At 28.5% G+C, this 144,179-nt stretch overlaps 5 protein-coding genes and 2 long non-coding RNA genes across 17 annotated transcripts; 6 read left to right on the forward strand and 1 right to left on the reverse strand.

Moving 5' to 3' along the window:
• Window positions 1-2,865: 2,865 nt before the first annotated feature.
• On the forward strand, window positions 2,866-3,934 carry LOC127287924 (cylicin-1-like). Its single transcript, XM_051315077.1, has 3 exons — window positions 2,866-3,010; window positions 3,414-3,565; window positions 3,629-3,934. The coding sequence occupies exons 1-3, from the start codon at window positions 2,866-2,868 to the stop codon at window positions 3,932-3,934; spliced, it is 603 nt and encodes a 200-aa protein (XP_051171034.1).
• Window positions 3,935-7,765: 3,831 nt separating this feature from the next.
• LOC127287871 (ER lumen protein-retaining receptor 2-like) lies at window positions 7,766-20,728 on the reverse strand. Of its 4 annotated transcripts, none has more exons than XM_051315010.1 (5): window positions 20,695-20,728; window positions 10,050-10,172; window positions 9,023-9,212; window positions 8,234-8,594; window positions 7,766-8,163 (listed from the first exon to the last, which is right to left on the reverse strand). In XM_051315010.1, the coding sequence occupies exons 1-5, from the start codon at window positions 20,711-20,713 to the stop codon at window positions 7,999-8,001; spliced, it is 858 nt and encodes a 285-aa protein (XP_051170967.1). In that variant the 5' UTR covers window positions 20,714-20,728; the 3' UTR covers window positions 7,766-7,998. The 4 variants fall into 4 exon arrangements, with proteins under 4 accessions (XP_051170967.1, XP_051170968.1, XP_051170969.1 ...); XM_051315011.1 differs by lacking the exon at window positions 20,695-20,728 and adding an exon at window positions 20,483-20,510; XM_051315012.1 differs by lacking the exon at window positions 20,695-20,728 and adding an exon at window positions 20,087-20,476.
• Window positions 10,179-17,120, forward strand: LOC127287873 (uncharacterized). Of its 6 annotated transcripts, XR_007843951.1 has the most exons (6): window positions 10,179-10,375; window positions 10,477-10,569; window positions 11,043-14,823; window positions 14,891-15,813; window positions 15,900-16,224; window positions 16,333-17,120. It is a non-coding gene; the product is annotated as an uncharacterized LOC127287873 (long non-coding RNA). The 6 variants fall into 6 exon arrangements; XR_007843949.1 differs by having other exon boundaries at window positions 10,179-14,077; window positions 14,162-14,823; XR_007843947.1 differs by having other exon boundaries at window positions 10,179-11,210; window positions 13,866-14,823.
• A 2,786-nt stretch (window positions 20,729-23,514) lies between the features above and the next one.
• LOC127287874 (ataxin-7-like protein 1) lies at window positions 23,515-40,977 on the forward strand. 2 transcript variants are annotated; one of them, XM_051315015.1, is made up of 6 exons: window positions 23,515-23,993; window positions 26,840-26,896; window positions 27,537-27,641; window positions 28,381-29,054; window positions 37,382-37,432; window positions 37,515-40,977. In XM_051315015.1, the coding sequence occupies exons 1-6, from the start codon at window positions 23,909-23,911 to the stop codon at window positions 38,214-38,216; spliced, it is 1,674 nt and encodes a 557-aa protein (XP_051170972.1). In that variant the 5' UTR covers window positions 23,515-23,908; the 3' UTR covers window positions 38,217-40,977. The 2 variants fall into 2 exon arrangements, with proteins under 2 accessions (XP_051170972.1, XP_051170973.1); XM_051315016.1 differs by lacking the exon at window positions 37,382-37,432 and having other exon boundaries at window positions 23,517-23,993.
• A 7,229-nt stretch (window positions 40,978-48,206) lies between these two features.
• LOC127287880 (semaphorin-5B-like) lies at window positions 48,207-65,978 on the forward strand. Of its 2 annotated transcripts, none has more exons than XM_051315019.1 (16): window positions 48,207-48,774; window positions 55,282-55,394; window positions 55,910-56,009; window positions 56,123-56,330; window positions 56,760-56,959; window positions 57,117-57,216; window positions 57,597-57,796; window positions 58,121-58,375; window positions 59,493-59,720; window positions 59,813-60,092; window positions 60,162-60,528; window positions 61,968-62,047; window positions 62,205-62,531; window positions 62,689-63,085; window positions 63,257-63,426; window positions 64,202-65,978. In XM_051315019.1, exons 2-16 carry the CDS (start codon window positions 55,307-55,309, stop codon window positions 64,403-64,405), a joined length of 3,204 nt encoding a protein of 1,067 aa, XP_051170976.1. In that variant the 5' UTR covers window positions 48,207-48,774; window positions 55,282-55,306; the 3' UTR covers window positions 64,406-65,978. The 2 variants fall into 2 exon arrangements, with proteins under 2 accessions (XP_051170976.1, XP_051170975.1); XM_051315018.1 differs by having other exon boundaries at window positions 48,208-48,774; window positions 63,218-63,426; window positions 64,202-65,977.
• A 24,786-nt stretch (window positions 65,979-90,764) lies between these two features.
• Window positions 90,765-94,645, forward strand: LOC127287925 (jerky protein homolog-like). Its single transcript, XM_051315078.1, has 3 exons — window positions 90,765-90,949; window positions 91,265-91,333; window positions 93,733-94,645. Exons 1-3 carry the CDS (start codon window positions 90,765-90,767, stop codon window positions 94,643-94,645), a joined length of 1,167 nt encoding a protein of 388 aa, XP_051171035.1.
• A 5,752-nt stretch (window positions 94,646-100,397) lies between these two features.
• On the forward strand, window positions 100,398-101,773 carry LOC127287881 (uncharacterized). Its single transcript, XR_007843955.1, has 4 exons — window positions 100,398-100,513; window positions 100,599-100,859; window positions 100,990-101,515; window positions 101,611-101,773. It is a non-coding gene; the product is annotated as an uncharacterized LOC127287881 (long non-coding RNA).
• Window positions 101,774-144,179: the final 42,406 nt, after the last annotated feature.

The following is a 144,179-nucleotide window of genomic DNA, read 5'->3' on the forward strand; positions in this document are numbered from 1 at the left end:
TTGCTTCACACAATGAGGAAGCATAATGTTTATGAAATAAACATAAAGGACCCCCTCCTTGTTAACAATAATTATTCATGATTTATCATTTTCTCAACACTCGGACCGATTTCTTCTTTTATTAGACGCGAAATACAATGTTGGTGATTGGGCATAATGCATTGGATGATTGAGCAAACAGTCCAATTGTCCGAATGTCGTTTAGACAATTGGGCAGACGGCTTGCTCAATCAGCCAAATCGCTTGCTCAATAAATCTTTTTTTACTGGGTCGAATTATAGTTTACCAAATTAACTCTTGAGGTCAACAAACATTATTTTAAAAGAAAAACCGAAAATAAAACATGTCAAGCGTTTTTAAGTGCCTTGGTCCTATCTGGATGAAAAAAAACAAACAAATCAGCTCATTATTTTTTTTTTGTAATCGATACACCGCTACACCGATGTAACGTCTAAGAAGGGGGGTGTGACGTCCCAAGGTACCCAAAAATAAAGATTTATTTAATTAATAATAATATTCTACCTTAACTATAAATATTTCCTTATATCATTGACGAAATTGAGTATCGGGATCAGATAGTCTTTTTTAAATATAATTCTTCCTTTTCCTTTTGCGTGTTTTCTTTAAATCATATTACTTTATATTCTTTTGTTTCAATTCATCATCGATATAGAAATAGTATATAGATTTAGTAATAATAGACAATTCTTATATATGTGCACATATAATTCGTTTAGGGATATTCTTTCTTTATTATATATATAAACTATTAGAGACGGAAAGGTTATTTCTTATTCTTTTTGAATAAACATCGATTCTTAAAATAACAACTATGTGCGTAGGGTATTATTATTTTAACTTAGGTTATAATATTGTCTTTATAAAACTTTAAGTCGTATTTGTAAACCTTTTTGACATTTTATAACACCTTGTTCAAGAGATAGTTCGGGTTGCCCAGGAGAGGATCATTGTAAATAAAAATCACTAAACACACAGGCAACTGTTCTAAAAAGAGAATTTGTCGAGGGTTTCAAAAGGACATCATTGTACCATCTCCGCCTTCCAAAATAAGGCCCAATAAAACGCAAATTTTGGGACCATTGTCACCGGATCAGGATGAGACTCGCAAGACCTAAGGAAACAACCAGGGGCAATTATCGTTTTACACAATTGATCTTCTTCTTCTCTTTAATGAGTCTCACCAACACAGGCCCAAATTTTCTCTACCCCCACTATCATTACGGAGGGGTAGAATTTTTACGCAAACCAAGAAGAAGGGAACCAATGGAAATAATTGGCACAGCCCATTTTTCCTCATTGAAGGAAAGGCTTTTTCCAATTTTTCACCAGCAAAAACACGCAACGTCAGTCTTTAAAAAGTCTTCTTCCCGGTTGTACCTCTGGTCTCGTCCGAGTTGGAGCTGGAGAGTTCGTCTATCCAAAACATCATCGTGGAACTACGTTACCTCGACCTTAACGAAACCAACCCGGCTGAAAAAACTTGTATAAGAAAATGTATAAGTTCTTGTACGTGTTCATTAATCAACTTGTACATTTTCTTGTACATGTTCAAGTAATGTTCTTGAACAAGTTCAGCATCCGGAATTGAGACATGTTCTCACTTTATGCATCACTTCAATCGCTTTCATCAGAACTTTCTCCCGAGGCATCGTAAAATTCTGATGATTCAAAAATCATTAAATTTTATTTTTTACAATATTTTTTTAATTGAATTTTTCATAGAAAAAATAATTTTATTAACAATGAATATTTTTAATATGAGCTTTTTAGTTACGTTTTTCAAGTAACACAAAAAACACAAAATAAAAGATAGAAAAAAAGGTTAAGTGGATATTAAAGAATAAAAGAAATTTAAAGCTCAAAAAATGCAGAAAAATAAAATATATAACGCGACTGAATAAAAGGTGAAGAAAAGAGAATGAAGTAAAATGAAAATATTTTCAGGAATCTCCACAGAAAATAAACTCCTGAATGTTTCCTGGGAATATTTTCAAGAGGGTTTGAATTTTCATTCCGTCTTATTGAAACCTAATTATTTAAAAATCACCATCATCAGATGAATCATCATATTCAATGTTGTCGTTCGATGAGATGGACTCTGTGAAATTTTCATTTTCACTCAAATTAACATTTTGCTCTTCGTGATCATTATTAATATCAATGGAACGCGCATCATTATCATCATAATCTTGAAAATGATCAGCGTCATTAATTTAAAAAAAAATTATAATTATTATAATTATTAAATTGATTCATAAAATTAGTGTTATTAAAAATTGTTTATACTGATTCCCATCTCGAAAAATATACACAAGCACAGCAAAGTCATAAATAACATTTATTTAAAAAATTATTATTTTTAAATGTAATATATAATTTTTTGACTTAAAAAAAATTTAATTAGTATTTTTTTAATTAAAATAAATTAGTAGAAAATTTTATTATTTAGAATATTTATTATAATTACAGTTTGCGAATCGTTCGAATAATTTGAATCGTCAGAATTGTTCGAATTGTTGTCAGAAGGTAATTCTCTCAATGCAGCAACAATTCTTCTTTGTTGTCTAGTAGAATATTGTTCTAAATTTCCTACATTTCGTTCCATAATTGTTAAAACGAAAAGAAATTATTTCTCATGCTTGACTTTAAAAATGTCAAAATTACGTAAAATAACTAACAGGAAAAAGAAAAAAACAAATTAATGTTTTAAGAAACAAGTTTCGATTACTTATGGCTTTATCGAACAGCTGATTGTCATTTATTTATTCGTACATAGTTACGTACATAGTTACGAATAAACATTTTTGAAAAAGTTGCACTTTTCCTAAAAGTTTTTTCAAAAATATGTTCGTCCTCTTGAAATGGGTAAATCCGAAGGAAATTACGATTATTGAGGAAACGGAAGATTTAAAAATGAGTAACGAAGGTGACGTAGTTAACGTAAAGTATGGAAAAACATTTTACGATGCAGTATTGATGAAACGCAGCGGTGAGTAAAAATGTTTATTTATAAACAAAATTTTCAACAAATTATTATGTTTCCCTTAATCGTTTAAAATTATGAATTAGCTAAAAAAATTTTTGAAATGAATAATGTGTTTTAAAGTCATATCGGATAAAGATTTATTTTTAAGGTTAGTTTATGAAAAATATTTTTCTAAACCCTAAATAACTTTTTTAAAATTTTATTTCGGTCGAAAGAAAATTTATATTCATTTTTCAGAAAAAATTAAAAAATAACCTTTTTTTTAATTCTAGAAGACAAACAATTTTTGCAAAAAATTGACGTGTCAATTGAGGGAACAATAATTGACAAAAGGAACAATTTGAAGAAAAAAGTTTTCATTTAATCCAAATGACATTTTCTTAAATCAAATAAACTTTTTCTTCAGAAACAGTGAAAGCAGATCAGCAAATCATCAAAGGCCTGAAAGATGACAAAGAAAAGAAAAAAGATAATGAAAAAAAGGTGATAGGAGGGAAAAAGGATGCTAATAAGATGAAGGACGCCGGAAAGAAGAATGATGACGAAAAGAAGATTAATGTTGGAAAAAAGGATAATGCAGAAAAGAAATAAGATGTTGGAAAGAAGAAAAATGATCAATAGAAGAAGGATGATGAAAAGAAGGATGTTGAAAAGAAGGATGTTGAAAAAAAGGATGTTGGAAAGAAGAAAAATGATCAAAAGAAGAAGGATGAAGAAAAGAAGAAGGATGAAGAAAAGAAGAATGTTGAAAAAAAGGATGTTGGAAAGAAGGATGTTGGAAAGAAGAAAAACGATCAGAAGAAGAAGGATGATGAAAAGAAGGATGTTGAAAAAAGGATGTTGGAAAGAACAAAAATGATCGAAAGAAGAAGGATGTTGAAAAAAAGGATGTTGGAAAGAACAAAAATGATCAAAAAAGAAGGATGATGAAAAGAAGAACGATATTAGAAAAAATAAAAATGATGAAAAGAAGGATGTTGAAAAGAAAAAGGATATTGGAAAGAAGGAGGATGCAGAAAAGAAAAAGGATGCTGGAAAAAAGGAGGATCCTACGCCTTCAGGTAAAAATTCCTCATTTATAAAATATATATTTTACATGCTTTAAAATTATATATATAGTATCCAATTAAGCTGTTCCAATAAAATCAAAACGCACAATGATGGTGACGCGAAAGCATCCCTCAAATAATCATCCCAAGAAAGTTGAAGGTTTTTATTATTATTTTTTAATAAAATTGTTATAATTATTTTTTTATTATTTATTTCTTTTTATTTATTATTTTATTATTATTTTTAATTTTATTGATTTGTTTCAATAAAATAGACCTCTTTTTTTCTTGTACATGTTATTTACATTATTTACAATTGTTAAAATTTTATTTATAGTTTCCAAACCAGTCGATCAATTAAAACTCGTCTCCGGAAATGGAAAAAACTCACGAAAGAGGGTAGCAAGTGAAATGGATCACGATCTCGATTTCGGGCTTCAGCTCGAGCAAGATAGTAAGTAATTCAAATGAAGCGAAAAAATGTTTATTATTTATTAATTATTAATATTATTATTATTTATTATCCTTTTTTAATGATTTTTTCAGCAATTTAGACATCATTTTATCATTTTTTTCCAAAAATTTTTTTTAATCAAAAAAATTTTTTAATAGAAAAATTTAAGGTTATATATATATAATAAAATCGTATTCCTTACGTCAAGACAAATCGATCGGTTTATATAAAAAATAGTTTTAATTTAAATTTAAAAAATTAATGAATGTTAAAAAATAAAAAATTCACATTTTGGTTATAAAATTTTGTGATTATTTAAATTTAAATTTATAGATGAAATAATTGTATTCCTTGCATGAAAACGAATCGATTTTTGTATTTGTATTGTATTGTAAAAATTTTGTATTTATTTAAATTCAAGTTTAAATATAAAATAATTGTGTTCCTTTCATTGAAACGAATCGATATAATTGTAAATAATATAGAGGGATTCCACGGGTAAAAAGAACAGTTGTCGGTGACAAGTTATCGATTTGGCTCAAATTTTTTAGGCGTATTCTACCTCTAAAAATACTTAACTAGCCAAAATTTCAAGCCCCTATCTCATAAAGAACACTCACAATCGTAAATTTCGTGAAAAGTGACATCTTTCAAAATGAAGATTGAAAAATCCATTTCTTCTCGAAAAAATGTTAATTTTGGTCAAAAAAAAAATTGGAAAGATACTAGTCGATGGGAAATTTTCAAAAGAATCCAATGCCGTTGGAATTTTTGACCTATTTTTAAACGCATGTGCAGTAGATTAAAAAAACTGATTTTTTTAAAAAAATTCATAACTCAAAATGACCTATTTCGATTTGGCTCTAATTTTCAGGAAAGACAGCTGAAAAGCTATACTTTAAAATGGTTATACCTAAAATTTGCATATTTTGAGTTTTTAACCATTTTTATGCAAAATAGTGAGCTAATTCAAATTTTTTCAAGGTTTCTTTACAGTATTTGCTTTTTGTGCGCATGCGCAGTTATATAGACAAAAACTAAGCCCAAATTCAAAATCCTCGAAAAATTTCCAATCAGTTATCTACATTAACACTTCATTTTTATTTATTCTAAACAAATTTTAACAGAAAAAACAAATACAAGTTATAATTAAGAGCATTGCAAATATGAGAGTGTTTAAAAAAATTATCTTTTGCGTTTACTTCTTGAATTTGCCCTTGATTATCATTTATTTTTATTATTATATAATAATAAAAATAAATTTGCCCTTGATTATTTAAAAATAGGTCAAAAATTCCAACGGCATTGGATTCTTTGGAAAATTTCCCATCGACTAGTATCTTTCCAATTTTTTTTTGACCAAAATTAACATTTTTTCGAGAAGAAATGGATTTTTCAATCTTCATTTTGAAAGATGTCACTTTTCACGAAATTTACGATTGTGAGTGTTCTTTATGAGATAGGGGCTTGAAATTTTGGCTAGTTGAGTATTTTTAGAGGTAGAATACGCCTAAAAAATTTGAGCCAAATCGATAACTTGTCACCGACAACTGTTCGTATTACCAGTGGAATCCCTCTATATTATTTTTCATTAATATTTAGAAATTTCGGCTAAAATGTGAATTTTTGATTTTTTAACTTCCATTAATTCTTTAAATTTAACTTAAATGTATAGGTACTCAAATGTTTATATTATTATATTATTTTTGTATGTTTATTTCAATGTTAATGCTTTCTCCACGAGGAAACACATTTTTTTGCTGATCGTAAAGAGGAGGCAAAATGTTCATGTAATGAACATCTGAATTTACAACTTGTTTTTCCTGTATTTTTCCCGTAAAAATAAATTTGTATACTACTAAATATGAACTGTCTGGGTTGAATATTGTGTGCGCTAGGGAGAATAAACCATTTTTTTTGAAATTTTTTATTAAATTAAAAATATGTAAGTGTGCCAAATTTGAGCTATTTATGTCAAAAGATGTGGCCGTTAGGGAGGGGGGGGGTTCCTTAGTCATTTTTCGTAAAAATTCATGGTTTTTCCTTGACAACGCTATGATAATCAATTCCAATCAGGTTTTCTATATAATACAAATGTGTACCAAATTTCAGCCCTCCAGATAAATTCGTGTGGCCGCTAGGGGGGGGGGTACACGATTTAAAAAAACCGATATTAATAGGGTTCCGAACCGAGTACGGAACCCTAAAAATTAATCTTTAATCGACAATATTGCGCCATTTTGATTTTATTAAAATCTACATCAAAAGTCAGACATTTTATGCATTATTTGTACTTAGCCAAGATATTTTAGAAGGGTACATTGTCCAAAAATATTTTAAAGTAAAATAAAACCTTGAAAATTCATGTATTTTATTAAATAATTAGGGTAAATGCACTAATTGCGGCGAGATTCGAGTCAAAACACCTTTGAAATAGAAAATTCGACATTTCTATTGTATAAACTCAATTTAAGACTTATTAAACTTAAAGCTTATGTTATTAAGATATTAAAAAAAAATTTTAACTCTATAAAAATCGATTATTTAAACAAATATGAGAAATTAAAACTAATACCGTAATTTTCTATTGCGGCGAGTTTGTATCAGTTTCGGTGTATCAATTTCGGTGACCAAAATTACGTGTATTTTTTTTTTTTTTTTTTTTTTTTTTTTTGCTTAGGGACTATTGGGAAAATCTGTATACAGATACCTTGGCTTCCGCATGCCAAGGTTATGTGGGGTTGGTAAAAAAAAAGGAGAACAATAAACAAAATAAGCTGGCGAACTACTACCAGCCCCGACCCACTAATGGAAATCTTAAAAATGTTTCAATTGCGGCGCGGAAAAAATTTGATCTCAAATAATTAAATTAATAATTGTTTAAATGTGCATCTTTATAAGTATTTGTATCAAAAAAAGATTGAAATAATTTTTTTTAATCATTTGGCAACAGTTATATTAAATATAATAGTAATAATAGTTATTTTTTATGAACGCGCCGTAATTGGTGCACTCGCCGTAATTAGTACACTTACCCTATCTGTAATTTGTTTATTTTTTAATTTACGGATTTTTCTGATGCACCATTTGAAAGAGCGGTTCCTGGGCCAGAAGAAATATATGTTGCCAATGTTTTATATTGCATTTTGTTAGTTTGAATATTGCCAAACTTTAAGTTAAATTTTTGTGCACTTGGTCCATAAAGGGTTAAGAAAAAATAATATTTTGACACTGAATTTGAAAAAAATAACTCGGTTTGTATTTTATTAATCGAAAAAACAAAAGTTTATTTAAAAAATTAATTTACAGTTTTCTTAATTTTAGTTCGATTATGAAATAAAGTGAATGTGTCGATAGTTGACTCATTGAAGACTGGAAGTATTTTTCTGTAGTTAAGAAATTCGGAAATATAAAAATAGAGAAAAGAGTGAAATTCAGTGAACGATAATTTCGAATCAATGTTTCCTTATTAAAATTTGAATTTTAATTTATTTTTCAATTTTAAAATTGTGAACCGCTGGTAATTCATTGATATTCAAATTATCAAAGTTCAGTGGTACTTTTTCATTTTTTTTACTAGATGTTTCCAGGTTTTTTCCCTCTTTTAATATTTTATCATTGATTATAAAATTCTCTGGTGAATTTAGTATTAACTGAAACAACAAAAAGAGTTAATAATTTGTATATAGATTCTGCTGTCCTGTGTTTTTTAAATGCTTTTACCTTCAGATTCTTCTGATACGTCTCTTTACGTTTAATCGAATAAACACATCGAATAAAGAAGTATATAAAAACAATTCCCTCTACCAGAGCGGCTATGATACAAATTATATCAAAATATCCTTCGTAATAATATCGATATATCCAATTCGATAAGTAAAAAATACTTCTGTATGAAACCATACAAAACAAATAAACTAACAATGCTCCATCAAATTCTCCTTTTTTTATTATAAACATTAATTGTGGAATTAAAGACACTGATTCTAAGTAAGTGCTGAAAGTCCATAGGATTTCTATAGCTGAAAATTCATGATTAACTAAAAGAGCTAGCATCATAACTGGGGTCAGGATGTACTCTATCCTGAAACAAAAACAAGTTTTTAAATATAATAGCATATTTATTTTCTAATGCAAATTAGTGTATTAAAAAAATTCAACCAGAATATATAAGAAAAACATTTGTATAAATTACTAAATATTATCATATCCAAAGAACTAAAAATAAAATCAGGAATCTTACGTTTTCTGATTTTATTTTTAGTAGGGATATTGGATACACCATTTTAAATTTTGAAAATCTAATGTCAAATTCGTAATCCAACCTCGAAAACACCCTGATAGAGATTTTTAAAAGATTTTTATTTCACTAAAACTCAAAAATTCATAAAATTTTAAATTTTATCATCTTTGAGGTATTATATTTTGTTTTTAAAAATGTAAAAATATTTGTTCAATTACAAATTCAACAGTAGTGGTTAAGGATAAATAATAATAATTAAACATATATACCTGCATGTATCATGTTCACGTTCAAATGTCTTTTTGTAGACAATATAAATTAATATAAGCGTAAAATAGCTGATTAATGAAAACAATATTTTCATAGAAGTATTATAAGTAGAAACAAAGTAAGTAAATAGATCCAAATATCGAGTAGTACATTGCAGAGCAAGTAAAATTTGAGTTTTGCCACTTATACCTGCAAAATAAAAAAATTATTCAATAATTTTTCAAAATAATGCACAATTTTTTCTTCTAATTTGATAAAGATCAAACTCAACATTTAAATCCATGTATTAGATTTTTCAAAAATACGTTATTGATATGCTTTTTCAATTAGGACGAAGATTAACCGTTAGCTGACACACTGGGGTAAAAATGTTTTAATATTGTTTTGCTTAAAATGTGAAAATAGTTCATTCTGTTTAATTACATTAACTGTTTAATTTCAAGTTTCAATTTAGACAGACATTCCATTTTTTTTATTTTATCTAAAACATATATTTAATTTTTATGAATTATTTTAAGAAGAAATCGCAATTTTTTTCTTTATATTTTTTCAATATTATGCAGAGCATTCAAATTATTATAACATAACTTGCAATTTTTCCCAGTATAATAATATTGTTTTAAATTATTATTTAAATGAAAGAAATTCTAAATTCATCAAAATTGACGAACTCTGCATGAAATACACTTAATAATTTTGGATTTCAGATTTGTCAATTTTGATACATTTACAATTTTTGTATATTTATTTTGAGGTATGAAAAAATTTAAATAAAGAATAATTTATCATTTCTTTTGATATTGAAATGGAGTCGACCTTGAGTTATTGCATACAGAATATTTTTAATGTAATCTCTGAAAACCACTTACAAAATTTTTATTTAAAAATATTTGTCTATCTTTTGGAATATCATTTTATCTCACTGTGGGGTCAGTTTGATTCCAGTGTAGCAGTAGACGGTTAAATTATAAAATGATAATTTTTTGTAAAAAAAAATAAATATTAAGAATCTTTAAAAAATTTTACCTGTACAACTTCGTGTTTTAATAATTTTAATTAAAAGTAAAACAACTGCAAATAGGCGCAATTGATCGCCGGTTAAACGAAGAATATTCATTGTATGTTGGACTGAATGATTATTTTCAAGACCTTAAAAGAAAATCGACTTTAGATAGTTTCAAATAATATTATATACTGCAATCAAATTCATACGCCAGTTAGTGTAAATAAAACTCTTATCGTCACAATGTTATGATTGACTATATGTATATTTGTAGATATAAAAGCAGACATTTTCCATACCAATAAACTTGCTGTGATTATAATACGTTAATATGGATTTTTTTCTTAAAGTATAATCATTTTTATGTCAGCAGGATTTAATATTAAAAACTTAGATTAAATCTATTATAATTATTAATACTTTGTTATTTCCATAATACTAATCCGGTAGGAAGAGAGGATAAAAGAAAGATTGAAAGTTTGCAAAAATTATGTCTGTTAAATTCAAAACGCATCTTTATAAGAAAAAGCAAATTATAAATTGGTGAGTATTTTTTTTTAATAAATATAAAAATTATCGAAATCCGCTTTATCATTAGGCGAAGGGGATCTATGTAACCTCAACTTTGTGATAAGTATATATGAGAAAAGAGAATTTTCCAAAAATTCGTCGTCGGCTTGAGTCACAGTCGATATATACAGTCGGGAATTTTCAAATTAATAAATAATTATCTATATATTATATGCAAATTTGTTGGAATTGTGGCCATTGGTCTTATTATTAAAAATATGTATAATTACATGATTTTTTGTTGTAATATAAAAACACTTTCAAATTTTTTTTTATCTTACCCATATGGGTCTTAAAGTATACGATTTAAAATTTGCTTCATTTTTTTCATTTCGTAATTACATAAAAAATGAAATAATAGAAATTATATTTTCACTATACAATAAGTTCTTTTCAAAAATAAATAATTATTATTGTCTAACTGCGAAAAACAATTTAATTTCTAGACACCATTTTTTGCGGCCAGGGAAAAATGGATATTCCGTAAGCGGACGCAGGTTTATGCCTTGTTAGATGGACGCAAGATTGTTATATAAAAAATTGGAGAGTTTTCACAAGTTGTGTAGAAAATACTAATCTTAAAAAAAAAGACAAGAGAAAATTTTTTTGAGGAGGTGAGTGTTACGTATGAATTTCGTAACTTCTTATTAATAAATTATTAACATTATTAATAATTCATTAATACAATACTTTAAAAAGAGGGACACAAATATGCAACTCAAGCAAATAACACTTTATAAACATTACAAGAAATGCCTTTGGAATCTCTGAGCGATGTCCAAATAATTATATATTAAATATTAACTTTCAATCAATAACCTAAATTATAAAGAAGACCTATTTAAATTCATGATAAAATTGAGAAACTAAGTGAACTAAATTAACTCAAGTAACAAAGGATGGCGCAATAAAGATTGCTGCATCCAAAGTATGTCAGTACAGAAAGAACGGGAATACTACCCCAATATTGCAAGGTTGCAATAAAGAACATTGGCAACAATAAGTTACCAAATAAAACATACTTTTTCCCACCAAAGATCAGCTCAATAAAACCAGTAGACACAGGGAGTGTCAGTTAGTTAGGAGTCGAGTGAGCTCAGAGTGGAGCTTGGAGTTTGTGAGAGTTTTGAGTTGGAGTTTTGAGTCTCTGAGTTGAGAGACTTTTTGAAACAAACCTCTAGTTCGAGGTTGTTTCCATTTGGAGTTTTATTGAGTTTTATCTGAGTTTGATTTTTGAGTTGAGATTATTTAAAGTATTTATTTTTGAATTGAGATTTTTGACAAAAAGAGTATTTAATATTGAATTGTGAATTGATTTAAGAATATTGAGTTTTACAAAGAATTGATAATTGAAGTAGTTGAATAAAGAGAACCTGATTTTTGAGTTTGATTTAAAGAGTATATAAAGGAGTTTCTTTTGAGATCACTTAGTTTTGAGATTTAGAGTGAAAATAAATAGTAATTGAGTTTATGTTTTCTATTGAGTTTTGTTTACCATTAATTGATTGAGTTAAAGAGAATACTAAATAATTGTAATAAGTTGAAGAATTGAATTGAGACACGAGGAATTCCAAAAGGTAAATATACGTAAGAGTTCAGAGACTCTTGACACAATACACACACAACATTATTACACATACATACATTCACACGTAAATTGTATTAGAATACAGAATACTATAATATTGTATCATTTGAGCTATTACACAATATATATTTATATACTATTAATTAAATATTTGTTTGATCTTTTATTTAAATCATTCCTAACCAATTGTTCTGATTAATATGGATTCTCAACCAACTCACTGAATAATAGTGAGGTAAGGAAGGGATCCACTACCTTTTACAATATAATTTGTCCGAAGGGCAACGTGTGTTAAAGTACCAAAGTCTTTTAGAGTTTTAGAAAATATCAATCTTTGATTGATATTGAATAATTTTCTAATTTCCAAAATTCATCTTTAACAGTGAGTGTTTATGTCCCACACGTGTGGGACAATAAATAAAATAATAATAAAATTTGATTCATTTTTAAAAAACGTTTTGTGATAAAAAAGTATTGAATTTTCCAGATGATAGAATTCATTTTTCAAAAATCCTTTTGATTGAAAAGTATAAGAATTTTAGTGGATGAATTTGATTCATTTTAAAAAAAATTCTTTTGATAGAAAAGTATTAAATTTTACAGATATGATAGAATTTGATTGATTTTGCAAAAAATTTTTTGATTGCAAAGTATAAGAATTTTAGTGGATAGGATTTGATTGAATTTCAATGTAATCCTTTTGATAGATAAGTATTACATCTTTAAGCAGATAGAATTTGATTGATTTTTTATAAAATTCTATTGATAGAAAAGTATTAAATTTTACAGATGATAGAATTTGATTCGTTTTTCAAAAATCCTTTTTATTAAAAAGTATAAGAATTTTTAGTGTATAGAATTATATTGAATTTTGATACAAAAACTTTGATAGAAAAGTATTGCAATTTCATTTTGTATTAATTTTGATAGATACTTTTTCAAAATGTATGATAGAGATGGATTGGAATTTTATCTTCTTATTGAAAACGATTGAAATTTCACAATTTGATTAAAATTGATTGAAATTTCAATTCTTGACATATAGAAAGTCTATCAAATCCTATGCTTTTTGTTTGTGTCGATGTTTAAATGTCCACATGAAAAGAATATTTACACGAAACTTTGAAGAAATATTACACTGTAAATATTCACGTGCAATGTTCAGTTAATGTTGTGTCAATATTCACCTATTGGGATCTGAAATCATAGGGAATTATGGGGAAACTGACCTCGTTGCGTCAGCCATCTTGATTTATTATCTCTTTCTTCTACATATATTTTAAAAAGGATGAAACGAGAAATGGCTGACACAACGAGGTCGTCACCAGATGGCGTATCGCAGTATTTCAGATCCCAATACTTATTATATTAGTAAATGAAAATTTTATAACTAGGCGAAAATGTAATTTCAATATTGACACAACATTGACTGAACATTGCACGTAAATATTTATGTGTAATATTTCCTCAAAGTTTCGTGTGAATATTCTTTTCATGTGAACATTTAAACATCGACACAAACTTGTATGAACCTTGCCACTAAAGTTTCCTAACCTCGCCATGTGAGGTTCTGTCAAGTTACAGGGAATTTTGGGTGCTGTGTGGGGTGATTAACATATGGAATTATTAACATTTCTGGTGTTATCAAATTATAAGTTACAGTTTAAATACTTCTTTATAGGTTAAAAGGCGCATTCTCTTAAATGAATAAGTGGAATTGGTGAACAAAACATTACAAGAGAATAATGCATCTATTATATTCATGAAGCTTCACTCCCGGAGGACGATGCGTTTGAACTGGAAAATGAAGCTACACTCCCAACACAGAAAAAAACTGAACTCAGAATGAGCCGTATAGGCGGCTCATTTTGATGTGCAACAAAAATGAACCAGGTTGGTGGCGCCACTGTCTATGTCGTTTAGCATTGGCTCATTTTGATTTGCAACAAAAATGAGACTAGGTTTTTTCTGTGAAAGGGCGAGGCGTTTCAACTGGAAAACGAAGCTGCATTCCTGGAGAACGAAGATTTCTTAACAGAAGAAGAAACTGCACTACCTAAAAACCAAACGTTTTTACCGGAAAAAGTTCCATTTTCTCAGAATAAAGCATCATTTTAAGATCAACGCGTAAACTGTAATGTTTTTCCACCAATACAAAAAATGCGAGAGGAAGACCAAAACATTCATTAACAACACCAATAGGTCTTCAAAAAAAAAAAAAATAAATAAAATCGATACAAAAAAATGTGATATTATTTTTTTCGCAAACGAATACAAGAAGACAAAATAAAATTATTAAGTCCCGGAAGAAATTGTTGAAAAATCCCTACATGGAAATAAAACTGATGAGGAATTTGTTGAAATAATATCAGAAAGATTAAGTTTTGCACCATTATTAATGAAGATGTTGATGCTATGCAGCAAGTAAAAAGCAGCACGAAAAATCTAATAATAAAAACATCTGGTGTGATTCTTTCTTAGAGCGGATTCACCAGGTGTGCGTAAATTTAAAGAAATCACAAAAGACTGTAAACTGGTTTTGTTCAGATTGTTTCACATAAATGAAAGATTATTTTTTGATGGAAAATTTAAATCAGTCTGCTGTGCGAATTATTCTAGATAATTATAAAGATGTAAAGGTAAATAAATAACATTTTTAAATACAATTACTCAGTGAATAGATAATAATTTAATATGTGTTTTTAGATCCATTTTGAAGAAAAAGAACTTCATTTTTCTGGTTTTAATCACAGAAACAGTGAATGACCTTATTTTCTTAGTAGAGAAATTAGATGAATTGCATGAAGTGCCCTCGACCAAGGTTATTATAATCTTTCTTCTCATATAACACACGAAGTAAGAATAAGGAGTCTGCACTCCATGCGTGGATTGGAGGAAAAATGTCCCCAAATCTGGTAAAAGTATTCCGGAAAATTAGAATAGTCGGAGGTGGCGTTCGTAACGGAAAAATCCTTAAACTATTGATTTCCCTAATGAAAGTCGTCTGCTATTTTTCAAAAGTATATTATAAAATCATATAATTCCATATTTTTTAAAAATTAAGTAATTGAATAAATAGTAAATATTAAATATGAAATATTATTTGTATTTTAAAAGTCATTTACAAATTAATTAATTTTATTAATTTTAATGAAGTTCTTTAAAAATTCACTAACTTTAAACTTCTTTTTAATACACATTCTTTAACAAACAATTATTGTTTTTTTTGTTTCTACAGTAATCTGTATCTATTTAATTGTAAAAAAAGTTTCCATTAAAATCTCTTAAAATTGAATTAATTCGATCTAAAAATCTTGCGATATGACTTTTACCAGATTTGGGGACATTTTTCCTCCAATCCACGCATGGAGTGCAGACTCTTTATTCTTACTTCGTGATATAACATTAATTAAAGCGATTTTTGTGTTATTTAAGCCATTATTAATTTCTACGGGGTGAAAATTGCATTGGTTTTGCAAAGAAAAAAAAGCCAGGTACCTCAGGTCCACAACGCACCGAAATCGCAGTAAGAAAGATTTAAAGGAAAAGAAAGTTTAAAAGTCGAGAATACCAAATTAAATACAAATTTGAAAATTAAAATTGAAGCCAATAAGCGTCTTGTTAAAAAAGTAAATTTAAAAACAATATTTTATATTATTAATAATTATGTACAACTGGTTTGTAATTATTTCATGTAAAACAAAATTATTTTCAGGGTAAAAAATGAAAGATCGTCTGGAATTATTACGAAAAACAATGTGCTGAAATTGTGGAGGATAGTTTGGTAAAAGCAATAGGAAAACTATCCGCAAATGAACAATTGGCATGAGATTGGAATGAGATACAGTCGCCAGTGGGTTATAAATGTATTCTTTCCAGAATAAAAAGCACCTCAGAAAGAAGAAGGTGCTTGCATTGCCTTCATTTCGAACACTTCATAGATGCATGAAGCGAATGAAAAGCGCTTTACGGCTTTCAAAGTTAACGTTTTCGAAGCATTAAAATTGAAACAGAGAAAATAAATTTCAAAGACAGAAACGGTAACTAGAATTGTTTTAACAGTCTTTTTTTATTAGAAACATAAATATTCTGTTTTGAAAGAATATAATAATAAACTTTAATAAAATACTGTATCGCTATTATTATAGGAGCTATTCTTATCGATGAAATGAAGTTATCGAAAGGCGTTAGCGTACAAGCCTGTCGAAGAAAATCTCACAAACGCAGAGAATCGAACTTACAACATGACGAACGCAAACCGAATATCTAAGCCTCTATCTAGACTAACCTGAGATCGTAAAAACAGAATACGGTTTTATGAAAATAGAAGATCTTGTTGAGGCGTATTTGATTTTAACGCTTCTGTTACACGCCAAATTACTATTGTGTAACTAATTTGAGGAAAGCTTGTTAGGATGAAAAAGTAACGTGAAACAAATTTTTAATATTAACAATGATGTATTTATTTTAATTGTATAGATATTGATCTGTTTATAAACTTCACTTATTTGTTATGTATGTATGTAAAATTCGCGACGGAGTTTTCAACAAGAAGTTTGGTTTGAATTTAAATATTTCATCTTGTACATTCAATCGCCGTGGTAGAGGAAATTTTGGAAAATATTTAGAAAGGGAAAAAAGAAGTGTTTTTATCATATTAGAGAATTTTGATTGGTTTTTAAACATTCTATTGAAATTTGAAGGGAAGGTAGAGTGGAGGTAGGAAGATGCTTGGTAGATGGTCATCTGACTGCACGTAGCCTTGGGGTAATTACTACATTTGCTAAAATTTGGTTTTTATGAATTGTGTCCCTTTTTTATGATATGGTCCAACTTATCGTATTGGTACCCGGATTAAGATATAAAGTGTGCAAGTTTATTGTCATAATCCCTTGCTTCATTCAAACTTTCTTAAAAATACATATTTTCAAACTTTCTTAATTTTTACAATCTCCAACTATTAGATTTAAAAACATCTGCAGATCTATTGTTACGCCGTAACAGATTTTATAACTTTTTTTCAATTTTATCAACATACTTTGTTGATGATTATTATTATTATTATTAATATATAAAAAATTTAAAATTATTACAATTTTTAAAAATTAATAAATAAAGTTATAATAGGTATAAATAATTACATTGATCAAAAAACATATTTTAAGTCAAATTATCAAAGATTAATGTACATACATAATAATTATATATTAATGTATATAATAATTATATATAATTAATTATCATGTATTTATTTATCTTATCACAAATTACTTTTCATTTTTATTCACTTTAAGGGGTCTACCCACTTTAGACGCGCTAAAATGAAAGTTGTTTTCAAGAATTTTTCTGATAGGTTTATATTATAAATATTGACATATAAGGTGTTAGACTAAAGAAATACACTACCGAAATACATGAAAAAATTTTTGTTATTTGTTTTTGTAAATTTTATATGCCTGAATATGGTAGTTGAAAAAAAATCCCACAAAAAATTTTTTTTCCGCACTGTTGATGAAATCTCGGAAACGGCTCCACCGATCCTTACCAAACTTTTACTACATATTCTTTGGGACCATAGCTCTTGTGTATATCAAGGGATTTTAAAAATTTTGATTTTAAATATTTTTTTGGGCCCAAAACGGTAAAAAAACAACGTTTTTTTTACATTTTTTTCGAAAAATGTCTGCCATTTTGTCAATTTTGCATAAAAAAAAATCGTATGATATGCACAATAGCTATCAACATGCTGAATCTAATACCGTTTGAATTTTTTGTTTCAAACCATCCGTGTCAAAAATTTCATCAACAGCGCACTACAATTTTTTTTAAACATATTTTTCAACATGTATTTTTAAATAAAAAAATTAATTGAAAAAAATCAAAAATATTTTTTTTTGCACTTCGAAAGTGTATTTATTATGTGCAATACCTCGCATATCAATATTTGTAATATAAATCTAAAAAACAATATATGAAAATAGCTTTTTTCAGTCTGTCTGAAATGGGTAGACCCCTTAAAAAATCAATTTTCAAAAACTAATTTAAAGGTTAAAAAACAAGTATTTTTATAAAACAGAAGTTGACTTTCTTAATATCGATTTATTTGTTGTATTTGATTTATAAAAATTCTTGTTTTTTAACCTTCAAATTCGTTTTTGAAAGTTGATTTTTTAAAGTAAATAAAAATAAAATGTATAGATCGTTCTCCATCATCAAATTTTGATAAGATGAATAAAGAAGACTTAACATTAATTTTAAGATCAAAATGGGACTTTTTCATTTATCGCCTGCATATAAGTATTCAAAATCAGATAAAATCCTGAATAATTCAATATTCAAGGTACAATATTTCTCATATTTCTACATTTTTAAATTAAAATGTCTGCATATCATATATGAAAGTACATTAAAAGTACTTACTATTTGGTAGTAATAAATATTTTATAAACTGTCCTAGAAAATGTGATTTAAATATGACAAATTTTGATATTTTACAGGTAAGTTTGAATAATTAATTTTTAACCAGTATTTTGACCTTTTTAAACAATAATCGATTAATATTGATAAATTAGACTATATTAAACAAATATCAATCAGAAAAATTTTACTATCTAAGCTATTTGTGTTCTTACTCAGTTTTTTTTATTATTGCTAGTCTCTTTTACATATATGATGGATTTCACGTCTAAAATCCAGGAAAAATAAAAATTTTATCCAAGCTATCCCCAATTTTTTTTTATATGTTGTCCTATTCCTATACTTTGTATATTTATTACACTTAAACGAAAAGGTAAAAAATAATTTCTGAACATGATTCTTTCAGATTTTTTGATAATATTTCGATTGTTTATTTAATGTTAAAGTTGGAAAAATTTTTTTTCTCCTTAGAAACAGCGTAACTTTTTAGAGAAGGCGATTATTACGTCAACAAAGGCGACAAATTTTAATGCATTAACCTAGAAACATATTCTGATAGTTAATAAAAAAAGTTTTTTAAAAACCGTTCATAATTGTAATAATAGCCTTTTCTAAAAAGTTACGCTGTTTTTAAAGATGACAAAAAAAATTTTCCAACTTTAACATTAAATAAACAATTGAAAAACATTTTTTTTCAAAAAAAAAAATCAGTGGCGTTATGCAGAATTTTATCATCTTTAAAACAAGGTCAAGAACGTCAACATCGGTTAAAATTTGTAGGCTCTATGTTAATTTGTCTACAGCCGTGTTTTTCGTTCCACTGCGCGAGACAGTGTGGCTTCACGTTGACTTATCCAGCGACTTTCAATATTTAATTTCTCGGAAACAAAAAAAAAAACGATTTTTTGAAAATTAAGTATTTTGTGGGAATAAAATCTCAGCTTTCCTATAAAAATAAAATAAAAAACGAGCCCAAAGATGAAAAAAATCAAAATTTATTTTTAATTTAAAAAAATTTTGGTCCAATTTTTTTTTTCAAAATGGATTACACCAATCGAAAGATTATCAAAAAATCTAAAAGAATCATGTTCAGAATATATTTTTTATCTTTTTGTTTAAGTATAATAAATAAACAAAGCATAGCGTGTCATCTAAAAATTCAAAATTTTTGATCTCCCCCTACTACTAATTTTTCGTAAAATTCAAAAATATTTGTCTGCTAAATTACTAACGTATAGGACAAGTCATAAAAAAATTGGAGATAGCTTCGATAAAATTTTTATTTTGCCTGAACTTTTGACGTGAAATCCATCATATTCTTCTCTGACGGGCGAAATAAACTATTCTTATCTTATTTTGCCAGCTAGTCTGCGAAATAGCTGAATTTCAATTAATTAAAGACTTATAAGATCATAATTATTTATTTGAATATAAGATTTTACTCATATGTTTCATGTTATTTCAAATTGTAATCTTCATACTTACAAGTCGCAAAACCAAGGTTTTCAATTTAAAATTCAAAGTTATACACAGTTATAGAGTAGAGGTAAAGAAAATTCATTAAATTTCCAAGTAAACTTTGACGCTCATATTTGGTAAAATTGCAACTCTTTTGCGAACGTCTAAACTATCTTTCATTTTTTGCTCTGTTTTTTTAATGTAAACCCCCATTAATTTGAAGGTCAAAGTCTTTTATTAAAATTTTTTGTCAAATGCGTAAAATCAATTTTCAAGTTGTCATTCACATATTTTTTCACACAGAACTACAAAATCAGGTTAAAAATTATCGGAAAACTGTAACAAACATTTCCAATAATTATACAAATGCAAATATTTTATTAATATTTGCAGACAGTAAACAAAACCTAAAACTTTGTTTACCTTGTGTTATCATATTTCTGACTCACACTCTCTTAGTTGGTAAGAGAGAGACAAGTATATTACTGTCGCACATGCGCACTATTTTGAAATTTCATTCCGCTTTTGCCCAAATACTCTCTCTACAATCTTTTCTACGCGAATTTTAAATCTATAAATTCGCGCGCCAACACTACAAATCTTTACCGGATCATGGCGAAATATACATAACTTACGTGTATAAAGCCAACGCATGCGTACTCCGCATGAAACCCAAACATCATCATTCCGCTTTTGTGATCATGGCAGGTTGGTTTCCATTGTCCCCACTCGCCATTTGTCTTAGGGTACGGTCACACTATTTCATGTATGCACTGTGCACAGAAATGGGTAAAGGCGCTTGTACACCTGACAATTTCTGATATTCGGAATTTGTCAGAAATTTCACTAACTTTGATTTGCTTTGCTCATAGAGAATTTCGAAATTTCTCAATCTTTTGGAAAAAAACTTTCAGTTGAGTTAAATAATATTATCTTATTTGCAATAATTTCGTAAAAAATTTTAACATTTTAAATGTGCTTTCGTTATCAATTTAGAAGAGAAATACTAATATAATTTAAATTTTATCAAAGCATCGATAATTAATTTTTGCCAATATCAGAACTTTTGAAAATTCGAAACAAGCAGATTTAAGGCTTTACATATGTCATATACGTAAAAAACTCTATGTTATTTACCTGAGGTATTTTACATACGCAACCCTGAATACGTGTATATTACACGTAAAATACCTTGTATTATACTCGAGGTTTTCTACGTACCCATATCTGATTTACATCTTTGGTAAAAAAAATTTTTATTTTGCATTTTTCGAAATACACAAACCTGATTGGTTGTTCACAATCTGATTGATAATGGACAATTAATCAGATTTTTGCATTTCGGAAAATCAAAGGAAAAAAATTTTTTTACCAAAGGTATAAATGCTCCATGAAAAAAATTTTCTCTACACTATTCAAGCCAGATATGAAATACTATTGTATATATTTTCAAATTTTAAGGCGCTAGGATAATTCTAGTATGAGGGTACGGTCACACTATCTCATGCATGCACTGTGCATGCATGTAGAAACATTTGGCCGGTCACACTTCAACGAAATCTAGTGAATGTTTAGTAACTTTCTAGTTACAACCGAAATTTTTGGAAAATTACTAGAAAGTTACTAAACATTCACTAGATTTCGTTGAAGTGTGACCGGCCAAATGTTTCTGCATGCATGCACAGTGCATGCATGAGATAGTGTGACCGTACCCTAACGCGAGTGAGTGCTTAGTGGTGGCGCATAGAAGCTTCCGTAGATATTGGCAAAAATCGCAAAAATTAATTATCGATGCTGTGATAATATTGAAATATTATTAGTATTTCTCTACTAAATTGAGAACGGAAGCACATTTAAAATGTTAAAATTTTTTACAAAATTATTGCAAATAAGATAATATTATTTGACTCAACTGAAAGTTCTCAATTGATCAATATTTAAATAGTTTATTTATTAATTAATACTTATTTATCAGCAACAAACCAGAAAGTAAATAACAAAAAGAGGTTATGTTGCCATTGATGCAGCCACTGAACTATATACATAGAGTTATTATAAATAGAGTGGGGAAGGTATAAGAGCCACAGTAAGTGGCGATGAGACGCCCGAAGAGAGAGAAAGAAAACCGAAACCGTAGTTCTGTCCTTCTCTAAAAATGCTTCACTGCGCAAGCGCGGGCGAGTGACTGAAGGGGGCAGAAGAGGACAGATATACGGTTTCGGTTGTCTTTCTCTTTCTATGCAGCGGACGCTTAGGTACAGTCCTTCCCCACTCTATTTATAATAACTCTATGACTATATATATCTGGAATGCTGTCTGCCATTGAAAGTCGCGAACTGAGAGAGAGGGCTGATTCTTGTATTCCCCTCTTTGTCGGTACAGGTCCATTAGAAAATATTTAACAGTTTGTATACGTGAACATGACATAACACAGTTAACAGTAAACTTTTGGAACGTATTGTACTACGCCTGCGCAGTTGAGAAGGAGAAGGATACAAGAATCAGACCTCTCTTTCGGTTTGCGACCATCAATGTCAGACATCATTCCAGATATATACAGTTCAGTTGATGCAGCTATAATGTCGAAAACCTAGTTTTCTACAGTATTATACGTATAATACGTCATTTATGTATTATACGTATATAACCTCCAGAAAAGCACTTTTAAGGCCAAAGCAGAATAGATTCTTGAACGGGAACGCAACCGTGAACGGAAACGTAAGAATGAGTGAGAAAAGAATAAAGATATTTGTTATCCTTCTCTTACTCATTCTTACGTTTCCGTTTACGATTGCGTTCCCGTTCAAGAATCTATTCTGCTTAGGCCTTTACCCATCTCTGGGTCTATCATTAATCTCATGCTGATTCTACACTCACCGAAAACTGAGCGAGCGGTCCGCTTTTCCGTCACGCTTCCCATATTCAACTGAATCTATATATATATAAAACGTAACGCAAATACGGACCGCTCGCGCAGTTTTAAGGCGCTTGTACACCTCACAAATTCTGAGTATCCTCGGAATTTGTTAGAAGTTTCACTAACTTTGATTGGCTTTGCTCATAGAGAATTTCGAAATTTTCCTATCTTTTGGAAATTCTCCATGAGCAAGGCCAATCAAAATTAGTATAACTTTTGACAAATTCCGAGTACATTTGTGAGGTGTACAAGCGCCTTTAGGTGAGTGTCGAATCAGCATTAAGTCGAATTTAAACACTGCGCGTAAAAGCTTCCGTACACAACAGCGTCTCAAGGCCTTTCTCCAATAGGATCCTAAACTCTTGCGTTGCGTATGCATTGCGTCGGTTGCTATTGGCAACCAATGCTAAAATCAACGCGTCAGTCACGCAACGCAAAAGTTTAGGTTCCTATTGGAGAAAGGCCTTCAGGCGTCACATTTTGGATTCTCCATCACCTACTATGCAAATATCATGCAGATAACCGAGGTGTGTCCGTACCTTAAGTACTACTCAACTGTCATTTACCTGAAAAAAGTGTATTGCCGGGGTTACATATAATCAACATACTTAGTCTTTTTGAAACCACTTATTGGTTTGTAGTAAATATACGGTTCAGTAGTTTACTATTTATATTTTAACAATACTTGTACATATGAACATTACTTTTGACACATAATGAAAAAAATATTTATACTAACAAATCAAAATCTATTAAAATTTTACACATTTTATTCTATGTTTTTAAGACTTACTGTTTATAGCAATAAATAAAGTGAAGAAGAACAATTTTATTATTGTATACAATATCAAATACTATATTTTGTGATTTAGTGTAGAGTTAATTTTGAGTACAGTGATATATAGTACATATATTTTGTGCTTGCTTTTGGAATGTCAGGAAGTGATAGTCCTACATTTTTTCACGGACAGCCGTGGTCAAATTGGATTGAAAGAATTGGCCGAGATAAACCACTAAGTAAGTTTATAAATTATAAGTTTATTTATAAATTAAATATTATAAGTTTTAAATTTCCTATTGTAGCTCCTATTATAATGAAAAAATTTTATGCAAAATTCATATAATAATCTAACAATAACAAAGTTATGAAGATTGAATTTTAAGTACGATTTTGTAATTTGTTTATTTTATTTGATGAAGATTTGTCACGATGGGGAAAAGGACAATGCACGGTGAACTGGAATATCAGGAGCGTATTAACTTTTTGTGTGCCCTGTGTTTATCGCAAAAGAGCTCGCGTTATTTTTTTTGGGTTTCGTCGCTCAGGGTCGAAACCCTTAAAACGACGCTTTGGTGTCCGCATGTCCATCGTACACCATAGATGACAATTTGACATCGTTGAGACTGTTAACACTTAATCCTATGTTGAGACTTAATATCATTGAGACTTGAGACTGTTATATAATGTTAAGTCTTAAATGTTATGTCTTAAGACGTAACAGTCTCAAGTATCAATTGTCGTACGTTAAGCTTAAGACTTGAGACTTAACCTTTGGCCATAAAACCCTTTAATGAAGGCACAATGCCTCCGCTTCTCTGACTAATTCTTTTACCACAACCAATATGATTGCATCAAATATGAAGATTAATTTTTTTTTAAATTCCTAAAAGCACTGATCATTTCTTCAACATTGCATTCTTATCGTTTCCTAAAAAATGATGATGAACGGCAGAAAATTATTTTCTAAGTAAGCTTGAGACCAAATTCATTTCAAATCAGGCAGGCAGAAAAGTCGTTTATCTATAATGGAAAAAAAAATTTAAAGTGTTATAACTTTTAAAGTAATTTAGATGTCTCATTTTTTCTTTTTGCATTTGAAAGAGCTTTCATTTTTCTTTCAAAATCCGTTGGAAAAATGAAAGCTCTTTCAAATGCAAAAAGAAAAAATGAGACATCTAAATTACTTTAAAATTTATAACATTTTTAAGTTTTTTTTTCCATTACAGATAAACGATTTCTCAGCCTGCCTGATTTGAAATGAATTTGGTCTTGAAATGATTGCAATATCCACTTTTGGAAATGATCGTCAAGTATGTTTTCACCGGTTTACAGTGAAAATGCCAATCGAACGAAACATTTTTTCTCGATTAATAGGTGTTTTTCGGGTAAGAAAAACATATTTTGGAATTTTTTCCTTCGTGCAGTTTTGCTGAATCTGAAAATTATAAATTTTCGAGGTGTGAGGTCACTTAAACTCACCTGTACGAAAATTGGCTAGTCCAAATATAATAAATAATATAGCATTGAAGAGGTGATTAAATAACCTTTTGAACCCTTGGTCCTGCGATAAAATTCAATGAAAATTGACAGACTTATAGTTGATCAAAGTACAAATTTCATGCAAATTTTTATAATTTTAAGACACTTGTCTAACTTCCGCTAATTTTTTTAAATTCAAACAATAGAAAAAGTTAATGTTTTCAATTTTTTATTGGTACTCTATGTAATTACGAAAATTTTGAGCCCAAGTTTTTTTTTCATTTTTAGTTACCTCTTAAGTGATTTCAGTCTAAAAAATTAATTTATTTCTAAAAAAATTTAAATATTTTTTATTATCTGTTTCTATGGTCCACAAATTTATTCCACTTTGTAAAAAAAGGTTTTGTGCAATAAATCAATAGCAATTTCGGAATTATATAATATTAAAAAAGAAAATACGTTTGCAGTGACATTTGCAGCAAGAATTCAAACTATAAATAAAGTTAAACTACGGTTTTAAAAATCTTTAATCTAGCATTTTTGGAGTGGCTGATTACGAATCCAAGGAAGTTTTTGAAAATTCAAAATGGCGGACAAAATTTTATAAATCTGAGATAAATTCACGAAAATGACTATTCGGGGGTTTTTAGGGTTTCTGATTATGAATCCAATTTGAGTTTTTGAAAATTTATCAGTCTTAGATTTTTAAAATATTCTTCACCATATTGGACACTTTATTTTGAATTTTCAAAAACTGTCTTTGGATTCATAATCAGAAACCCCAAAAACCCTAGATTAGGTAGTGATTTTTAAAACTTATTTTTAACTTTATTTTATAGTTTGCATTCTTGCTGCAAATCTCACTGCAAACGTATTTTCTTTTTTATTATTATAATTACGAAATTGCTATTGATTTATTGCACAAAACATTTTTTTACAATGTAGAATAAATTTCTTGGACCATAGAAACATGATAATAAAAAATATTAAAATTTTTTTGAAAAAAATGAATTTTTTAATGCAAAAGTGATATTGATTGAAATCACTTAAGAAGTTACTAAAAGTAAAAAAGTTGTTTCATTCACTAAATCTAGTGTACAATTTTTATCTTTCATCTGATTGTGCTCTACTTGTGTTCAAAATTTTCGTGATAGAATAGACTATCGATAAAAATTTAAAACATCAACTTTTTCTATTGTTTTGATTTAAAAAAAATTAGCGAAAGTTAGACAAGTGTCTAAAAATAATCAAAATTTGCATGAAATTTGAACAATTTTTTTCAGTAAAATTTTTTGATTTATTATAAATTAATTAAATTATTCAGTTACATAATTTTTTACTGTAATATTATACAATTAGACCTCGAACCAAATACATAAATTAAGGAAAAGTACGTAATTTTTAAATTAGTACGTAAAAAGTCCTTAATTTTGACAAATAGTTGAAATATCTATTTTAAATATAACAATAAAATTAAAAATATATAAATAAAAAATTAATGAAGTCATTTTTTTTAAAATTGTGTAAAAAAATTTCAATTTATAGAAAATTAATTAAAATGAAGTTCCAGAAAGAAAATTTAATTCTAGGAAACATTTTTCAGGTGACGATGAATCGGAAGTTGAGCCCAGAAGTTCAGTTACACGACTCTCAGTGGACGGTAAATATTTTTCACTTTATTTTATTTATTGATATAAGAGTTGCTACTATATGCAGGAACTACTTATTTCTAACATAAATCATTATACTAATTTCTCTCACGAATGAAGTATTGTTCAACCGATTTCAGATGTGATTTTGTGATTATTGGTATAGTCTCTGGTTCTAAGATAACTTTCGAACCATTACTAAAATATTTTTCTTCATAATGAATTATTATTATATTATATTATATTATTATTATATTTTACTGTTTATTACTTTATCCCTTCGTACCACAAATTCAACACGAGAAAACCATTACAAATTACACTATTTTGAATAGAATAACACAAAATTATGATGCTGAAGTCTGAAACGTTTTCAAAAACGAAAAATTAAAATAGAATTATTTTTTCATGTCAATTTATCTCTAATTTTGATTTGCACAAACTTTCAAGAAATTAATACTTTTATTAAAACCAGTTACCCCGAATAACTTTAATTTTAACCCAAAGTAATAGATATTGTCTAATTATTTTTTCGTTTTCGTTTATAAAAACGTTGCGGACTTCAGCATCGTACAACATTATTAGAAATTATCTTTACAATAAAAAAAAAATTTAATAAAATTTGATTATCTAATTAATTTTGTTTTCCAGACATTGACCTGTATGGATTTTGTCCAGAAAGAGATAGTTTTTACGGAGTGGTTTGTGAAATATGCAACGCTATAGTGAAACCACAAGCTTTAATTCAGCATATGGGTATGTATCATTTATTAAGATATTTTATGATCAATAATTAAAGTTAAGGTACTACAGTAAATCCTCGTTAACACGAACAGCTTGTTAACACGAAACTCGAACAATATTTAAGGCCCTTACTCCCTTTTCAGCTCGGTTAACGCGAACTATATTTCTAAATTTTTTAAATATTATATTAAATTACATTGTATAGGAGCAAACAAGTTAAGAGATTCCTACCTAAAGTCCCACTCACTTTTCCACTTCTTAATTTATTTCTGATTTCAGTGATTCAGTTTAATAGTTCAGAATGTAGAAACAATTTAAAATCTTTTAGCCTACAGAAAAGCATAACAGACTATTTCAAATCCGTTTAAATATTATGCGATTCTTTATATAAATCTTTGTAATAAATGTTTATCAAGAAATATTGAATCTTGGTACGTTAAGCCAGTTATAATGACAACCTCGATAACATGAATTTTTTTAACACGAACAGAAAAATTTTCCTGTCCCTTCAAGTTCGTGTTAACGAGGATTTATTGTATTATACTGTTATGGGTGTATATAAATATATTCAAATTTTGAAATAGTTTCTTATTCTAAAACCAAAAGGCGCTTGATTCACTATCATGAACTATACATACACGGAGAGAAAAATCAAGTTGCAAAAAGACACTAAAAAGTTCATAAGGCAGAATACCCTCTAAAGATTTGCATTTTTACATTTAATAATATAATATCATTGATTCTATTTCAGAAACTAGACATCCATCTGGTATGGTAAATCTTCCTCCACCTTCTAATCCTATTACTAAATCTCCTATGAAGACACCATACTGTAAATTATCTAAATTAAAAAAAAGTCATTCAACGTCTCAGCTTCAAGTCAATCATACATCCATAAAAAGAAGTGGGGATCACGACAGTATACAGTCAACTATATCGCTTTCTGCTCCACATTCTCCATTGGAAACTTTATCAGGACATTCATCATTCTGTAATACAGTCGTTTCCTCAAGCCCTAACAAAAGTCCAATTACGGTTGGACAGACGAAAAGAAAAAGAATTAAGGCAGATCGTTCTCTGCTCAAGGATAGAGAATATGATCCCGATAAACATTGCGGTGTTTGGAATGATGAAACATCAAAACCATGTACTCGTTCTCTTACCTGTAAAGCGCATACTGTTTCGTTACGACGGACTGTCAGTGGAAGAAGCAAATCTTTTGACAAGTTATTAGCAGAACATCGTGCTGCAAAGGAATTACCGTCCAGACCTGCAAAATTTACTGTTACTGGCACAGTGACAGTGTCTTCTGACGTAACTAATCTAAAATCCTTAACTTCTAACACTCCCCTTTCTACAACAGAAACTGATACCCCTAGTTCGCCGCCTGTTTTATCACTGCCAGATACTTACCCACTGCCACAGGTAAGATATATTTATATTCTTTTTTATAAATTTATCCTTGTATTGAAATTTGTTTAATTACAAAGTGATAAAATTTTGTGAACATTTGTATAAATGATGGACCTTGCAATATAATATACTTATGAATTATTTTATCTATGATAATATAAAGGATAACATAATTTAATGCAGAAAATAGTTTTGATTAATTAAAACACAATTTTTTTTTGATAATTATAAATGGGACGTTTCGCGCCGACCGGCACACCCTTCCGTGCATAATTGAGAGCTTTTGAAATTATTGTTCATTCCTGGCAATTATTGGTATACATAAGTACTTTCGAAAACTAACTGGCTTTTTGAAAAATCCAATATGGCGGCTTCAATATAACCTGTAAATGCATCTAAAAACGTGAGATAAGTCATAAACATATAAATAAAAATTAATCTGATAAAGGATAAACATTAAAATTAGCACTTGTTAATATATTTTACTTATCATAAGTGGAAGCTATAAATTTCTAAAATTCAAAATGGTGGATCCAATATAGCGGACGAAAAATTCTTAAAATCCATCTAATTCGGTTAAAACTTGTTACTCAGGGGTCTTTAGGGTCGCTGACAATGAAACTTATATACATTTTTAAAAATTCAAAATGTCGGATTCATTATGGCGGACGAAAATTCTTAAAATTCACCGCATTCGTTTAAAACTTGTTACTTTAAACGTTTAAATGAACAAAATCATTTTTTGGTCTATAAATTTTTTAAAAACTGTTGTTAAATACATTATCAAAGACCATGAAAACTGCAAAATAATGATTTTCGTGTGATTTTCTTAATATCGAAAACTTTTGTCCGCCATATTAGATCCGGAATTTTGAATTTTTGAAAATTGAAATGAGATTCGTTGTCAGCGACCCCAAAAACCCCTGAGTAACAAGTTTTTACCGAATTAGATGGATTTTAAGAATTTTTCGTCCGCTATATTGGATCCACCATTTTGAATTTTAGAAATTTATAGCTTTCAGTTATGATAAGTAAAATATATTACCAAGTGCTAATTTTGATGTTCATATTCATGATTCCTTTATCAGATTAATTTTTATTTATATGTTTATGACTTATCTTACGTTTTTAGATGCATTTACAGGTTATATTGAAGCCGACATATTGGATTTTTCAAAAAGCCAGTTAGTTTTCGAAAGTACTTATGTATACCAATAATTGCCAGGTATGAACAATAATTTTAAAAGCTCTCAATTATGCACGGAAGGGTGTCCCGGTTGGCGCGAAACGTCCCAAATATGTTAGAAAATTTTGAATGAAGTATTATTTATATTTCACAATAAAAACAGATTTGTGTAAAAAATTTAACTTTCAATATTCATAAGTATTTATACATGCGTCGTCTCTCAGTAGATTCCATAGTTAGCATGAAGAAGTATAAGGAGACATATTTCCTGTACCAAAAATTCTTATTGACGTTTTTTATGTTCTAAACTTTTTAATTACATGTTCTAATAATGAGAGTAATAAGTTAAGTCAGTAAAAGCACAATTTTAAATGTCTGAAGTTACTTCATTGGACGGTACTTCATGTTAGGAAGCAAGTAAGTAAAGGAATTAAAATAAAGAACATAGAACTTCTGTGAACTAATGAAAATAAAAAAATTCACTGATATCTTATTTTAGTTAAATTAAACTAAATTTTGCAAATAATCTTTTCTTTCCTTTTCAGTACAGGTATTTTTATATCTTATCGACCCCTATCCAAGCGGTTGAAACAATAGTTATTTTGAACTATTTTATCAGAAACTAATAGACACTCTTTTTACAAATTTTCTCTTTTCTGGGTCAAAAATATGTCCAGAAAGTTAGAACAGTAAAGTTAAAATTTCCAAAAAACAAATATTGTGCTGAATTACGCTCATTTGTGCTAAAATTCATTTTTGGAAAAACTCAAAATTCCGGGAAAAAACATGAAAAAACTTATTTTAAACGACTTTAGAATTAAAAAAAAAAAACAAATATCGTGCTGAATTGTGCTCTACTTGTGCTATTTTGTGAAGAAATTCATTTTTTGAAAAACTTAAAATTCCAGGCAAAAAAATCAAAAAACTTTTTTTAGACGACTAAGTTTAAACTTTTCAAGAAAACAAATTTCGTGCTCAATTGTGTTCCACTTGTGCTCTTTAGTGCATAAATTAATTTTTTGATACTTCCCGAATTTTATTAATTTGATGATTTTTACCATCGGCTAATAATACTTCAATGAAAATATTTAGTTGATGTTTAATATTAAGTTCATTCATCGAAAATAGTAAATGAATGCATTTTTCATTAATTATAATTATAATTCGTACAACTGTTGAATTCGAGACAGTTGTAGCATGATATTGATGATTTGGAAGATTCACAAAACTAAACGATGCAATTGGATATGTTGGCATTTTTGATTAAATTTATTTTTCTGTTTCGGTTTTATAAATTATAATTTTGAAGTTGATTCTTTTTTAATTATACTAGTTTTTGCGTTAAAATTTTTTATTTTCAACTGCAAGATTAAATGAGATTGTAATCGGATGACGGTAATATATTTCCAATTAAATAATTGTTTTTCAAGGTTTTCAATTTTTTTATGGGAAACTTTCAACATGAACCTCATCTTTTAAGCTTTTCACTATTTCGGTATTAAAAGCGGAAATAGAATAGAATTTTGAAAAAGAAGAGATGTGTTTATAAACTCGATGACTTTTGAAATGAAACACTTTTCCGATAGATCCTGAATTGTTTTTGGTAACGGTAATTTTTACTTTTGTGTAACTTTAAACTACATACGAATTAGTTTTATCATTAATGGGTATGCAGTTTGGCTGTATGCAGTTAAAACTTTAAAGTTACACAATTTAAAGAATTATTTATTTTTATTAAATTTTTAAAGATATTTTGTATGCATTTTTGGCATATACAGTTAAACGGTGTAAAATTTATTAACAAATTTTTTTTTAATTTGATTTTAATTCGTATGCAGGTTTTCCGTATACACTTTCAATGTATGCAATTTAAAAATTGAATTGTTTTTTATAAAAACTTGTAAATGCAGCTTGTATACAGTTTTAATGTATTCAGTTTTAGAGTGTACATTTTATTTTTTAATTAGAATTGTCTATATATTTAATCCGTATGCAGTTTAGTGTAAGCAGTTTTCCCGTAAGTAGTTCGTTTGTGGGCACCTTGAACCGTCCCAAAAGTTTAAACTTAGAAGTATAAAAAAAGTTTTTTGATATTTTTGCTCGGAATTTTGAGTTTTCCCAAATTGAATTTTAGAACAAATGAGCACAAGTCGAGCACAATTCAGCAAAATTTTTGGTTTTTTGAAAATTTTAACTTTTTTGGTCTAACTTTCTGGACATGTCGAAAATTTTTTTGTGGATCAAATTTACCCAGTATGTTCTTCGAGGGTTAATTAAGAGCGTGGATATAAAAACGGCCTACATATTTATTTATTTAATCTATAATTTTCTCAATAGTGACAAAAAAAATTGATTCCGGTTTACCTGGTCATCTGAAACAGAAAATCAAAGACAATACTTAATCTGTGATATATTTGCTACCGTCCATACCTTGATTATTACTTATTATTGGAAATTAATTAATTAATTTAATTCAGAAGAACTGACATATGGCCATTTACCTGTAGTGTCGATTTGCCCCAGTCTCCACTATATAAAATTATTTATTTATATTTTTTATTATTTTATTATATCTATTATTAAATATTTATTTATATTTTTTATTAATTTTCAATTAGGAATTATATTATAAAGAAAAATATAATTCGAAAAGAATAAGATTGTGAATATTCCATTCAAATTAACCGCCATGCTCAATAGCCAATCAGCGACTCAACCAATCTACGTACTCCGTCCATGGTTTTTTCGATGTAAAATTTTGGCAGAAGAGTGGAGTCCAAAATTTTGAAAAAAAAAATTCATGTCATCATTTGTGAACGTTCCCTGGTGCCCGGCTGAAAAAACTTGTATAAGGAAATGTACAAGTTCTTGTACATGTTCATTAATGAACTCGTACATTTTCTTGTAGAGAGATTTCACGGATAAAACGAACAGTTGTCGGTGACAAGTTATCGATTTGGCTAAAAATTTTTTAGGCGTATTCTACCTCTAAAAATACTCAACTAGCCAAAGTTTCAAGCCTCTATCTCATAAAGAACACTCACAATCGTTAATTTTGTGAAAAGTAACATCTTTCAAAATGAAGATTGAAAAATCCATTTCTGCTAGAAAAAATGTTAATTTTGATCAAAAAAAAAATTGGAAAGGTACTAGTCGATAAGAAATTTTCCAAAGAATCTAATGCCGTTGGAATTTTTGAGCTATCTTTAAACGCATGCGCAGCAGATTAAAAAAACTGTTTTTTTTTAAATTCATAACTCAAAAACACCTATTTCGATTTGGCTCTAATTTTCAGGAAAGACAGCTGAAAAGCTATACTTTAAAATGGTTATACCTAAAATTTGCATATTTTGAGTTTTTAACCATTTTTATGCAAAATACTGAGCTAATTCAAAATTTTTCAAGGTATAATCAGAGTATAATCAGATTTACGCACGTGTATCATACAACATTCTTGCAACACCCACCTCTAAAGTTAAGTACCTATTATGAAGAATTACAACTCTCTATTAGAATAATTTTGATTGTATATAATTAAAAAAATCAATCGAAGATCAGGAAAAATATCATTAAGCAGGAGTGTATAAATTTAAAAGTAAAGTTCTTTTTTTAATTTTGTGATTTTGTATGGTCTAAAACAATCCTTATATTATGTGAGAAAAATTTCGGTGCGTAAAGTGAATCACTTTATACACCGTTTGAAAAAGAGCCTCTTTACACACACTTTTCGGTGTGTAAAATTTAACATTAGAGGTTACTGTTGCAAAAAATAATTTTTTTTAAATACTCTCATATTTGTAATGCTCTTAATTATAACTTGTATTTGTATTTTCTGTTAAAATTTGTTTAGAATAAATAAAAATTAACTGTGAATATAGATAACTGATTGGAAATTTTTCGAGGATTTTGAATTTGGGCTTAGTTTTTGTCTATATAACTGCGCATGCGCACAAAAAGGAAATACTATAAGGAAACCTTGAAAAACTTTGAATTAGCTCAGTATTTTGCATAAAAATGATTAAAAACTCAAAATATGCAAATTTTAGGTATAACCATTTTAAAGTATAGCTTTCCAGCCGTCTTTCCTGAAAATTAGAGCCAAATCGAAATAGGTGTTTTTGAGTTATGAATTTAAAAAAAAACAGTTTTTTTAATCTGCTGCGCATGCGTTTAAAGATAGCTCAAAAATTCCAACGGCATTGGATTCTTTGGAAAATTTCTTATCGACTAGTACCTTTCCAATTTTTTTTTTGACCAAAATTAACATTTTTTCTAGCAGAAATGGATTTTTCAGTCTTCATTTTGAAAGATGTTACTTTTCACAAAATTAACGATTGTGAGTGTTCTTTATGAGATAGAGGCTTGAAACTTTGGCTAGTTGAGTATTTTTAGAGGTAGAATACGCCTAAAAAATTTGAGCCAAATCGATAACTTGTCACCGACAACTGTTCCTTTTACCGGTGGAATCCCTCTGTATATATTCAAGTAATGTTCTTGAACAAGTTCAGCATCCGGAATTAAGACATGTTCTTTGTACACAGTTTTCTGAGGCTCTCAAATTGAGACCATAAGCAGCATCAAATCGTTGCATTATTAACAATTTGATACCCTTTTTGGTCTCAATTTGATATCCTCAGAAAAACTGTTTACCAGAACTTGTACAAGATCCTGGACAAGAAAATATACTTGTACAAGAAAATGTACATGTTCTTGTACGTATTTTTTTGTGCAGGTTTCATGTACATTTTCTTGTACCAGATGTGGAACATGTTGCGCAATAATTTTCAGCATGCATAAGTGAAGAGTCTTAATAATTATAACTTAATAAATTTTCAAAATTTTTTCAAAAACATTTTTAATCAAATGTTTTTTGGACAAGTATATTTTCTTGTCCAGGATCTTGTACAAGTTCAGATACAAGAACATGTCTCAATTCCGGATGCTGAACTTGTTCAAGAACATTACTTGAACATGTACAAGAACTTGTACATTTTCTTGTATGTACAAGTTTTTCAGCCGGGTGGAGAATGTCAGAACTGTAATTCACCTCGAATGTCAAGTTCATAAGCCGTACAGCTCGAAAATAAAGACGAATTGGTGATTTTAACCCACTCTAATTTACGAAAAAAGTAAATTTTAATTTGAAGGGTTATATATTATAAAATAAATAATTTATGGAAATTTCTCATAAAAAATCATGAATTAAATAATTTTAAAGCTTCCATTATAAGAAAGCTAATTGACGCAGAACAAGAATCTGTAAACAGAATTGCTCTATCAGCCTAGAATTCTGAGAAATTTGACCTTGAAAATTAAAAACCATGTATATTTTTCACTGTAACTTTAGTAATTAAAAAAATATGAGAAACCAGACAAAACCATCATACTTCTCAGAAAATTACCGACCGATTTAAAAAAAATTGTTTTCATTGGTTAATTTGAGTCCAAAATACAGTCGATCAAAGTTACTGGGTTAGGCTAACCTTAGGCTAACCCAGTCAGTGGCGTTTGTAACTTTTTTTATAGTCAGTACCCTGAGGGTTAAGGAAGATATGAGCTTTCAAGTTCATATGTTCAAAGACCAAAAAAAGTTTTTGTTCCAAAATAAAATAGTGTTTTTCAATTTTTAAGGTCAAATTTCTCGCAATCCTAAGATCGTGAAACAATTTTGTTTACTGATTCGTGTTCAGCGTTGGAAAACCTATAAAAATTGCCCACAAATAAAAGTGCTGCTGTACCGTGTTACAATAAAATAGAAAAATATATTCATGAGTTGAAAAATGGTTATAATCCTTATATAATTTGAAGAACTACCAAATTTTAAGTAAATTTGTTCAATTTTGGATAGAGGGGTGCGTGGCAAATTGACGTGAAATTACTGTTATTTTATAGCCATTGAAATAGATTCTAGGGATTTCTTTGCCTTTTTCTAGGAAAAAACTTAGTTAAATCACCCTAATATGTATTGTTTGGGGCGCATGATTATCCCATAAAAATCATTATTTAAAGATTTCGGCGCGATTTTTAAAATCCACCAATCACGATTTTCCATTTTCAATTATTACCTAAAAGTTCTGTTAATTAAAAATTCTTTAAAAAAGAAACTCTGACAAATGTTAATTCGAAAAATAAAAATTCGTATAAAAAATAATGATATCTAATGAAATGGTTGAAAATGAAAATTCTAACTAATAATTTTTGTGGGATAATCATGCGCTCCGTATTGTTTAAGATATTGTAATTTATTCTTTTAAAAAATATTACACTTTAACTCTTTTAAACCTGATTGTTTTAATGTAAGAAAGTAATGTTTTTTCTTCAGTATTGTAATATTTTTTATCAAAAGTAGGCAAAAAATATTATTTTTATGAAACATTTACTATAATTTTTTTTTAAATCTAATAAATATTTTTGATTTAAAATCATTGTTAGAAGTCTGATGGCAGGAACGCAATTCGATCTTTTCCGATGATTTATTTACTGTCTGTACATTATATATCCTACAAAAAACCATTCTATAAGTTAGAAGATTCTTTCCTAACCGATTATGAAAACAGCAATTTCACATTTTAAAATAATGTAAAATTTTCTTAAATGTTTATTCATTTGCTATCGAATTTACAGTCTTTTGTTTCCACTTTATATCTATATTTTGAAATCAAGCCAAGAAATAAGACACAATCAAGAAATATTTTATGGAATAAGAAATGTACAATTAGTTGAATGATCGGAAATAGTCGAATTTTGTTGCTACTTACCTCTTTCTTAGTTAAATTTATTTCGGTGACAAACAAATTTTTTAAAGTCTTAACTTACTATGCTCATGCCAATGGACATCAGTTTTGAAAGGGTTAATAATTGTACAAAAAAAGTAATCATTCTTAACAGTGTAATTATTATGTATTTAATTATTATTATTTATAAAAAGATTTTAATTTATTTTTACTGCGTTCTAAGTTGGATAAATTATTTTTTTTATGAGTTATAGTAGGTTGAAAAGTGGTCCGTGAAAATAAATTTGATTTCATTATGTTAAACCAGAATGTGGTATAATGTTTTCCTGAAAATTTATATTTAATCCAATCAGCCTGTTCTATATTCAGAAATGAGTGCCAGTTATCTCCTTTTACCTCCTTTTGTTTTGTTATTACAGGCTGTTGATTTGCTTTATCGGTGTCTGGCCCCGCATGGCTCCACTAAACCTGTAAGGCATGGTTTCTTTTGGGTTTTAAAACTGCTCCATATTTTAAAATGTGATTGTTCTATATCAGTCTTTCCTTTTTTAGACAAAACTGGAAGATGATTTTGCTAATGAAGAACTAAGACTGGAATCAACGTTAAATAAATCAACAAGCTCTACAACTGGCATGACAACATCAATATCAGTTGTTTTACCACCACTATCACCAAGATCATCAATAACCGAAGAATCTCCAGTAGCTATGTTGATTCCAGTAACTAGCTCATCAACAATTCAAATGGGAACAACGCTATTGCCAGTTAGACAACCAATCGTTACAATGGCTCTTGAAGCAAATGCGCCTATGGAAATTGATTCTGTAAATTCGTCTATTTATTCACCTGTCTCAATGTACAAGGACAATAATCATCTTGTACTTCAATTGCCACGATCAAATAATTCTCAACAATCTATTTCTAGAAACTATCAAACTCAAACTTCAATGTCTGTACTTAATATTTTCAATCCTACGGAACATATGGATTTTCAAAGAAATCAAATTAATGGTAAAAATGATTATAATGAAGATAATCAGAATAATTCTGTAAGTCGTCAAGTGAAAAGAAGTAAACATGATTATTGTCCAGAATTCTCAACAGCTATTCAAGTCGAAGCAACTACAACATCAACTCCATATCCTCATTTTGAGGATATTTCATGGTCAAATTGTCATCCTGAACCATTAGCCGTAAGCCGTTGGCTTCGAATTACATCTAGTCGAAAGCAGTATAATTTTAATATTCACTGACATAAAAGCCCTCCCACTCCAGGCTAAAAATTTTTACTGCATTTATCATCTACCTCTCGTATTATACTTTCGTTTATATATCTTTAGCCTGTTGATAAGGGAATATCTTAATTCTGTGTTGTCAACATTCGTTGCTTAAGTTGAGAACAATATTGAAGATAAATAGAAATTCAGAGTATCAGGACATTTAAGATACGAAGGAGAACATTAGACTATTCATGCAACGCGTACAATGCTTTTTTAAAAACATCCATTAATGTAGTGCTGAACAATATATATTGCCATCGACAAAAATTTTGCGAATAATGCGAGTCATTGAAAAATATACTCGCATTAAAATTGAGATCTACAAAAATAAACGTAGAGACTTTTCTTTATTGTTTTGGAAAGCTTATTTATTTATTTCGAATTTTTGACTCTGACTTCTTGAATGGTCCAGAAATATTTAGACAGACGTCTGTTTAATATAAGTAATCCGTGGAATAAAAGGTTTCCATTGATCCCAAGAACAATAATAAATGTTGCCAGGTTTTTTAGTAATTAAAAAAAATAGTGCGAATGTACCTGTCGTATCTTTTTAATATGTATCATTTTTTCGAAATTTAATTTCCAGCGCAAGAAAGAAAAAGTCACTATGTTTTTATAAAAGTTATTTTTATTTTTATATTTTTCAATAACTCGCGACGTTAGCGTTTAAAAAATTTCCGCCGGTAGTTTATATATATTAAGGTGAAAAAATTTGTATGAATTTCAAAAAAGGGTCTGAAATTGTTTTTATAGAAGTTTAAAAATTTTTTTGGAGTAGAAAATTTTTTTTTGTATTGTGGACATCCCAATATACGTAATAAATTAAAATATGGGTTCACTGTTGTAAATGTTCAATTATAAATACTCTTTTTTTGTGACTGTTATTGAATACATTTTGTATAGAGACTAAGGCTGTGCAATTTAATTCCTAAAATAATTTGATTAACGAACATGTCTCCTAACAAATTGAATAAAATAAATTTATGACTTCGAAAATAACGTAAAAATTGTATTAAAAAAAATCGTAATTCTCAATATAAGAAATATTTTTTAATTAAAAACTACACGGAGAGAACTCTGTTACTAATAACGCACAAGTAGGTGCCATTCGCTTTTCGTAACAGAAGCGCCTTGCTAATTTAGGTCAGATTCATGCGTTATGTGCAACACTAGTTTCAGTGCGCGAATAGTAAAAGTCACGTACAAATTCTCCACTCAACTGTTGCTACAAACGCTCCACACCTCTGTGTGCTGCATTTGCTCGAAATCCATGAAAAATCAGCATGGATTTCTTGCAAATCGAGCTGAAACGTAACGCGCAGGCGTCGTGAATTTCGTCAGTGAAAGAAATCGAAACGCATAGGAATAGAAATTCGTCACGCACGCGCGTTACGTTTTTCCTCGATTTGCAAGAAATCCATGCTGATTTTTCATGGATTTCGAGCAAATGCAGCAAAGAAAGGTGTTGTGCATTTTCGTCATGTTTCTGGAGCGTTTGTTGCATACACTTGTTGTAGAATTAGTATGTGGACTTATACTAATATTTCACACAGCACCGTTTTGCTATAAACTCATAAATTCGTGAAAAAATAACTCCAGTCTCAAGCGATATTTCCAAAACATATTCTGTTGGAAAAATAGTAACAGCCCGTCGTGCAATATTCGTAAGAGAGTTCTCTTCGTGTATTTTTTTCTTTTTTCCACTAACGCAGTTTTGTTCATTAGTAAATAGTAATTTTCTTAATTTATAAAACATTTTTGTTTAGATTTGATAATAGGAAATTTTTTTTTAAATCTAACATAATATGTACATATTTGTAATTGTTGTGATTATGTACATATGCCGAATAGCGATGTAACATTAAACACCTCTCACATATTTTATCATTCTAGTCTATAATTAGTTAACCGATTTTTTTATTAATATTTTATAAATATTAATTTTTCTCAAAAAAATGTTGAAATTAGATGCTTTCTACTGTAGTACATTGTGTACTGTATCATCAGTAATCATCATCTGATTTCGAATTTTTATTTTCTAAAAAAATGATAAAATTCTGAAAGGAATGACGCTTAAACGAAGAGGTTATATTAATCTTTGTGTTAGTTTTTTTTAACACTTTCTTTAATTTTTAATTATATTTACAAACATGTTCTCCTTTAAAAGTTACCAGACATAAGAGTTAAAAATAAGAATAAGCGTATTCTATAAGGAGGTAACATGGAAGATCTTATTTATTATTCATTTTTCGCAAAACATATCCGTAATAAACCATGTAAATTGCAAATTTTGTAAAGCGTAATATTACATACCTCAGTAATGCTCACGATAATGTATGTGAAATAAAATGCTAATAAGAAATATTTTAGATTATTCTAAAAGTTAATGACACATGACATGTAACGGATCATGTGAAAAATATTTCAGGTTCTTCTACAATACTTAAAATGCATCAAATGGAACAAAGTGAGAGGTGTTTTTTTTTTAATAATAAATTTTATATTTCTGGTTGTGAAGTTAATTATTTCATTAAAAATTTTTTTTTTAACACAATGGACTAAAAATTTGGGATATTAAAGGACACAAAAATAGTTTGTGTCAATATTTATATGATCAAATATCTCGAATCTTTAATTTTGACTTCGAAAAAAAATGTAATGGCATATAAATAAAAATTTGTATATAAGTTAAGATAATCGAAGAGAATTAAATTTTATACTTGAACATATAACATTTTGAAGATTTCATACGTTTTTACATTTTTTTAATAACGTTTTCTTTAATAGGTTAGGCACACCTTTATATCCTTCACTGTCAATTGAGGCTCCCGATTCAAGAACCGGTCAGACGCTCAGGACGTATTTTCTCAAAACAGACACTATACAAAAATGTCAATAACATTTAGTTTCAAATATTTGATTTTTAAAATATACTACTTTGTAGAAAATAAGAAATCAAAATTTTGACTTAATTTTATTGCCATTTTTGTGCGTTGGCAGATTTGAGGCGGTGCGTCCCGAGCGTCCGATTGGTTCTTGAATCGGGAGTCTCAATTTTTTTATATTTGAATATTCAGGTTTTCTTTATTATTTCTCATTTTTAATTTTCTTAATTTAATATTTATTATATGTTATTGAATAATTTTAATATTTCACATTAAAAAAGTACTTAATTTTTTAAAAACACTGGTCACCGTTTCAATATGTTTTATGCTGATTTGATTATAATTCGGTCAGAGCTGTTTCAGTCGAATGACTTGCTTTATAGGCATGTTGATCTACATAAAGCGGTTTTCTTTCCAGAATCTTATTGCGGACATATTTATTTAACTACTCTTTTTAATACCATTTTCAGGATGAAAGATGTCAGGCTAATTGAACGGAATTTTTTTTGGTGAGGTATATCCATTCTTCCCTGCTTTGAGTATGAAGACAGCTTTGGTATCTCTCCATGTAAGGGCTGAAAGATTCCAAGACCTATCTGATGATTCCAGATCTTGAAAAGCCCGGAAAATGTGTCCGGACCAAATTAACTAATTGTAAGGTCTTCTCAGGCTCGGCAAATCTTACGTCAGGCAATCTTACGGTGCCGAAAATAGTGACAGGACATGGGTTTCCATCCCAACCAATTGAAAATTTGTTGGACAAGGCGAATTAATTGCCTCGGACGGAAATTTTACCGGCGGATCCACTGATCTGCCGGCACCAACTGACGCCGAGGGTCTTGCTCCTGAGGAGTATAGGTGTGATATCCTGGGTTGCGTGAAAGTATGCTAGTCCGCGACCAGTCTGAAACTTCATAAGAAGGTTCAAACGAGGGAAGCCCCGTAAGTTCCAGAGGAATATTCTTCTGATATTCCGGGAAGCGGTAAAAGCTTCTCTTTGTCTTCGGTTTGGGATTGTATATGAAGCGCAAGCACCCTGTGGAGAGAGACGAGAGCGTGAAGGAGTGGTGAATGAGAGAGAGGTGGTAGGGCTGGCTTTATGAATGTTGTCTTGAGGAAGTCTTTCCCTCATATAACCTTGGAATCTATCAAAGGGCATAGAAGTTTGGCGACATATAAAAGGATGGTGGAGGAGTTTGCTGTTGGATTGTAGGAGCAGGTGGAGGTGGATCTAAGTTCTATAGATCCAATTTCAGCTGATGCTCGTAAATACAACTAATTTTAAAAATACTTGGATCGTCGTAAAGTACAGGGTTCAAGCTTTAATTTGACTCCTATGGCAAGTCTCTAGCACGTCGGATTTACCCGGTAGAAATTTTCAAAAACTGTCAAAAACGTAATTTTTGGGACTTTTACCCTCACTTTTTTCAAAATTCTGACATGATGGGAAGTTTTCGTTGCCAGATTCAGATTCAGCGCACCAAAAACTACGGGAAGTGACTTCCCGATCTTTGACAATGGGAATTTTGTTTTTTTTGCAGGCTTGTGATATCATATAAAATCCTAAAGATTTCCTTATATAAAATTTTACATAAATGTATTAATGTAGGAAACAATGAAATTTCATGTAGATTTTGAAATAATTACCTAAGATTTCATGCATGTAAACTTAGCTCCCCACTTTAAAAAATTAAATTTTTTTTTAGAGTTCTGACTTTATGAAGAATAGTTCTAGAGTTACTTATAGGTTTTAGAAATAGTTCCGGCGATTAAGCCTTAAAACTATCGATTTTTCAAAATGGGGGGCTAACTAACTTCTAACAGAGTTCTAGAGTTCTCAATAATTCAAAAATAGTTCTGCCCATATTCAGTTAAAATTTTGTTTTTAAATTCAAAAAATTGTATAGTCACGAACAACACGAGTTCTGATGGGAATTCTGTTTGCCCCCATTGAGTTCTACAAAAGGGGAGATTTTTCCTAAACTCAAAATTGAAGAAACTATAGAACTTTGAAATTAAAAAAAAAAAAAATGTTTAAAATTTGAGTTCCAAGAGTTTTGATGGGAGTTCTGCTGTATGACACCTATAAAGTTCCAAGAGTTCTGATGAGAGTTCTGTTTGCCTCCCACTAAATTCTACAAAAGACAATGATAAAAGTTTTTCCTAAACTCAAAATTGAAGAAACTCCAGAACTTTGAAAATTCAAAAAAAAAAATTATTTATTTAAAAATTGAGTTCCAAGAGTTGTGATGGGACTTCTGTATGACATCTTTGTTTGGAGTTCCAAGAGTTCTGATGAGAGTTCTGTTTGCCCCCCACAGAGTTCTACAAAAAACACTAATAATTTTTTTTCTAAACTCAAAATTAAAGAAACTACAGAACTTTGAAATTTAAAAAAAAAAATTTATTTAAAATTTGAGTTCCAAAAGTTCTGATGAGAGTTCTGTTTGCCCCCCACTAAGTTGTACAAAAAACCATTATAAATTTTTTTTCTAAACTAAAAACTAAAAAAACCACAGAACTTTGAATTTGCAAAAAAATATAAATATTTCAAATCCGTTTTTCAAGAGTTTATTTAAGAGTTCCAAGATTTCTGATGGGAGTTATGTTGGCTTCTTATCGAGTACTAGGAAGAAGTTGCATAAAATATTTTTGTAACTTTATATGTAAATAACTTCAGGATTTTGGAATTTCGAGAAATTGCATTTTTTAAAATTGAGTTTTTAGTGTTCTTATGAGAATTATGTTGTAACTTTAACTTTAAGATGGTTGTAATTTTTTTAAGAAGAATTTTAAAATAAATTTAATATTTTTTTTTTTATTTTTACATAATATTTTTTTGCAACAAATAATTTAAATTAAATTAATTTAATAATTTGATTTTAAAGTTGTTTATTTAAATGAACTGTTTTTTGCGTTAGGATTTTGAATTATTTAGTAAAATTTGTATTTAATTTTATTGTTTTGTTATTGTAACATTAAATTGTTTTGTTATTATTGTAACATTTAAATTTTTATTAGCCAAAAGTTTTGAACGGTTAAATCAGAACTCTTGGAACTCAAAGGGAGTCAAACAGAACTCTCATCAAAACACTTGGAACTCAATTTAAAAAATTTTTTTTTTGAAATTTCAAAGTTCTGTAGTTTTTTTAGTTTTTAGTTTAGAAAAAAAATGTATCAAAGTTTTTTGTAAAACTCAGTGGGGGGCAAACAGAACTCCCATCAGAACTCGTGTTGTTCGTGACTATAAAATTTTTTGAATTTAAAAACAAAATTTTAACTGAATATGGGCAGAACTATTTTTGAAAATTATTGAGAACTCTAGAACTCTGTTAGAACTATTCAGAACTCTAAAAAATTTCATTTTTTAAGAAGTGGGGGGCTGCGTGAAGTTAGCCCCCCATTATGAAAAATCGATATTTTTAAGGCTTAATCGCCGGAATTATTTCTAAAACCCATCAGAAACTCTAGAACTATTCTTCAGAAAGTCAGAACTCTAAAAAAAAATTTAATTTTTTAAAGTGGGGAGCTAAGTTTACATGCATGAAATCTTAGGTTGATATTTCAAAATCTATATGAAATCTCATATTGTTTCCTACATTAATACATTTATGTAATATTTTATATAAGGAAATCTTTAGGATTTTATATGATATCACAAGCCTGCAAAAAAAACAAAATTTCCGTTGTCAAAGATCGGGAAGTCATTTCCCGTAGTTTTTGGTGCGCTGAATCCTTGATAAAGTAGTTCGATTTATTCAAAATATATTTGAATTGAATTGATTGAATGTTTTGTAAGTTAACTCAGCTACATTAACTTTCATTTTTTAAAAATATTTATTAAATTGACAAAATATAAAGAAAAAAAATATTTTTAATGATAAATGAAAAAAAATAAAAAGCTTAAAACTCGATCGTGATTTTTCGAGCTTTTTGTTTTTCGAGTCGAGCCGAGTCGAGCATTATTAATTCGAGCTCGAGTCGAGTTTGAGTCGACCCAAGCTGTATAAAAAACTCGAAAATTTTCGAGTAACCGAATATTTCGAGTACTTGAAATAATCGAGTACTTGTGTAAATTGAATTTGAATATTCGATTGTTTGTAAGCTATTTACTATTTTTTCATGAGTTTGTAATTTCAAAATGTAGTCATTCATTTATCTGTTGATTAATTGAGTCATTTTTGAAAAACAATAAAAATTGAACGTTTAATATGCTCGAATTCATTCCAGTACTCGGAATTTTCGAGTACTCGAATTAACTCGAGTGCTCGAAAAATTCGATTACTCGATACCTCGAGTAAAGCTCGGGCTCGACCTGGCTCGGCTCGATATTCGAGCTTTTTGCACACCTCTAAATAATATAGGAATTCGGAAATATCCTAAGATTTTAGGAAGTATCCGAATTTACTAGTGATTCTTAGGCATTTTCCGAATTGCCTATAAGCATTTAGCGAATTGCCTGGACTTCGGGTTTTGCCGGTAACATATGGAAACACTGAAAAGAATATTGTACTGGGTAACATAATAATTGTACTGGTGATCATATTTAATGCTACAAATACCGACAGCATTCTAGATTGTAAAATTACAATCGTTCGTTTTTGTTAATAACTTTATCAAAAATTAATATAAAATCGCACTGTTTTAAAGGATAAAGTATTATGTGCTAATAATGATTTCCTTAAAGTTTTATGGTAATCAGTTTGTTATTGACGAAAATATTAAATAATTTTTAAACCAACACTTCTAAACGATAATTTTTTCAATCTTGAATTTCGGAAAAATATGCTTATCATTTACAGATATGGATAATTTTTTTTAATATAATTGTAAAAGGTAATAGTTTCTAAAAACTATATTTTTAATATTAAAAACAAGTTGAAAAAATTTTTTTTTTAATATGTTTGAACTATTATCGTGGGGTAAGTAGTCGAACTTACCCGCACCTCAGACGAATTTATCAATTTTTTACTGACACTTTAAAAATAATTTATTCAATGTTTTCATCAATAAAAAATTCAAAATAATTTTTTTTCTTATACATGAATGTTGTCTTCTTACTATAAAACAGTTTTTATACTTGAACAATATAATTAAATAATTTTTTTTACTCTTTCCTTTTTTTGGGCAAACTTACCCGACTCTCCCCTATCTAGATTGTGCAGGGTAACATAACAATACTTTGTGTAACTTCTTTAATGGTACCTATAGGTACCACTAAACCATTTATGTTTACCATTTATGCTACTATAGTAGTATAAATATTGTACCGAGTAACATCTACTTTTTAACATTAAATTTTTATAATCCATTTCTCTTAGTGAAGAAACTATATAACCGATCTCATCCCTGTACTGGAAAATTCTATATAGGTTCCTGTAAAGAATCCAATAAGGATCCCACATGCATTTTTATTGGATTCTTCATAGAAACCTATGTAGTTTACATACAAGAATTCATCTAGATTAATTATATTCCTATGTAAGGTTCTTTTAAGGGGGGGGGGGGGTATGGTTAATTCGGTGTAAAAAAGGCACTTTTTAAATAATTTTTTTCGGTTATATAAAGTGTGTTACTTTTTTAACTTAATTTCCACATATTAATACAATATTTGAAGTATATTTTCCTAAATTCTCATTGAAAAATATTGCAAATTGAACGAGTGGCAGTAAATCTCTTCAGGCGCCTCGTAAAAAAATGGATTTGCAGTGTTTTTCGAGAAAAACGCAATTTTGATAATTAATATTGCATATTAACAAATATTGTACTTATAACACTTAAAACTAAGAATGAAAAATCTCGCACGCATGGGGGATCGAACCATAAACCCTAAGAACGCAAATTGGATACGCACAGCCGCGCTGGCTTGAAGTAGTTCATCTTAATGCAAAAGTTTTGATTTCAATGACCGTATTATCTATTTATCACGAAAATAAAATGAATTCAATCTAGAATTTTTTTACATCACAAAAATTTATAATTATTTCAAAGATTTTATGAAATAAAACTGTATAGGAATTTCAGTTTAATATTATTAATAAATTATTTTTACCGTAAATAAGTATATTAAAACAAAAAAAATGATTAATGAATTACACAATTAAAAGTAAGTTAATAAACAATATTAATAAAAAATCATCGTTTTCTACCTATTAGAACAATTTTAAGAATTTTTTATTTAATGTTTTTTTACAAGCGACATAGTACTGATTCAATGTGTATGACAGTCTACTGCCAGTACTGGTTTTAATATTTTTTCACCTTCGATATAGTACTGATTCGGTGTGTATGACAAGCCACTAACAGTACTGGTTTTAGTATTTTTTTACCTCCGACATAGTACTGATTCGGTGTATAAGTCAGTACACTGCCAGTACTGAAAGTCAATACTGACGGCTAGTATTGGGTCAGTACCATGCTGGTGCTCAATTCCGGCGAGCTACGGACATTTCTACTGTGGTGTTTGTCATCTCCCCGTCAGTCTGCCCCTGAAGTATAGCAACACAATATACACCCAAGTCCTAACGCAAAAATAAGCTTTTTATTAAAAAAATTTTTAACTTTCAATTATATTATATTAATTTAAATTGCTCTTTATTATAAATAAATGAATATTTTCAGAAATTAATTTCGTAAGTTTATTTCCCTTAAATTAGAATTTTGCAAAATCGAGATTGAATTTTTTAGAAATTATTTTTTAAGAAAATATATACGAGATGAAGAATCTTATTTTTTATATGAAATATATTTATGAAAAATATATATACGAGTACTAGAAATACTGAGTGTTTCTGCATATATGAGGCTTTTTTTCGCTAATCTCAAAAAAATAATATTAAAAAAATATGGTATATTACATCAAAGTGTGTTATGTAAAAGAAAATTATTCGATATTAATAATTTTGAATCTGTATGTTTGTTTGGAAAACTGTATTTATGAGCTGTTAAGTATTTTCTTTTCTATGAAATAATTACTTTAGTTTCTTTTTTTACTCTCTCTCTGTCTCTTTCTCTCTTTCTATAATCTGACTTTCAGCGCCAATGGAGTGGCAATGGACCAAACCTCATAAGTGTTTCTACCACCACGTCAGAGCATCAACAACCTACACGACCAAGCGAATGGAAAGTTCTCCTTTCATCATGATTTGGAGTCGTATCAGTACATACCTAACCGTTCTCGGGCTTTGGTACCTGAAAGTACCCAACCTAACAGAAATAAACGTCTTTGTTGGTATTACTGTAACGAAAAAAAATGTATTTTTATAGTAATAATTTATGTTATATTCAAGTATAAAGATAAGAACATACAATTTCTATAAGATTATATTTATATATATATATATATATTTTTTTTTTCTATTTATAAATCATAATGAACGGTACCCAAGCTCCCTTCATTCCGCATAAATGTTTTTTATCTGTTGCGAGAAGAAAAGATTTATTTGAATGTTTTTTCGTGTGTGGATTGAAATGATTGTTAATAACATGTTTATTAAAAATTTTCTACTATTAGTGATGATAATGATAGAGAAAAATATGTGCCATGATATTAAAAATCAACTATATAGACAATATACAAATTGGAAAAAAGAGATGTTTACTCAATCTTATTTTATCCTATAACTGAAACTACATTTCTGCATTTGGTAAGGAACCTATTAACATATTATTTTACCTACATCAAATTAAATTATTTCTCATATTATACGATAAGTAATATTAATAATAATAATAATAATAATTTAATAATAATAGTAATAATAATATATAATAAATATTATTATTTATTTAGTGAAAAGATAATATATTATAAATCGTGCGATGCAGCATAAAAGTTTAATATTATTAAACATTCCAGGAATGTTAGAAAGGGACTTTTAGGAACCTATTATAATTTTTAAGTAAATGTTTATGAATATTCAGAAGAAACATTACATAAAGATTCTGGAAAATAGTTCTTCACTTATTTTACTAACTTTATTTCTTATTTTTATAATTCATTTTATTTAAAATATTTTAAATTTAAATTAAATATTTCAACATTTTTGAAAAATGTATTGCAAATCTTCTAATTTACACTTGCAAACTTACCACAAGGGAGAAATGTTTGTACCTACATCTAAAATGCTTGTTGCAAATTTTTGATTTAGTGTTTTTTTACCAAATTGTGTATAAAATTCCTGAAAAATATTATGTTACAAAAATTATTATGTTTACCTTTAGTAAAATTACATTTTTCAGTAATTATAAAATTAGATTATTTTTTTTTTAAATTGAACCATCTTGTTAATATATATATGAAGGACTCTAGAGTTCTTAGAATATGTACAGTGACATGAACTCACGGCGACAAGTTTTTGCAGAAGTTTACGTGGTAAAATTTAAACTGATACGCATGCGCAACTATGGCATTTCTGTTTCAAATAAACCTGTACGCAATAAATTTTAATCGTTTTTCTAAGTGTAGTCAAGCAATGTTTGTAAAAATATTAATAAATATTTTTAAAAATTTAATTTATCTACAAAACTTGATGAAAACTATTTATAAATTTGTAGAAAAAAACTTAGAAAACACTGTGCAAATTTTTCTTGCAAGGGGTAGATTACGTAACTATTTCCGGATTCTACATTTCGGAACCTACAATCTGGATCCCACATTTCGGATTCCATATTTTTTATTCCACATTCCGGATTCCGCTATCCACATTCCATATTACGAAACCCAGATTCCAAATCCCACATTCCGTGTATTTCGTATTCCACATTGCGGATCCCACAACAAACAAATAACATTATAACGAAAATTAATATTAATAAATCTTGAAAAAGTTGAGTAATTGACCCCCTGAATTTTACAATGTAAAATTTTCGTAAAATATAATGATAATTTAAAAATTTGTTTACACATGGATTAAATTACTTTTTATTTTACAGAATTTTTAAGTACCGAATTTTTATTTGTCAGAATGTTTATTTTACAGAATTTTTCTTTACACAACTGTTTATTTAAAAGAATTTTAATTTAACCGAATTTTAATTTAGAATGATTCTCTTTCAAAAGAATTTTAATTATAATTCGAATTTTGAAGTTTCAGAATTTCCAATATACCGAATCTTCATTTATCCTAATTTTTTTATTTGCACCAATTGTTATTTGATAGAATTCTGAAAACGTTGAATCTTCATATCTTCGAAATTGCAAATGAGTGAATGAAAAATCGACAGAAATATTTCGGCGCAATTTTAAAATTGACTAATCAAATATATATTATCAAGAAAATCGTGATTGATAAACTTTAAAAATTGCGTTGAAATCTTTCTGTTGCTTATTTGTCCAGACATTTGTAATTTATGACAAATAAAAATTCGTCGTTTTAAAAATTCTATCAAATAACTATTCGTACAAACAAATATTCGGACAAATGAAACTTCGGTGAATTAGAATTGTTGACATTTAAAATTCGAATCACTTAAAATTTTGTTGAATGAAAATCATCCTAAATTAAAATTCGGTTGAATTAGAATTATTTTGAATAAAACGTTTAATAAAGAAAAATTCTATGAAATAAAAATTTTGTCAAATAAATATTCAGTATCTATAAAAATTCTATTACGTAAACATTCGTTTATAAAGAAATTCTGTTAAATGCTAATTCGAAAAATTAAAATTCGTCTTAAAAATAAGTGATTGATTATTTGACTCGTAACAAATAATTGTTTGGTTAAATAAATATTGCCAAATAATAAAAATTTTTGCATTTATTTGTTTTTTTAATCATTTATCATGAAATTATCAAAAATTATTTTATTATTTTGTTTTATTATATTGAAAAAAAATTGAGAAAGCAAAAAAATAGTTAAACATGAAAAAATGAATGATAAGCGAAAAAGGAGTCTGGAAAGAGAAAAAAGATACGAGGTAAACAGAAAATATCTGTAGAAGTCACTTAAACTGTTTTTCATAGCAAAATTTATTTTTATTTAATTCAAACTTTTTGCACATAAAAAAAGGTTTTAAATTATATTAAAAATAATTTTTTTATAGAATTCCTTGATAACTATCTCAAAAAACTCATAACTTCGTTAATTTTTAACCTATTTTATCGACTAAATTCAAAACCCTATTAAAAATCCCTGTACAAGATCTTGCCGCAATTAGTGCATTTACCCTACTTATAAAAGAAAATAATAAATTTCTCTTTTTTAAAACGTAAATAACTATATTATTTCAAATGTTTTGAAATTTCTTTTAAAGAACACGATAAATAAAACTTATTTGTTTTTAACTTTGGACAAGGAACTGAAGAAATATAATTTTCTGTATTATAATATCCGTGAGCATCCATGTTTATAACGTTTAATATTTGGTTTTGTAAACATTTTTGTATCATATAAAAAATTTATTTGTTTCAATAGATTGAAAAGAAAAAAATTTTTCAGTTTAAAAATATTAAAATATTTATTAATTAATAAATTTATTTATGCTTCAATAACTCTGACAATCTTAGTCAATTTTTATTAATGATATCTCAATGGGTACATTTTTTTTACTATTTCATATATTTATTAAATAACAACAAATAAATAATTATTATTAACTTATTTGTAAAAAATAATTGCCTTTACTTACCAATATTAGTCTATTTTTATTATCCAGCATAAAAATATATGTACCTAAATTCAGGTTATGTTTTTCAAAACAATATGACAGCTAACAGATCAAAACAGATATTTCTTGACATGCGTACGTTGATGGTATCTATCTGTTTTTTTCGCCACCTTTGGGCAAGCTGAGTACTTGTCTTAGCTTAAGACGAATCTTGGCACCATTTTAGTGAAGTAAATGCATGGGAGATTGGTCTCTTGTAGTCTATTCTTCATGCTGTAAACATTCGGTACCGCCACCGATGGCAAAGTTGTTATACTTCAGCATCAACTGTAATACCACAATATTACAAGTATTACACAGTATTACATGGTATTACACAATAATACTTATTATTACAAAACATTCGATACCGCCACCTATGGCAAAGTTGTTATACTTCAGCATCAACCATAATACCACAATATTACAAGTATTACACAGTATTACATGGTATTACACAATAATACTTATTATTACAAAACATTCGATACCGCCACCTATGGCAAAGTTGTTATACTTCAGTATCAACCATAATACCACAATATTACAAGTATTACATGGTATTACACAACAATACTTATTATTACAAGACATTACAAAATATTACAGGTATTACCGAGTATTACCAGGCAAGTTTACACTTGATTACCAGAGTAAATTCCCCCTCGTGTAATGTTTAATCAATCTTTGCAAAATTCATTACTCGGGGGTTTTTGGGGACGCTGATTGAGAATCTGAAGTCGGTTTTTAATAATTTAAAACGGTGTATCCAATATGGCGATCATCAAACTTGAAAATTTGTTGGGTTTTAAGAAGTCATGTCATTCAGAGGTTTTTCGGGTCGCTGATTATGAATCTGAAGTCAGTTTTTGAGAGTTTAAAATGGTGGATACAATATGGCGGATAATTTAGAGAAATAAATGAAGTTGTAAATTAAAAAAAAATAAAACAAAAAAACACTAAAAATTTGTTTTTATTATAATTAAAATTATATAATTTTAATAATAATAAATAATTTCTTTCAATCAACCTCTTCTTACTGGAAAGCTTATCTATTGACAACTTATCATTCACTTTATCAATAGCTTTAGTATGTTCTGTGTAGATTACATCAACTTGAGAATAATCATTCAATATAAGTCATTGATATGTTGCGTGAAAACTAATAAATTTGTTATTGTTGATTATCTGGATATTAAACCATGTTTATATATGGGTCATTCTATACGAGAATAGGGACAACCCCGATCTTAATTTGTTTTTCAATATTACTTTTAAGTACATATAATTATAATTTATTAAAAATTTATTAATCGAAGGAAAATACATAGATGTAGATTTTGTAGTAAATTTAATGTCGTTTGACATCATGGTAGTAATTTTTAAGATTAGATTAATTTTAATTTCAAAATTCAAAAAAAAAAATTTAATCAACTTTTTATTTATTTTTAATCATTCTTAAAATATTTAAAAATATCTTAAACGATAGCTTAAATTTTGTAGATTTTATATAGAGGAGAGTCGGGTAATTTCGAACAAAAAAAAGATAGGGTAAATAAAAATTATGAAATTATATTATTTAATTATATAAACTGTTTTATGGTAAGAATACAACATTCAAGAATTAAAAAAAAATTATTTTGAATTATTTATTAATGGAAACATTGATTAAATTATAATTAAAGTGTCAGTGGAAATTTTTTTTTTAAATGTCCCAAGTGGAGAAAATTTGATTATTATCTTAAATTTGAAGAAGAAAGGCTTTTGTTAAAAAAATTAAAAAATTTGGATTTTGTATTCTAAAAGTAGAGAAAAAAAATCTTCTTTAATTTATATAATAGAAGTTTTAATGTACCATAGCCCCTGTAACTTGACAACCCGTTGTAACTTGAAAAATCGTGATCAGTGTCACCAATAATTGCCGATTAATAAATTTTACTCAAAATTAAGCAAAAAAAAAAATGCTATACGCATCATGACTTTTAACAAATTGTTCATAACAATTATTATTTATTATTATTAAACACATATAGAAACGAATTATTTTTAAGATTAAAGAGTTTTTTCGGTGATTTTAATCATTTCACAATACTGATCAATTATACTGGTCGACCAAATTTTGCCACACGAGCAAACGTTGATGATTCTTATAGGATTTTTAGCGTAGATTACGAATCCGTCAACGGAACTTGTCCATCAAGTCTCAATTTTGAGAAAAACGGCGTCAAAGTGTTCAAAAATGGACTTTTTAGCACTTTTTCAAGCACTCCAAGAAATTAATACGCCGTGATAAACAGCTCAAATAGGGTTTAAAAGAGAGCTTATACCTTCAACTTTAATCTCCAAAAACAAAAACCTGTGTGGCAATATTGGAAAATTGTAAGGTAAAACTTTTTACCCCGTGCGCACAGCAATTTCAATGTGGAGAGCGAATTTTTGAAAAATTAATGGACTTTCTATAAATGTATCTAGAAGTTTTCGAGATCGCAGATTACGAATCTGAAGTCACTTTTTAAAAATTCAAAATGGCCGGTTCAGTATGTTGAATCCCTAGATACAAAATTTTTAAGAAAATCTATTGCACGGAGAGAAATAGATGGTACGGGGTACTATCTAGATAATACCAGGTACCATATTTGATCTTACATATACGGACAGTAATCTAGATTATATCAGTTACTATCCAGATTGTACGGAGTAACATCTTGATTGTGCTGGGTAACATAACCATACTTTTTCTAACATCTTTGATAGTACCGAGTAGCATAATGATGGTACCGGATAACATCTACTTTTTACCATCTTAAGATCGTAAATTCTTACCATCTATTTCTCTCCGTGTGCTTTTTTAGAAATTTGGTCGCCATATTGGATCCGCCATTTAAAATTTTTAAAAAGTGACTTCAGATTCGTAATCTGCGATCTCGAAAACTTCTAGATACATTTATAGAAAGTCCATTAATTTTTCAAAAATTCCCTCTCCACATTGAAATTGCTGTGCGCACGGGGTAAAAAGTTTTACCTTACAATTTTCCAATATTGCCACACAGGTTTTTGTTTTTGGAGATTAAAGTTGAAGGTATAAGCTCTCTTTTAAACCCTATTTGAGCTGTTTATCACGGCGTATTAATTTCTTGGAGTGCTTGAAAAAGTGCTAAAAAGTCCATTTTTGAACACTTTGACGCCGTTTTTCTCAAAATTGAGACTTGATGGACAAGTTCCGTTGACGGATTCGTAATCTACGCTAAAAATCCTATAAGAATCATCAACGTTTGTTCTTATGGCAAAAAAAATCCAAAATTTGTGAACCAGTGTTATTTAAACGAAATGGAAAATAATTTCTTTTCAAATTCCTGTATTTTTAGTTTATTGCAAAAAAATAAACACTAAAAAAGTAATTAAAAATTAGAACTACATAGTTCTTTTGTTAATTTTATAAGATTTGTTTAGTAATTTTAAGTTTAATTAAATATTTACTTCATATAATATTTGTTCTTTTGAACAGGAGCAAAAGTTAATGTGAAACAAAAATGAAATACCAATTGGGATTCGTATTAATTTTACAACTTATGACAATATGTTGTACCTCAGAAGACTTTCGGCACATTTTATATCAAGGTAGAGTAACTTAAAATCTCATTTAAAAATATTAAAAAAATAACTTGATGTTATTATTTTAGCTAATTTTAGTTTCCGTCTCTCCCTACCTTACAAAATCCAGTTGTTAAAAATTAATGCGTAGGATGTTAAAATGTAATTTAGATTAATTTTCAGTAATTATATTATAATAGGAATCAATACATAAAGCTATATAAGAATTCATATAGTATTTAATGAAATTTATTAAATCCTATGTAAATTCCTATGATAATTCCTATCTGAATTCTTTCATTAATTCAGGTCCAAAAATCATATGTATATATATGATTTTGCATAGGATCCTATACATATTCCTACGTGGGAATTTTCAGTGGGGGGTATTCTACTTTTACTGGAAACTGGTGTCCCTCTTAAAATGTCTCAGTTCAGAAATATGGATTTTTTTGCAAGTTAAAAGCGTCCACTATACTAGACTATGGTATCTAGTAAGAAACCTTTAAATTGGTACAATTTCATAAGTTATTTATTTTTAGATTTACTTCAAGATGGAAAGCTGTTTCAAAAAGAAGGGGTGACCACGTATTCTCAATTATTGTTCGATGTAGCAAGACAACAAGTGGTTGTAGGAGCACGGTCAGATTTTAGTTCTCTTTATTATTCTATATATGTTAGTGCATGAAAAGATATTTTTTAGGTTGAAATAAAGAGCCCCTTTTTCACTATATCTAATTTACTTCTCATTTTAGAGACAATCTTTTTCGTTTGACTTTAAACAACTTAACTCAACTGGAGCATGCATCATGGACCGCACCTACTGAAAAAATATCAACCTGTCAGGATAAAGGGCAAACTTCTGAAGATTGTCACAATTTTATAAAAGTTTTATTGAGCAATGAAAAACAAGTTTTTACATGTGGCACTAATGCTTATAGTCCGATGTGTACGTGGAGAGAGGTAAATTTCCTTTTTTTTATAAATATTATATCCTTATATCAAGAAAATTCAAAAAACACTAAAACAGGCTAGTTATAAATTTGTTACAATAAATTTAAAAAGAACAAGAAATAGAAAAATAAATACTACGTAATGATTTCACATATAAACCATATGCAAATGTTCTGAGGACGTATAATGACATCCAAACTCTTATTTAACAGAATTTCCATTCAACTCGATTGTCGAGTAATAAAATTCTCATTATCTGATTTGTCGCTTAGGAATGCATTTGACATCCAAATTGTCACGTACCTGACCCTATCAAATAAATTTTCCGAATTGATTCGTATTTCAACTTGTTACTGTGTTTTTGTTTCCTTAAAACGTTACTGACCCCAAACTCAAATAAAATGTTTGTCAAAAAAATGCCATTTTATTGTGTTACAGATAGAGAATATTAAGAATGTTATTGATTCGCTATCAGGAGTTGCAATGTGTCCATATTCACCTCATGCTAACGTGACAGCAATTTTGAGTAGATCTGGTGGTTTATTTGCAGGAGCACCAACTGATTTTTCAGGTGCTGATTCCGCTATTTATAGGACGTTAGAATATCCTAATCTTCGAACGCATCAATATGATTTTAAGTAAATATACAATTTTTTATTACCTAATTATATTCGAGGTTAAATAAACTTTTGCTTCAATATTTGGGGCTAAAAGTAGAATTCTTAATACGAAAAATAATTATCACGTTACTTATTTAACAGAATTAAAAAAAGAGTAACTAATTTATTACTTTAGGTGGCTCAATGACCCACAGTTCGTTGGCAGTTTTGAAACAGAAGAACACGTATTTTTCTTATTTCGGGAAACAGCAGTGGAATATATTAATTGTGGAAAGGTAAATACAGAATAACATAATTGAATAAATTAATAAAATATCTAAAAATTATTAGATATAAACTAATTCCGGTTGAAAAGAATTCGTACGAATTAAGGAAAAAATTTCATGAGGAATAATGAGAAATATCTCTTAAAATTCATCAAATTCTTAATTTTGGTAAATTGAAAATCCTTTTATAGGAAACAATAGTTTTTGAGCCATGTTTTAAAACGGTTGCAGTAAAAAAATTTTATTTTCAATTTTGTTGTCAAAAAATTTATTCAAAGATAGTAAAATAAATGTATGGAAGAAATAAATGTACGCCCTTTTTCCGGAGAATCACCTACTTAAAAGATATAAATTAAGACGTTTTCTTCATTGATACTTTTTTATTACAGAGAATATACTCTAGAATAGCGAGAGTTTGTAAAAATGATCCAGGTGGGCAGACTTTAATGAGAGATACTTGGACTACATTTAGTAAATCTCGTTTAAATTGCTCATTACCAGGCGAGTTTCCATTTTACTACGATGAAATTCAAGGTGCAGTGTATCATCCAGAGGAAGGGACAGTTTATGCTACGTTTACAACTCCAAAGTACATAAATTTTCATTTTCAGTTTTTGAAAGAATTTATAGTCTCTATTTAAAAAAGCGTCAATACAACCGTAAATACGACCATAAATTCAGCCCCAAATATGATTGGTAAATACGAATTCAAAAACAGTCATAATTACGACCCTAGAAAATAAAAAAATGGTCCAAAATAAGACCATACATATAGCCGTACTATTTCAAATTCGCGGCCATATTAAGAATTATAATTACGGTCATAGTTACATTCTTTTTTTAAATAACAACTATTTACGATTATTTTAATATGAGCCCTTATAAAGAAATAATTTATTTTTTCAATATTTAGTAATGCAATAGCAGGATCAGCAATATGTGCTTTTAATATGTCGGCTATTTTGTCGGCTTTTAATGGTCCTTATAAATATCAAGAAAATTCCGGTTCTACATGGGAAAGGCAACCAGTACCTCATCATAATCGACAACATTGCGGCCAAAAGCTTAATAGTGCACCTTACCAAATAATGAATAACCATAGGTATCAACTAATGGATGATGCTGTACAGGGTATTACTCTAAAGCCTTTGCACACAAGTCGTGAACGGTAATAACTAATTTTCATTTTAATATTTAAAAATATAAGTACAATAATATGAAGTGTTAAGGGACACATAAATAGTTTGAGTTAATATTTATATGTACCCCCACGGAATCGAAACTTTCCTAAAGATTTATTTGAAATATTCGGAATATTTAATTACAATGTTTAGTGAAAATTGTATTAGGATTTAAATGTTCCGATTAAATAAATGTTTAGTGTGAAACTTTCCTAAACATTTAAATGAAATTTTCGCATAATTATAATTATAATTAGGCGAAAATTTCATTTAAATATTCAGGAAAGTTTTGCGCTAAACATTTATTCTGCCGTACAGATTAAAAACATCGCAAGCGACATTGTCGCTTAGGTCGTCATTACTGTAGTATAAACATGAGAAAATCAATCTAAGCGACAATGGCGCTTATGTATCTTTTTAATTTGTACGGCAGTATTCAAGTGGGACATTTAAATCTTTACACAATTTTCACTAAACATTACAATTAAATATTCCAAACATTTCAAATAAATCTTTAGTAAAGTTTCGGTGCTGTGGGGGTTATTAAGGCTCCTGAACCTAAAAGGGCACACGCTCGAATTTCCATCAGAAGTTTTGGCCTATGGTGTTAAAATTTTCAATATCAAATTCCAAGGAATTAACTGTTAAAATTTGATATTTAATAAATTCAAAATTTTAACACGAGGCCAAAACTTGTGATGCAAATTCGAGCATGTGCCCTTTTAAGATCCGTATGCTCAATTTTTCATTTGATGATGATTTTTCTTATTAAAACCATGTCGGATTATCTCAAGGAAACTCTGAGCGAATTTCATCAGGTTTAATTAATTATTTTGATAATAAGTAATTAATTTGCATATTAATTACTTATTAATTAAATTGTAATTTAACATAACTCTTTATGCGTTTAAATCCAAATTTTTTATTAAAAACCTACTGATGACAGTAAAAGCGCATTTTTGTGTCAAAAGATCAATTTAATCTCAAGAAAGAATTTGAATCCCTAAATTAAATTATTCCTTAACACCCCATATTAAGTATAAGGAAAAAATATAAGAACAGGATTAAAAATTATCGCTAATTAAAACAATTAATATTATAAAGATATACACATATTGCTGTGGATACAACCCCAACGAAATTACATCGTAGTGTAATTATACTTTATGCTGCAACAACGACAGGACGTATTAAAAAGATCTCCGTTCTACCAGGAGCACAAGAAACGTGTATAATCGAAGTTTGGGGTCCATTACCTTCGCAACCAATAGTTCTACAGTATCTCAAGGATACACATAGTTTATATGTAGGGATGGATACAGGATTATTTAGGTACTTGCACTTATATAAATATGTGTCAAGAGGGACTAGTTATATATTTTAATACTGTATACTTTAATAATTTACAATCGTTATTGTATTAGGATATCAGCTACTCAATGTCATCGACACCGAACACGATCAGCTTGTTTAAATGCAGAAGATCCTTATTGTGGATGGAATGAGTTAACAATGACTTGTGCACAAGCTCCTGATCAGAATCCAACTGTCAGTCATTGGCATCAAGATATAACAAAATGTCCTGTATTAAAAGATTCAGTAGAAGGAGGTTGGAGTAGTTGGAGTCCATGGCATTTTTGTCAACATGAATCTACAGAATCTGGTTCTGAAAAGTCTCAACACGCCAATTCTCCTCAGAATGAGGTACTTATATCTTAATTTTATTTAATTTATTATTTAGTAAATATATTGTTATCTTTACTATTCATATAGAATCCAGATAGTTGCCAATGTCAAATTAGAGAATGTAATAATCCTCCACCAAAACATGGAGGAAGTAATTGTGAAGGACCAAGAGTAAAAGTTACAAACTGCACTGTTCACGGTGGGTGGACATCGTGGTCTACCTGGTCATCTTGTTCTCAAACTTGTGGTCTTGCCATGAAAACTCGAAGACGTACTTGTACAAACCCTTCTCCTGCGTTTGGTGGTCGAGTTTGTGTAGGACATGATCATGATGAAACTCTTTGTATTGATCTTCCACCGTGTCCGAATCCAGCTCAGTCAATTTTGTCTTCAGAAAATGGACAGTGGTCATCATGGGAATCGTGGACTACATGTTCCCGACCATGTAATGGAGGTTAGTACTATTATCTATTATACTAACTAATTATGTAATTTAGGTAAAAATAATAAAATAGCAGGAATTAAAATAATTCCTGCTAGTACCAATAATGCAGTATTGGAATTTTAGGCATATGAAATTCCTAAACAGTAATAAAAATCGGAAAAGTGTGAGTTACACTCGCATTAATATCGACGGTTCCGTACCCTTAAACCTAAAATTTAAAGGAGTTAAAGTGTGAAGGCAGGTGGAAAAATTCCAATTTTGCTTAATTTTTCCTGTAATGTGAGCATGAAAACACATAGATAGACACATAGTCACATATATTGAAAATTATCAATTTTTCCTTGAAAAAGATATGATTATCAACTCCAATCATGCTTACTATATGTTTCTTGTAATCTACACGTAAAAATACGTAAAAATGTATAAATTTGAAGCCCTTTAGATAAAATTTTCTTCGTTTTTTGAAGAAAATTGATGATTTTTATCGAAAATTATCAGTTTTTCCTTGAAAACGCTATGATAATCAACTACAATCGTTCTCTTTACATTTTTTTTGTAATATAAACGTAAAAAATACGTAAAAAGGTATAAATTTGAATCCCTTGAGATAAAATTTTCTTCTTTTTTTATTTGAAAAATCCATGATTTTTTCTAAAAATTTGAGTTTTGCTTAAAAACAATATGATCATCAATTCCAATCGTGCTCGCTATATTTTTCTTGTGATCTATACGCAAAAATACGCATGTATACCAAATATGAACTGTCTTGGTCAAATAGTGTGTGCGCTAGGAGGATTAAACGCTTTTTTTCAAAATTTTTGATTTTCCCTTGACAACGCTATGTAAATCGATCCGAATCATGTTGGATATATTATTTTTCCTGTAATTTTCACGTAAAAATATATAAGTGTACCAAATTTGAGCTCTCTATGTGAAAAAATGTGTCCACCAGGGGTGGGGGTACATAGTCATTTTTAGGGATTTTTCGTAAAAATTCATGGTTTTTCCTTGACAACGCTATGATAATCAATTCCTATGAGATTCGCTATATTTTTCCTGTAATCTACATGTCAAAATACATATGTGTACTAAATTTCAGCCCTCTAGATAAATTCGTGTGGCCTCTATGGGTTGGGGGGGGGGTGGGGTACATGCCTTGCTTCACTAGTCTCATTAATAGGGTTCCCCCTTCGAATACGGAACCCTCAAAATATGATTTTTCGATTGCTGATACCTTAATTGAACACTAATTAGTCCATTCTAGCTATTCATGTCAATAGTTTATTTCAACCAATTTCATCGATTTAATACAATAGTTTAACGCGCTACAAAATGTCAACGAAATTGACACTAATCTGTTGCGCTTCACGCTATTCGCCAGGATTGCACGTAAATTAATTATTATAAATATTTAATTATATTTTTAATATTAAAATTGTATTTTATAGGTGTACGAATTAGAAGAAGAACTTGTGACACTTCAATAACTCACGAGAGCAGTGCTGACTGTCCCGGATGTAACTTTCAAGTTAGTTTCCATATGAATTCTAATTTGATTTACAATATTTTACACTTATGACAAAATCATTTTATTTCTGCGACTCTGAATATTTCTAATTAATGATGTTATGTATAACATTCACAAATCTTTTTAATGGCAAAGTAACATAAGCATGTTTGTTTAGGTTGAGCATTGTAACAGTCAAGCTTGTACAGAGACAAAAAAATATTCAAATTGGACACCATGGATGGTCACTAACTTGACAACGCAAGCTGAAGAAGTTGATTACATTGAAAAGCGTTATAGATTTATATGCCGTGCTCAAATTGACAACCCTTCTAGTTTACGTATTCACTTGGGAAAAGAAGAAGAACGTTATTGTAAAAAAGATGGTTCTTGCTCTCGTGGAATAGGATTAACAAATACGGACAGTAATCCAGAAGTTGGTTGGTCTGAATGGTCTCATTGGTTTTCATGCAATCGTGTATGTGCTGCAGGTTCTCAGGCTAGAGTAAGTATATTTAAAATGTGTAGATCGGATATTGTATGAAATTATTTTTGTATCAAGATAAATTATTATTGTTTATCATAGGTATTAAACTTGTTATTTGATATAATGTTACTAAAATTAAACTATTAAGAATTCAGAAATTAACAATTTTTCGTAGATGAGGCAATGTGAATCACCTCCTTGTGAAGGTGTGTCAATGGAAACAAGAGTTTGTGGTCCATTTTCATGTCGTGGAAATGAAATGAAAAAGAGTAAAGCTGAAGGACCCTGGTCCAATTGGTCGAATTGGTCACAGTGCTCTACATCTTGTGGTACTGGAATTCGAACAAGGAAAAGAGAATGTACATCACCAAATTCATGTGAAGGGCCCAATTTTATTAAAGAATTTTGTAAAATGCCGAACTGTGATACTGCTTCTGATTGGGATAATTGGTCAAATTGGTCTAACTGTAATTTTGATAATCAGCAATATAGAAAACGTAAGTGCCTTGTACATCAAAATAATGGAGTCTGTCAAGGTGCTAATCAAGAAGTTCGTCAATGTTCTTATAATGGTAAAAATAATAATTTTTAAAATATTATGAAACAAACATTAAAAATATTTAAGTCACAATTCGTATGCAATTTTCATGAATTTTCGTACAAAAATACGTTTCATAACTTTAGTATATCTTAACGATTTTCAGAATTTATCAATAACCTCTCTCCAAATGTTCAAATGGCAGGTGTATCTATTGGAGCAGTTGTAGGAAGTTTCATCGTTGGTATCATCATTGGCATGATTTTTATGACAGTATTGAGTATATTTTACATGAAGCGAAAAGCATCACATATTGCAGGAAGCCCTCATTATATAACAAAACAGAACCCATACGTCATAGTACCACTAAAAGAGGTAATTCTTAAATGATATATGTTTGAAATTAGTTACTAAATATAACAAATTATTATTTCCGAAAATGTAAATAACTCAATTAATCAAGAATTAATTAATTAAGTAGAAATTTTTATTTGTAGTGGTTATTTTTTATCCTTCCATATTTTTAAATTTGTATAAGATTTTTTCGATTATGGAAGACAGGTCAAAAAGTAAAAAACACTTTTCTTATTTTTATAACGACGACGTTTCGATAACTAGGTTTGTTATCATCATCAGGTCACTTTAATAAAACAAATCAATGCACAAATAAATAACAATTCACAAAAAAAATTATATATAAAAAATTATAAAAATAAATAATTTACCTAATTGACATTAATTACATAAACATTCATCTTCAGTTTTGACTAATCACTCATTGCGACAATGTCTGTGATTTGTTCTTGTTTTTATTACTTTCGACTTATTTTATATTTATTTATTTTTATAATTTTTTCTTTGGACGGAATGTTTATGTAATTAATGTCAATTAGGTAAATTATTTATTTTTATAATTTTTTATATATAATTTTTTTTTGTGAATTGTTATTTATTTGTGCATTGATTTGTTTTATTAAAGTGACCTGATGATGATAACAAACCTAGTTATCGAAACGCCGTCGTTATAAAAATAAGAAAAGTGTTTTTTACTTTTTGACCTGTCTTCCAAAATCGAAAAAATCTTATACAAATTTAGAAATTTTTATTATTCAGCAGTAGTATTTCTAATAAAGTATAAATCGTTTAATAGGTGACTCCGAAGCGCTTGTCTAGCTTTTCATCTAATTCAAATATGAATGGTACTTTAAGGGGAAAAAATAATTCTAATATAAATGGAGTCGGAAGCCCGAAGCTTTATCCAAAAAGTTTAAATTGTGAATCAGCCACATTAAAGCGCAATAGCCATAAACAACAATACAATGCTGCAGACGTTGATCAAGACAAATACTATTGATAAGTAACAAAGTATTTAAATAAATTAAATTTATAACTGTTGGAAGTACAAAAATCTTTATTAAATTGCAACGTTGGGATGATATACGAAAATATGGTGCAGGAATATTTAAACAACGTTGCTGAACAAATTTTGCTCATTATACCGTATTCGCAAAATACTCTCAGAAATTTTTCATTTCTTTCAAAAATATCTCATTCCGCCATTGATCGAATTCTAGGACATCATAAAGTGTTTTAAAGATAAAAAAAGGTCTTAAAATAATACATCTGTTTTTGCAGTGTAAAATTATCCTATACATTTTTTTTAAATAATCTTAATCTCAAAAACGACTTCAACTTGATTTTACAATACAATAGTCAGGATAAATACATTTTTATTTTTTGAGAATGTAAAAGTACATAGAATTAAGATCCTTTTTTAAAGACTTTTTGAAGATTTCTCACTCAGCTGAGTTTCTTGTCTGAACTTTTACAGAAGTTGCTGCTTTAAGCTTGGTAAGTTTTCACTGCTAGTGTCGGGAAGCTTAATCATAGCAGAAAAATGTCCTTTTGCGCAAAAAGAAAACTTCCTAAGTTGGAAGCAACAACTTCTATTAAGGTTCAGACAAGACGCTCTGTTGTTTGGGTTGCGTGAGAAACTATATTAAAGTGATAGCGCGCTATAATGAGCTTGTGGCTTTATAGGAAGAATCAAGAAAGGAAATTAAGCGTTAGTAAAAGTAATGCAATTAGACGTTCGTCTTGAGACTTTTCTTCATTTTTGTATCATGATTGAAAAAGTTGTACTAGAATTGTTATTTTCTTAATTATAATCAACCGCAAAACTACTTTACCACTAGGTATCAGTGCAAGATATGTATATAAACTCCAGTTTCTGAACAATCGCGATCGAATTACAAAGACTGTATTCATGCTCCATGTCTTTAAAATTTTAATATAGCATATTTGTTCTCATATTTGAGACTTGTTATCGTTATCTTTTTATTAATGTAAAAAATATAATAAATGATCACCATTACAAAAGAAGGAGTAAAAATTCTTCCTCTATTATGGTGATAAGAATTTATGATATGAATGATTGTTGCTTTGAAAATCACTGGTTATATATTTCGAATATATGTCATTAACAAAATAACTTTATTGATGAAAAAACTTTATTGTTAAAGAAGCAGATGTTGTTTTTTTATATAAAATATATGAGTGAGTGTGCTGTGGAAACATAAAAAAATGTTTTTCTTGACTTGGAGTGATCGATATATTTTACTTTACTACTAATTTTTTATATTTCGTATACATTTAGAATAAATACTTTGATTGTAAGACTGCGAATAACTTATATTTTATTGAGAGAAAGTTGTTTTAAAGAAAATATAATAACTGCCATATTATTGGTAAGCTTTTAATTGTAAAAATGCAGGAAAATATTTTAAGTTAAAACTTTTTTATCGTTATTATAAATATATTGAACTAGTCTGTACATTCCTTACAAATTTACATATTGTTTATTATGCGTCAAACTAAATGTAAACGATTTTTTCTAATACTCTATTTTGTTAAAACAAGTATTACAGATTTTATTAAAAATTTTGAGTTTGTATTACATTATTTCCTTACCTATCTACATATTTTGTAAGTGTATAGATGTTAATTTTAGAAAAATTATCACGAAAATTGTAATAAATTGTCGCGTTTATAACCTTTTCAGTAATTAAAATTTTAATAGCGTATAAACTGGATGAATAATTGCTAAGGAAAAATTCTCCCAAGGCAAGTGACGTTGGGTATTTATGTATATAATATTAAATTTGTGCCCGACATGTAAATTTCAGATTAAGATTCAATATTTACGTAAAGTTGAAATTCTTTCTCTTGCATTTTCTTTTTGTTACTACATTTTCAGGTATGCGTCCTATCAAGATTCACATTAGTGAGTTGCCTCTGAATAAAAAACGAAAGTATTGTTTCAAAAAGATAAACAGAATTCCGATGCTCGGTTTTTATTATATTTTAAACAGGTTTATTTTTATGTGTAACTTTTATGAAATTTATTTTCAGAAAATCGATAAAAAGTGAATTTGATAATTAAAGAAAATTATTTTTAATTATTTTAAATTTTCATTTCATTACATATAAATTTATTTTTGTAAACTTTTGAGTGCCACGCAATGGCGAAAGTAAATAGGCCTTAATGCGATCCATTTTGATGACGACGGAGGGATACCTTGTTTATAAAGGGTTACCATCAGTGAGAACAATGTATTAAGTATCTCGACCAAGGAGACACTATTCAACTGGGATAACTCTAAAAGCACAAGATGGTTTCTATTGTCTAAACTGATAGTACAATTTAGTACTGAATCCCCTATAATTTCTATGTTAAATATGTTGTAAACCTGACACTTAATAAAAGTGTAAACATACGTTAATTAAGATAATTGCAATTACTACTTAATTTAATAAATTATTATTTAAACTAAAAAAGTTTAATTATAAAAGAAGTTATACGTAAAGCATATTAGGGGGATATCGCGATTGCAAGGCGCATTTTACTTTGTATATTTACGTTTCAGGTATTTTTCGTATGTATATAAAATGAAAGAGATAAGCGAGAAATAAGAGAAGTGATTTCTGGAAGGAAACTTAGATAACGAGCTTCCTTCGCAAGTTTTTAAAAACAAGAGGGTTCAACATGAATATTCTCCTTCCCTCATAGCACAGAAATTACGTCAATATTTATAAAATGGTCATACATAATACTGCCTCCCCCTCAAGTAAAAAATATTTTGTTACAAAGAGAAACAAAGCTAATAATATTTCAGTCTTCATTTTGAAATAATCCAAAGTATGAAGAAGTAAAATAATTTAAAAGTGAAGTAATAAATTTCATAATAAGTTTATGATTTTAATGGTTTCTAATTGAATTAAAAAAAATTGGTTGATTTTATTATTTTTTATTTTATGTGACATTCAAAGTTTTACTGCTTCGGTTTATCTATTAATTAGAAACTTTGGTTGCAATTTCATCAATGTCTCCACTCAATCGAACAAAAATGCCTGGCGGCTTATCGAAAGTTTGTTCGATAAATAATCACGTACGTTCTGCTCCGTTCAGCTTTCAATGTCCAATGCTTTCGTCAAACAAGTTCCCTCGTTCTATTCGGTTCATTGACGAATGGGTCTTGGAATCTAATCAAACATTTATGCTAAATCACGAAACAATCCGAACGCAATCAGCAAATAAAAGTAGATGCTCCCTTCGGACGGACGCTTTAAACCCTACTGGTCATTTGACTCTCCTATTTATTTACTCGGAGGTTGAACGCCCGGGGACAAAAAGTTGATAGACATTCCACGCTGGACAAAAGGTCCGGGATTCAGACTGCTAGCAATAGGTATGTAAATTCTTAGAGGGTGCGAGCACGCATTTGCATGATCAGTACATTTGTGGTGGCCATATTCCTATGCTGATTAGCCTCGTTTATTAAGATTAACTTTTCTCGAAGTAATCTTACTGGCTTTGTCTATATAACAAAGATGTCAGTATACAACATGATCAAAATTTTCTTCTACCAAATAAACATTAAAAAAGGGAAACAATTTTTTCATAATAATTTTGATAATTTTTAATTCATTTTAATTTTTTAATTACACGACAGGGATAGCTTATGTTAACAACATTGGCGGAACCCACGTTTGGGGTATTAATAATATAGCCCGTGAAATCTAAGAATGGTACTGTGCTAATCGCAATTTGCACCTGTACGCTTCTTACATCCCTTCGGAAAAATACCGGAGCTGACAGAAACCTATATTATTAGTTAAAATATTTGAACCCCTAAAATTTTTTACATGCTTTTTTTAAATAATATTTATTTAATATTCACAGATTCCATTAATAAGTGTTAAATATGCCCAGTAGGCAAAAAACCATGTTTGTTTTAAAAACGTTTTTAGAACGTTTCATGTCTGCCAAATAATGTTCTAGAACATTATTTTAACATCTATGTTCTTAAAATGTTTCAGAACATTATTTCTAAAAACGTTTTTAAAACGAACATGGTTTTTTGCCTACTAGGTGATATCGCCGATATCGACACGATTTTTCACACACGAAAAAATCAATGATTTTCAGAAACTAGGACCAAAAAAAAGATACCCGTGTCTGGCCGTTTTGCTAGATCAGGTCATTTTTTCTTTAAGGGGTAAAAACAACCCTTAAATGAAAGGTGATAGGAAATCTTGTACAAAAAAATAATTTTTTATGAAACCTGGTATCTCGGGGTTTTTCGGGTCGCTGATTACAAATCTGATGTCAGATTTTCAAAATTCAAAATGGCGGATCCAATATGGCGGTTGAATTTTATAAAAATTCACCAATTCATTTGAAAGTTGTTACTTTGGGGTTTTTGGGGTCGCTGATTACGAATATGATGTCAGATTTTCAAAATTGAAAATGTCGGATTCAATATAGCGGTCGAAATTTATAAAAGTTCATCGAATTCACTTGAAACTTGTTACTTGAAGGTTTTTGGGGTCGCTGATAATGAATATGATGTCAGATTTTATTAATTCAAAATGGCGGATCCAATATGGCGGTCGAAATTTATAAATATTAATTATTTTTTATAAAACTTGGTGTCTAGGGGTTTTTGGGGTCGCTGATAATAACGTAATAATAATAATAATAACATAATAACATTTATAAATTTCTACCACCATATTAGATCCGCCATTTTGAATTTTGAAAAGCCGACATCAAATTCGTAATCAGCAACCCCAAAAACCTTCAAGTAACAAGTTTCAAGTGAATTCGACGAACTTTTATAAATTTCAAACGCCATATTGAATCTGCCATTTTGAATTTTAAAAATCTGACTTCAGATTCGTACTCAGCGACCCTAAAAACCCATAGACACCAAGTTTTATAAAAAATAATTAATATTTATAAATTTCGACCGCCATATTGGATCCGCCATTTTGAATTATTAAAATCTGACATCATATTCGTAATCAGCGACCCCAAAAACCCCTAAGTAACAACTTTCAAATGAATTGGTGAATTTTTATAAATTTCGACCGCCATATTGGATCCGCCATTTTGAATTTTGAAAATCTGACATTATTTTCACAGTTTTCTTGTGTGTATCAAATTGATACAAGAATTAAGATCAACTCATGCAACGTTTTGATTCGATATAAGGTATCAAATTGATCCAAATATTTGGATCATTTTCAAGAATTGATCCAGAATATGGGATCTTTTTTTGATACCTGAATTGGTATCAAAGTATAACTGTCATGGCTGGCATGCTCTTATTGACAAGTTTATTAATTAATTTATTCACTGCACTGAATATTCAGATATTAAAAATACTTTTATTATGAATTTTAAGAAAGAGAGAAGCGAAAACTTATAAATTGCGAGCAATTAAATAAGAAAAAATTTATTTCGAAATAAAATGAAATACACTAACCTTTATTTATATTTATCACATAAGATTTAAGTTAAGTTCACAATCACAATACTTGAAAATTTTTAATTATTTTTATGGTTCAAATAATTATCAATAATTTATTTATTATAAATGAACAAAATTTAAGTAATGCACGCTTGATAAATATTTCTAATGCGTTGTCAATTAATGCATTTAATAATTTCCTATTACACAATATCATAATCGACATATATGACATTTGTAAACAAACAGGGTTGGGAAACAAGAGCCCAAAATATATTTTCAATCCTACCCAACTCTGCTTTGGACGAACACATTTTTGGCTTCATTTCTCAAAGTGTTACTTAAGATGAGTTATCATTAAGTTACTGTGATAGTGTTAACGTATACGTGTATTCTTATTGTCTCCAAGGTCCTGGGTTCGATCTTCAATGCGTGCAAAGATTTTAATTCCCAGATTTAAGTATTACATGTATAGTAACCCGAGGCGAAATTTAAGGCCTACTTTACAAGGAGTAAAGTAGGATTAAACAGACCCTCTTTAGCTTCCTCAACTAGTCGCAAATTTCCCTTCCCTCCACGTTTGGATTTAAAGTAGGGTCTAAAAATTGATTAAAATATTGAAAATTTTGATATTGCTGTAATTCTATTAATTTTTTAAAAACGCTTAAAAATATGTTAATTCCAGTTTTTAAAGGGTTATTAAAGAAAAATGATGTGGAAAAAATTCATTTTGCTTTAATCTAAATAATTAAGAGTATTTTTTTTACTTTTTTAATCGAAGTAAACCCTCTTCAGCTTCCTCAACCAGTCGCAAATTTACCTTTCTTCCACGTTTGGATTCAAAGGAGGGTCTACAGGAGTCTACAAGATCCAAAAGAGGGCATATTTAGGTTTTAAGGGAAGCTAAAGAGTATTTAAATTTCGCCTCGTGAATTGTTAATTAATTAAACGAATTAACAAAATTTATAAAATCTAAATAAATAATATTGACCTTATCGTAAAGTACCTTTACTGTGTCGCCAGAACACATATGTATAAGTATGTATTAAATTTTAGGCAACATGTTTGCAAAAAAAATTGAAAACTTGAAAGTAAATAATTTTACTACTTTTAAAATTATAATGACAGTTTATTTCATTGAAAAATGTAAGATGTTTTACACTTAATTATATTGTAACGTTTGTAATTGTGAGAATCAATATTTTTAGCTCGCCGAGCCAGGGTTCGTTTTGATTCCAACAAAATAATAACAATAATAACGGGTTAATTACAAACTGATAACAAATTATTTATTTACAACGGTATTTACAATATCAAAGTTATACGGGGATTACAAGTAAATCGCGAAAGTCGGTTTCGAATAACGATTTGTCGGCGTCTATCTAAAATATGTTGAGCCGCGGAATCGAAAATCGGCATCAATCTGGAACGTCGCTTATTTGAGCCGTGCATTAACGAAATCGGCTTCAACCCGCTGTGATGACCCAAGTAGCACGATATATCAACCAGATGTCACGGTGATATCACCGGGGAATGTCACCGTGACATCAGGAAAATGTCAAAATGTCCGCATTACGGTGATATCACACGGTGACATCGAGGTGATATCATAGTGACATCAAGGTGATATCACGGTGATATCATGGTGATATCACCGTGATATTATGTTGATATTTTACAAGGACTTAAAATTTTTAAAAAATTATTATTATTTTTTTATTATTTTTATTACTTTTTTTATTTATTATTATTTTTTAAATTATTAAAAATTTTAAGTCCCTGTAAAATATCAACATGATATCACGGTGATATCACCAGGATATGACTGTGATATCACCTTGATGTCACCGTGTGATATCACCGTAAGGCGGACATTTTGACATTTTCCGGTGACATTCCTCGGTGATATCACCGTGACATCTGGTTGATATATCGTGCTACTTGGGGAGCCGTAAATCTGTTACTGTACTGCCTAAAAATTCGCGATAAACTGGTGAACCACGAGTAAAACTCGTGTTCCAATTATACAAAGAGTAAAACTCTAAGTATATCTAAAACGGAGATTAAAAACGGTAATAAAACGGAAAATCTACTTTAAACTAAGTGAATACAATATTATGTTTCTATACATTTCGTTACGTTACTTTACTATAAGGCGTTGTCCGCAGTGGCGAGACAGACGGTGTGGCGAGACATTAGGATATTTCAGACAGCTGAACTGACTGTGCTGGCACTTCTGGTCTGAATGTCAAGTTTTATTGTGCTTTAACTTTTCAATATGATACATACGTTTTTGATGTACGAAATATCGCTATACTGTTAATAACAGTTTCAAGATATTTTAAAAGTTTTATTTCCCATCGGTATAAGTGATAATATATAAACATTTCCGGAATTTTCTGAAGGGTTAAATGTTTTGAGTCTTTAGTATTTAAGTTTCCTTCAAAATTTCCAGAGCACTATGAATTATTGTTCGATGCATAGGATTGTACATCGTCATTACCGAAAAATGCTGTTTCCGCATTGGCGAGACACTTGTTGTCGGCAGTGGCTTTTTTATATCTAATAATATTATACATGTCCTAATGAATTTGATATAATTTTTGTACGTTTTGTCGACAATATTTTTCATAACTATAGTTTAAATTGAAAAAGATGAACAGGAAGAAAAGCTTATTTGTTTTTAATAACTGTGACATGGATTAGCGGCTCACAATCAGAAAAATATTTGCCTGAATTTTTATGATTGAATAAAACAATATTATGATTTAAAGGCATCAATTATTATACTCTTTCTCTTGGATTCCTTTGTTTTTGTTACGTTTGAACGATAAAGACTCTGATTTTAAGATAGTGTCTCGCCACTACGGACGATTTTTTATGTCGGTAGTCGCGAGACATTATCGTAAATCGGCAATAACTTTTTTTCCAATATCTGTTCTGTAACTGTATAAGTTAAATTTGCAGTATAGAGTCACACCTGTCCATGGATATATATACAGACTTGATGTTCTTGAAAATGTGAGTGCTATAACAAAAAAACAAAACGTGTCTCTCCACTACCGACTCTCCCTTACATTTTGTTATATTACTTTACAGATTGATATGTTACATTACAATTCTTTACTATACATTTGTTACTTTACTATACACTATATACATTTAAAAACCGATATAATGTTCAACGGGTAAAACCCGGCGAACGATAGTAAGACTCTCTGCAAAGATTCTTGGAGTAAAACTCCAAGTCAAGTGGGTAAGACCCACCCGGACTCCGTGTAGCACGAGAGTGACGGTCCTCAGCGAGCGCGCAGCTTATATAGCCGATCGGTGGGCTGGGCGCATGCGAGTGAGCTTTGGCGATGCGGCCCGCGCGGCGAAATCGGGTACTACGTCTTTGCGCTCCGCGGTCGGCAACATGTTTATCGACGCGCGATAATATTTAGTACAAATATTTACCGGTCGATTTCTAACTGTCATTACAATATAAAAACAAAACTTTCTTGTACAATATGTTTTTTATGATCCTACCATTATTATGTTTATATACAGTAAAACCCCGTTTATCCGAGCTCGCTTTATCCGAGGTCTCGATTATCCGAGATAGTGTCCCAGTAGGAAATTCAGTATTATCTCTGAGTGTAGTCTACGTCATCTGAGTTATTTTTAATTTTAGTTTTTTATAAATATGAGTTTATTTTTAATAAATTCAAATTGTTTAAATTATTATGGAATATATACAATATTATTTTCCCGTTTGTAATAAATAATAATTGTTCAAACAATAATAATGTTAAATTGTAATAACAATTCGGATTATCCAAGTTTTCGCCTTATCCGAGGTAGCTCCGGTCCACATTAGCTCGGATAACCGGAGTCCTACTGTATAGAGGTTTAAAATGTATGATTTTGAAAATTTTTCATATTATATATTCATTATTAGTAAACAAATTCCGTAGTATTATCATACTTTTTATAAATTAAATATCACTGATAATTATGACAACAGTATCAACTTTGTTATAGTCGCAAAAAAGGTTATATGCTCACATTTGTAAAGATTGTTTAAGCATCGAAACAAACTTCTCCGAAAAACAAATTGGTAGTCTTAAAATTATAACACAGTGATATATGTTGCGAATATTAATGTGATATTTAATTTATATTTATAAAATTATTATTATTATAATTAAATTTATAATTTCATACTTCTTATTACTAATAAAGTGTATTAATTCTTTTCATGTTAATTTTCCGAACATTATTTGAATATCCTGAGGGCCTCATAGAGATATCCTAATTTCCAGATACACTTGAAACCTTCTAAGGATATTCTGAAACATCTGTTGCTGTCAATAAGTTTTAAACTTTTGGTCCTCTAATGCTTCATTCGTGTATATAAAATTTCAGATTCGCTGTCCTATTGAAATTCTTTGTCTGGATAGTGAAGTTGCTATGCTTCTTTAAAATAATTTAACATTTTCAAACTAATTATTAAAATGTTTTATCTTGAAAATCTTTTAACTCAAATAATTTACATTGGTTGACAATTTATTACATATTTAATTTGCATCTTACAAACCTTTTTCAGCATTTTACAATCTTCTCTTTTTCATAGCCTAATTATCCAAGAAGAACAATATATGTGACGCTTCATGAAAGAAGGGACCTTAACTCAAGAGTAAATTAGGTCCCTTCTCACGTGGTGTGTCACATATACATACACTGAAAACATTCAAAAGTTTATGATGTTTGACATAGAAAAAATAATTATTTTTCTATGGAAATTATTATTTTGCATCTGAAAAAATTTGTTTCGTCATACAAAAAACATAAATCATTGCATTTAATTAGACTAATGTTTCCACCCTCATCCACCCACTAAACATTATCTTTTATGCAACGATTTATGCTGCTTTAACTATGCTTAAAAGTACTACACAGCTTTAATATAATGTCATAATTAATACTCTCACTCTACTTTAGTTTGTTTGAAAATCTAGTGGTGGACAAATTTTAGACTGAAAATATTAAAATTATTTTTAATTTCTTCTCAAGCATTAACTGCAAAATCATCTTTAAAAATTTTACAAATTCCAGAATTTTAAATTATGAATAATTGAATAATTGCAAAAATATATTTTTCATTTGGCAATTTTCGTTGTTCTTAATATTAACTGACAAATATAATAAAACTCTTTTTAAATTTTTTTCTTGCATTTCGTTTTATTTTTCAATTTTTTGTAAATAGTTTTATTCATGCAATATTTTCAATATTTCCTAAATAATTTTACTCATACAATATTTTCAATATTTTCCATTAGAGAAATTAAAACAACTTTATCATTAATATGAATTCTTAACTATTAAATATGGCTTTATTTTTCATTGTCATAACATGCAATATTAAAATTTGAGCTTTCTTAACATTATTAACGAATAAGGTATAATTTAATCGGTTTTTATACAGAAAATACCAAAAATTAATTTCAAATTGATTTTGTAATTTGATTACATTTTTTTAACCTTTTAAGACTGTTACCTGATATTTCATGTTTTCTAATTAAAGCTTTTATATTATTTTTTGTTTAGTTCATAAGTATATATTTTGTCAAATTGTTTTAAGTTTTTAATCTACTACATAGTTTGCACATATATTTTCCTTCTATTATTGGCTTTGTCATTTTAATTCTTTTTTATGTTTTTTCTTCAGTGTCAGATGATCCATCACCGTTTCTAATACAAGATAGATGTACAGGTTGAAAACAATGATTACACATATAATGTTGGATTTTTTGCAATCTTTCATACAGTACCCACATTTTAATGCTTTTGATTCAAAACTCGATAATATATCTAAAGCTAAAATTTTTCTGTAGGCATTGGGATCAATTTTTTCGTTCATTTCAACATTCCTGGCAATAGCATCCATTAGATACATCATGTAAATTCCACAATAATATGTGTCATAAATATCTTGATAAGGCCTTTTTCCCTGAAAATCGTTAATGGTCCATTTAATATTATTTAACTTAGTGAAATGTGATTCGGGTTTACAGTTTTTTATAAAGTTCTTAAATTCTTTTCGAACCCTTTCATGATCTGAATTGTCAAATAAGGGGTCAACTAAAATTAGACGTTTCTCTTCAATATTGGCAATTAATAGACGCCAATGTACTTGAAATACGTATGGCATAAAAATAATATTCCGTATTGGTGTAGTATTACTATATAATGATATTTGATTGACTTTTCTTCGCAATTCATTGTAATCTCCAATAGCTGTCCTTGTATCATCAGTTGGTAAATACGTGATATTTTGATTCCATTTTTCCAATTTAGATATTGCATAAGCATCTTTAATTTGTCCATTTACTAAATTGTTTTCTATTGCTAAACTTTGAAACTGTTTACATGTAATGTGTATCTCCGAACACGAAGAAAACATCTCATTTTTAACAGAGCATTTTCCGACATTGATGAAACTTGATTTTGATGTAGAGTAATATTCAAAATTTCTGAAATAACCGTTCAAAAATGTATCGTTGTCTGAATAATTTTTTCTCATTTCTAGGCACTTACTTACTTCATATTTTTCTACATTAACAATTTTAAAAATATCATTTTCATTTTGTTGTAAATGATGATAAGAGTCAATCATATTTTTTTTGACAACTTGTGTTATTAATATTAGGAAGCGGGATTGTCATTGAATTATTATCGTCTATAAAATAATTAATGTTTTCTTCTTCATCATTAGTCTTTAACACCTCTTGTTCTGTATCATTGTGGAAACGTTTTATTCTCTTGGCTCTTACAATATTTTGGTCACTTTTCATTGTATTTTTTTAACTTTTTCTTTAGGAATCAATTTTTTTTTCTGATTATCATTTAATTGACTTTTTTTTTTTCTTCAAGAACTTTTTCTACAGTGCGTCGAATAACTGATCCTTCTAAAAATGTTCTTTTAGATCGTCCTTCCTTTTGTCCTCGTTTCCAAATGTATCTAACAAAATGTACTGAATCTGTTGTAGGATATTTTGATTTTGTCTTTCCTTTAATATTTCTTTTGTCTTTAGCTGTAAAGCCTAAATTTGCTTCAAAAACTAAACGACCAGTATAATCTTTTAATCTTCTCACAGTCTGTCCAATGCTCATTTTCGTTTGTCTTTTTAATATATCCTACTTAATACTTTTATGATATGACTCTACCTAAGCATTACTTACGCGCGAAATATTTGGATCAACTAAATTTAACATAAGACTACCACATATGGAAATATACGGCATAACCTCTAGTGTTACATATTCCGCAAATTCTGGGCAATAATAGTCGTTAGTTACTTCCTCAATTATAACCTCTTCTGTTTGAAATTCTTATTCCATTGTTACAAAGTTCGTAAAATATTTTTTATAAAATTTTGATTGTACGTACAGAGATTTATTCTTTTTATATAAGATCTCATATTGTTCGTCAGCTTCTAGCTGATTTTTCACTTCTCCAATAATAAAAACTTCGTCATTAATTTTTTCCAAATCTTCTATTTTTTCAGTCGTTGCAAGGGCTGTCAGTTCTAATAATGATTGTTCTGATTTTATTTTATCTTTTGTTAATAAAAGTAGTAACATATCGTTATATACAAAATCAACTTCTATAAAGTTTCTTCCTAAGAGTATTAATCCAAAAATGTCCACTAAAATGCTCTTTATATCTATAAGATGAGAAAAATGTTTTTTAATTGTTTTTGAAACTCTACGGAGAGTATGAGCTATGCATGATAATAATATTGCTTTCTCTGGAAAATTTTTCCCATCTTCTACGTATTCGTACGATGCGATTAAATATGACAAAAAATCCATTCCGTTCCATTCAATATTAATCGCATGCATTTCAGCCCATGACCAATCTACAACTATGGCAGTAAAGAATGGCCATAAATATTTGTTAATAATCATAAAATGTTTATATTGTTTCAAAAATATGCCTATCGAATTAGTGTCTGCAGTTACTGTCAACATTTCCGCAGCAGGTATGACCGATACTACTGCTTTGTAAACAAATACATAATACATTATTTGACTACATTTTAAGCCCTTTGGTAATCTTGCAATTTTACCTGTGGCGTCCATGTGAGCAATCTTTGAACTTTTATCGTGTTTTATTATTTTTTGCTGTTCCACGGTGAACATTATAATTTTTAAGGGCCATTCAAGAATTCTAAAATATGGATCTGATAAACGACTTTCATATATCCAAAATTGAGTGATGCCTGAAATGTCAGCACTATCTACTTTTTGTCGATTTTTTAAATTACCTTCGGAACTTATTTTCTGTAATGTTGACAAACTTGCTGAATTTTGAGGATTTCCATCATGCCAAATTTCACTATCCATGTTGTCATAACCATTCAGTTGATAATTTCTTGGTGTTCTGTAGGCCAAAATTTTTTTCAATCTTTCTCTATCTTTACCTTGAATTTGTTCGTATTTTCTATTATCTGTCTCATCATGCCTATTTGGCATTTCTTTATGACTTGTAACGGAAACTTTTATAACTGTATCCGTTAAATTATAAGCTTCGAATTTGTAATGTTGAACATGCGTCATTCGACACTTACCATAAACACAATAGTGTTTGCGGCTTTATCATTGTGTCTATTGGAATAAAAGTTTAATACACATGGACATTGATGATTTTCTATCAACATTGATTTATTCTTTGCTTTTAAATATTTTAAAGAAATTTTATTGTTATCATAATCTTTTATTATCTGAGCAGGAATTTCCAATTGACAAATTTCAATATTATATTCTATTCTTTTATTTTTTTCTTTTTGTGCATCTTTCTTTGATTTTTCGGTATCGCTTGTCTGACTATCTTCACTAGATATTGTAGAGTTATTCAGGTTCCTCTTTCTCTTTTTTCTTTTTTTACTTGATTCGTCTTTAAGCGTCGCTTCATCAGTCGGTTTAGAAACTATTTCATTTTTTAAAATACTACCGTCGACGTCGCTGTTAAGATCTTCCTCAAAACTTCTATTCTTGAAATCAATGTTAATCTCTTCATCTGATATAACTGCTTCTTGAGTAATTGATTCTTCTGCTGTATAAGTATCAAAATTCCATCTTTCTTTATTAAAATGTTTAACTTGTTTTTGTGAAATTTTTATACTCTTACTGATCACGGTGCGCCAGAAGGAGGTTTAAATAAAAATGAATTGGCACTTAAAAATTCTTTTTGATTATGGTTCTAAGATGAATAAAAAACTTTTCTCAATACGTTTTAAAATCAGCTTACGTGCCCAATTTAAAACAAAGTGAGTTTTAAATATTTAAAAATAGTGTTTTATGAGGAACCAGAATTTATTTAATGTATACTTATATGTGTATAGGTAATAGTTGTTTTAGATTTGGGTTCATATAAATTTATTAACAATGAAGTTATTTTCTTGTTTCGTTTTTATATTTATGCATTAAGAGTGTCGAACGGTATCTGAAATTCTTTGGCAAGAAGAGAGCTTTAATTATCGCTCTGAACGTGAAATAGTATTGATTTTAAAATACTTTTTTCTCGAAACACGAACACTTTTAACAAAATCAGCCAAAATCCTCATCTTATAAATTTCCTAAATCCAAAAGACTGTACGAATCCATAGAAAAACATGGTAGCAAAACAAAAAGTAGAAAAGTAATCTAATAACAGCTTCGACTTTGTGCGCCCTGCATGCTGCTGCCATCTGACGGCGGCAGGAGGTAATGTACCTGTCATTATATTACTTTTCGTTTTGCAATCGTGTTTTTTTATGGATTCGTATAATCTTTAGGATTTAGGAAATTTATATAAGATAAGGATCTCTAGCTGTTTTTGTAAAAAGTGTCCGTCTTTCGAGAAGAAAGTATTTTAAAATCAATGTTTATCATTTTCACGTTTAGTACCGTTTTAATAGAGCGATAATTAAAGGTCTCTTCTTGCCAAAAAATTTCAGAGACCATTGGACTCTCTTGAATAAATTTTGTCACTCTTAAAATCGTTCTTTTAACATAATAATTTAATTTTTTAAAATTGGACACAAACACTACAGCAATATAATTATTTATATGTAAAATTGAAAATAAGTAATTATTTTATCATTTATTACAGTATTTATTAGATTAAATAAATTCTGATTCCCCATAAAACACTGTTTTTATATAAAAACTAAATTTTATTTAAATCGGGCAAGTAAACTGATTTTAAAAACTATTGAGAAATGTTTGTTATTCATCTAAGAATCATAATCAAAAATAATTATTAAGTGCCAATTCATTTTTATTTAAACCACCTTCTGGCGCACCGTGTGATGTCTGTTTTACATTCTTGTTTTATTTTCTCGCTTACGTTCTCTATTTTATTTGTGACGCAATCTGAAGAAAGGGACATTAGAAACAAAAAATTAGAGGTTACGTTTTGAAATTTTAAAGTTAAAATACATCAAGACGTTCAACTCGTAATGCAAATTGATTATATTTAGGTCTTTATTGCATCCAAAATATTCAATAAAAACTGATTTCAGTTTTAGAAAAACAAAAATAAACTTTTAGTTCAAAATGAAACTGTCGTAAAAATAATCTATAATTCATTTGCTTTTAAGGTCCCTTTCATCAGATCGCGTCACTTATATTATATTTCGGTAGAACATCTTCACTCGGTAAAGAAATTGTTTCATTTTCCAAGTTTTTTGGCATTAAATTATTATTTTCCTCTTCTTCAGTTTCCATAAACTGTTTACTTAAATTTGAATGTACATTTCGCTTAACATTATTACTATTTTCAGAATTTATTTTCATCTTTTCTAATTTCTCTCCTTCTCTTTGTAGAAACTGTTCATACTTTTCAGAGGCATTAAGAATTAAATTTTAAAAAAACATATTATACCTTTGAATCATGAATAGAAAAATCAATTGCAGTGAAATAATTTTAAAGTACAACTATGTGCATTTTCGTTCAGAAACTCGAGATTTATCAAAAAGATAATGACATAAAATCTAAATTTTTATTTCATTGATTGTAAGAAATAATAGAAATATTGGATAAAAATGTTCGCATATTAATTTTTTTTAATAATACTTTTTAAGTGAAGTGAGTATGTGAAATAGAATGACCAAAATATGTAACTAATAATTGAGAAGAATTTTTTTTTGAAATTGTGATAAATATTTATTGCTAAATAATGATTATCATTGATTATAATATTAAAAAATTTAAAATTAGGTTGTGATAATTCTGTAATAAAATACTTTTCTGACTATAAAGAAAATTTATTAATTAATTCTATCTTGAACTAATAAGCGAAAACAACCTTCTTTCAAAGCTTTTCCTACAATGTTCTCTATATCAATAATAGTAAATTATAATAAAAAATGGACAACGAAAAGTAAATTATAATAAAAAATGGACAATAATAAAATTGACTTATAGTAGAATTCAAGGAAAAAAATATGTTTGTAATCTTATCCGTTTAATTAGAATTTTATAAATTGGGGTACGAAAATTTTTAAAGGTTGGGTTATTTTAAAAGAAAGATATTTTCTTGAAAATAGAATTTTTGGCAATAATGAATTTTATAAAATATTCTGAAAGAAACATACCTGTTTAAAAAATGTTTTATTTATTGAATAATATTATTAATAAAAACTACGCATGTCGTCTGTCATGTTATCTTCATCTTCTTCTTTCAAAACATCATCTAATATTATATTCATTCTTACTTGTATTTGAATGTCAACAGACATACTTCTGTAGTAGGGGTGTTGCATTTCCCTTCTCCGATGATGGTAGTACATATTTTGCTAAAAAAAGTAATTAAAATAAAATTTCAATAATTAAAAATTTTGTTTAATAAAAATTCGTTAAAATATAAATTTTGATTATGCGATAATACAATAGGACAAAAAAAATATATTTGACAAAATAACTTCCCCAAAAAAATTAAATACTTACCACGTACGACTCAGGAAAATGTTCCTGAGCTGTCGCTGCATGATAATTCGATCTGTTCTAACTTCCTCCTCCATAATATGTACCAAATTGTCTACGTCCTCTCGTATATTGCATAACAATTTGCTGAAAGTAGTAGACATTTTTTTTAAAATATATTTTACAAATGAAAAAAAATAATTAATTATTTATTAAAATGAAAATTCAAATTGACGTTTTTTAAATTTTCAACAATTCAATATTAAAGTGTTCGTAAAAAACTTTTTGAATTGAATTTTTAAAGAAATATTAAAACGTTTACAAATAATTGAATTTTTGAAAAATTAATTTGTTTATTTAATTACAGACAATAATACAAAATGACAGAACTAAAATTTCAAAAAAATATTATAAAAATTATAAAAATAATAGAATTTTAAAAATGTCGTATAAAGTTAAAAATTTTTACGAGAGAAAGTTTTAGATGTAAAATTATAGAAATAATTCAACTTTAGAAGGTTTTAAATAGAAATTTTTTAAAATTAGTATTTTTTAATTATTTTGAATTGAAATTTTTGGTATTTTATTTGCTGACATTTTTTAAATTTTCAACAAGTGTTTGAGTTTCATAAAATTTTAAATTAAAAAACAGTTTAAGGATGATCGATTTCATAAAGAATTCCAATAAAAGTATTAAAAATAATTAAGTTAAAAACTAATTTTTGTTAAAATTATTTTAAATAATTAAAAGAAAGAAGATCTCAAGAAGATATGCATTGTATACTAAAAAGACGAATTTTATTTAAAAATTTTGTAAAAAAATTGAATATAATTAAAATAATTCGAAAAAATTGTATAATCCGAGGCTGACAAATTTAAAATTATAGATTTACTACTTACCATGTATGGTTCATAATAAATAGCCAGTTACACTCTAGGTTGTGATCGTTTTTGCAATCCTGATTGAACTGCTGGTTGTTCAATTGGCTGTTGTGCCAGCTGCCATTCACGGGGTAAGGGCCTTACTTGAATAGCTGGTGCAACAAACTGTTGAACTTCAGGCATATTTTCACGATTATATGTAACCGGCTGATTTCTGTCAACTTCATCCCCCTGCCTCGATAACATATATCCCGGCGGTAAAATTATCTGGGTAACAGCCGGTTACCTTTCATTATGCTGTTGTTCCACGCCTTCTTCCAACATTGGATTCTAAAGAAAAATAATTGTGAAAAAAAATTTAAATTTTGTTAATCGATATATTAAAAAAATGCCATAAACATTTAATAAGAAAGTATCAAACGTTAACTTATTTTAATTAGAACGAGCACGTGTTTAACTGTGCTTTTCTTCGTCATTAATCTAAATGATTTGTAATATAAAATGCACTCATAGGTTATAATAATAAACAACATTTCTTTATACTCACATGCTGGCAACATCCACGGTTGTTGTAGTTCATTTTAATTTAACTTTTTGAAATTTTTTCCACAGTAAATAATTCTTAATATCTAGCAATTTCCAAAGAACTGTGAGACGCTGGCACTGAAGCTTTAGGGTTAAGCGCACATAGAGGGGAGTCTCTGAATTCTGATTGGTCAATTTCAAAAAATTTCTCGCGCATAACCGGAAGTACAGATTTTCATTCCGAATCCTGTTTAGCGCTAAATATAAATTTACTTAAATATTGAAAATATATTTGATTCTATTTAATTATTCACAAAACGTTTTTAATAAAGATTTTTTATACTATCATTTTTCGTTCTTTTTTTATCAGTGCAACCATTTAATATATAGTTTATTTATAAAAATTACATTTTTTTGTCAATTTTAATAACAATTTTCAATTACAATGCTGATATATTTGAAGAAAAATTTTAAGATATTTTTCCGTATTTCATTATCCAATAATAATAACATGTAAATTTAATTAATTTGAAACATCAGAGAAGAATTCAATTTGTTTCAATACGCTTTGGAAATTTTGAAGCTGCGATTGAAAGGAATAGACATTTAAAATTTACTCTCCAAACATTTAATTTTTTTCTATTCGCTTCTAAAAGTTTGAAAATAAGAAACTTCGCGCATTAAGAAAAATAAGAAGCCTAAATTCTTATCTATTGAGTTATCTCTACTGTGAATAGAAAAGAATTCATTTTTTTATATTTTAATGTTCACTGAGGAATTGAGTAAAAACATAAATTCACCCATTCAGAAGAATTGAAAATGATCAACTTATGCTTAATATATACAAAATTTCAATCTTTCTCTATTTCTCGCTTCTTACCGGGTGTAAAAAGAAAGATTTCTACTCGTAGATTTAAAATTTCAAAATAGAGAGAGAATAAAATTTTTAATTAAACAATATTAAGTCCCATCCCCTTAATAAGAAATAAAGATTTTTTTCCAATAAAAGTAAGGTTTAAACTTCTGCCCTCTACAGAAAGAAAAATGTGTGCTCGTGGTGTAAAAAATTTAAAATTAAGAAAATATTTAATAATTCAAATTGACATTATTTGATTGTCGTGCCATATATCTGTGTGCACCTTTTTCGGCATTTCTGAGAAAATTTTTATACATTGATTTTTTTATGGTGAATTAAATAAATTTAATTAATGTAATTAAGGAAATTATAAGATAGTTGTAGTTAACAATTTGAATTTGTCGCCAGAAGATCATGCGCATTCATATTCGTGCACTTTTACCGGGTGTGGTCGGTATAATAGAGTTCTTGTCACTTCCCTGGCGGATTGTATGATGCGCATGCTCCACGAAATTGGCGGAGCATTCGTGGAACACGAGATCGAAATTGAAATTTTATCTAAAATGTATAAAAATGATGAAATTGATAGTATAATTATTAAAATTAATAATTTTTATGCATTTTAAGATGATTATTGTTGAATAATTATAAAAATTTAATATTTTTATTAATTTCAATATATTGCAGTTGATTATCAACATTTGTCGATAAAATCAATAGAGCAGCGCTTTTTAGCAGGTAGGTGAACTTTGAATTTTTTCTATATTTTTTTATTAAAATCAAAATTATTTGTTCAACGGGAATATTAGTAAAAAAATGTATTATTTTATTTAAAAAAAATTAATATTTTAATAAAATAATTAAAATAATAATAATTAAATAATAATTATTATTATTAATATAGTATATAATAATCGGTTTCTTCATTATTATCAAATAAATATTTATTAGTAACAATTACTTATTATTTGAGTCAATTATATGATATTTGTTTCAAATACAAAAATTATTGGTTCAAATACAATTTATTTAATTCTAATAAAAATAATTTAGTTCCAGTAAATATTTATTTGTTAAAAGTGAAGTAATTAAGTATTTAAATAAAATAAATTTTTTCAGTGTAGTGGAAAAATAAATAATAACACTATTAATTTTGCAATAATTTTTGAAATTTTAGATTAATTAAAAATAAATATTTTTGGTTTTTGCTCCTATAAAAATTTAGATTTTTTGAAAAAATGAAATTTGTTTAAAAACCATAAAAAAATATTATTTCGAGTCAAGCAAATTTTTATTATTTTTTTTCATCAAACCAATAATATGTTCTGTACATTATAAAAATAATATATTTATTTATTTAAAATACATGCGAGCAAATTAATTTTTTATATTTTCAATAATTTATGAAATTTTTGAATACCTAACTGTAAAGTATAATTTTTGGTTCAACTTTTTTTTTTATTCTTTTTTGTTGTTTTATTTATGTTATAGAGAATTGTTTCCGCGAAAGTTTTCAAACCTGTGGTATTTTGTTGTTCCCAGAAGTGTTTTAAAAAAATTGATGATTTCAGTCAACAAAATTTTTAAAATTTTTTTTGGAAATCTGCTGGGAATTATCACACTCAAAATATTTTATTAAGTGGTTTAATGACACAAAAGAATACGGATTGTGACAATCGACAAATAATACAAATTTATTATACTTTGAAAATTCAGACAAGTAAATTATATAAATTAATTACGGTGTACTATAAAGAAAAAACAAAAGATCCAAGTTCTCCAATGAAAGAATCTACGTACATAAAATATTTTAATCATAATTTATCTTATTCCTTTAGAAAACCTCTCACGGATATTTGTAATTTTTGTTTTTTAAACAGATTTAACAAAGATCATAATAATGAATTAGTTGACCATAAAAAAAGTGTAGAAGATTATAACAAGTTACAAAAAAATGTTGTCTGAAATGATGTATTATGCATTGAATTTGACTTTGGACAAAATTTGTCATTGCCGAAAATTCCATGCAATGAACAATTTTATCGACTGTCGAGAGGCCCCAAACATATAAGATTAAGATACAGTATATTTGTAACCCTGTAGGCAAAAAACCATAATCGTTCTCAAAACGTTTTAAGGACGTTCTTAGAACGTTTCATGTCCTCCAAATAATGTTCTGGAATATTTTAAGAACATGGATGTTCAAATAATGTTCCAGAACATTATTTGGTAGACATGAAACGTTCTAAAAACGTTCTTAAAACGTTTTTAGAACGAACATGGTTTTTTGCCCACAGGGAATTGTGTCCATAGAAGATAAGTTGTATTACTCCCTGCATTTTTAAGCTATATCTAAACCTTTGTGCGCCAACACATTGCATTTTTGACTAAATGAACTTGTAAACATTTTTATCTCCAAACCGACTTAAATACACCGAATGCGTTACTTTTAAGTTAGTCCTAATCTAAACCCTAAAACTGTAAGAACTAGAATAAAGAATTATTCTAAATTAATATTGCATATTTCTTGCTAGTCCCTTAAGGCCCAGTGTTTCCCCAATAAAATAAATTAATTAATATAAAGTGTAAAACGACACGACATAAAATTGGTGCTCAGTGTGGGGTACACTGTGGAGAAAATTTGAGAATTTTCGACGAGGAGTTCAACAAGACGACGTCCAAGTTGAAACGAGGACCAAGCCCCTTCTAGACAGAAGAACGAGCAACTCAAGGCTGAGGGGAATCAAACTAGCAGCTAACAGGACAAATTAACAAAAAGGTGAGTGCTTTTAAAAAAAAGAATATTTAAAGCATTACACATATAAATTATAAAGATTATATAAATCTTGGAAAAAAAGAAAATTTTATTTATCATGGATACGAAACCGGGATTATTTAAACAATCTCTTGAAAATATTTTTGGAACAAAAAGGAAATTGAAGATAATCAAGATAAAAATAACGAAGTGAAAAATGAAGTCATAAAAACGGAACTTCACGCGGAAGATATTAAAGTTTTAGAAGAAGAAATAGAAAGAAAACAAGCATTGCTTAATTCTTTGAAAACACCGCGAGCGACGGCGCCACCAGAAGAAGATAACAATTTTTTGAAACCAAAAGATGTAATTTCTTGGGTGTCATCTTTTGACGGATCGGACAATGTCATAATTTTTGTTCAAGAAGTCGAAGACGCGCTTTCACAAATGCATAGGTGGATAGATAAAAAATGTGTTTTACGTATGATTTTAGCTATTCGTGTAACGAGTCAAGCAAAAGATGTCATACACTCTCAAGAAGCAGATAATTGGGATGAAATTAAAGATTTATTACTAAATTATTACGATATTCAAGATGTGCCTTATACATGTGTGAAAGAACAAAGAAGTAAAGTTGTGCAGAAGCATAATGAAACGGTAAACGCGTACGCGAAAAGATTTTTAGCTTTTCATAGAAAAGTTATGAAAGCAGTCGGACAAAAATCCGATCCGATTAGGACAAAGTTTGCACTAGAAGCGGAAGAAGAGGAAGAAATTTGGAGATTCACTGTTGGTCTCACCGATAAGATAAGCGAACGTGTAAAAAATCAAGGGCCACGCACTCTTAAGGAAGCGATGGCTTCAGCTTTAAATTCGGAAAGTACTTCTTCGAGAAAGAGAACTTTGTTGGAAAATGGCTCAAATATCAACAGATAAGCGAGTAGATTTTAATAAATCAAATTTTAGTAAATCTAATTCAAATCGATTAGGAAAAACAAAATTTCCATTCTGCTGAACGCTATAAAATAAGGAAACTACAAAATAAACAAACGAAATTAGAGATCAAACATGTTCAATGTGTCACACGAAGGGTCACACCGAGGCGAAATGCTGGAAGAAAAATTGCAAATTAAAAATTTTAGACAAAGAAGACTCATACTTGGTAGCAAAAGATAATTTTCCCATAGAGTATGATGGAATTACAGGTATTGATGTTATGGCAAATCACAATGCCATTAACAATATAAATGATCACACTATTACACTTAGCGATGAAATTTTTAAACTAATTAAAACCCCTACAATTATACCTCCTCTTACAGCAAAAGTTTTTAATATTACCTTAGACAAGGAATATTCGTAACCTTGTTTGTTAGAAGGAAAGGATATTACGCCAGGTATTATTTCGGGTAAACAAAAAGATAAAATCTATCATTATAATTCTTCTATGGATTATCAGTATATTTATCAGTCTGATATGAGTGTCAGACCAATTAAACTAATGGAACTTCCGGAAAGTGTAAAAATCCGTACACTTAAAACTGTCGACGTTTTGCAAAGAAGAGAATTACTTTTCTGTAACACGCGATTAAATCATCTTAAAGATATAGAAAGTGAAACAATTAAATAAATTATTAAAGATTTTACAGATGTATTCGATTTGCCAGGAGACGAATTATCTGTAATAAATGGAGTTACACACGAAATACACTTGGATACTGCCATCCCTATACAGACGAAACAATACAGGTATCCACCTGTTCATCAACAAGTGATAACTACACAAACACGAGAGCTGCGACGAAAAGGAATTATTGAAGAATCTAATAGTCCTTACAGAATCTCATTATAGTTGGTTCCAAAAAAAGGATGCATTGGGAAAACAAAAATGGCGGATCGTCGTGGATTACAGGAAAATTAATGAACATACACCTCAAGACAGTTATCCTTTACCGAACACCGAGGAAATTATAGAAAACATTGGAGGAATGCATTATTACAGTGCTTTTGACTTATCTTCTGGATTTTATCAAATTGAAATGGATGAGAAATCTAAAGAGAAAACAGCCTTTTCAACACCGGATGGACATTTCCACTTCAAGAAGATGCCAATGGGATTGAAAAATGCTACAGCTGTGTTTCAACGAGCAATGAATTTTGTACTCCGAGGATTGGTAGGAAGAATATGCTATGTTTATTTAGATGACGTCATTATTTTTGGTTCGACTTTAGAAAATCACAATAACAATTTGAAAATTTTACTAGAAAGACTGAGAGAATTCGGTATGAAGTTACAACCAGATAAGTGTGAATATCTACGTCCGGAACTGGAATACTTAGGTCATATTTTATCACAAAGGATGGAATTAAACCTAATAAAAATAAAATTAGTACAATTGAAGAATTTAAAGCTCCGACAAATCAAAAGGAAATAAACAATTTTTAGGCCTTACTGGATATTACAGGAGATTTATAAAAAATTATAGCAAAATTGCCAAGCCGCTAAAAAATCTTTTAAATAAAGGAGAAGAATTTAAATGGACCAAAAAACAGGATGAAAGTTTTGAATATTTAAAACAATCTCTGATTAAAGAACCGATTTTTATTTATCCGGATCATTCCAAGGAATTTACACTTACTACAGATGCCAGTAATTTTGCATTAGGAGCCGTTTTATCTCAACAGGTCAATGGATTTGATAAACCAGTAGCGTTTGCATCGCGCACACTTAACGATGCGGAAACTCGTTATAGTACTACAGAAAAGGAACTACTAGCCATCGTATGGGTTACAAAACATTTTAGGCATTTTCTTTATGGTAAAAGATTAAAAATTTTGACCGATTACAAGCCATTAAAATGGCTTATGAATGTAAAAGACCCATCTTCACGTTTAATGAGATAGAGGCTAAAATTAGAAGAATTCGACTATTACATAGATTACAAAACGGAAGTCTAAACACTAACGCTGACGCTTTATCTCGTCCAGTGCGCGCTCTGCATGTTTTAGATAATGACGACGACTTTGAGGAATATCTTACACAATACAGATACACTAATCTTCGTCCCTTAAAGGAAGTGTGTAAGACCAGATTGCCTCGTATTGTCATTGGAACAGATAAGGATATAATAATTGATGGTGAAACAGAACCAAGAATTGCCTACGCAAAATTAAAAGGACACATGATTTCCACCGAAGAAAATATTTGTTACGACTTGTCACTTTTAGATGTAAATATACGAAACAAACTAATTAGAATGATAAAGTATATTCACACGAAATTTAGCGCTGAAGACAAAATAATAGAGATCATAACTCAGGAAAGAAGAGTATTAGAAGATGAAGCAGAACAAATGGAAATATTGAGGATTTTTCATGGACCTATTAACGGACATTTAGGAATACAAAAAACAATAGAAGCGATTGCCAGAAAATATTATTGGAGAAATTTACACAAGGACGTAGAAAAATATATAAAATCTTGTAATGATTGTCAACTCACTAAAAGAGCACAGTACAATGTAACTGCAGATGGAGTATTAATATATCCACCTACCCGAATAAATGAAAGAATCGCCATCGATCATGTAGGACCTTTACCCAGATCGGAACAAGGAAATAAATATATTTTGAGTGTTCAAGATCAATTAACTAAATTTCTCACCCTGATACCTGTTAAAAGCGTACAAGCATCAGATACAGCAAATGCATTACAGACAGATTATGTTTATTTATATGGGACACCACATGAGGTTATAATGGATAATGCAAAAGGATTCCAATCTGAAATTGTTAATATTCTTTTTAAATTATTAAAGGTAAAACCCAGACGCAACCATAAAGGATCAATTAAAAATTTTAGTGGAAGACAAGTCTGAGAGTTGGGATGAACATTTACGAAAAGTTCAGTTCATATTCAACAGCATGACTAATAGAGGAACAGGATTCTCACCTTTGGAAGCTACCATTTTGTCAAAGCCTCATTTGGAAACCACTATACCAACTTTACAACTCAAATCACAGGATGCAGCAAGATACTTGGAGCAGCTCAAAACAAATCATATTGATAAATTAAAGGAAATAAGACAAAATCTTATCAAGAGCAAGATGTAATATGCAAAGGAAATATCATCAAGAAGAAAAGGACATACACCTCTCTATCAAGTGGGAGATAAGATACTTGTGAAAAGTCTGAGAAGCACGCCATTATCGAAAATATTTAGTGGTCCTTATATCATTACGCACATTAACTCAGAAACTCACACTATAACCTATAGAGTTAAAAATAAAGAATATAAAAGGCACATTAATGAAACAAAGCCTTTCGAGGAAAGGCTGGAAACTGGCTCTTCCCGTTTGTCTTGCAAAGTCTTATCTCTAATACTGAACTGGATTTGTAAAATTTCTAAAATGAATTGTTCTAGGCTACCCAGACAGTGTTTTAAGAAATTGAGATTGCTGGCACTCAGGAATCCGGAATGCAAATCAAATTGGTTTGTGCAGCTAGGTGCATCTTTTGGGGTGCCTGATTTGGTCGATAGATGGTCCGACCTCACTCTGGATTCTGTGGAACTCATAAAAGACTCTATCTTACAGGAATATGACAATTATTATAAGACACTCGATATTAAGCATCGCTTTGAGTCGAAGAGTCTTTTGTTATACCCTCAACTTTCTATTAACTTTGACACTCAGCATTATTTAATTTCTCAATCCCCTTTGAAGGTCAAAAGAATTTTTGCTCAGTTGCGTTTATTAAACAAACATGTCCATAGAGTAAATTTCGGTAAATTTGTGTACAAGTTTAGCTTAAATGAGAGCTGCACTTCTTGCCGTGGAGAGGAAGACACTTTCTTCCACATTTTAGTTAATTGTCCTTCATGTGCACATTTGTGTAAAGCTGCTTTTCCCGAGGTCTTTCTTGATTTTAACTTAGAGGTGGGTTGGCTTGCGATTCTATCGTCAACGGAAAATAAGACTGTCAAATCTTTCGTTTATTTTATTGAAAAACTTCTTCGTATGCGATATAAGCACTCGACACATAACTAAACTAACTCAATAGTTCGCAATTGTTTATAAGTTTATGATGTACTGCGAGTATCTCCACTTGTAAATGCCACATGGTTGTAAACAAGTGAAATAAATAAATAAATAATAACACAGCAGAAAAACAAAATTTTACTTATCAATCAGTAATAACGATTTCAAATTTTCAAACTAAAATTGATTTATTTTTATATGTATTTCTTATAGGCAAGCAATAGGTGGCTAGGAAAATTTAAAAAAAAGATATAACATCCGCGCTGTCGAGATGAAAGAGGAGAAACTCTCAAATGATAAGGAAAGTGCTGAGGAGTTTTCAACATTTCTAAGAACAACAAGTAGGGGGTCCTTTATGTTTATTTCATAAACATTATGCTTCCTCATTGTGTGAAGCAAAAAATTCGCTTCCTTGTGAAGGAATCAATGAATTTGTCCAATTCAATTGATTGATTTAAAAACTTTCGAATTAAAAATGTTTTAAATTAATTAAATTTTTTGAAAAATAAAGAAAATTTTAATTAATTTTGAGTGTAACATAAACTTTATATATACGAATCGATTCGTTTTAATGCAAGGAATACAATTATTTTATTCATCAACTTGAATTAAAAAAAAACACAAAATTTTTTAGCTAAAATATGAATTTTCGATTTTTCAATTTTTATTAATTCTCAAATTTTAAATCAAATCTATACTTTATATATACCAACCAATTCGTTTCAATGCAGGGAATAAAATTATTTCATATATAAACATGAGTTTAAATAAACACATCATTTTTTAGCTAAAATGAGAATTTTTGATTTTTTAACTTTCTTTAATTCTTTCAATTTCAATCAAATCTATACTTTATATATATCAATCGATTCATCTTGACATAAAGAAGACGATTATATTATATATTACCTTAAATTTTTCGATTTAAAAATTTTTTCAATTAAAAAAAATTTTTTGGAAAAAAGACGATCAAATTTTTTTTTTTGGGTATTTTTAAAAATCCTCTCGTCATTTTTGAGAGATTAATGTGTTAAATAAGCCTACCAAATTTTATCCAAATTTATTAAAACCTGTTAAAGATATCGTGTTCACAAAAACGATCCACACACACATACACACACACATACATACATCCGGACAATTGATCAGGATCTCATATAACATGTTTCTATATAGAGGAAAATTTGTTTTCACCATTTTTAAAAAGTTTATAAACGAAAGGACTACATAGCTTCCTCCACGAGGAAGCAAAAAATAAGGTCGGAAAATTTATCGCTCGATAATAATTATTATGCAGATGAGACGGGAATGTATTGGAGAACAATTGTATCCTGCACTCTTTCCCAAAAAGCAGAGGAGGAAGTTTCGGGACGCAAGGAACGTAAAGACAGAATAACTGCATTATTCTGTTCCAATGCTCGTGGGAATAATAGAATCCCGTTATTATTAATCGGAAAATCAAATGTTCCTCATTGTTTAAGGAATTTAATTCCAAAGAACAAAAGGGACGACTGTTTAAAAATAATAGAAATGCTCGGTGTCGTTTACACGCACCAAAACAGCGCGTGGATGAACCAGAAAATATTCATGCACTGGTAATACATAGTTATGTACTACATTTATTTTACATACATATTTCATACTTTTTTTATTTTACTAGAGTTTAACTAACAAATAAATATAAAAAGTAAAAACAAAACAAAATTTTGCATTATGAAAAAAATACATGTTAATTTTCATAGATATTCAGTATATCAAAGAAATTTTGTTTTTTTTAATTTTGTAACTGTAATAAGAAATTTTTAAACTAATATTTTCAGTACAATGTTTTTTAACAATTACGATTTTACAGGTTCATGGAGATATTTATTCCGAACGTGCTAAAGTTTCAACGGGTATCGGGAAATGCGGGAAAAATTTTGTTGTTATTAGACAATGCTCCAGCTCATCCACCAGCGGAGGAACTTAATGCTGTCAACGAAAATGTAGAGGTGGTTTATTTACCTCCTAACGTGACGGCCTTGATCCAACCTATGGATCAAGGTCCGATATCACTAACAAAGAAACGGTATAAAAAAAGTTTGTTGCGAAATTTAATTTTTGCTGATAGATTGCAGGGTGCTGATAACTATCTTAAGAATTTAAACTATCACGATTGTTTTCCGATTTTAAATGAAGCGTGGAACAGCCTAAAAAACTCGACTCTAGAAAAGGTTTGGAAACATCTTTTAGGAGATTTATGCCAACCAGCTAACTGTCGACAGTCATCAGTCGCAAGTGAAAGTTCTAATAACTTTTCACAGTTAGAAACTAATGAAGCTGATGCAGATGAAGTATTGGAGAACATAAGAATTCCTCCTGAAATCAGCGCCAATTTATCTCGTCTCTCCTTGGAACCAAATTCGGAAGAAGTTTTGCAAAATTGGTTTGACGCAATCGATGAAACTGATTGTGGCTGGGAACCAATGTCAGACATAGATCTTGTCCAATTCGTGCAAAATAATAGAATTGAGGAAACAGAAATTGACGTAGTCACGAACAGTGAAAATAGTTCTGACAGCTCATCAGTTTTCCAAACGGGGGAAATATCATCCTCACAGGCATATGGAGGATTACAATTATTTCAAAATTTCGCTCGCAAAAAAGTTTCACCAGAAGAATATAACAAAATTCTATTATGTCTCAAAGTAGCAAATGACATATTAGAGGGCCGAGAACCAGAAAGTTCTCCTCAAAAAGAACTGAATTCAGTTTTTAAACTATAAGATTAGTATTAAAATTTGCATTAAAGAATTCACCTTTAAAAAGTTTTATGTGTTAAGCTTTAATGTATACAGTTATTTTGTTTGATTTTATTTTAAAGTATATGTACGTTGAAAATTCTTCTTGAAAGAGATTATTAGTTCGAGCTGTAATGTATATATTTGTATTTACAGTTTTCGGCGTAGAGGTTGCGTCAAGTACGAACTCCATCGACTGGACTAAGACTCGAGCCGTCCAGTGGATGGAGTCTCCAGTGTATATGCAACTTAGCACAGTTCAAATAATGTTAGCAGATAACAGATTGACATATGTTATACATACACCAATTCCTACTGATTGTGAGCCATTATATCGAGCTTTTAAATTTATACCTGTACCTATAGCTAGCTGGACAAAATATTATATTTACGAAAATGTAGCGACGAAACCAATTGCCATTAATCTCAAACAAACGGACTATACTTTAATAGATATTGAAAAATGTATTACCATTAATACTCTTAGAATTTGTGAAATAACAAATATAATACATAGATTAGCTATAGAGACTAGTTGTTACTCGCACTTGATAAGAGACAAAACAGATATGAAATGTAAAAAGAACTATTTCTCTTTACTAGACACTTACATTTTGGCTCTTACACTTGGTACATGGTTACACTTGGTATGTCTTATCTTATCACTCAGAGACTATATCTATTTTCTGTCCGAATTCTCACGAGAGAACTGTCATTATTAGTAGACCTTCTATTTTCGAGTTATCACCACATTGTCGGGGATCATCTCAAACAAATCTATATCTACCACGAAGTAACACAAATTTGACAGATGTGACAGAATACAAAATTAATATTACATTCACACATTTTGAAACGGACATACTACAAAACAAATTACTCACATTACCTACCTTTTCAGGTAGACATATAGACTTACAAGACCTTAAAGATTCTTCAAAGACTCTAGTCGAAATGACATCTGACTTATAGACCTTTTAGTTGCGACACAATCAAAACATGCTTGGATTCAGACTGAATATACGACTATACAATATATAGGACCCAGTATTTCCCCAATAAAATAAATTAATTAATATAAAGTGCAAAACGACACGACAATCGACTACTATATTTATATATTTTTAATGTCAATATCCTAAATAATGATATTAGTAAAAATTATATGTACTTTTTTATGAAGGGAAATTTAAAAAAAGGTGGTAATACCGTGTGCAATTTTATATTCGATGCAATAAAAAAAGAATTAAATGCTAACTATTATAACAAAATTTATCTTTTTTCTGACGAATGCGGTGGTAAGAATAAAAATTATTTATTTATGTGTTTTTATGACTTCTATCAAAAAAATTAGAAATAGAAATAATTCATTTATATCCTGAAGTAGGCCATTCATATTGCTCTTGTGACCGCAATTTTGGACTCTATGGTAAAAAAAATAATTTAGAAACCATTGAAACAGATAATAATTATAATCTTGTCAGATGTTCCATTAATCCACCATTTACAATAATAAAAAATAATGATATGGTAGTAAAAAATTTTGAAATGTTTATACCTGAAAAGGTTAATATTCCAAAAAATGTTCTAATTAGTAATGCGGTAAGAATTTGTTATTACCCAAATGGACATGTGAATATTAATGATAAATATAATGACGAAAACCCAAGAGATTTTTTATTAGAAACGGATTTAACTTTCGACGACTTATTAAATACACCAACTGCACCTCCAATTGCGATAACTGCGGAAAAGAAAAATGATGTTAAACATCTTATTAAATATTTAACTCCTAAAGGAAAAGAATTTTATAATACTTTTATTGAATCTACAGCTACGAAAAAAATTAAAAAAAGCTTAAAAGCTGTTTCAAAAATTTTACCAAAAAAAATCTAAGGAAAACATTAAACCGGTAACAAAAAAAATTTAATTAAATAAATAATTATTAATAAATTAAAATTAATGTAATATTTTTATATTTAAATATTTAACTAAAAATAATTATTATAAAGTTAAAATATATTCATTATGAGCTATAGCGAGCAGAAATACTCATATTTTCAGTATAACCCAGGTGTTAACGGAGCACCATCGCGCTGCGCGCTTTTGAAAATTAATCTATAACTTTTTAATTTTTTTATCAATCTTCTTGAAAATTTACAAAAAAATTCCTTAAATATTAGTGAACAAATGTCTCACTGGAAGTTTAGTCAAATCTAAAATTCCCTGCAGACTTTTTAAAAATCAAAATTTTGAATTTCGAATTTTTCTCCCTTTTTGAAGGTTTGACTGGCTTCAGAGCGTTCAGCCAAGCGTAGCGCGAGTTATTATATCCAGGTGCTCATTTGTACGAAAGGGCCTGTCCCGTCAATAAATGAAAGGAAATGAAATAAAAAATATTGGTGACAAAAATTTATTTTTTTTATAAAAAATATTGTTGAAAAAATGTATTATATTATTAAAAAAAATTAATATTTTTGATAAAACAATTTTTTTCATGAATATTTTCTTTAAAAAATAATGTTTTTTCAGACAAATTTTGGAAAAAATAATTAATTTCTTTCACCAATAAGTTTGATGAAAAAATAATTTTTTCAACAATATTTTTGTAAAATAATTCATTTTTTAAACAATATTTTTGATAAAAAATTAATTTTCTTTGTCATTAATATTTTTTTATGAAAATATTAATTTTTTTAAACAAAATATTTTTTTTTTGATAAAAAAAATAAACTTTCACTAATTTTTTTGATAAAAAAATGTAATTTTTATCAATATTTCTTAATTAATACATCAATTTTTTTATGAAATAATACATTTTTATCACCATTATTTACGTTTAAAATTAATTTTTTTCATCAATAATATTTTTTTATTAAAATATTAATTTTTTTAAATAAAAAAATACATTTTTTTTACTAATATTCCCGTTGAACAAATAATTTTGCATTTGATAAAAAAAATATAGAAAAGATTCAAAGAACAGAAAATAAGAGTGCTGCCACCTACCTGCTAAAAAGCTCGGCTCTATTGATTTTATCGACAAATGTTGATAATCAACTGCAATATACTGAAATTAATAAAAACATTAAATTTTTATAATTATTCAACAATAATCATCTTAAAATGCATAAAAATTATTGATTTTAATAATTATATTATGAATTTCATCATTTTTATACATACCGACCACACACGGTAAAAGTGCGCGAATATGAATGCGCATGATCTTTTGTCAGAATTTGGAACAAGTTCTTGTACGAGAACTCACTGTAAAAAATGAGTACTCTTTTAGAATCGGTATGATTTTAATACTGCTTAGTTCTATTTTAATACCTACATGCGGTATCTATCAATAGAAACTTAGAAAGTAATGAAACCAATCAACCAAACAAAAGTACCAACAACTTTTATTAACCTCATAAGAGGAATAAATTTGTAGCATGGTATTTTTGTATTTAAAGATTTATTTCATTATTTCATAAGCATGTACGAATGATTCTACAGCATATGCTTTTTAATTTTAATACTTTTTTCATTACATAAAGAGAATATTCTGATGATTTTAAAATACATACATGTATACGTCAATTACTTCTTTACCTTCAAGTCGATGAAACATGAGTTTACTTTAATAGCTATTTTGTCCTTAAATATATACCATTTTCAGAAAGAAAAAAAACGATTTATTTAAACATTACAGTTGGTTCGAGCCATTTAAAACATTACAATGTCGAGTAATAGTCGACAGGGAAAGGGCGACAAGAAATCATCGGGGAAACAGAATATTGATGATGATCATGATAATGAGGAAAATGATCCCTTATGGTTTAGGCGTGTACGAAAAGACATTAAGAAGGGCAACACCACAGATCCAACGAGTAAGTGTAATTTAAAACTGTGGAGATTTAATTTTTTGTTAATATTTTTCTGAAATTTAAGCTTGTATTTATTGCAGAAATAGCACAAATAGGTGCAAGACATTTAAAATTTGATGACAGTAGACGAGATGATACATTTCAATGACAAAGCACGAGCAGAGGTAAATTATTGTTATTTCTTTAATTGCTAAATATACCATAAATAATTGTATTGAAAAATTTATTCTAAACATTCAATTGCAGATGACAGCGCCTCTGGTTCTGCTCGTGCAGATGGATTGATGACCAGTAGCCATGCTGTCGAGACAGCGGATGACCGAATGAAAGAGCATCCACGTAAATTGAAGATTGTGATGAAACATAAAGGTAAGTGTAATTCGTGGTAACGTAAAAGAGACTTTACTTTACGGAGATGTTGTTAATATGCTGATTTTATATTCCCGAAGAAAGAAGAAAAATAAAAGAAGAGGAATCGGTTCCTGGAAAGGAGCAGCAGGGAGGAAATGCAAGTACAAAAAATGCCAACAGAGGTATATGAAATCAATTATTACTTCACAAGTTAAAAGATTAGAACTTTTGACCAATATTCAACGGAAAAACTGTCCAATAACACAGCAAGAAGTAGAAAAATATAAAGAGACGTACATTTGTTGAACAATTTATTTAGAATTACCAATAATAATAATAATTTACTTTTAGAAATAAAAAAATTTTTTAAAGTGAAATTTCGAGAAAGAAATAACTATTTTCAGTAGACATATGGATTGTTGGTTCATTTTCTGTGTGTCATTTTAAGTCGAGAGAAGCAAAACACATGACTTGAAAGTGAAATCTTTTGGAAGAAATTATAATTAAAGCGGCAACCATCGATGGGACAAAAATTTAATTTCATACACAGGTACGACATTGAGAAGCGAAGTGTGCTGAGTACGATCTGGAAACCAGTGGCAAAGATTTCCCCTGCAACACCTGCTAGTCATGTGCATGGACGAGGTGGAAAAAGGTCGCAAGTATAGCTATAGAGTTATAGCTTACAATACAGTTGCCCTCACAGCACCGAAACTTTCCTAAAGATTTCCTACAGATTTATTTGAAATGTTCGGAATATTCAATTGCAATGTTTAGTGAAAGTTGTGTAAAGATTTTAAATGTCCCACTTGAATAAATGTTTAGCCCGAAACTTTCCTGAACATTTAAATGTGGGACATTTAAATCTTTACATAATTTTCACTAAAAATTGTAATTAATTATTTCGAACATTTCAAATAAATCTTTAGGAAAGTTTCGGTGCTGTGTGTGTCCGCCTTTGAGGAAATATTTCATTGAAATATTTTGGAAATTTTCAATTTTAATAATGATGCGCACTGGTCAATCTGAGTTTCTATGGCTTTTACAGCTGCGCAGTAGTTTTTAATTTTCTAGGATACTAGGGTGTTAAACATTTTTGAAAATACCGATTGATTTCGTATTTTGAAAAAGTTCTAACTTTCGGTGAAATATTTCCTAAATATTGCAGGAGTTTTTATGTTTGATATTGCAGAAATATGAATGTGCAGTATTTCAGAAAATTGCATGGCAATATTTCCACAAAGGCGGACATTTTCCTGCTTGCAACAATATTTCAAGAAAATTTCATTGCAATATTTCAAATCTTTCAGTGAAATATTCCAAAAATATTTAGGAAATATTAAGTGCTGTGTGGGTGGTACCTTAATATGGTTCTTTACTTGAAATTACTCTCTCTACTGAAAATAATTTAAGATTGTTTTCAACACTTTGATAAATTATGACACATATTGAAAAATATGATATTGAAATATATAACGCTTCTTTGAAATTTGAATACATCAATTTTACAGACGAGGCAGAACCATCGACAAGAAGGCATAAAGATGACAAAAACGAAGAATCAAGGGACATGCAAAGGTGATCCTTGCATCGCTGGGCAAAAAAAATTATGAAAACATTGAAAGTAGGTGTATACCTTTAAATATCCCATTGCAAGCTTACACAAAAACAGTGAAAGCAAAAATTTCTTACAGAAATGCTTTTTTCAGGAACGAGACAAAAGAAGCATACGTTCACAAAAGATGAGCCACAACCGTCTATTAGTAAACAAGGATTTTACAAAATGATGGAAATTGATGAAGATCAATATCGACGTCCGCCTTTCCGTGGAAAAAGTACAATGGACGACATCTCAACCGACTCTAGAAAGTGGAAAACAACTTCGAATTCGAAGGATAATTCGTCGGACATAAAGCGGATTGAAAAGATGATTTGACATTAATCTCCAACAATCAAGTCAGTGGACAAAAGTGAGTTAATAATTTATATTCTTTTACATTTTTATCAAAATGAGTTTTTAATTTATCCAATTTTCTCTTTAAACAAATGTCCTTCTTAATGAGAAGAAAAAAGAATTATTAGTCAATGTGCTTGTCGCAGAAACTTAAGAAAAACGCAACAAACAACCATCAAAAACATCAACTTCAAAAGCAGCCAAGGACCATGGTGAAGACGCTTCCAAAGCGGATGAAGCAATGAGTATTGATGAATCTTTCGCAACGTGTGTGAAGCAGAGAGAAAAGGAAGCAGAAAAATAGCAGCTAGGGAGCTCGTGGCCAAAAAGAAAAAGAAACAAACAAGCTATGCAACGTACATGTCTCTTCAAAAAGAAAACCGAAAGAATGTACGAGACTTGCAGAAAAAAAGATCCGGAAGTGTATGAACTACTAGACGAATTCAAGCTTCAAATGGCCGACGAGAAAAGTGAAGTTGATCCTGATCTATTCAAGAAATTTCAAGAAATAAATAAAAAGAACAAAGTCTTTCCAAGTTAAGAAGAAGAACTCAGGGACTTCAACAAATTCCACATTGAAAATTTGACAACCATTGATTGCGTTCACCAAACGAACCTTCTTTTGCAAGCGGCACGAGAGATGGATTGTTACGTTTATATTTAATTTTGAAGGTAAGCGTAGTCAAAAGGTAATTTATACTTCGGAAGTCGTTAGCAAATATTTCACACGAATGCAATATTCGTTCTTTATTTTTATTTATTTGTAGGAATGTTTCATGCCTTAGCCCTATGGGGACCGTTATGAAATTGTTCTTACTTATTTGACAGAAAAGAGTATTAAAGGTTAAGAGTAAATAAAATATAAAGATATGCAAGAGAATATTAGTTTATTATAATAAGAACTCAAATATAAAATTAAATTATAAGTATAATAACCAAGTATTACTCACAACTTACTTATGTGCTTTCCTCGAAGGAATGTATATGTAGTATGGTTGAATAATTTATGTGTTTAGATATTTTAACAATGTTTAGAATTGGTTGGAAGTCAATACAGGGTACGAGATTTTGGTTATCTTTTTATCAAAAGTAAAAATACTTGAATGCCGATATTTGACCAGATTTTACATCAGAATCCGAAATAAATTATACCAAGTACAATGGTTCGTATAGACCATGCCATATAATTGTTAATGTTAACAATTAGGCCCGAATCCGCTTTCGGAATAAATAAACGAATCTATTGCTGATGGGACAAATATTAAAGTACAGAAAACCGAAATACAGACAACTGTTTAAAGTAAACTGTCGCAAAAAATGTATTGGTTCTGGAGGTGAATTTACAGGCTTTTATACCCTTTGGTATAGGGGTGACGGGGCAAAGGTGACGTTGTACGATTTTAAATAGCCAATCAACATATTAAATAATATATATCGTCACTGTTACCTAATCTGAATTAAATGGCTTTATAATGACCAATAAGAATTCATCTGATGGAGAGGAGTCATTGTTGCTTCTTAGTAAAAAGTGCGGAAATCATTTAAGGTTTTTTTTAAAAATGTTTGTTTAATTATATTATTATTATTATAAATAATATGCATTTTAACACAGGTTTTCAGATACAAAATTCTAATATATACTAATATATAGGTACAGTTAATTCCCACGTAGCATTCAATCCTCTGAAATTCTCGAGACAAATTCTGAACGGTACGCGAGTTTCAATGCTTCGCGAGTTGAATGGTAGGCGAGAACATTGATACTAATATTCGTACGCCAACGATACCGCTGTTTCAAGACTCTGAATATAGCCGCAAGTTGCAGGATTGTTGCTGGCTTCGAGGGTATGTCCGACAGACAACCTCAAACCAAGAAACGAACATAACATCAAAATCTACCTTACCTTACCTAATCAACCCAAACTAATCTGGATAGGGCGCTGGGTTCGAGGCTATGTCCGCCAGACATAACGAACATAACCTAAAAAATTACCTAACATAACCTTGCTAAAAACATAGGTTTCAAGGTTATGTCCGATAGATATAACCTCTAATACCCCTAGCTAAGAAACGAACATAACCTCAAAAGTTACCTAACCTAACCTTGTCGAAAACATAGGTTGGGTACAGTTGATATGGAATGACCATACTAGAGACAGCGACGAAATATTTTTATAATATAGAGATATATATATATTTATTTGATCAATTTTCATTCCTTTCGAAATAGTATTTGACAAAACTTATTTTAAAACAAATTTTTATTTTCGGCTATTTGCAATTTCTGACAATTAAAGATTTGTCGTATTAAAAATTATATTAAATAAAACTCGTGCAAATTAAAATTCGAATAAATGAAAATTTGATAAGTTAGAAATTTTTACATTTCAAAATTCGAATCACTTAAAATTCTGTTAAATTAGAATTATTGTAAATGAAAATTAAGTTAATTTTCAATTTCTTTAGATAAAAATTTGGGTAAAAATAAATTCTGCAAATTTGAAATTCTTTGAAATATAAGCTCGGCACCTAAAATTTTGTTAAGTAAAATCCCATTTGAAAAGAAATTCTGTTAAAGGCTACTTCGAAAAATGAAAATTTGTTTAAAAAATAAATATATTTAATATAAAATTATTTAAATTAAAAATTATAACTAATTATTTTTATGTAATAATCATGCACACTGTAAGTAGCCCAGAAATTGAATAGTATATTAATTCTTCTTAAATTATAATTTTATTAATAAATTAAAGCAAATGAAGGCATGCAAAGAACTATTAAAAAAAAGAAGCAATCCCACAAAATTCACGATGAAGATTCTTGCACCGCGCTGGAATTAATTTCAAATTGTGCGACAACCGAAGTACAATAACAAATGGTCTGATATACAGAATCTTACGTATGGAAGACTGGGGCTAAATGTTAAATTTTCGAGAAATGTTTTTTTAGGCATCAAAACATCTAAAACCTGTACAAATTATTTTTATCACTCTATTGCAAATGTTTTATGTATTTTATATACTATTTTAAATCTTTCACACTATTACTTATTTCATTATAATAAGCATTGGGTATAGGTATTGATCACGTATAGGGGATTGAAAAAGGAATGTCCAAAATTTAATAAGAATGTTATGAATACTGAATTTGTCAATCCTGTTAAAGTTAATGGGTTTATTGAATCATCGTTATCGAGAATAGGATTTACTGGACTCGAGGAAGATTTGGTAACTCCCTCGTTGAGACGTAATACTAATAGGGTAGACTGAGGGTTTATGTTCAAAGTTCTAATGACATATTTATAGTCCAGGATTTGACGTATGTGTATAAATATATTCATATAGATATACACTAATGAAATATATACGTATATGCAACAAAAAACTTTTTTATTCATTATAAATCAAATTAAATAGGTTATTTTAAAGAGGTTACATTTTTACACTTTACATTTAAACAGAATGACTCTTATAAAATCGTCTATGTGTCAAAGAGTGCACTAGTATTACAGTTAAATCTGAAGAAGATAATCCATAGGATAATGTTTGTTTTAATTTCAAAGATATATCAGTGCTCAGTATATTATAGCAGGTTTCTTAAAAATTTTCTAGAATGTCATTTTTCTAAACACTCACCTGTATTGGCTTGTTTCTTCTTTCAATAGATAAAATAAAGGGTAATTTTTATGTTCCGGTCCCCCTAAAATTTTTTTTATTCTCATTTTTTCGTTTTTTAAACAAAAGAAATGGTATTAAAAATTAAATTATTAAAGACCATATTATTATTAATTAATTGTCTTATGTAAGTAAGTAACACGATTTACATTTTTAGAAAGCCCTGTAAGCTCAGTCATGAGGTACTAATCGGTCTGCTATTCTTTTTGTTACCCCATACCTATTCGATCAGGAGCTCCCTCGCCATGACCTAGTTCCGAATAATTTCACGAAAATTTTTGCATGTTTGGAAACATTTTTTGAAATTCATTTGCGAAAAAATATAACATCTTTTTATTACGATACTATGCGACTACTCAATTGCTTACAAAATGTAGTTTATCAATAACAGAATGCTGTTGAATAAACTTTAAAATAGGATCTAAACGACCCCATAATCCAACATCATGGTGATTAAGATTTTCTGATAAAGTACAGAAGCAATCTGTTTTTAATTCTGTTCCAGATCTTGCATACACGACAGTGTAGTGTTTGTTTTCACCAATATTTCCTTTAAAAAAGATTTTCTTTCACCAATATTATTAATAAAAAAATTGGTTTTTCATCAATATTTTTGATAAAAAAATAAATTTTCACCAATTTTTTTGATTAATAAATCAATTTTTTTGATGAAATAATACATTTTTTCACCATTATTTACGTTTAAAATGAATTTAAAAAAAAAATTTTTAACCAATAATATTTTTTTATTAAAATATTAATTTTTTAAAATAAAATAATACATTTTTTACTACTATTTCCGTCGAACAAATAGTTTTGCTTTTGACAAAAAAAATATAGAAAACATTTAAAGAAAAGAAAATAAGTGTGCTGCCACCTACCTGCTTAAAAGCGCGGCTCTATTGATTTTATCGACAAATGTTGACAATCAACTGCAATATATTGAAATTAATATAAACATAAAATTTTTATAATTATTCAATAATAATCATCTTAAAATGCATAAATCTGATTGATTTTAATAATTATATTATCAATTTCATCATTTCTATACATTTTAGATAAAATTTCAATTTCGATCTCGTGCCCCACGAATGCTCCGCCAATTTCGTGGAGCATTCGCATCATACAATCCGCCGGGGAAAGTGCTGCTGCTTGGAATATAAAGGTGTGATTTTCTTAATTTAATATAAATAGATTTTTTTAATAAACATAAGTGATAACTAAATATGTACACTTCTTGGTGCTTGGAGGTTTGCATATGCTGAAATTTTATGGTAAGTCTTATGTTTATAATAATAACGAATTATGTATTTTATTGCCAAAAGGATTCGCTCGCCGGAAGGGGACCGCGTCCTTGTTGCTCACTTAATTCTTAATTGTGGCGTAAAGTGCCATCTATGTTTACTAGTTGGAACTATTTCTTACTATGATTTAGAGGAAAGGTGCAGTCAATAATGACTCTTTATTGAAACCTTCGAAAGAATAATATATTGTTAAATAAAAGGAATAATAAAAGATACCGAATATAATAATGAATATAAAACTATTGAATATAGAATACATTATTTGTAAAATATTATGAGTAATATTTTGAAGTTTCTTAAATGTATTTTTTCTATTTAGCGCCGCCATTAAGGATTTTGATTATAAATTGTAACGGTAAACTCAAGATCATGTTCATGAACTTACGCACGATCTTACACAAGTACACGAGCATGGACTCGAGAACTTGCCTAGTGGGCAAAAAACCATGTTCGTTTTAAAAACGTTTTTAGAACGTTTCATGTCCGCCAAATAATGTTCTGGAACATTTTATGAACATGGATGAACATGAACGTTCTTAAAACGTTTTTAGAACGAACACGGTTTTTTGCCCAGTGGGTGATTTCTTTAATTACTATGAATAAACATATGCATGTTCTTGTTCACTTACTGCTTTTGTACATGACCTAGTGAATGAACATGTGCAAGATCGTGCACACGATCCTGTGCAAGTTTTTTCAACCGAGCAGATTGCTTCAAGGGTTCAGTTGACTATTACCAGTCATAGCATTAATATATCTGTAAACACGGTGGTCTAGAAGTAGTCACAGGTATGACAAAAATGGGTATAAAAAGTAGAAAGTGGGTTTTGTTCGTGACTATTTCTAGTTTAAAAATTCGTTCAGACCAAAATCCTAGAGCCCCCTATTCTCAAGATATCGGCATTTCCGTTTTTTCAATCTTCTTGCGCAAAGTCAAGCGAAAAGCGCTCGCCTTTCTTACTTAAATATTTATGTTTTTATTCAATCTTAAACGTATATTTATTATTAAAAAAAATAATGGTAATTAAAAAAATAAGCTATTAAATGACAATATTAAACCGTAAAGGTTTGAAGTGAAAATAAAATATCAATAACCCGTAAAAAACTTTCGAATTTAGATCAGTATTGAATGTTAAGTTGGATTCTGCATAAACAAAATCCTGTAATCATATGAAGTTAGTCGTTTTTCAAAAGATTCAACGTTTGACATTTTTAATTTGTCAATATAACCTTTGCTTTCAACTGCAACTATCTTTCATTAGTAAATCTGTTTCTATTACTTTATTAAATTTTTATTAATGTTTTATTAATCTTTTTAAATTCATGGAATTTTATTATTATAATCTTGCATAAAAACGTAAGTTCATAATATTCAGTGTTCATCAAAGTTTGAAAATCTTTTACAGTGAAATCAATATTGATTTCACTGTTTGAAAATCTTTTACAATGAAATCAATATTGATTTCACTGTAAAAGATTTTCAAACTTTGATCAACACTGAATATTATGAACTAACGTGTTTATGCAAGATCATAATAATAAAATTCCATGATTTTTAATAGATATAACCAAACTCGACGGAACCAACTATGGGATGTGGAAATTTAGTGTTATGATCGCCTTAGAATCCAAGGATCTGATAGGTCACATAGATGGTTCAGAATAAGAGACAGATAAAATCACAAAACTTATTGATTGGAAAAACTGGAAAAGGCAAGTTCAACATGTAAAATGTTAATTCTTAATTTGGTAGAAAGAAAGTTATATCCACATTTAATTAATTGTTTGACGCTACAGCAAATGTGGGATAAACTGCAAGGATTATATTTTGTTTGTAGTGAAGACGCAAAGGAAAAGGCATGGAAAGAGTTTTATTCATTTCGAATGAAAGATGGTGAATCCATATCTCTACAGATAGAGAAATTTGAATGTATGTGTAAGAAGCTTGTGGATTTGAATGAAATTCCCACTGACGCGGGTGTAGAATCAAAACTATTGTATAGCTTGTCACTCCGATTTTCAAATTTGAAAATGTCTTGGGAAAGTACTCCAAAGGGGGAGAGGAAAAAGGAAAATCTTGTACCCCCATAGCACGACTTCTTGCTATGAGGTTACTGTAAGGATATCTGTAGGGTTTTTAAGGTGGTAACAGGTATATTTTGTAGGTTTTTTTGGACCCAGGTATAATTGCAAATGGAGGGGTTAGGTTTTTAGTTTTATTCTAATATTCGAAATAATTTCAATAGTCCAACCTTAACAATGAGAGGATTAAAGTTATAAATTGCAAGATGTTCCAAAATACGTTTTTACAAATTTGAGATTATTTCTTAAGGCTCAATATAATATTTTACAATTGTTGCAGATGCTGATGTTTTTCTTGCGATAATATTTACAACTTTATTTTTTTTACTTTTAGAAAAAGATTAAGAACAAACTATTCTAAGTTTTATGTATTGAAAGGGATTAAGAATAAACTATTCTAAATTTTATTTTTAATTATTTTTAACTCTCAACGGAACACTAAGGTACGCTTACACAGTAAGGTCGTGGTAATTTTACATGGTAAGGTTTTGGTAAGCTTACACGGTAAGGTTGTAAGCTTCCCGTAAGGTTACTGTAAACATAGAATGTTATTAATAAATAAGTTTTATTAATATTTATGCGCAGTAGTTTTCTATGGCACATACGGCTGCGCAGTAAATTTTATTTAACAAACCCTATTGGGGTTCATGAAGAACTTTACTAAATATATAATTTTTTATAAAAAAAATTTATAATATAATATATATCATAATATAATTACTTTTAATATATTTTCATATTACTCTATGTTTACAGCAACCTTACAGTAACCTTACGGGAAGCTTACAACAACCTTACCGTGTAACCTCAACACAACCTTACCATGTAAACTTACCACGACTTTACTGTATAAGCTTACCTCAGCATTACTGTGTAAGTTTACTGCAATGGCGGAAGTTTTAAGATGACCTCAAGTTTACTGTAGACTTATACGGTAACCTTACAAAACCTACAGATATCCTTACAGTAACCTCACAGCAAGAAGTCGTGCTATGTGGGTAGCAGGACTGTTACTAGAAGACAAACGGGTAACAGAAGAGGACGACACCTTACTGTTAATTCCCATATGAGATCCTTTGTAAGATCGCTTATGGTTTCTTATATAAGATTCTATACGAAATCTTATAAGGACATCTCGTAAGAAGAATCTTATCAGTGTCCATACAGGATTCCATATAGGATCCCATATGGGGTCGAAATTTGAAAAATAAGATTTGTGAATATCTCAAAAATGGTAAGAGATACGTCATATAGAATTCTGTATGAACACTCATGAGATTTGTCTTATGAGTTTCCATATAGGATTCTCGTAAGATCTCATGTAATACCTTATATTGGAAACCATAAATGATGTTTTACGGGATCTCATACGGGAATTTACAATAGGGCAGCGTCTCATCACTAGCGTTACAAGTTAATTTCCTCCATTTTAAAGAAAATTACAAAGAAAAAAAAATCCCATACGAAGAATAACAAAAAACATGCAAAAAATAGCAAAATTAAAGCTGTCAAAAAGAGAACTAAATGTGCTCTTTGCAAGGAGATAGGTCACTGGGTTCGAGAATGTCCAAAGAAAAGAAAATGAAAACAATGATGTTAAAAAAACAAGAAAATGCATATTGAACAGAAACGAACGCGCTTTACTCAAGACACAATGAAACAGAAGAGGACATCTGGATAGCTGACACAGGTGCTGGCAGGGACATGACATTCAGAAAAGACTTTTTTTTACCTGTCTTGATCCAGTAAAAGGTAATGATAATGTTGTAAAAAGTGCAGACAATAAAATATTACTTGTAAGTGGTGTCGGGACAATAGTGGTTCAAGAAAAAGTAAATGGCAAACAAAGTGAAAGACAATTACAAGATGTGCTGTTTGTGCCGTGTTGGAAACGAAACTTGTTTTCGATCGAGACAGTAAATAATAAGAAATTTTCATTTCATACTTTTAAAGACAAGTGCGAAGTTCGTGATTGGTGCACGTCACGGTAATTTATTCCGTATGTTATTAGAAGTTAAAGTTTAGACAAAAGTTGTTGTCCTCAGAGGGAGATATCCAGTTGTAAACTAGTATTTGACCTAATTTAGGTCATTTTAAGGTCAATTTATTTTTCTTAAATGGAATAACGTACTTTCTATTTGGAAATCGATAGAGCAGAAAATTCCAAGTTGAAATCGTTGATGTACTTTTTTCGATAGGTCGACCTACTTATGTCAAATAGATCATATTTATTTACTTTTTTATCAAACCGTACTTTCTATTACATGCATTTTGTGCAGCTCTTAGCTAGTTTTTGGAAAACTAATCAGAACAGACAGCGAGAAGGAAGCTGCACATCGTGTTTCACCTCCTACTCAACCAACCGATATAGCTTTACCCAGTTGAAAATTCCGACCTCGTTTACGACGTCGTATTCTAAGTAGTTTGCGACGTAGTAAACGACGTAGTAAACGACCTAGTAAACGACGTAGAAAACGACATAGTAAACGACGTCGTAAATGAAAGCGGAATTTGGGATAGCAAACTACGTCGTTTACTACGTCGTTTACGATGTCGTTTACTACGTCGTTTACGATGTTGCAAAAATTATTTTAATATTATTTATTTAGTAATTTAGTAAGTCCAATATCCAATATTAGAAATTTTAATAATAATTTAAAAAATCAATAATTTAAAAAAAATTTATTTTTATTATTTTTTAATAGTTATTATTATTATTTTATTTTTAATATTTAAATTAAAATAAAAAAATGGTCATCAAAATATTAGTGAAACCATTTCTTCCAAAAAAGAATTTGTCTCAAATGCAATAAAGGAGAGACATCGGGCAGAAAAAAATTTTCGATCACTGCTTATATACCAATCTAATGGCACCTCAACTGCGAGAAACAGTTATGATGTTCGCCCTCCCTGTGGCGTTGAGCGAACTTAAGTCCAGAGCTGAGCCATCAGCGCAGCGCGGAAACATTTGAAAAATTTGATTTTATTAGATATTTTATTTTATTTTAAATATGACAAATAATTAACTTAATAAATAATTAATGTCATAAATAATTATTAATAACATAATGTCATACTTAATAATTCGTTAATTAATTATTTTTAACGAAAATTTGACAAAAAAAAATTTCTTGGCCAAAAAAAATATTACCATTAAAAAATAATTTTTTTGTTAAATTTTCGTAGTAAAAAAAATTTTTTTAAGACAATTATTTGTGACCTAAAAAAATATCACGATGAGAATATAATTAACAAAAAAAATTACTCGTAGCACAGAAAAAATTTCACCATGAGAAAATAATTTTTTTTAAATTTTATTTGTAAAAAATTTATTGGTAGTTTAAAAAAAATATCACGATGAGAAAATAATTTTTTGTCAAATTTTCTCTGTAAATAAATTAATTAACTAAATAACGTACCATAAAACGGGGTTATTTCGCTCATTGCGGGTAAATTCGCTCACCCACTTTTATGCTTTATTTCAGCTTTAAAATAAAGTTTAATACCTTTATTAGCAGGTAAAAATGTTAAATTTGTTAATAGAAATACTAAATTTTAGTTTTTAATCAAATTTAAAGCAAAAAAATGGGTGAGCGACTTTACCCGCACTGAGCGAAATAACCCTGTTTTACGGTAATTATTAGTTACTTAATTTTTTACTACGAAAATGTAACAAAAAAATATTTGTAGTACAAAAATAATATCAAGATGAGAATTTAAATTATTTTTAAATTTTCTCTGTAAAAAAAATATTTTGTGGCCTACACTGAAAGAAATTTCATAGGAAAAAATAACAAAATGCGTATTACATTTTAATATATTCTTTTAGAATTTAGGGAAAAGTGTACTTTTTATTAAAATTCAATATACTTTATATTAAAGTTCCAACTTAAAATCTTTTTTCAAATATTAATAATTATTGTAGAAAGAACGTAAAAAGATTACCAATATTTGAAAATATTATATTAAATTCTCATAGAGTTGTTGCATTATATGGAATGTAGCGTTCTAATATTTGTAAAACTTTATACGAAAAATTCAGAATGTCGGAAGAAAAGGGAAAAAAAGTGGAAACTCGGACGTTTCCGTTAATTCTCGGGAGGAAGAGGAGTGAGACTAGGAACAACACATTCACACTTACGATACAGGTTAATACACATACTAATGAACACGCACGTTCATTTCGCTTATACATAGACATTACACGATCGCAACGAAACCTACACTTACAATTCTACACGCATAACGATAAATTTCGCTGGGGGTCGGCATATATCGTTTTCTTATATACTAACTACTGAATATTTTTACCACTTGCGAGAAAGAAGTTTACTTATAATAACTTAATAATAAAAAATAGTTTACTAGTGCCAATGGTGTAATTTTATAGAGGTTACGCTGGGTTCATTTTTATTATTAATTGTTTATATAGATTTTTCTTTTTTTTCAGATTAAAAATTATGATTGTTATAAAAATTTTTATTGCAAATAAAAATTAAATAATTGTAAAGATGACATCAAAAAATAAAAATTAATAAAAATAATAATAAATTTAATAATTATAAATGTTTTCTGTGGCACTATAAACATTTGAAACACGTGTGTTGACAGTTGATAGGTACGTTCTGCTGGTTAACAACACTTTCGAAAATCGGATCAAGTCGTAGAAGTTCGAGTAGGACACGAAGCCGCAAACAGACAGAACTTCGGTTAAATTCGTAGTCTCTCGGGAAAATCCGTGACTTTTAATATAAAGTTTTACAAAATGTGAAATAAGTATACGGATATATGTTATTTTTCTTACTATTTTGTGAAATTATTTATTATAATATTTCGTATTCTGTGAATTCATAAAGAAAATACTAATTTTTAAAATAAATATACTAATTCTTATTTCTTAAAATAATAAAAACTCTTAAATTCATTATATATTTTCATAAAAACTGTAATAGTAATCAGTATAGGTGCACTTTTTCCCTAAATTGTAACATTTATATTAAACTCTAATATGAGTTTAATACTTAGTAGTATGAATTTTCTTTCAGTGTAAAAAAATTATCACGATAAGAAAATAACTTTTTTGTCAAATTTTCTCTCCAAAACAATTAATTCACTAAATACCGTAATAAATCGTTGTTTTTTTTACTACGAAAATTTACCAAAAATTTATTCGTAGCACAAAAGAATATCACAATGATAAAATAATAATTTTTTTTCAAATTTTCTTTGAAAAAAAAATTCGTGTTTTTAAAAAAAATCACGATGAAAAATAATTTTGTTGTAAAAATTTCTCTGTAAAAAAATTTAACAAAAAAATTGTACGTAGCACAAAAAAATATTACGATGAGAAATTTACTTATTTTAAAATTTTCTCAGGAAAAAAATTATTTGTGGCCCAAATAAAATATCACGATGAGAAAATAATTTTTTTTTGTCAAAATTTCTCTGTAAAAAATTAATTAAATAATCCCGTGTGGAAAAAGCCACGATCTTGCCCTCAAGAGTTCGGGGCCCCCGGCGGGGGCCCATGAGGGCTAATCCATATGGCATGGATCGCCCTCATGATCGATTAGCAAAATTTTCTAAGTCCAAAAATCAAATATTTTTTTATCACCAAAAAATTAATGTTTATAATGATTCAGAACAACGAAAAACGCGTTTTTAATAAAAATATATTTACACTTTTTTGAAAATTCACCTGAGATGATTGATGATAATAATCATAAAGCATATAATTAATTATATTTTATAAATTGCATTTGATTGGAAAATATAATTTAATATCTTAACTTTAACTAAATGATGTTAAGCACTTTTCTTTGTTAGGTATTTTTGAAGTTTAAATAGCATCAAGAAGTTAGCATTCGTTTTGAAGTAGCGTGCGTAGCGTAGTTGGTAAAGCGTTAGACTCATAGTCCGTAGGTCGTAGGTTCGATTCCCCCCATGCGTTAGATTTATTTATTTCTCAGGTTTGCGTTTAATCATTAATTCTATGTATGAATTAATTGAAAAATGAAAATATCCGTTAATAGTATGCATAAATTACATATTTTTTAATTTTTTAATTAATTAATTTATTATTACTTTTAATTATATCCGACAGTTAATTAATTAGAACGTTAATTAATAAATTCAATTTGAGTAAGAATTTAATTTAAAATTGAATAATTATTAAATAAATATGTTATTTATTCATAACTTAAGCTTATTTATTATTAATTAACTTTTATTATTAATATTATTGATTAAAAAACATTATGGCAAACGTGAGGGCCCATAAGGGCGCCCGTAGGGGCACCCTCATGGATCGCCCATGCGGGCGCCCTCATCGATGAGCATGTCGTTTCCATGAGGGGCCCCTATGGATCATCCATATGCGGCCCTCATGGCATGAGGGCGATCCATAAGGGCCCCGCTGGGGGCCCACATCACTTTTCCACACGGGATTATATAATAATAAAATGTTTGGTCTGTCTTTCTGTCCTAACTTGAAGTTGGCCTTTTCTGATTTCACGTGTTTTTTTGAATAGTAATCTTATGACGTGTCAAATTTTGACAATTCTTTTTCTCATTTTTGCCAAAGTTGTATAATTGTGTTTCCAAATTTCTTTAAAATAAAATAATAAAATAAGTTTCTTTAAAATTCCAAATTCGAAAATTCAATTCACGAAGCTGAAGTACACAACGTTTACCAACGAAATTTTTTTTAAAGTTGTATATTAATTTAAAAATTGTATATTGATTCAAAAATTGTATACAAATACAAAAAATTTATGATGAGAAAAAAGATGCGCCAGGAAATTTCGTACAAGATAGTAATTTGAAAAAAATTTATTTTTAAGGTACCAGGGGCCAACGATTACCTATTAAATATTAATTATAAAAACACAGGCCTCGAATCAACTTAAAGACACAAAACAGTCGTTTTAGTCGATTTATATTCCAAAAAAAAGTGGATTTGTTTTTCATTTTAACAAAAATATTTTACAGATTTTTAAATAAAATTTTTTTTTTAATAATAATCCTTTTCGAAGGGTTAAAGTTGAAATTTTTAGAAATAATTAAATTTCAAAAGATACCCGTGTGGAAAAGTGATGTGGGCCCCCAGCGGGGGCCCTTATGGATCGCCCTCATGCCATGAGGGCCGCATATGGATGATCCATAGGGGCCCCTCATGGAAACGACATGCTCATCGATGAGGGCGCCCTTATGGGCCCTCACGTTTGCCCTCATCTTGCCCTCAAGTTTGCCATAATGTTTTTTAATCAATAATATTAATAATAAAAGTTAATTAATAATAAATAAGCTTAAGTTATGAATAAATAACATATTTATTTAATAATTATTCAATTTTAAATTAAATTCTTACTCAAATTGAATTTATTAATTAACGTTCTAATTAATTAACTGTCGGATATAATTAAAAGTAATAATAAATTAATTAATTAAAAAATTAAAAAATATGTAATTTATGCATACTATTAACGGATATTTTCATTTTTCAATTAATTCATACATAGAATTAATGATTAAACGCAAACCTGAGAAATAAATAAATCTAACGCATGGGGGGAATCGAACCTACGACCTACGGACTATGAGTCTAACGCTTTACCAACTACGCTACGCACGCTACTTCAAAACGAATGCTAACTTCTTGATGCTATTTAAACTTCAAAAATACCTAACAAAGAAAAGTGCTTAACATCATTTAGTTAAAGTTAAGATATTAAATTATATTTTCCAATCAAATGCAATTTATAAAATATAATTAATTATATGCTTTATGATTATTATCATGAATCATCTCAGGTGAATTTTCAAAAAAGTGTAAATATATTTTTATTAAAAATGCGTTTTTCGTTGTTTTGAATCATTGGAAACATTCATTTTTTGTTGATGAAAAAATATTTGACTTTTGGACTTAGAAAATTTTGCTAATCGATCATGAGGGCGATCCATGAGGGGCCCCTACGATGGCCCTCATCTATTTTGCCATAAGTGTGAGTGTTATTTTCAAAAAAAGTGTAAATATATTTTTATTAAAAACGCGTTTTTCGTTGTTTTGAATCATTGGAAACATTCATTTATTAAATTTAAAAAAAAAAAATTTCGATGGAAAATTTTAGAAATTTTAGATGCTTTTAAATTCAAATTATTGAAAATTCAATTAATTTTGAATTCAAATTTTTGAGAATAATGAAATTTTATTTGATTTTAAATTTGGAAAATAATTGAATTTCAGTTCATTTTGAATTGAAAATTTTGGGAAATAATTGAATTTTAATTGAAATTTTGGATAATAATTTAATTTAAGTTCATTCTTGATTGAAAATTTGGATAATTAATTTTGAATAGAAATTTTAGAAAATAATTGAATTTTATTTCATTTTAAATTGAAAACTTGGTAAATAATTAAATTTTAAATTGAAAATTTTGGATAATTATTGAATTTTAATTGATTTTGAATTAAAATTTCGGGTAATAATAGAATTTTAGTTTATTTTGAATTGAAATTTTTAAAAAATAATTCAATTTTATTGTGATATTTTTTTTTAAATTATAAACAATTGTTAAATTTCATAAAAATTTTAATTGAAAAATAATTTTGATATAATTGAATTTGTGATGTATTTCATTAAAATTATTAAAAATAATTAATTTAGTGAAGAATCATTTTAGTTCAAAATTTGTTAAATAATTGAATTGAAGAAGATCTACATTTTATACAAAAAAAAATGTATTTTATTTACATTTTTTTCAAATGTAAAAAAAATGTCGCATTTTATTAAAATAAGTCGATAAAAGTCGTACTTTTGAAAAAAGTCGGAAAAAGTCGTATAATCCGAGGCCTGTAAACATATAATTTTCATTATTATCATTTAATATGTTATAATATTCTAATAAATTAAATTATTATTAATAATATTAATCTTTAATTTCTTTATAACAAATAATTAAATCCTCAATTTGGCGCGCTTGCGCGCGTTTAATTATTCTAGTTAGCTTAATAATTAGTTAATTAATTTTTTTACTACGAAAATTTAACCTGGTAATAAATGTATTAAACTTTACCAATAAATTTTTTACAAATAAAATTTAAAAAAAATTATTTTCTCATGGTGAAATTTTTTCTGTGCTACGAGTAATTTTTTTTGTTAATTATATTCTCATCGTGATATTTTTTTAGGTCACAAATAATTGTCTTAAAAAAATTTTTTTTACTACGAAAATTTAACAAAAAAATTATTTTTTAATGGTAATATTTTTTTTGGCCAACAAATTTTTTTTTGTCAAATTTTCGTTAAAAATAATTAATTAACGAATTATTAAGTATGACATTATGTTATTAATAATTATTTATGACATTAATTATTTATTAAGTTAATTATTTGTCATATTTAAAATAAAATAAAATATCTAATAAAATGGACTTAAGTTCGCTCAACGCCACAGGGAGGGCGAACATCATAACTGTTTCTCGCAGTTGAGGTGCCATTAGATTGGTATATAAGCAGTGATCGAAAATTTTTTTCTGCCCGATGTCTCTCCTTTATTGCATTTGAGACAAATTCTTTTTTGGAAGAAATGGTTTCACTAATATTTTGATGACCATTTTTTTATTTTAATTTAAATATTAAAAATAAAATAATAATAATAACTATTAAAAAATAATAAAAATAAATTTTTTTTTAAATTATTGATTTTTTAAATTATTATTAAAATTTTTAATATTGGATATTGGACTTACTAAATTACTAAATAAATAATATTAAAATAATTTTTGCAACATCGTAAACGACGTAGTAAACGACGTAGTTTGCTATCCCAAATTCCGCTTTCATTTACGACGTCGTTTACTATGCCTTGAGTTATAATCAAGCCTTGAGCCATAATCAAGATTTGAGTCAGAGCCAAGCCTTGAGCCATAATCAAGCCTTGAGTCATTATTAAGTCTTGCGCCATAATCAAAGCTTGAGTTATTATCAAGTCTTGAGCCATAATCAAAGCTTGAGTTACAATCAACCCTGGTGTCGTAAGAAGACTTGGTGCTTAGGAGTGCTTGGAGCCTTGAGCAAGCCTTGAGCTTTAATGGAGCTTTGAGCCATAAGCCTGCCTTGCCTGTCTTTATCAAGCCTTGAGTCTTAAGCCGTAAAGAAGCCTTAAGCTTTGAGTAAGCCTTATGCAATCCTTACGAAACTTGATTAATTTTTTCCCATTTATTGAGGCTCAACATAGTGTAAGTCAAAAACTATTGAATTTCGGGGGTTTTGCCATTAACATTTTTTATTCAGGAGACAATAAGCTATAAAACTGCAAAGTATAAAAAGATTTGACTGAAAATTTTTTCCCCTATGTTTTGTGCGGGGTCCTTTCTGATATATTTATTAATTACGTCATGAGCTTTTTAACATTCTCATCATTCCTATTTACAATTATATTTCTCATGTTTCTATTTCTCGCTGCAATCTGTTTACCAGTAATACTTTGAATTAAACTTTTTACAGAATTTGAAACAGTAGAGGAAACCGGAGGAAGGTGTTTAACCTGTTCGATTTTCTTTTTAGTGTTTTCTCTCAATCTATGTTTTAAAGAATTTTGAGGCCATTATGTTCTTTTCAATAATTTTTCATGTTCATTCATTTTACTAATATTGTTAATGCTTTTCTTCATTTTCTTCTTTAAATACTGATCTCATTCTTTTTCTCTTAATTTTTCTACTCCTTTAGAAATTTGTTTTAGTGCTTCATATAGTATTTATTTCTTTTCTTGTTTCCTTTGCAGTTTCTCTTTTCTTAATAACAGCATATTTATCTAAAATAAACAAATTTTCTTGGTTTTATTATCATGAAATATAAATATCAGATCTAAATCATTTCCATTTTTTCGTCGATTAAAAATGATTCAATCATCACGATTTATTTTTACTATGGTACGTAAGGGGTCGTGCACGTAGTACTTCACGCGAACAGGGGAGGGGGCTCTAGAGATTTGTGACGACCCATAGAATAAATGGCACTAATGTATGGAACCAAGAGTGACATGGCGGTGCAAGTCCAAATGCAAATCCCATAAGTGCGAAAGAGATAGGTAGCCTATCTATCTCTCTTACACTCATGGGATTTGCATTTGGACTTGTACTTGCACTTGACTTTTGCACTTATTCTGGAACCGCTTTAAGATCTAGTAGATTTTAAAATACTTACGAAAAGAGAAAATCTTTAGAAAAAAGACAATATAAAAACAATTGATAGTATATTCAATTGTAATCAGAAAATGCATTATAGTTTTGTATATGATAACTTTATTGTGTAACTTTTTAAAATAATTTACATCTATTAATATTTCGTTTCTAATTTGGTTCAGAGGAATGAGGACTCAGGATGTGAATCGCTAAGTGCATCTCAATTTATACATATTTTTACTTTAAATAATGTTATTTTCTAAAAAATTGCATCACTTTATTAAAAAAATTTAATATTATTTAACGGTCTAGAGGAATTACGCGCAACCAGAGGACAAAATTCAATTCCTTTCTATAAAAATATATAAGTCCGATTTGATTTATATTGCAATATTTTGTTACAATTTTTTAAAATTTTTATTTATGTTACAATACTGTTTTTTCAATTTTTTTCAACTTTGAAACAATTGTCATCTAATACATTTTTATAAAATATGAAACTACTGAAAAGCTCAAGCTTCTATTGTAACTAAACTAGTAAAAGGGTTAAGAAAAAAAATTGTTAACAAAAAATTTTTAATTTAAAAACATTTAGGTTCAACCTAGATGACTTACAGAATTAAATATTTTTTTAATAAAAAAATTTACCAAAACCATAAAATTCTTTATTTTTTAATATACATCGTCAATTAAAAATAAATCTTTTTAAATACAAAAAACATTCTTGTATAGTTAATTACCATTTTTCAACTTTAAAGTTAATTTTAGTGTTTAAATGAGAAATATTACTCTCTTCAAATGATCTGTTAAATTATTATAGTTTCCACAATTTTTTACACAGAATGCTTTTCATCGCTTGTTCGAAATAACATAGTTCTCTAGCCAAGCGACGAAATCAATTATTAAAACTGTACAGTACCATCTCTGGTCTCGAGGGTTGTTTCACTTGTGTCACTCAGAGACTACTCAGAAGAGACCTCGATTTCCCTCTGCCGTTGATTTTTATTAATCGACCCAAGTATAGTGGGTAACATATACATATAGAGACTTTGATGAACTTGGTTGGTGCCAAGTTAATTTCTGCACCCTTGCAGTTTTATGCAGTGATGTGATTCAAGTTCAGTGACACTTTAATTTGATCAATTCTATTGCTTAATTTATGACTGCATTGCATTTGGGTTGAATGAACTTTACTTCACAAAAAGACAATTTAAATGAGATTTTCCTTTATGTCTCTGGTTTTTTACCTTTTGTTTGTCAATTATGACATACAGTTAGTAACTCTAACCACGAGAGTGGAAGGGATTCACTTTTTCAGAAAATGAAAAGGAATGTAAGAAAAAATGTTTAATTTAATTTAACTTCTTGTCAATCATACTTGCTTTTCTTAGAAGTGCATTAAATTTATGCTCCAGTAGAATTAAGCAATAGATGTTAATTTTTCATTGCCAGTTTCAGATTCACGAACTGAATTAAATAACTTTCCCCTAAGGAAGTACAGCGCACAATGACAGATAAGCATTTTTATCTTTAGCTCATTGTCAAAAAGTAGCAACGGAAACATTGACTGATCGATGAAACACCCTTAGAATATATAATTATACTCCTGGTTTATGACCATCACCTCTCTTTCCCTAACTTCTCATTTTGTGGCTCGATATCACACCCCTCTAACAGGGGATGACTTCCCTGACGTCAGCAAAAGGAAGACAGTATACTTGATTGATTGACCATTTGCTGTTTGTTATGCTTCTATGGTCGATCTATCTTGCAGTTATTATATTCTATTTAAATATTTTCATTTGAACAAATATTGATTATCTGAACTGTAGTGAAAAATGTTTATTCTTTTTTAAAGTTGATTATAAGATTATTAGGACAATAACAATAATAAAATTGGCATACATTTGCTTCTTGTTTGTTATCAATTAAAAACTTCATCCCTTGAGTGTAGAATTAAGTGCTGAAGTATGCTAAATAGATGAAGCGTTTACATTTGCGATTCACTAAATTCGAAATAATAATTTATTGTATGTTTCCATATAAAGATGCTTAAAATAATTACTATTTTTTATTTCTAAAACATATTTCTTTAAAGCGTAAAGTTTATAATTTTCAAAAGTATCATTACATTTTTTTTATTTATACTTTTTTGGGGTCAATTTATCCGACTTCCCCTAACAGTATTTTTTCGATTGAAGTCTGATTAATTAATCTATCCTATAGAATCGTTTGTGCAATGTGCAAGTACACACGGAATTCAAATTCAAATGCATATTGGATTCTAGGCGCTTTTAACAAAACGAAATCAATATTTCACAACCAAGGATTGACGTGAAATATTTTCCAATATTAATGCTTATTACTTAGTTTTCTATAGCTACGTACGGTAAATTTTCACTGATAAATGAAAGCCCCTCACCAAGCCTTGTCTTCTTTTTATTGCCATTCAAAAATGTCATCTATCTATATCTATCACGATTATGTGATCCAATTATTCATTTTAGTCCAACCGAAGTCTAATTCTACAAAAATAGTTTTATTATTTCAGGCATCAAATGACCGTCCATTGTAGTTGAGAGATATTTGAAAAGATTAAATTCATGGTAGTAGCTGGACAAAAAAAACTGAAAAATTCGGGGGATTTTTCAGTTACTGAGGTTGTTTTTTAAATTTACAAAACGAGACAAAATTCTTTTTAATTTAAATTATTAGTAATAAAAAGTTAAAGGCACTGATTATTTTGATAAGAAAGTCGGAGAATTTTTCTCACTGTTTTATGGGGGCCACTCTGTATATATACCCTACAATAATTAAGCATGCAACATGGTTTAAATGCAAATTGTATTCATTTGTTGTTTGTATTTAAATGAAAATGCGTTTAAAAACTAGTTTTACTTTGTCAAAATTGTTAATTGTGAAACATATATTTCCATTGTGCAAAGGTATGTAATTTCATTGAATAGTTTTTACTCCGTTTTCTGTTGCTCTAATCTGTGCAAACTTTTATAGAATACTTTTGGAGTTAATTTTAACTTTGTCTTCTTAAATGTGTAAGAAAGACAAAGAGCCAACTATAACCATTACAATTCTCGAAAGTTTCTTGACGCAATTACTGAAATACCGCGATGATTCCCTCGTGAAGATAGACTTTAGTAAAAGGGACCGAAGATAAACTAATCCCCGTTAGCGCCGGCATTACGTTTTACGTTGATTACGTCAACCCTTCACCAGAGTCGTTGGACGGGTCGTCACACTTATCTCACTCGAGAGAGGAGTATACTAGAGTTATTGGGGATTGCCTAGTCAAGCATGCTTGTTAACAACATTGCTAAATTTGATCACGCCAACCTGACCGATATATTCGTTTTATCATTCTGTTTTTACTTATAGAATTCTGAAAAAAGTTTATAACATTTTAATCACTTAGAAAATTCGAATTTTGTATTAAAATTACATTCACTTAGTTTTATACAACATACATGTTTCATAACACTTATGTCCGAGTGAGAAAAAACAACTGTTAAAGGCATATCGTTTTATGCTATGTGCAAAATGTATATGCTGTATTTCAACAAACTTAAGGCTTCATCACTTTGTAAATTTAAAAAAATCAAATTGGTATTTCGAAATTAAACCATTTTAAAAAGTTTTTTGGAAAAGTTTCATGAAGATCCAAATACTATTGTGGCTACTACTACTTCCACATATTCAAACTTATACACAAACATTTAATAAATAATTATCAAAATCAACTTTTAATAATTAAATCGTTAATGTATATGGGTGATTCTCCGCGTAGCGCCCAACTTGCTTTTTTTCATGTTCTGAAAGAAAAATCACAAATAATGTTCATATTATATTTCGATTCCAATGTCAAAAGGTAATTTCTGTGATTACAAATAAAAACCAATAGTTACTTTCGTATTTAACATTATTGCCTGTGTTCGAGACTTGGGGTTGCTTCTAAGCAGTGATCTCTTTTTTATCAATTATATATCAGAAATTATTTCTAGAGCTTTGAGATCTTTGGGATTCATATCCAGGAATGCATTAATGTTTCATAATATAAATATACTAAGAATTCTATACTTTACATTAGTGAGATAGCTGCCCAAGAAGCACGTAATATATCCTCAATATCAAGGTAACATTACACGTGAGATTCGTAATGTAACGCTGTAATATTACAGTAATCTTACAGTGATCTTAAAATGTCCGCCTCAAGGTAATATTACCGGGAATATTACTGTAATATTAACGGTAATATTACAGTAATATTACAGACTGATTTGAGTTATTCATAAAGCATAAAAAACGTAAATATATTATAAGTCAATTTGGCTTGTTGGTAAAACTCTGGACTCGTGTGCTTTGAGTTCGGGGTTCGATTCCCTGGATGGGTAGATTTTTTCATAAAGAAATGTTCCTATAATATTACTGTAATATTCTCTTGTAATATTACCTTAATATTACGGTATAATATTACTGTAATATTACCTTAATATTAGCGCGTAATATTACAGTAACATTACCTTGAGGCGGACATTTTAAGATCACTGTAAGATTACTGCAGTGGGATTACTAATAGCGCTAGTCGCTATGTAGCGCTTTTCGTTATTTAGAATTAAAAACTTACATATTTTTAGTGAAACTTGTTCCAAATTATGACCAAAATAAATTACCGTTGACAGTTTCTTCAAAGTTTAAACTGCAAGATGGTAATTTAGAAGAAAATATAAACATAACCCCTCTAGATAAGGACATTGACATAGAATTCATGTCAATTTCCTAAAATATTTTATCTACGTAGCAAACAAATACAATATGAAGGTGGAATCAATTCTCTAACTTGATGTTTGCTAATTTATAAAGAAAATAAATTTTTTAAATTTAATTTAATAAATAAAAATTAAGAAAATTAATCTTATTGCAAGAATTAAAAATAATAATTGCATATGACATTTAAAATTAGGATATTCTTTACCAGCCTAAATTTAAAAATTGATAAATTTTTTTAATTAAATTAATTAATAATTTTTTAATTAAATTGATTTAAATTTTCATTTCTTGAAAAACTCTTTAAATCACAAAAAATGCCGTATACATTTTTTTAGTTAACCCTTGCGTGAGAATAAAAATTCTATTTTCGAGGTTATATCTTCAAAATTTTTTAAATTAAATTTTTTTTCCCATTTTAGACAATGTCTAATAGAAACTTTTAATCCTATTAAAAAGATAATAAATATAAATGCAATAAATATTTAATTATTAATATAAAAAAGAAAAGTAAACAGTTTATTATTATTGGATAAAGTTGGCTTATTTTCTTGATTTTTTGTAAAGAAATTGGAAATAAATGTCTCCTTTTTTTCTTTATTATTATTATGTTTTATTTAGTTTATAATTATTAATTATAAAAAAATTTAAGGTTTAAATTTAGAAATAAAAGTGTTAATATAATAATATTAATAATTATCGTTGCCTAGAATTGTCTTTTTAATTACTTTTAAGATTTGAAGTGTTACACTTGAAAAATTTGTCAGGCTTTTAGATATTTCTTTTAATTACTTCATTTCTTCATCGTGGGAAATCCTTATGAATTTGATACATTCGTGATTCTAAAAAAATTTTTAAATTATAAAATAAAGCAAATATGAGGATAAAATACACAGAAAAACAATTGTACCAACTTAAATCTATCAAAATGATACCATTTTTTGAGTCACCCGATAGCTAAAAAATTTTTTAAAGTGAATGTTGCTTAGAATCGCTACGTAGCGAAATCTTTGTAGCGCTGTCGCTATTTGTAATCCCACTCCTGTAATATTACAACGTTATATTACGAATCTTACATGTAATATTACCCTGATATTGAGATAATATTACGTGCTTCTTGGGTGCTAGAGTATGCCTCTGTTATCTGGGTGCCTTTTTATGATTTTAATATAATTAGAATTGAAAGAGTTCAAAATAGATTCCTTCGTTATGCTGCTATAGAAAATTCAATATACCTCTCAATAGATACACTCATGACTACAGTGATTTAAGACTATTATTTGGTACTCCGTTGCTTGCATCCAGATTTCTGTATAATGATATGCTTTTTTTGTACAAGATATTGAATGGTGTAATTTATTGTCCGAATTTATTATCATTGTTTAAAATCTCTGTCCCTACAACGATGACTATAAATTACAGACTTTTTTTGGAAACAGCTCATAGAACAAATAATGGATATCACTCTTTAGTAAATAGATTGAGTAGAGAGGCTAATTCTATCTCTAATGTTGTTGACTTTTTTGATAATAATTTGTCAGGATTCACCACATTACTACGTAGAAATATTTTAGATTTTTAAGTCAGAAAGAGATTGCCTAGCGTTATTTGAATAGCTTTATTATATAAGACAAGTTGCATTTGCAACTTTTAGATTGTAAGAGTACTATGTACGAAAGGGCTTGACCCGTATGTTGTTAAATAAATAAATTATAATTTTTCGTGAAAAGTGGTTTTTAAGCCTGTAAACGTCAAAATTTGACCTGTCCCCACAGGATGTTTAAACAAAAAAGTTAATATTTTTAGCAATGTGCACTAATAAATACAATTTCTGTTGCTATTTTAGTATTGTATATTGTAGTGGAATTGAATAAAAAAACGTTTGATCAAAAAAATAATTCTTTTTTTTTTTGCTAATACTTGACTGCACTTTTGTGTTATTCTGCGTTTTATTATTAAACATTGAATTATTTAAATAAAAGTCAAATGTTAATATATAGTTCTACTTCAGTAACAGCAAAAGTTATATTCCTTAAGTTGATCCATGAAGAAAGTAATCAATTTTCTAATTGATTTATCTTTTTTTACACATTTCAAGATTCAAATTTGTACAGGGCATCACAAAATCGTCTCCACCGGCATCCACCGATCCTTCAATATTTAAAAAAAAAATAGAATATAATTAAATAATAAAGGTTAAATAAAGTATAGTTATATTATTGTAGTCTATATATATATATATATATATATATGTGTGAAACATATGAAACCGATTAAAAATAAATGATAATTTTCTCAAAAAAAAAAAATTATTAACTCCAGTTCCACCGGTTCCACCGACCCCAGCGTCTCCACCCGCCACAGAATTTCCACCGTCACTTGTGCAAGTTAAATACACAATAAAACAAACGAAATTAAAAATATTTTTTATAAACTATCATAGCTCCGGTAAGTTTACTATAACTTACCAAATCAATTTCTATAAATTACCGTATAAATTTCCATAAATTACCGCATAAATTAACAAAATAAAATTTTTAATTGTCGTTCGCGCTATATGTATTTTTGTAAATTACCGCGAAAATTTTCATAAATTACCGAAATTAAAATTTTTAATTGCGATTTATGTTTTTCATATTTTTATGAATTATGCCGTGCTAAGGAAAAACTTACATAAACGCCATTTTTGCCAAATTGAGTTTTTGGTATCAATCGACGAGGGAAGAAAAACTGCATCTAACTATGTTAACAAAAATTGAAATTATTAATTAATAACTAAATAAAACAATAATTAAAAATCGAAGAAAATGTTGAACACGAAGAAATACTTTATAAAAAGTTATAGATAATACTTTATATGTAAGTTCTTCTCTCTGTTTCGCCGAGGCACCACGCAAGTGCGTCTTCGGTAACATTCGATGTTTGTCGGATCAATTGTGAGATACATCAAAAAATTATGGAATTATTATATCATTATTATATTATTATTATATTTTTAGATATTAATTCAAATTTGAAAATTTTGTCAGTAAAAAAATTTTACAATTTTTTGAAGCTTGTAACTTTTTCCTGGAAGCTCCAAAATATTTAGGGTTTCGCACATATTTTAATACTGATATAATTTATTTACCTGCCATGAAAATTTGATGAGAGTATTTTGCTTCATTTAAAAATTAATAAATTTTATCTGTTAATTTAAAAGGTTAATTGTAAGAGTTGAAGTTAACAAAAAATACCACATCTCTCTCTTTTTATGAGAATTAACCTTTTTAAGTAACAATTTTTCAAATACATTATTTCTGAAACGGAGAAAAATACCCTTATCAAATTTTTATAACAGTTAAATTAAATCAACATTAAAATATGTGCGAAACCCAAATTTTTTGAAGCTTTTAGAAAAAGTTACAAACTTCGAAAAATTGTGAAATTTTTTTCCTGATAAAATTTCCAAATTCGGATCAATATTTAAAAATAAAATAATTATATAATAATAAATTATAATTTAAAACGAAATAAAATTTATACCGTAATGTTTACAGCAATGAACGTAGAAATTCACTTAGATTCACATACATTAAAACTAAATTTTTTGCAAATATTGATATGTAAAAATATGATTATTTTTTAATTCAATGTATAATTAAAATTAAATATCAGAATTATTATTCGTTAAAGAAATTCAAAACTTATTTATATTAAAATGAAAAATCATGTTTTAGTATTAATAATTTTGTAAAGAAATTTGTATTTTAAGGTTATTTTAAAGAACAGATTTTCACCACGCGGGCACTGGATTTGTGTAAGTTTTTGTTCGTGACAGGTAGCCCAAGCTCGATGGCTCGTTTGGAACAAACATCGCAAGTCCCTATCTGTAACTTTTTCTTTCGTATTTGCAAACTGTAGACAACGCATGTACATTTTTGCATAGAGTTTGTTTAAATAATTAATTTTTTTTGTGAAAATATGAATCTACACATGCACTTTTATTAGAAAAGTGAAGTTTGTTTTTTCATTTTTTTTAAAATCAAATTTCTCAAAACAAACAGTTTTTTTTCAATTTTCTCAATTTCAACGCGACTGGATATATGTAAGTTTTTCCTTAGCACGGCAGAATTATAGCCAAAGTTTCTATAAATTTCCGTATAAATTTCCATAAATTACAAAAAATAAAATTTTTAATTGTCCTTCGCGCTATATATGTTTTTGTAAATTACCGCGAAAATTTCCATAAATTACCGCGGAAATTTCCGTAAATTACCAAAATTATAATTTTTAATTGTGATTTATGCTTTACATATTTTTATTAATTTTAGACAAAATTTCTATAAATTACCGCATAAATTTCCATAAATTACCTCGAAAATTTCCGTAAATTACCGAAATAAAAATTTTTAATCGTCGATCGCGCCATATATATTTTTGTGAATTACCCCAAAAATTCCCATAAATTCCCATAGATTGAAATTTCTGATAGTGTAAAATATATAAAGTTTTTAAATAGAAAAATTAATTATTTGTATGACAATTTAAAAGTTTTGATTGACAACAAACACATTCTTATGAGGTTTTTTGACAATCAACATTGCAGTATTGATAAATTTTAAAAATTGCTAATTAAAAATTCAATAAATAAATACAATTGGTTAATAAAAAAATATTACTGTTATGATAATGTTAAAAGTGTTAATAATAAATGGTTCAAAAATTTTTCCGGTAAGGATATTCCGCCGGATATACAATATTTTCTTAGTTTAGGTGAAAAGTTTTGCACTGGCGTCAAAAATAAAAGTACTTATGTTGCGAACACGTTATCAATGATAGAAGAAAAAATAGCTTTGATTCCGGAAGAATATAGAACAATTTTCCGATGTACTATCTCTGATAAGTTAAATAATTATTTAAAGTTTAAGATTAATAAATGTCATATTTCCGATATTGAAATGTTAGGAAGAAAAACAAATAGATTTTTAAAGGAGAACGGAGATTTGATTGTAACAAAGGCTGATAAAGGAAATATTGATGTATGCTTAAGCAAGGACGAGTATGTTGAAAAATGTATGTCACTCTTGAATGATGAGACTACTTATTGTAAGTTAAGAAAAGATCCTACAAGTATCATTCAGACTGACTTGAATAAGATGTTGGGTGGTTGCCTACTAAAGGGGTACATTAACTGTCCGACTTCTAAATTTCTGAAGAGCTACAATTCAACTGCTCCAAAATTTTATGGATTACCAAAAATTCATAAGGATGGTATACCAATGAGACCAGTGACATCTTTTTGTGGTTCTCCATTGGCGGCCTTATCGAAGTTTATCAGTATTCCTATTCAGAAAGTTATAAGAAAGTCTAGTTCTTTTATTAAGAATAGTTAGGATTTTGTTGAAAGGATTAAGAATTATCATATTCCAGATAATTACGTTATTATATCACTTGACGTTAAGTCGCTGTTTACTAATATCCCCAAAGAAATGGTTTTAAAATGTTTAAAGTTGCAGTGGAAAAATATCAGAGAAAATACCAAAATTCCAGTTGAACAATTCTTAGAATTGGTGGAATTTTGTATTGATAATTCTTATTGTGTCTTCCAAGAAAATTTTTTTAGACAGATCTTTGGTACACCTATGGGTTCCCCCCTTTCCGGTGTTATTGCTGACTTAGTCATGGAAAAATTAGAGAGTGATGTATTGGGGAAACTAAATTTTGATTATATTTTTTACTTCATATATGTTGACGACATTATCACTTGTGTGCCAGAGGAGTTTCTTGATGATATACTTGACATTTTCAATTCTTATCACCCCAGAATTCAGTTCACTTTAGAAAAAGAAAGTAATAATTCAATAGCTTTTTTAGACGTCTTACTTATTAGAGAGAATAATAAAATTGTTACGAATTGGTATAGAAAACCAACTTTTTCTGAACGTTATGTAAACTTTAATTCAAAAATTTGTACAAAAGATAAAATTTCAATTATTTCCGGCCTTGTAGACAGAGCAATTAAATTGTCTGAAAATAGATTTCACGAAGAGAATTTAAGAATAGTTTCTAATATTCTCAGAAAGAATGACTTTCCAGACAGTTTTATTAATAAATATATTAAATTAAGACGTCAAACTTTTTTGGTACAAACAGGTGACGAACGAGAAGTGAAGAAATTTAATGGTAGTAATATGGTGGTTCTACCTTTCAATAGTGATCTTTCTTATTTTTTTAAAAACACATATAATAATTTTGGTATCAGAGTAGTTGTTACTTATGATAAAGATCCATACAATTGTTTCAAAAAGAACAAAGATTCCACTCCGTTTGATTTTAGATCACACGTCGTTTATAGCGTTCCTTGTGAATGTGGCTGTGTGTATATTGGTCAGACTGAGAGATACTTGAAGGACAGAATGAAAGAACACAAACGTGATTGTAATCACGACCGTATAAAGTCATCACTTGTTAAACATTCCCATGAAAATGATCACCTTTTTCATTTTGAAAATGTTAAAATTCTTGAAACTGAAAGATTTTTTAACCGTAGAATTTTCAAGGAAATGTTTCACATAGTAAAAAGTGATAATAATTCTGTTAACAAAAGAACCGATACCAATTCTCTCAATGACGTTTACAGAAATTTAATTTTAAACACAAACAAAATTTGATTTCTTTGGCTTCTTATTCTCTATTTCTTTTTCATGTTTTAAAATTCAAATTCAAACTATCGTAGAATTGGCGCTATCGACGATCTTTGTAAAAATATTGTAGATTTCTGTGTTATCGACATAAAATTCCCTCACAATTTTATAACCATACTAAACATGTGACGCCAAGATAATTTTTTTGAGGATAGTTTTAATCCTCTGACAAAAGTTTTTTGACATTTTATTTGACGTTTTACGTTTCCATGTTTATTTTATGTTTGATTTTATATGTTTGTTTTTATAATTTCATGTTAAATGTTTGTTTATTTAATGTTTGAAAAATTGACATGTGTGTTGTTTTGAGGTTAGTTTTCATAATATTCATTTAATTCTGCGAAATTAGTAATTATTAAATAATTTATATTTATTTTGTTTTATTTTTATTATTATCTATATTATGTTTTGACTTCGCAGTATTGTGCTCTGAGGAGGCTCTGCGTGTCAGACCGAAAGCTTAGCGGAATTGTCGATGTAAATCGATAAAATAAATTGTCCCTCACAACACAAGGATATTCAGGATATCCCTGGGACGTCCTGGGGATATCCATTTGCTTTTGGCGATTCGGATATCCCTAAGATATCCTCTGGATATCCATGGACATCTCTAAGATATCCCAGGGATATCCAAACCGCCGAAAACAAATCGATATCCCCAGGACGTCCCAAGGATATCCTGAATATCCTTTTGTTGTGAGGGGTATGGATTAGACGAATAAAAAAACTATAACATCTATTACTAAATATGAGTTCCTGATCAACAACTTTTACATCTTACTAAATAAATTTTAAATCAAAGTTCAACTATTTTATAGAATTCAAAAAACAAAGAATTTTTTTTCTAATTTGTTTAAGGGGGCAACCCTAGTTGTAACTTTCAAAAAAATTGATTTCTTTTTTTTGCATTTTTTCAAAGTTAAGGTTCTCAAAAATATGTCTCTGCAATTCTAAGTTGATTGTTGACTCCCTGTAGGCCGGAAAAAAAATTAGTGTCGTGTTGAAAAAGTAAGTTAAAACTGTAAACTCGTTTTTATCGAAATAGCGTTTTGCAAATCGGTGACTAAGATTTCTCGAAAATTACAGAACCAATTATGCTCAAATTGTATGGGCTTCTTTTATACATAAAAACCTAGTCTTTAATCGAAGATATTTTTTTTTATGAAAAACTCACTTTTTTACAGCTGAAAAATCATCTTTTTTTTGTGAAAATGGAAAAGTTGAGTTTAAGCCGTTGCCATTTTGTCAAAAATGAATTTTTTTAATCCTTCGATTAAAGACAAGATTATCTTCTACTTTAACTAAATTCGTTTGAATTTTGTGTTTTAGATGAACCAACTATTTATAATCTTAGTCACCACAAACCATGTTTTTATTTAATTCCTGAAAATGGTCAACTTTTGGGCGATACAACTAGGGTTGCCCCCTTAAAAAAATTTAAAAAATTTTCCGGCCCACCATGGATATTTATTTCTTGACACTTTATCTTCAAAAATATGTATTGATATTTATCATTTCGATAAAAAAATATTTTTAAAGTTTCAGACACCAAATCGTGCGCTACGCGGAGAATCACCCATATATTCATTCTATAATCTTGATGAAAATTGTGCATATCTGCATACATTGAGGTTATAAAAAAAATTAATAATTTTTGTCCTAACCTTCGGATTTATGATTGGTTTACTCATAAAGATCTTAATTAATTTTCTCTATCAAAATTTTTTTTACATTTTTAACAAATTACGGAGTGTTGAGCGCCAGACTCACCGATGAGTCAATGTCAGCATCAATAATAATAATTCTCAATAAATTCTGAATAAAAAAAATTATAAAATAAAGAACTCAATAAGTCTCAATCTCTTCAACAAACAAAAAAAAGAATCAAAAGGAAATCACGATCATAACTTGCCGGAAAAAGTCGACTAGCTCGCGGATGTTTCTATGACGAGGGGAAGTGGTTCGGGTTGAGAATATTTTTACAAAATTACACAAAGGCAAAAATAAAACAACATAATAAAAAAATATCAATGTTTTGTAATCAATTTTAAATGTTTAATAACACATGATTTTTCTCTACGCGAAAACAGGTTTTAAATTTCAATTTCTATGAAGTAAACTCTACAAATCTTCGATTTTATGATATTTACAAATCAAAATCATTAATAAATAGAATTCATTGAAAATTTAAAAAAATTAGAAATTCAATCAGTACGCTACTCGATCTCGATATATTTTATTATCTTATTAAATGGACGCTACAATGAATTATGCTTTATAGAATAAAAAAAATTTGAATTTTACTTTATTATTTCATAATGAAACGACAATTTTTAATTAGAAATTACTTCATTCGATATGAGATCTAGATTCTATTTTTATTTTAATTATATTAATTCTCAACACACAAAAAAGGTCTACAAAAAAATAAAGATAATATTAATAAGGATCAAGTGACAAATTAGGAATTAAAGAATAGTGAATAAATTGAATAAAGGACAGTGAAATGTGAATAAAATTATAGACAGATAAGACAGTTTTTGAAATAAATTGAATAAAGTAGTCAAGATGTTAGTTGTTTTTGGAAAAAATCCACATTTTATTTTTAAAATTCTTATTAAATGAGCTTTCGCCCGTCAACGTCGGGCCTCATCAGATTTAAATACTGAAATTAAATTTACATTTTTTGAGTTTGTTATAAAAATAAAATTTAATTAAATTGATAAACATAACCTCAAACTCACCAATATTGATTTTCACTCTCATTTAATAATTTTAAATAAAAAAATAATAAAAATTGTAATAGAAAAATAATTTTCCCAAAAATTCTGTGAAACTAAACATAATTCAAATTATGTTGTATGATGTTTATGTGTCGATATGTGTTCTACAAGACACGTGTTTCAACGGATACTAATATAAGTTTAAAAGAAATTAAATTTGTTAAAAAATTAAAAATCTACTTTATCATTTATGGGTATGATTAATGATGTAAAATCTATAATGTTCACATGAGTTTATAACTGAGTGATCTACTATATCACTTTAGTACTGCTTTAGTCATTCACTAACATCTTGACTAAATTATGTAAATTCAAAAAAAATTATCATCTATACTAAATTGAATAAAATTAACATTTAAAGTTTTAAAGTATTGTGCTTGATATAGTATTTCTAACTTCACGATGGCTCAAAATTTTCGCCGTAGTTTCCAGATCGTAAAACTCAACAATGATAATTATGCCGTGTGGAAGTTTTAAGTGAAGTAAATGCTTGTTAATTTAGAAATATGGTCAGTGGTAAATGAAGAAATTCCAGCATATCCGTATGCAGGGTGTCTAACAACATTCAGAAAAAAAATTCCCTGACTTTTCCCTTTAAAATAAAAAAACATTTGATAAAGCATGACATAATTTTTATTTATATGACTATAAAGTCCTTACATATAAATCACATATTGAACATTATTTTTAATAATTTATTATTTATTATATTTAATAACATTGCTTTTAAACATATTTTATATATTAAATTACTTAAATTATTATTAAACTTTTTTAATAATAGGTACTGTTAAATTTTTTTTACTGTCTAATCAGACTTGTTGTAAAGCATGTATTTGGTCATCGATAAACATTGTTTCCTTCATCGCATTATCAAATAATTTTTTTTTTACTTCGAGCTCTTTTAGTTGTGCAGCGACTCGCTTTCTTGATTCAGTTTTCATTTCGGCGTTTTCTTTCTCTTGCTTTTCTTTGGCAAGTGCCTCTTTATTTAACGAAGGTGCGTTTCGGACAGCGTGAATCATTTGTTTTGTTATTGCTACGTTTTCAATACCTCCACAAGCATTGACTGAATCATAAATCAACCTCTGTGCTATTAAACTTTTAGATTTTTGGTTCTCGACTAGACACTGTTTGTTAACTGAAAACCCTCGTTCTACTGCAGCATTTCCATGATAAAGAACAGTTACATATTTAATTAAATAGAAAAGATTTTGATAATTCGTCGATCCACATGCGTTAATAATATTCATCCAAAAGTGATCCAACATGTCCGTCAATCGATTATAACTCTTTAGCTTCTTAGTAACGATAGATTTCTCGCAAAGATTTTTGAACTCTTTATCTATGTTATCAGCTGTTGTGCCATATATTATTTTACTGTCTATAAAAATTTTCAGTAATCTGGACAAACGCATATTAGCTACTTTTTCTTTAACGGCTATTTCAGGATTTAAGAAAAAGATACATTTTACCACAGGATATTTAATTGGAGATCGTTCCATTATTTTTGAGACAAAAGCAATCATGAACTTACGACACTCTTCTTTGAACTGTAATTTATCTAAGTCCTTCACATTTTTCAATTGCATAGCGCAGAGTCTGTTGCATAGCCAATATTAATTTGATTTGCAGTTAACTGATTTGCTTTATTAACAAAATCGTCTTTCTCTAATTTAGTATTTTCTAAAACATCAGATTTTATGAAACGGCTTGAAATGGATTTTATAACGAGTGTGATCTCTGAGTGACGAAATGGAGCTAAAGGGTCATTTGATTGAAATTTTGACAAGAATGGTTGAATTTCACTTGACATGGTCTGAAAAAACAAAAGCTTTGATCCCAAAAATTTGTCTTTTATCATGCTGGAGACAATTTTAAAACTAGAGCAACTTGGCTCCTTCTTATTTTTCGTGACAGTTTCGATATATTTTTCAATATATGATAAAATTTGAAAAGCACGTTCAGATACCATTCCATTCTCCAACCACCGGACTGAACAAAATTTTTTAGGAAATTTTGACGAACCAGATGCATTAACATAATCAGCTTTTCGAGAAGGATTATTTTTAAAAAGATTGTAGAGTGCTCGCAAAAAACCAACGATATTCCATTTTGTTACAGATTCGCCCTTCTTAAATCTATTATTAAGAACATGCAGTCCACAGCTTTCTAAATCCAATAAATTTTTTCTTTCCACGTCTTCAGCATAATCTTCTTTTAGGTTACGTAAAAATTTGATGTTGACATTTGGTCCATCCATTGAGATTTGTATAATTTTTTATCTGATTTCTGGTGGAAAATTATCCTTAAAGGCTGCTAATAAATCTAAAGCAGTTGTGTGGCCCAAGAAAGCGGACGTAAAATATCTCGTTGCCACTTCATTTTTCTTTGCACACCAATAGCGAACGATGAAATCCATCTGCTGCTTCTCACACACCTATATTAATAAAATCATTTGTCTAATGAGAAAAAAAATCGACTTTTTAGATTCGTTTTACTGCAAATTACAATAAAATTTAAAATAATTGAATTGAATTTATGGTTTATAAAAATTATAATTAGTTCAAATTTTTAATTATTTATATTTTGGATAAATTAAATTAAGAGTTTATAAAAACTTTAATAAATGAAAGCTTTGGTTAATTAACATTGATAATAGTTAATATAATTAAATATTTATTTGATAAAAATTTTGACAAGTAGGAGTTTAAATTTCCAAAGATGTGAAAAAGATAAAAAATTAACAAAATTAGTGAAAATATTTTCAAAAGATAAACAAGTTTTAAAATATAATAGTCCTTGAATCCTGATGTCCACTTACCCTATTCAGAGATTCATCAAACGAAACTGCTATCAAATCAGATGTTTCTAAATCTTTGGCAAGTTGATTATGAAAATAATTGCTAAGTCCATAATTAATGACGTATGATGCTTTATCCTTGCTCAACTTCAATTTTTTTGCTATTTCACTGTCAGTGAAGATAATTTTCATTAGAGAAATGCTGTTTTCTATATCTCGTAAAGAATTATGGTTTACAATTGATTTTAAACACCACATTATTTCTGCTTCTGTCACTTCGTCTTTATTATCCATATAATTTTTAATTCCCATTGCTCTAGATTTTTGCGGTTCAACAGTTGAAGTACTCGGTTGAGTTGTAAGTAGACTAGTTTTAGATGAATTTAAGAAGCTTTCATTTTCAGTAGACGAAGTTAATGTTATCGGGCTGGAGTTATTATCTGTTATCGATAATACGTCTTTTTGAAATAAAGGTTCATTAGAGTTTTTCGCATTTTCAATAGTGGAATGTTTTTTACTAAGCATATGACTTTTCACGGCTCCTTTGCCCATATTGCTTATAGAAATTTTGTATTGCACAACTTGCAATGTGCGATACTTAAGTTTCCTTCAACTGGTTTTATCCATGAAAATTCCTTTTCATTCATCCAGCTAAAATTAAATACACACTGCTTTGTTGGAGCCATCGTAATTCTTGATTTTACTTCCAAATAAATAACAATTTCTAAAATTCTCTTGAAAGCGTGAATATTCTTTTAATTACAAAATGACATAACCTAAAAATAAAAAAATTACTACCGTCCCGGTGACACTAGTGAGTTGAAACTCCCTGGTTGAAACTCAGACCAAATTTGACCGGTGGCCGCGTGTGGCGCTGGGTGTTTAGTGGGAATGTTGACAGTCGTTATACATTTACGAAATGTAAATATCGGAGAAAAATTACTTATTTGATAATAAATAATGTTTATAAATATTAAATTTTAATAAATTTTATTATTTTAAAGACTTACAAAAATTATTTTAATTTTTAAAAATGGTTAAATGCAGAGCATTTGGGTGCAAATCTGGTTATAAGTCACAACGTAATACCAGTGAAAAAATTCATTTCTTTTTGGCACCAAATGATACCAAATTATTAAAACAGTGGCAAATCGGTATTTTAAGGGACGATTTTAAAGTTAAACCACGCGATGCAGTTTGCGAAAAACATTTTAAAAGTGATGACATAATAAGAGAAAGATTAACATATGCTAAAGATGGAGTAACAGTTTTAGGAAGAGTAAGTATATTTTTGCCCTGTATTTCTAATAAAATTATTTTTTGCATAAGAAAAAAGTAAATACTAATTTTTTTATTAATTAAAATTTATATTTTCACTGTACGAATTATTTACCCTTGTTAACTAAATTGATTTTTAAATCCTATACTTTTGCATTTTATTTTACTATTTATTATAAAAAAAATTAGAATTTGTAAAAACAATTAATTTAAACATATTACGATTAAAAACTTAATAAATAAAATAAATATAATTTTTTTATAAATATAAATCTTAGAATTAAAAATTAATGAATTAATTAATTTTTATTAATTTTAATAAATTTTTTTTAAAGAAATGTATTAAACGTTTTTATATTGTACCTATATAATTTTTTGATAAGCGTTATAAATAAAATTATATGTTATAGAGTATTTACCAAAGACCGAGGCTTAAAGAAGGTGCATTCCCTTCAGTGCATCTAGTACGACCCCAGACTAGCAAAAAGGAACCTCGTAGAGTACTTAAGAGACAGCAAATTGAAGATTTAAATGAACAAATCTCTAAGAAAATTAAAAATAATAATAATATTGAAGCGGAGAGCAGCAACGTTAACATTGAAGAATCTGTTGTAAAACCAGATTCTACAACAGTACATGTAGAAAATGAAATTTCTGAATTGGCTGACTCTCCCGTCGTCATAAATCCTGTCCCGGAAATTTTTTTTTATAAATTATTTGCCGGTGAAAAAACTGTTGCTATTCCAGCGTCTTGGGGGAAAACTAATTTAGTTTGGGGAGAAGAATAGCAACAAGCTATCACCTTTTATAAATTAGTCGGAAGGAAGGGCTAATCTGGACACGCGGAATCAGTGTGTCAAAAAGAAATTGTTCTTGATTCAAAAATGATAATAATAATAAAAATCAATGGAACACATTCTTCCCATAAAGATTTCGGGATTATGAATGACCAAATAATGACAATAAAAGATCTTGAGGCGATTATAGAAATTGGCGACAAACTTAAAATTTGTGAAGGTTGCCTAGAAATTTCATGTACACCAAATATTCTTAGATTAATAAGTTCATTTTCTTATTTTAATGCAATTGATATTGTACATCATAATAAATGTACTTTATTATTACCGACGGAATATGAAAAAGAAAATTCTAAGTGCAAATATTGCAAAACAGTTAAAGACTTATTGAGAAAAAAAAGAAAAACGAAGAAAAAATGTCGGAGATTATATAAAAATAAATAATATAAGTCCGCGTCAGAAATTAAAACTTTTAAAATTAGAAAGAAAGCTACAATACTCAGGAAGAGTCAAACAAGAAGCTCAAATAAATGCTCGTTTATTAAAAAAAGTTGTTATAAAATATAAAAATAAAGTAGCAGTCTGGCCCAGCAGCAAAATATACTACGAATTAAGTGGTGGGAACGAGATTTGGCCAATAAGAACACTAGAATTGGCCTACACCGCGCAACTCGAAGTAGATATTGCGCTTGGGCCAGACAGCCCGAGCGCATCTGCGGTTACTGTACGCGGTGGCTCATATGAGATCGCCTGTTACTTTTCGTATGATTCGTGATATGCACATCCTACCTTTACCTTGTGAACGGACTATTAGAAGGTATATTTTTTTAGTGAAGTATAAATTTCAAAATATTTTCACAAATCATTAAGAATTTTTAAATTTTTAAAATAATTAATAATATATTTTCCGTAGATGTCTTTCTCAAATAGAGTGCCCGTGTGGATTCGATCCAAGATTTTTTGAAATCCTAGGAGAACATTTTTCTAATAAAACTCCACGAGAACTTCATGGACTGCTGTTATTGGATGAAATGGGCACGAGAAAAAATGTCCTATTAGATAAAAAAACTATGACTTTTAAAGGAGTCGAAGATTTCGGGCATAATATTCCAAAAAATTTAAACACAGATGTTGCGGATCATGGTTTAGTACTAATGTTCCAACCTTTAAATGATAACTACTCTCAACCAATTGCGGTTTTTACGTCAAGTAGTCCTGTTATAGGAGATGTTTTAGCAAGAATTGTTATTCAAGCTATTGTAATGCTTGAAAAGGTTGGAGCAAAAGTACATGGTGTAATATCTGACGGTGCTACCACAAATATAAGAATGTGGAATTTAATGGGTTGCAGTGGGAATTTAGAAAATGCAGGTTTGTGCAGGTTTGTCTGTTCTGCCGTACGAAGTAAAAACTTAGTTAACTCATATTTTGGCGAAAAATGAGTTTTTGGTATCAATGGATTCGTAATAAAAAAACGCGTCTGATGGTATTATTAAAAAAATTTTATTTAATTATTTATTGCAAAAAAATAATTATAAAAAATTGTCGAAAACCCAGAAAATGAAGAAATACTACATAAAAAGTATGCTAACTCGAGTTAAGGAGTCCGAAAGTCGTAGCTCGAGCATGATATAAGAAACAAAAACTCAGTCAACTCGAGTTGAGTATTTTTGCTGTCAAAAACGTAGTCGAATTTCATGCATAGTTTCGAAACGAAAACCTTAACTCGAGTTAAGTGAGTATTTATTTCGAAAAGTGGCGTGAGCTAGACCCTGTGTTTCGAAAGCAAACTCCTCAACTCAACATCGTTTAACTTCGGTTTCTCGTCGGGTTGGTTCGGAATCTCGCGTGCTATGATCATGCCGGTTTGTTATTCTTGCAAATAATGCACCGGCTTTTTAGAAAAAGTTTACTTTAGAAAAAAATGAATAAGTGAAAAAAAAACGAAAAAAATACAAAATTTTCTTTGATTTTTTTTACTTTTAAAAAGTTTAATTAATAGTTTTTTACTGTTGATTATTATATAAAGACTGTTGTAGTAATTATAAACAGCTGTTGTAAGTTATTTGAATATTATAAGCAAATATAATCAATGTTTTTCCACTAATAACGCCGTTTTTTCATACAATCCTTCTACACATTTTTAATTGTAATAAATTTTATACTGAAACATGTTGATTAAAATTTAATTTTTAAAAAAATATTAATAAATAATAAAATAATAAAAAAATATATAAATTAAAAATAATAAAAATAATCTTTGTTAATCACAATCAGAATAAAATTTAACTCAAAAACAAATTTTTTATAATGTGTATTTATTCCCCCACCTCGCGTGCTAGCTTGAGTTAGGTGAGTTTTTACTTCTGAGCGGCGGCTCGAACTCGCCTACCTTTTCGGAAAGCACTCCTTAACTCGAGTTAACTAAGTTTTGCTTGTGTAAAAAAACACTTATCTCAATTATTTAATATAATTTGTTTAAATAATCAATTTTTGACAACGGATTTAGAAAGAACTCTATTTATTTACCTAGAAAGTGAAGTTAGATTAAAGAATTATTTATATTATATTAGGTTTTTTAAGACAAACAGTCTTTCATCATTTTCTCGGTTTCACGAAAATATGAGTTAAGTAAGTTTTTATTTCGTACGGCAGTGTTAATGTATTATACTAAACATAATTATATTTACTCACTTATTAAATCCATATTATTACTAATATTTTTATAGGTCTTTAGTAAATCAATGGCGCTTGGTTTACGATTTTATTGTGACTACACTGTTAAAAATGTTCGTAAATTTACAACATTTTTAATATACCAATATATATTAAATTTAAGAAACTGTACTTTGAATTATATTAAGATACCTTTTTGTGGTAATATTAATATACTGGTGTCTTAATCCTGATGTTTGTAAATTTAATATACTTTTAATATACCACGGTATATTAACTTTAAAATACATGTACTCTAAGTTAATGTAATGTACATCTATATATAGTAATATTAATACATTAATGTATTAATGCTTTATTTATCCTAAATTTGTACGTGTCTTATACCTATGTTTAAAAGAGTAGTTATTTTAATGATTTATTTTCAACTTTTACGTTTTGCATTGAATCAAAAATTTATTTAATTAAAATATTTGATATCATTAAATATCACAGAAAAAACCTGGTTTCAAATTAAGTATAAATTCCATACTCAATTTGATTCGCAGCAAAAATGAAACTGGGATAATTATCAAATTAAATATGGAATTTTATTCATACTCAATTTGAAACTAGGTTTTTTCAGTGATTAATCGACTATTTGATTAGCTTTTATCAAATAAATATTAATTTGTATTTTTTTTTAGTAATGCAATTATATTATTTTTAATTAATTTAATAATTACTACAATATTACTTATTTTAATTAAATATTTATTTGACATAATAGTCAAGTGGCAGGTTGTTTGAATCAAATAAATTGTTTTCAGTGTACAACTCTAAAAGTTTACTTAAAAAATTTTTTAAATTCGCTTCTATTAAATACACTTACACAATTTTTTCCCCTGTAGTTTTAAGGTTAATAATGGTATAGATTCAAATAACTTTCCACTAAATTTCGTTCATTTTCATTTTAAATATTTATTTAGTTGAATTTCACAACAATTACCATCCATAAATAAAAAAATTAGTACTTTTTCAAAGAAAAAATAATACATTTGTTTGTATAAAAATATTTCTCTTTCAAGTTGTTGATAAGAAAAGTGTAAACATTTTTCAGACGAAAAAAAAAATAAGAGGTGAATAAACAGCATTTGTGATAAAAGTTACAAATCATCTTTGTCTAGTTGCATTATGCAAAAAGTTAATATTCAGCAACAATAATTTCTTTAAATATTTATCAAAAATTTATTTCAAAGCATTTCTTTTTTTTAGAACATTCTTATTACTGTATAATGTAAAATTATGGAAGAATTGGATGATTTTAGGTAAATTGTAAAAAGAAATTTAAATTACGACAATACTGTCTATATCTTATTACTTTAAATACTTTAAATGGGATTATAAAATTTTAAATTAATAAAAATTGCAACTATCTAGGTGAAGTAGAAAAAATATTAATAATTATAGACACTAATTGTATTTTAAATAAGTAATAAATTTTTATTTTAAATATATCTTTAATTTTGTATAATAACTAAATCGAAATGTTTAAATATTTTACACAATCTTATGTCTTCAGCAGTTACAGTTTATATGGACAGTGCGAATATTAACTTCTAATTCGGTTATTTAGTCGCGGTAGTTAAAGCGTTAGCGTTAGGTCTTAGATTAGGTAGGTGCGTCTGGGTTCAATCCCCGTAGGGTTCAAATTTTAATTTAATTCTGAGATTCGAACGTAAAAGATACAAGTAGATAAAATTATAAATGATAGTATTAGTTATAATTAATGTTTATTTTTATTAATTGTTTAAATTATTTTTTTATAATCATTTTAGCATGAGATTTTGATGTTTTAAATTTAATATACCGGTATATTAATATTAATATACCGCAGTAAATTAAATTTAATATACACAAATATATTGATATTAATATACCTGTGTATTAATATCACAACATTGTGGTATATTAAATTTAATATACGGTATATGCAAATTACTTCATATACAAGTATATTAAATTCCCCATGGATATTTTTAACAGTGTATGAAGAAAAACTTAAAAAATCGGAAAGCACTGCCGAATTCTGCATAATAATTAATAACATGTTTGATGCATTAAATAGAACAACAAGAGAAACAGGTTTGACAATGGACTGTAAAGACATAAAAGTAAGTTGTAAAAATTAAAATATAGTTATAGTATAAATTTTTATTCCGAATATTTTAATTAATTTTATAGACCTTGAAAAATACTTTAGCTTGGCTAAATGATTGGGAACAAAGGGTCAAAGATGGACTAATTAGTCCGCAGCAGTTCCTTACTACACAGACTGCGAGTGGATTGAGAGTCACTTTAAATTCAACGTTAGATTTGACTAACTATTTGTTATCCGAATTAAAAATGGATTTCGTTTTGACTGGCAAAATGAATCAAGATCCGTTGGAGGTACCTGAAAAGACTAATTTTATTTCTACAATTTAATTAGTGATGCATGACAAACCATTATCGAGCGACTGATTCTCATAAAAATCGAGAATATCATTAAAATAGAAATTAAAATAATTGCATTAAAGATTTTAATCTCATTTTTTTATGAAAGTAAACGAAAAAACCAATTTAATCTATGTGTTTGCCATCCATCACTAATTTTATATTCTACATACATTATAATATGTAATTCAAATTTGTCTACTAATGATTGTTTGCAAATTTCTGAAATCAATTTTTTCGTATCATTTTTGCATCTATTATTGTCTAGTTTTAATTAATTTTAATTTTTTTTAATTTAATTAATTATATTTAAAATTATATTATAATTATATTAATTTTAAGAACATTTATGAAAAATATCATTAATTGAGAAATTAATATAAATATTTATTATAGTATTTAATTTACTTTTTAGTATAACTTACAGTATTTTTAAAATTATTTATGTTTAATCAAAATCATATGTACAGTTAAGAAACTTAGAGACATTTCAATGTATCGATAGAATTATATTATTTTTATGAAATTATTTTATAACTTCTTCTCTATACGATTATACGTAAAGAAGAATGGTTTTTGAATATTTATAAGTATAAAATCAACGAACTTTGTTTAAAGTATTGTTTAAGTATATAAGTTCATGAACATCCTCTTAATGTCAAAGATAAGACATAATTTAATAACCAACAATTATTTTTTATAATAAAAATGCTTGTCGTAAAACAATTTTTTTTGTTTTGTTTAGAGATTTTTCGGAACCGTTCGACTAGCGGGTGGAAGTAACGATCATCCTGCTACTCCCACATTTTTA

Source organism: Leptopilina boulardi, unplaced genomic scaffold (assembly GCF_019393585.1).
Source record: "Leptopilina boulardi isolate dan_hultmark-lab unplaced genomic scaffold, ZJU_Lbou_2.1 LbouV2_377, whole genome shotgun sequence".
Classification (NCBI taxonomy): domain Eukaryota; kingdom Metazoa; phylum Arthropoda; class Insecta; order Hymenoptera; family Figitidae; genus Leptopilina; species Leptopilina boulardi.

Excerpts from the sequence above, each read along its gene's own strand:
- LOC127287924 (XM_051315077.1), top strand. The coding sequence starts at position 2,866 with ATGTTCGTCCTCTTGAAATGGGTAAATCCGAAGGAAATTACGATTATT. Across the intron at positions 3,011-3,413 it reads AGTATTGATGAAACGCAGCG|AAACAGTGAAAGCAGATCAG; the intron begins GTGAGTAAAAAT and ends CTTTTTCTTCAG. Across the intron at positions 3,566-3,628 it reads ATGACGAAAAGAAGATTAAT|AAGAAGGATGATGAAAAGAA; the intron begins GTTGGAAAAAAG and ends AATGATCAATAG.
- LOC127287871 (XM_051315010.1), bottom strand. Across the intron at positions 9,213-10,049 it reads TAAAACACGAAGTTGTACAG|GTATAAGTGGCAAAACTCAA; the intron begins GTAAAATTTTTT and ends TTTATTTTGCAG. Across the intron at positions 8,595-9,022 it reads CGTGAACATGATACATGCAG|GATAGAGTACATCCTGACCC; the intron begins GTATATATGTTT and ends TTTTTGTTTCAG.
- LOC127287874 (XM_051315015.1), top strand. The coding sequence starts at position 23,909 with ATGTCAGGAAGTGATAGTCCTACATTTTTTCACGGACAGCCGTGGTCA. Across the intron at positions 26,897-27,536 it reads TACACGACTCTCAGTGGACG|ACATTGACCTGTATGGATTT; the intron begins GTAAATATTTTT and ends TTTGTTTTCCAG. Across the intron at positions 37,433-37,514 it reads CGCATGGCTCCACTAAACCT|ACAAAACTGGAAGATGATTT; the intron begins GTAAGGCATGGT and ends TTCCTTTTTTAG.
- LOC127287880 (XM_051315018.1), top strand. The coding sequence starts at position 55,307 with ATGAAATACCAATTGGGATTCGTATTAATTTTACAACTTATGACAATA. Across the intron at positions 56,010-56,122 it reads CAAGTGGTTGTAGGAGCACG|AGACAATCTTTTTCGTTTGA; the intron begins GTCAGATTTTAG and ends TTCTCATTTTAG. Across the intron at positions 59,721-59,812 it reads ATGGATACAGGATTATTTAG|GATATCAGCTACTCAATGTC; the intron begins GTACTTGCACTT and ends TTATTGTATTAG.
- LOC127287925 (XM_051315078.1), top strand. The coding sequence starts at position 90,765 with ATGACTAATAGAGGAACAGGATTCTCACCTTTGGAAGCTACCATTTTG. Across the intron at positions 90,950-91,264 it reads AATCTTATCAAGAGCAAGAT|GCTACCCAGACAGTGTTTTA; the intron begins GTAATATGCAAA and ends GAATTGTTCTAG. Across the intron at positions 91,334-93,732 it reads CCGGAATGCAAATCAAATTG|GTTCATGGAGATATTTATTC; the intron begins GTTTGTGCAGCT and ends ACGATTTTACAG.